The following is a 144,179-nucleotide window of genomic DNA, read 5'->3' on the forward strand; positions in this document are numbered from 1 at the left end:
ATCCAAGAACAGTTTGGTGACGACCAATGCCTTTTCCAGCATGATGGAGCACCTTGCCATAAGGCAAAAGTGATAACCAAGTGGCTCGGGGAACAAAATATCGACATTTTAGTTCCATGGCCAGGAAACTCCCCAGACCTTAATCCCATTGAGAACTTGTGGTCGATCCTCAAGAGGCGGGTGGACAAACAAAAACCTACAAATTCGGACAAACTCCAAGCATTGATTATGCAAGAATGGGCTGCCATCAGTCAGGATGTTGCCCAGAAGTTAATTGACAGCATGTCAGGGTGGATTGCAGAGCTCTTGAAAAAGAAAGGTCAACACTGCAAATATTGACTCTTTGCATAAACTTAATGTAATTGTCAATAAAATCCTTTGACACTTATGGAATGCTTGTAATCATATTTCAGTATATCATAGTAACATCTGGAAAACATATCTCATAACACTGAAGCAGCGAACTTTGTGAAGACCAATACTTGTGTCATTCTCAAAACTTTTGACCACGACTGTAGATTCCCAGGAGTCATATTCCGACGCGACACTGTAAGCCCTAATTCTTTCTCGAATAGCCGCAGTGCACTCTTCAGTCCACCAAGGAACCACCTTCCTTTTCTCACCCACTTCACTCACTGGCACATATACATTCACAGCACTCAAAATCAGAGGTCACAGAAGCAGCATATTCTAGAGTTAGAAGCCAGTGTGACGTCCAGGCAGGATGTAACCCCTATAATATTATTATTCCATAATATCTTCCACAATAGTACCATTAGCATCTGTATGTGCACTTCCCCATAAACTATTATCGGCATTAAAGTCGCTACACCATATCTCTCCAGAGCCCAATTCTCCTGATATTTCATCAAACATCGCTACAGATAATTGATGACAAGGGTTGTAAAAATGTAGCAACTTAATACTACTTCCTGCACTGTAGATTTCCACCATCACACATTTGTATTCAGATGGGACAGGTATATTATGATATACAATACCTTGCCTTATGAACCCTTATAGCACAACCCCCACCACCCTGTCCAGTTGATCTATCAGATCTGACTGAACAATAACCAGGACTAATAAAATCAAGATGTGGTCTAAGCCATGTTTCTTGAACACATATCTCATCAGGTTTGATCTCTAAACCAATTACATATTTCTTAAATTCCTGACCATTAGCAGCCTCTGTATAAGAGACATTATGAGTGATTTTAGAAATGACACCACTCACCTTAACTGAAGCTCCAGGGACATGATTTTCTTCCCATTGGGAGTTTTCATTTTCATAATCTTCCCATGCTGAACATGATCAGCACAGAATATTAAATACACTACACAAGAACCGGGCTAATGTGACTTCTCCTATCTCTTTCTTTACGGCATTGGTTAATCGAATAGGCTGTAGATGAGACCCCGTGGTCGCATCAAACACCATTACAACTTTCCACTCCGACACATCATCACTTTTGTTGTTCACTAACCTTTACCCTCTCAACACTAGAAGCGGCACTGTTGTCAGTAGTGCTTATAGCAGGGCCATTATTTTCCTTTCACCACAGACCATCCAGGTCCATGACTTTCATCATCCCCACTCATACCATCAGAACTATCATCCATGTTGACCACAGTCCAGTACAGCTGTTGCTAAACCGCCTACCACAATATAGAACAATTAATTCTGTTTTGCTTCTCCACAAACACTCAAACTCCGAGCCGTCCTTAAGTACCACCTCCATGGGCTCCACTGCTTGTAACAACTGAGAGTGAGAAAAAGTCCCTCAACAAATCTGGCAACTAGTTTTTCTAAATAAAAGTCTTCCTACGCCCTTGCCAAAGAGTATCTGACTAGGCCTTCTATCCTGCTTTACCAGGTACATACTTTTAAATGCGTTAGAAAGGAATTCACCACATGGAAAACATTTTAGAATGCCATTTTAATGTCATTATCTTTTCAAGAATCTAATACAAATGCATACACATACATTTATTTTCACCTAAGCCACATGTAACCACTATTGCAATGAACATCACAATACAAATACAATATTTTATCAGAAGATGGCTTTCAAGCTTGAAGATGGTCAAAAAGAGGCAACATGCACACATGCACTCATTCATACAAGGATGGACACACACACACACTATAGATGGGGCTTTTTGCAGCATTAAAGAGGTGTGGCTCTAATAATAGTTAGTGGAGGGAGGGAGTGGGAAAGTGTGAGGGAGGGAGGGAGTGGGGTTGCAGTAGATGGAAGGGCGGGGGGTCGGCGGAGGGAGGAAGGGGTAATAGGAAGGAACAGCCAAATTGTACATAAAACACATATTTCTATATTACAGTCAAGCCAACCTTTTACTCAGTAAGTATAAATATTCTTCATCCAAAAGTCAGTGCAGTGCCTTCTGCTCTAGCCTGAGTCCCAGTTAGCTAGCAAGACAGCACAAACAGATCTGGGTCTCAAGCTACTTCTGCTACAGGGCAGGCTTCAACCAGGTCCTCTTATTCACCACACCTGGTTTCACCCAGGTCCTCTTCGCCACGCCTGGTTCCACTACTATACACCCGGTCCATGTTAGACCTGGTCCACGAAACATCTGTTTCACTTTACACACAAAGCACTTTACATACGTATTTTTTTTTTTTTCCTGTCGTTCTTGTCTTTTTGTCTTTCTATCCTTTCTTTTTTTTGTCACCAAGTACCTCAAAGGTCCAGCTGAGAAGTACTAGTTGTTTGTTTTCTGAGTGTTGTTTTGTTTGTTTGTTTTCCAACCAATCAATTTTGCAGATATAAAAGAGAACAATACATTTACAAGTGTACATTTTTCTTTCCCTTCTCCTGATTTCTAGCTCCAAAAAGTCCTCCTGTCCGGCGTGCGGTGCAGTATTCCTACTGGATACCTCTGAAGAGACACATGGCAAAGACCATGGCAAACAGCTGTGGAGAAGAACAGAGGAGTGACAGAACAGCAGTCAGGACAGAGAACAAGACACAAGTAAGTGTTTAAATGCTGCTAGCCTAAACTGGTCGACTGTTCTGCAGCCAAACGATGATGATGAAACTAAACAAAATAAACCAAACTATCTACATGCAGATGATTAGACAATTCAGCTCTGGCTTGACCTAATAAATCGAATAGATTGCCATATCCATAGTTATGACTTCAGAGATGCCTCCTCAGTAAGTTATCCTATGTAATGTATGGTGTGTAACAGTCCTGCAACACCAATATTCTCCACTAAGTGGGGTATTCGTACTATAAACGGGGAAGTGACCAGCACTTGCTTCAAACAATGTATTCTCCAGTATTTCAGATTCCGTTGCTGTGTACTGTGTGTGGGGGAGATAAGCTACATGGATTTTTCTAAACCGCTTACATTACCAATCACATCAACTGATAAGGAAAAACTTGTTGATTTGGAGGCTACTCACAATGCGTTTATTATAAGAAATCCTACCTCGATGGTGAGCACCACGATGGCCAGCGCTCCAGCCACATAGATGTACAGCTCAAAGTAGTCCACCACCGCTGAGTAGCAGCCCTGAAGACACACAGAGAGGAAATAGTCTCAGTCACAATTCAATATTATGAGTCAATTTGAGAGAGTGCTGAAATGTGTGTGTTTGTATGTGTGTATGTGTGTGTGTGTGTGTGTGTGTCTGTATCTGTGTGTGTGTGTGTGTGTGCATGCGTACACTTGCACTTGTGCCTGCATGTGTGTGTGTGTGTGTGTGTGTGTGTGTGCTGAAATCCATGGACAATATAAATAGCATCAGAGCCATAACTGAATGCGTCAGTGAACAATAGACTAGATGAATGGGCTGAGAGACAGACTGAGACAGGGCCCCTGGCCTCATTGGCTTTTAATGAGGCTCTGTGTGTGAATGAGAGAGAGACAGGGAGAGACAGACGCCTTCCGGAGATACTGCATTGTTCCACAGGCCTTAACAACAACAGTTGGAGCCTCTCCTTCCTATCAGTGTTCACTGTAATTACATTTCACTCTCAAGACAGTCATTAAAACAGGCAAGCACACACAGAGATAAATATAGACCCGCACACACAAGCACACAAACGTGTACATTCCGTTTGTCAATATGGCTAAATCCATTTGTCAATATGGCTAAATACTGTATGTTTCTCCCTACACATACGCACACATGCACGCCCACTTCCCTACCCTCCTCCACGCCCGAACTACCCTACCCTACTCCAATCTACATAGTCAAACACAAGCATGCATAAGTACACACACACACACACACACACACACACTGCCCTACTCTACCCTACTCTACAATACACAGTAAAACATACTTCCTTGACACCCGAACATAGAAAAGCACAAATCAGTCTACCGGTATGAGGACAGTGCCAGTAGAGAAGCAGTCTACATTATATCATCACTCCAACACACACTCTAGCTGATAGGCCAGAGGAGGGTTTCGTCTCCCAGTGTGGAGAGGGGGCAGCGGTAGCCTCGAGGTTAGAGCGCCGAACCAGCAACTGGAAGGTAGTGTCATGACTCTCCCTGGGTGAGGATCGAAGGCCTCACATAAGCTTGGCAAATGGCCGACACCAACAAGAACCTCTGACCCACGGGGGGGGGGGGGGGTCTTGACACCTTAACATTGCCATAAATTAGAGCGGAGAATCTATCTCTGGCACTCTAGTATGGTGAAAAGGATGCCTTTGTTTTAGAGACTTTTTCCGCCCAAAAACTTCAACATCCAGCAATGAACATTGGGACAATATATTTCAACAACAACAATGTTGGGAATGATGAGAAATGGAATATGGAAAATGTCAAAACATTGTCTACTACACTGCTCTCATCACCCCACAGGGGATCATCGACACGGCTGATTAGCCGTCCTCAGAAGACCACTTCCAGAACGTGTGAAAGTAAACAGATAACTAAGAAGAAGGACATTGTAACCAGAAAAAGAAGGCCCAATCGACCCCTTCCCCCGAAAGACTTGGTCCAACAGAGATACACGACGAAGACCTCCAACATGTAAATACATGCATTGCTTTTCTTCCCAAACGGGTGGCAGTTCGGGGCAAAGTATTAAGATAACTGTGAGTGTAGGTCCATGTGTATCCAAGTGTTATCTCTCTCTCTGTTTAACTCGCCATCTTTTGTAACAAGTGTCATATTGTGTTAGTCCGGTAGGGAACCATTTTAATTGTATTAAGTTTCTAATCCCTACCTATACCGTTTACGTGTTTGTATCTTGTGTTATCATTTTTAATTAGTTAGTAAGTAAATAATTAAATCAATTTGTGTGGTACAGAATGATCAGTAAGACCTGGGTTCGGTCAGACTTAAAGAGCCTACGACTTTCAGAATGAGACTGATATGAGGTAAATTATTAATATATGATGGTTAAATGATAAGAGATATCTAGATATCTTTAGAGTTAATTTGGGAAACGGTAACTTGTTAAACAACCTTTCCTGTGGTGCCCCAAATTCCTAATGAGTTAATTGTTACGTGATTAAATTAATCTAGTAACAATTAAACAGAGTAGGTAATTATTTGATAAATAATAGTCATCACAATAATGAAAGTCACGTCACGACAGTAGCCAGTTCAAATCCTAGGGTAGGAATGTGGAGGGATGCCAGATATCTCAGGTGCCACCTACAGCTGATGTGCTGTACCTCCTGATGTACTACCTGTTCTGTGGGTACTGCTCTAGGGGCCCTGCTCTGGAGGTCCTGCTCTGCTCTATTTCAGGTCCATTGTCTTTGTTGAATGGGTCAATAAAGATTATTACATGGTCCAAAAGGCTAAAGGGTTCATAGTAGTGTTTTGTAGTAGTCTAGTACCAGTACCAACCTTGTTGTTTCTGAACAGCATGTTCCCCATCAGACACTCCTTCTGGGAGATGTAGGCTGAGTCTCCGGGGTGACTACCCCTCCTGCAGCATGCCGCAGGGACCATCTCATTGGGGTTGATCAGTCTGAACAGGCTCTCCTCAAAGTCCTCCGGGCTGTTCACTCCACAGCAGTCAAACTGGGGAGGAGAGGAGAGGTGGGTAAATTACACTGAGTATACAACACATTAAGAACACCTGCTCTTTCCATGACATAGACTGGCCAGATGAATCCAGGTGAAAGCTATGATCCCTTATTGATATCACATTTACTCAGTACTTTGTTGAAGCACCTTTGGCAGCGATTACAACCTTGAGTCTTGGGTATGACGCTACAAACTTTGCACACCTGTATTTGGGGAGTTTCTCCCATTCGTCTCTGCAGATCCTCTCAAGCTCTGTCAGGTTGGATGTGGAACATCGCTGCAGAACTATTTTCAGGTCTCTCCAGAGGTGTTGATCGGTTTCAAGACCGGGCTCTAGCTGGGCCACTCAAGGACATTCAGAGACTTGTCCCGAAGCCACTCCTGCGTTGTCTTGGCTCTGTGCTTAGGGTCGTTGAACTGTTGGAAGGTGAACCTTCGCCCCAGTCAGAGATCCTGAGCGCTCTGAAGCAGGTTTTCATCAAGGATCTCTCTGTACTTTGCTCTGTTCATCTTTCCCTCGATCCTAACTAGTCTCCCAGTCCCTGCCACTGAAAAACATCCCCACAGCATGATGCTGCCACCACCATGCTTCACCGTAGGGATGGTGCCAGGTTTCCTCTAGACGTGACACTTCTTGGTTTCATCAGACCAGAGAATCTTGTGTCTCATGGTCTGAGAGTCCTTTAGGTGCCTTTTGGCAAAATACTCAGGAGTGGCTTCAGTCAGGCCACTCTACCATAAACGCCTGATTGGTGGAGTGCTGCAGAGATGGTTGTCCTTCAGGAAGGTTCTCCCATATCCACAGAGGAACTCTGGAGCTCTGTCAGAGTAACCATCGGTTTCTTGGTCACTTCCCTGACCAAGGCCCTTCTCCCCCGATTGCTCAGTTTGGCCCAGCAGCCAGCTCTAGGAAGAGTCTTGGTGGTTCCAAACGTCTTCCATTTAAGAATGATGGAGGCCACTGTGTTCTTGTGGACATTCAATGCTGCAGAATTTTTGTAGCACCCTTCCCCAGATCTGTGCCTCGACACAATCTTGTCTCGGAGCTCTACGGACAATTCCTTCGATCTCATGGCTGGGTTTTTGCTCTGACATGCACTGTCAACTGTGGGACCTTATATAGACAGGTGTGTGCCTTTCCAAGTCATGTCCAATCAATTGAATTTACCACAGGTGGACTCCAATCAAGTTGTAGAAACATCTAAAAAATGCTCAATGGAAACAGGATGCACCTGAGCACAATTTCGAGTCTCATAGCACAGGGTCTGAATACTTATTTAAATAAGGTATTTCAGTTTATTTTATTTTATTTTTTTATACATTTGCAAACATTTCTAAAAACCTATTTTCGCTGTCATTATGGGGTATTGTGTGTAGATTAATTAGGATTTTATTTTATTTGATCGATTTTAGAATAAGTCTGTAACGTAACTAAATGTGGAAAAAGTCAAGGGGTCTGAATACTTTCCGAATGCACTGTATGTCCTGGATGGGTGGGAGCACGGTCCCAGTGATGTACTAGGCCGTCTTCACCACCGGCTGGAGGGCCTTGTGGTCGTGCACAGAGCAATTCCCGTACCAGGCCGTGATGCAACTGGTCAGGACGCTCTCGATGGTGAAGCTGCAGTATTTGGAGAGGACCTGGGGTGGCATGCCAAATTTCTTCAGCCGCCTTATGAAGTAGAGATGCTGTTGCGCCCTCTTGACAAGAGTGGTGGTGTTGTTGGTCCATGTCAAGTCCTAAGTGATGTGGACGCCGAGGAACTTAAGACTCCTGGCTCTTTCTACTGCAGTGCCATTGATGTGGATCAGGGCATGTTCCCTCATCTGCTTCCTGAAGTCTACAATCAACTCCTTTGTTTTGTTGACTTTGAGGGAGAGGTTGTTGTCTTGGCACCACAATGCCAGTTCACTTACCTCCTCCCTCTAGGCTGACTTGTCGTTGTTGGTTATCAGGTCTACAACCATGGTATCCTCAGCAAACTTGATGATGAAGTTGTTGTCGTGCAAAGCCACGCAGTCGTGGGTGAACAGGGAGTACAGAGTGCTGAGGACACACCCCTGAAGGGCCCCTGTGTGAAGAGTCAGCGTGGAGGAGGTGTTGTTGCTAATCCTCACAGCCTGTGGTCTGCCCGTCAGGAAGTTCAGGATCAAGTTGCAGAGGGTGGTGTCCAGACCCAGGGCTCTGAGCTTGGTTTCGATCTTGGAGGGAACAATAGTTTAGAATATTGAACTGTAGTCAATGAACAGCATTCTCCCATAGGTCTTTCTCTTGTCCAGATGTGTTAGCGCCGTGTGAATAGCGACGGAAATAGCATCTTCCGTGGATCTGTTGGAGCAGTAGGCAGATTTGAGTGGGTCCAGAGTGCCTGGCATGCTGGCCTTGATGTGGGCCATCAAATCAAATCAAATGTTAAATCAAATCAATGTTTTTGTCACATGCTTACTTACAAGCCCTTAACCAACAATGCAATTTTAAGAAAGAATAAAAAAAAATAAAAAAAATAAAACATTAAATAAAAAAATAAGAAGAATTAAAAGTAACAAAAAATTAAAGAGTAGCAGTAAAATAATAATAGCGAGGCTATATACAGGGGGTACCGGTACTGAGTCAATGTGCGGGGGTACAGGTTAGTCGAGGTAATTGAGGTAATAGGTACGTGTAGGTAGAGTTATTAAAGTGACTATGCCTAGATAATAAACACAGAGTAGCAGCAGCGTAAAATAGTCCGGGTAGCCATTTGATTAGATTTTCAGGGGTCTTATGGCTTGGGGGTAGAAACTGTTTAGAAGCCGATTGGACCTAGACTTGGCGCTCCGGTACCGCTTGCCGTGCGGTAGCAGAGAGAACAGTCTATGACTAGGGTGGCTGGAGTCTTTGACAATTTGTAGGGCCTTCCTCTGACACTGCCTGGCATAGAGGTCCTGGATGGCAGGAAGCTTGGCCCCAGTGATGTACTGGACCGTAAGCACTACCCTCTGTAGTGCCTTGCGGTCGGAGGCCGAGCAGTTGCCATATCAGGCAGTGATGCAACCAGTCAGGATGCTCTCGATGGTGCAGCTGTAGAACCTTTTGAGGATCTGAGGACCCATGCCAAATCTTTTCAGTCTCCTTAGGGGGAATAGGTTTTGTCGTGCCCTATTCATGACTGTCTTGGTGTGCTTGGACCATGTTAGTTTGTTGGTGATGTGGACACCAAGGAACTTGAAGCTCTCAACCTGCTCCACTACAGCCCGTCGATGAGAATGGGGGCGTGCTCTGTCCTCTTCTTTTTCCTGTAGTCCACAATCATCTCCTTTGTCTTGATCACATTGAAGGAGAGGTTGTTGGCGTGGCACCACACGGCCATGACTCTAACCTCCTCCCTATAGGCTGTCTCGTTTTTGTCGGTTATCAGGCCTACCACTGTTGTGTCATTGGCAAACTTAATGATTGTGTTGGAATCGTGCCGGCCATGCAGTCATGAGTGAACAGGGAGTACAGGAGGGGACTGAGCACGCACCCCTGAGGGGCCCCCGTGTTGAGGATCAGTGTGGCGGATGTGTTGTTACCTACCCTTACCACCTGGGGGCGGCCCGTCAGGAAGTCCAGGATCCAGTTGCAGAGGGAGGTGTTTAGTCCCAGGGTCCTTAGCTTAGTGATGAGCTTTGAGGGCACTATGGTGTTGAACGCTTAGCTGTAGTCAATGAATATCCTTCTCACATAGGTGTTCCTTTTGTCCAGGTGTGAAAGGGCAGTGTGGAGCGCAATAGAGATTGCATCATCTGTGGATATGTTGGGGCAGTATGCAAATTGGAGTGGGTCTAGGGTTTCTGGGATAATGGTGTTGATGTGAGCCATGACCAGCCTTTCAAAGCACTTCATGGCTACAGACGTGAGTGCTACGGGTCGGTAGTCATTTGGGCAGGTTACCTTAGTGTTCTTGGGCACAGGGACTATGGTGGTCTGCTTGAAACATGTTGGCATTACAGACTCAGATAGGGAGAGGTTGAAAATGTCAGTGAAGACACTTGCCAGTTGGTCAGCGCATGCTCGGAGTACACGTCCTGGTAATCCGTCTGGCCCTGCGGCCTTGTGAATGTTGACCTGTTTAAAGGTCTTACTCATAATGGCTATGGAGAGCGTGATCACACAGTCGTCCGGAACAACTGATACTCTCATGCATGGTTCAGTGTTACTTGCCTCGAAACGAGCATAGAAGTAATTTAGCTCGTCTGGTAGGCTCGTGTTACTGGGCAGTTCGCGGCTGTGCTTCCCTTTGTAGTCTGTAATAGTTTGCAAGTCGTGCCACATCTGACGAGCGTCGGAGCCGGTGTAGTACGATATGATCTTAGTCCTGTATTGACGCTTTGCCTGTTTGATGGTTCGTCGGAGGGCATAGCAGGATTTCTTATAAGCTTCTGTGTTAGAGTCCCGCTCCTTGAAAGCGGCAGCTCTACCCTTTAGCTCAGTGCGGATGTTGCATGTAATCTATGGCTTCTGGTTGGGGTATGTACGTACAGTCACTGTGGGGACGACGTAGTCGATGCACTTATTGATGAAGCCAGTGACTGATCTGGTGTACTCCTCAATGCCATCGGAAGAATCCCGGAACATATTCCAGTCTGTGCTAGCAAAACAGTCCTGTAGCTTAGCATCTGCTTCATCTGACCACTTTTTTTATTGACCGAGTCACTGATGCTTCCTGCTTTAGTTTTTGCTTGTAAGCAGGAATCAGGAGGATAGAATTATGGTCAGATTTGCCAAATGGAGGGCGAGGGAGAGCTTTGTACGCTTCTCTGTGTGTGGAGTAAAGTTGGTCTAGAGTTTTTTTTCCCTCTGGTTGCACATTTAACATGCTGGAAGAAATGAGGTAAAACGGATTTAAGTTTCCCTGCATTAAAGTCTCCGGCCACTAGGAGCGCCGCCTCTGGATGAGCGTTTTCCTGTTTGCTTATGGCCGTATACAGTTAATTGAGAGCGGTCTTAGTGCCAGAATCGGTTTGTGGTGGTAAATAGATAGCTACGAAGAATATAGATGAAAACTCTCTTGGTAGATAGTGTTGTCTACAGCTTATCATGAGATACTCTACCTCAGGCTAGCAAAACCTTGAGACTTCCTTAGATATCGTGGACCAGCTGTTGTTTACCAATATACATAGACCGCCATCCCTTGTCTTACCAGAGGCTGCTGTTCTATCCTGCCGATACAGTGTATAACCTGCCAGCTGTATGTTATTCATGTTGTCGTTCAGCCACGACTCGGTGAAACATAAGATATCACAGTTTTTTATGTCCCGTTGGTAGGATATACGTGCTTCTAGTTCTACCACTTTATTATCAAGCGATTGTACGTTGGCCAATAGTATCGATGGCAAAGTCATGACCAGTCTCTCGAAGCACTTCATGATGAGCTGGGTGAGTGTGACGTGGCGATAGTCATTTGGGCATGTCACCTTGTTTTTCTTGGGCACTGGGACGATGATGGTCCCCTTGAAGCAAGTGGGGACTACAGCCTGGGACTGGGACAGGTTGAAGATGTCCAAGAAGATGTCTGCTAAGTAGATTATTGTATTTTGTATATGTCTACCAACAGCAAGTATCAGGGTTGGGGTCAATTCCATTTCAAGTCAGTCAATTCTGTTAGTGAACTGATTGGAATTTACTTGAATTTAGTATATTGAAATGGAATTAACCCCAATCTTAGCAAATACAGTATATTAGCCTTACAGTGTTCATGATAGCGTTCCACGTTCCAGTGAAGACATCAGTGTTGTTGTAGCCCTGGTAGTGCCTCTTCAGCTCCTTAGTGAAGTACTCTCTGGTCAGCTATACAGGAACATGGAGAATGTTAGTATTAGTTCTGTATGGTCAGAGGTTTTACTGTATCACCATGACAAAGGGGACAGTGTTTGCACACTACAGTGGATGGACATAGGATCCATAAGGACAGAATCTATTCACATGCTCCCGGAATATGAAGGCCAGGATGGCTGCAGCTAGTTCCGCCAGGAAGATGACCAGGATGAGCATGAAGAACTGCAGGGACACAGGAGAGAGAGAGGGAGGGAGAGAGAGGGAGCGGGGGTGGACAAGAAATGTAGTGAGAGGAGAGAGATAAAGGGAGAGAGAGAGTAACAGAGAGTGAGTGTCAGCAAAAGTGAATGCGAGTCACAAAAAAATCGGAATCTTCACCTCAACATTAACTATGCATGAGGCCTGGTGCACGGAAGGCAAATGATTGGCAGCATGAAATATACTCTCTGTTTTATTATGTCTTATTTATTTTCCATCTATCTCAGGCCAGCATGACTCTCTCTCTCTCTCTCTCTCTCTCTCTCTCTCTCTCTCTCTCTCTCTCTCTCTCTCTCTCTCTCTCTCTCTCTCTCTCTCTCTCTCTCTCTCTCTCTCTCTCTCTCTCTCTCTCTCTCTCTCTCTCTCTCTCTCTCTCTCTCTCTCTCTCTCTCTCTCTCTCTCTCTCTCTCTCAAAGAGCAGCAGCCACTTGTTCTCCCTGATGGCTCCACAGCAGCCCAGGAATGTTTATAACCCTCTTATAACACTGTTATAACACTCTGACCTAATGTACTATCCGAATGACTCTAGAATATAACACAGTGTAGGTCTACTTACAAACATCAGCAGACACTTGTTCTCCCGGATGGCTCCACAGCAGCCCAGGAAGCCCAGTAGGAAAAGCATTCCCCCCATGACCAGGATGATGTAGACTCCTGTGAAGAGCAGAGGGTTGGCTGCTACGATCTCCCTGAAGCCTGTAGGGTCCACTAGCACCCACACCCCCACACCCAGGAGGAAGGAGCCTCCCAGCTGGGAGAGAGAGAGAGGGGGGAAGAGGGAGAGAGAGAGGGTTAAGTTTAGTTTATCTGCACATAATAATTACAATTAATGGAAGATAGAGAACACGTGCAGGTGAGGTAGGAAACCTAACAGGGGCTTATGGAAACCTCACAAAAGAGGGAGGGAGGGAGGGAGAGAGTTAAATCACTGTCACAACCTCTACTTTTTGTATACAGTACTGAAATCTTTGCACATGACTCCTCCATATTGGCTCCATGTCTATCTTATCAGCTATAAAAGTGTACATTTACATGATGACTGTATGCCAGAGTGTCACTGGCTCTGTAGTAGATCCTGAGGAAGTCTGTGGGAGGAGGAACTTGAGTCAGCACTGAGCTCAGACTAGAGTAGTAAGTGAGAGGTTTATCTGAGAAAGCAACATAAAAGTAGAAACCTTCCCAGCGCTCCCTCTAAATGGTGTCTCTTGCTCTGGTCTAGTCTCCCTATCTTTGCAACTGTTCACCCAAGAGATCACTTTCAGCTCTTTCATATTACCGATCTGTTACGTTTGTATACCCCTTGCAGGGGAGTAACATGTCAAATGTTGTGTGTTCCTTACGTGGTAGTTTGGCAAAGTAACTGAATGTTGAAGGCTTCAATGAAAAGTCATAGCAAGCCAAGAGCAGTCTCTGGGGGATATTCCCACCTCTGAGAGGAGTCGCTGGTGTAGAGCTGGCTGCTTCCTCAGCCATTCTTCCAAATTTCCATCAGCCCTGAATGCCCTGCCCACCTCTCTGCCATAGAAACCTCTCCACTTTCTTTGCCAGCTGCTTGACAAACAGGGATCTCTGTGGTCTGTAAATATGGAGACGGAGACTCCTAGCATCGTTCACCCACTTCCACAAAAGAAAGTCCCCACCAATAAAGAAAACGGTTTATTACCGTGTGGAAATGTCTGTGGCTTTCTGACCTGCTAAGACAAACAGAGAGTGAGGGAATGCATTTAAAGTAGTACTACCGACACATGGAAGTGGGTTTGGGGAAGCCAGGCAAGGGTAAAATAAGTGACCAGGATGGGGTATAACCACTGAGTAAAGGGGTTAAATCAACACTTACGATTCTGCTCTTTCATTAAATGTTTCATAAACTGTAGGGGGTGGGGAGAGGGATGGTGGAGAGGGAGAGATATAGGGAAGAGTAGAGATAAAAAAAGGGACGATTAAAAAATATATACAGTGCCTTCGGAAAGTGCGCATGTCAAACTATGAAAGTAAAACATTTTAGATAGTAGATCATACAAATAAAATGTGTTTTTTCATTTGTAACATTGTGTGTTGATTTCAGAGGTGGCACCACAGGTCCCAGAGGGGTGGGGTGGAAATTGTTTTCCTGGGGCCCAGAGCTTTTCCTGATCTGGTAGGCTAACCTAACCATGGAAAACTATGGGTATGAAATAGTAATAAATCAGCTGTAAAAAATTGTTTTATATGGGCTATGATGGGACCAGAATTATTCTAATCAGGTCATATGTTGTTTTTTTTACTCCTGGAAAAACTCCTGGCACTAGGGAGGATTAAATCATGAAAAAACTGTCAAACAAATCAGTCTAAACAACATTACTTTGTCCCTCTTTTCAACGCTTTTGTGTCTATATTTTTTATTAAACTGAATCAAAAGTGCTGGGGCAAATGCTAGCTCGCCACATGTACTGCTGTGCTGATCTCTGCAATGTGAAAATGATGGAAATCGCCACAAATTGAGAAACATAACCTACATGTATGATTTATATGTATCGCTGTCAACTCCCCGGTGAATTATACCCACGTTTTCAGTTGTAATTTGCTTTTTACACATAGCCTAATGATTTGCATGATATTGATAAAAATTAAGCATGGTTTGTTGTAATGTTGTAAGTTAGCCCTACTGTACTTTTATATTTGTATTAGAGGGGTAATCATTCATTTTTTGTAAGCTAACGTTACTTGATGAAGCTTTAGCTAGCAGTAACTCTGTGCTTTTGTCTTGAAGCTAAAACATAATGAGTGTAAAGACGGGAAAACCCTTTAATTGTCTGCATATGTTTGTGAATGGTTGCGTTATTCAAGAGTGTAATATGGTTTTGTTGCAATAATTAAGAGTGTAATATGGTAGATGCATGAAGAATTGCTTGCTTAATGTTAGCTGGTAGCTAGCTAATGTTAGTTGAACAGTTTGTAATGCTTAGCCTCCTGGCTACTGTGACATTTACGGTACTTTTGAGCTATGAAGCAAGAACGGCAACCGAACCCTCTCTTGGCACTTGACATTCCCTACGCTAATGTAGAATTGCAAAGTGTACGTACATATTATGTAAATTGACATTTAATCCTGATAAATCTATTCAGTGAGAATAAGCCTATCTGTAGTCTTTATGCCACAGCAGGGGGTGGGTTAAGGCATATACAGTGCCTTCAGAGTATTCACATCCCTTGCCTTTTTCCACATTTTGCTGTGTTACAGCCTGAATTTAAAATATTGTCACACAATATCCCATAATTTACAAATGAATTCAAAATGAAAAGCTGAAATGTCTTGAGTCAATAAGTATTCAACCCCTTTGTTATGGCAAGCCTAAATAAGTTCAGGAGTAAAAATGTGCTGAACAAGTCACATAATAAGTTGCATGGACTCACTCCGTGTGCAATAATAGTGTTTAACATGATTTTGTAATGAGTACCTCATCTCTGTACCCCACACATACAATTATCTGTAAGGTTCCTCAGTTGAGCAGTGAATTTCAAAGACAGATTCAACCACAAAGACCAGGGAGGATTTCCAATGTCTTGCAAAGAAGGGCACCTATTGGTAGATGGGTAAAAATAAAAAAGCAGACATTGAATATCCCTTTGAACATGGTGAAGTTTTTAATTACACTTTGGATGGAGTATCAATAAACCCAGTCACTACAGAGATACAGTCATCCTTTCTAACACAGTTGCCAGAGAGGAAGGAAACCGCTCAAGGATTTCACCATGAGGCCAATGGTAACTTTAAAACTGTTCCAGAGTTTAATTGCTGGGATAGCAGAAAACTAAGGATGGATCAACAACATTGTAGTTACTCCACAATACTAACCTAATTGAGTGAAAAGAAGGAAGCCTGTACAGAATAAAAATATTCTAAATCATGCATCCTGCAACAAGACACTAAAGTAATGTTTGGGGCAAATCCAATACAACACATTTCTAAGTACTGTGATGGAAATTTTAATGTTTGTGCCTTTCTAATAACTAATTTCTGTGTTCTATTCATGTGCTGTTCTAATAACCAATGTCTGTGTTCATGCAAGTGACTGATTGAACGAATCCTTACTTATCAGTATCTGCAATTTGGCAGTACGCCCAGACCTTGTTTTGAGAACGAAAGATATCTCAGTTTCAAGGTCTCAGCTTAGAGAGAAGAAGCCTCGTGAGGTGTTGGTCGGTCACATGTTATGAACCAGTATTGGTCGGTCACATGAATGAAACAAAACGCTAATGATTAATGTATTATGCTAAATCATGCAAATATAACTTGTCTGTTTATAGCCGTATATAAGACAACTGCTGGGACTTCCCCAGCAGAGCTCCTGGTCGACATGTGTACATATGGTGCATTGAGTTGGGTGGAACCTCTCCAGCACGCTGACAAAAAACAATGATTCATTTAAGATTTACTTTGAGTGTCCCTAGTGGTAATTTCCACGACATGGTGTAGAATTTCCACAACAGTACCACTCTCCATATTTTCAAGCATAGTGGTGGCTGCATCATGTATTGGTATGCGTGTCATCGTTAAGGACTGGGGAATTGTTCAGGATAATAAAGAAACGGAATGGAGCTAAGCACAGGAAAAATCCTAGAGGAAAACCTGGTTCAGTCTGCTTTCCACCAGAAACTGAAAGATGAATTCACCTTTCAGCAGGTCAATAACCTAAAACACAAGGACAAATCTACACTGGAGTTGCTTACCAAGAAGACAGTGAATGTTCCATAGTTGCCGAGTTACAATTTTGACTTAAATCTGGTTGGAGATCTATGGCAAGACTTGAAAATGGTTGTCTAGCAATGATCAACAATCAATTTGACAGAGCTTGAAGAATTTTGAAAATTATCATGGGCAAATATTATTCAATTCAGGTGTGCAAAGCACTTAGGGACGTACCCAGAAAGACTCACAGCTGTAATTGCTGCCAAAGGTGATTTTAACACCTATTAACTCATTGGTGTGAAGACTTATGTAAATGAGATGTTTCTGTTTTTCATTTTCAATAATTTTGCTAAAATGTCTAAAAACATGTTTTCACTTTGTCATTATGGGGTATTGTGTGTAGATGGGTAAGAAAAAACATATATTTAATCAATTTTAAATTCAGGTTGTAACACAACAAAATGTGAAATAAATCAAGGGGTATAAATACTTTCTCAAGGCAATGTAAGGTATTTCAGTGGGGGGCTTCAGCTAACTGCCTTTGCCCCCTTTCCTCTACCTCTCAAAGTGAATCCACCCTTCCCTCCATTCCTCCCCCCTGAGCATTCTTCTCTCCATCCTCTCTCTTTCACTAAACCCTATCTGCAGCACCAGTGGGTGACTCTTTAGTGATTAGGAAAAGGGGGATACGGAGGAAAGGAGAGGAGGGGGTAGAGATATGAGCTTCACACACTCATCCTCACACCATCCCCTTCCTCCTGGGAAAAAACCTGAGCTTCTTTCAATAAATGTCACATAAAAAATCTGTCAAAGGCTCAAAGGCAGAGGTTAGAGCTATAGAGGCAACCATTTTGGATGCACTGAAGGATAGATTGAGAGTTGTCTCATGGGAGGGTGGAATTGTCTGAGAGTATAAACAAAGGAATGGACATGGTAACAATCACTGGTTGCTACTGAGCAGTTATTGAACCCTCCCCACTAAATTTAATTATATGACCCTCCTCACCACTACTCCCAAACCCCCAGTTATTGGCTCCCTCTGGAGTTACCTTTGATTGTCTGATCAAAACTAATCAACCAAAATGTCAATTGCAAGCTGCATACCCAGTGGAACTGTAAATATTGATTTTAATAGAATAAACAATGCCTCCCTCTATCTTATTAAATACATGTGAGACCACGGGAGAGAGAGGAGGGAAGGGTGTTCAATAAAAGCAGTAACCTGAAATGGAAAGATTACTGTTAGATACAGTAGCTACCATAGGAGGATATATAGGACGTACATGAGTATATACAGTGTACTGTATATAGGAGGACACTGGTAGAGCATGGCGCTTGTAACGCCAGGGTAGTGGGTTCGATCCCCGGGACCACCCATACGTAAAAATTTATGCACACATGACTGTAAGTCGCTTTGGATAAAAGCGTCTGCTAAATGGCATATTATTATTATTATTATTATTATTATTAGCTTATAATATAGGGTGTAAGGAGAATACTTACGAAGATGAGAAAATTGAAGACAAACATTAGGTATTTGATGCAGCTGAGACAGTCTCTGTCCATGGCTGTCCCTCTCGCTGAAGCCTCCCCCAGCCCCTGAGAGAGAGAAAACACACAGAGACAGGTTAGTTAATGAGTTCTGCCAATGCTCACACGCATAGAGGTATACAGACCAGTCATTCAAACTGATTCTGTTCTGCCAAGAGATCACACAAAGTTAATCAATTCTACCAAATGCTTGCAAGCAGGCACACACACAGGCATAGACACATACAGACACGCACGCACACACACACACACAAACGTGCACGCACACACACACACACACACACAGAGACAGAGCAGTCATTTAAACTGATTTTGTTCTGCCAAGAAAACAAACAGCACAAAACCCAGCGCCCACTTTCTAATGAGTTCTGCCTGTCAAATGTATGGACACAAAGTGAGTAGCTAGCATACACGCCTGTCATTTCAGCCAATACAATCGCAACAGAAAAACACCCAAATCATCCCCACAGGCATTCTGCACCAGCAACACTTTCTGAACCATCCCAGAAACCAGAAACCTACAGTATAGTTTGGGACAACAACATTTCCGCAGTGTCAGAACCACACAACATGACATGTCACACAACCCGGTGAGCCCCCAAATTGTGACTGAAAACATATTTCTCCCTGACTGTCTAGCTTTTATTTTGGTGATTGTTAGTTGATCTTATTTAATAAGATATAGGTCCATTACCTTTTCTCCATACTTTATATCTGGTTTTAGCCGTTTAAGTTTACACTGAAATATTCTGACATTGCTCGTTCTGATATTTCTTAATTTCTTAATTTTTATTTGAGGGATTTGTGTGTATTGTTTTGTATTGTTAGGTATACTGCACTGTTGGAGTTACAAACATAAGCATTTTGCTGCACCTGCGATAATATCTGCAAAATATGTGTATGTGACCAATAAAAGTTGATTTGATATGATTATATTGTTTTTACTGTTTGGACGTAGACTCTGAACGTCACAGTAGAGGGGATCAGACATTCACGCCCAAACACAGTTGAGGCTTCAAGCATTTCCCCGGATAGCTTAAAACCATCAAGCCCTGGATTGGATTGTGTGTTCTTTCACAAAAGCTCTCAACCTATAACCTATGTACTTATTATGGACACAGTACGCTTTACATTAGTTATCTTGTTGTTATTAGTTGTTGTTATTAGTCCCATCCTTCAGCTCCATTCAACACATCCCATCTATCTCTTAACACCATCCATATTGGATTTTTATTTGCCATATATTTTTCAACTGTACTGTGATGTTTTACAAAGGTTCTGAACCTTTCTATTCTCATTGTTTCTACAGATCGTAAATTGAAAATATTTTTTTTGGCTAAAAGTATTATCATATTATTGATCGATTGACTATGACTTTTCAGATCACCCAGTAGTGCTATCTGCAGTGTTAGCTCCAGGTAAATATTGCAATCCTTTAGCCATTCCTGGACCTGTGTCCAAAAACAAGCTACAAATGGACAGTACCAAAACAAATGATCTAATGATTCTGTCTCTCCGCAGCAAAATCTGCAGAGCTGGGAAGATTGTATTCCCCATATAAATAACATTCTATTGGTAGCAAGAATTTTATATAATAATTTCAATTGAAAAATTCTAAGTTTTGAATCCGGCGTCATTTTGCGAATCAATTCATAAACACTATGCCATGGAATCGGTACGTCAAAAATCTCTTCCCAACTATTTTGCAATCTATATGGGACGGCTGTCAATCCTTTGGTCCTTAAATGAAACTGGTATGCTTTTTTATTTATCACAATTTTCTCCAATGATATTCTTTAATGCAGGGCCGACAGACAAGTTCCTTACTTTTACCCCCTTCCACTTTCCTTTTCCAATTTTGCGGTAATGCTGCAATTATTTGGTTGTAATTTTGGGTAGAGCAGACATTTCCATATGTTTTTGTTAGCTGCATGTGCGACATAACTCCACCAGTCATACCGATAATATCATTTACGAAGATTATACCTTTTTTAAACATTTTATAAAAATAAAAATGTTAATCAATTAGTATATTTGAGTTTAACCACAATATTTGTTGCATTATTTGTTCTGTCGTTTCTGGAGGATTAAATTGAAATTGCAATCAACTTTCTATGGCTTGTTTTAGAAATAGTGATATTTGGGAGATTAGTTCCTTTTCAAATAACTGAAAGTGAGAGGTTGTAATCTGAATAAAGGGAAAAAGGCCATTCTTGAACATTGGGTGAGACAATCTTACTAATTTCCTAGAGAACCAGTTTGGATTTAAGTATAACTTTTGTATGAATAACGCTTTTAGTGATAGGTCTAATGCTTTAATATTTAATAATTTCTGTCCTCCAAATTCATATTCATTATATAAATAGGCCCGTTTAATTTCATCTGGCTTGCCGTTCCAAATAAAATGAAATATTTTTTTCTCATATAATTTAAAAAACTGTTCGCTAGGCGTAGGCAAGACCATTAGCAAATAGGTAAACTGGGATAATACTAAAGAGTTAATCAGGGTGATTTTTGAACAAATTGACAGGTATTTACCTTTCCATGGTAGCAAGATCTTATCTATTTTTGCTAACTTTCTATTGAAATTTATTGGAGTGAGATCATTTATTTCATTTGAGATATGTATTCCGAGTATATCCACATCAACATCCGACCATTTTATAGGTAAACTACATGGTAATGTAAAAATTGTATTTTTTAGTGATCAAATACGTAATATAGTACATTTATCATAATTTGGTTGTAATCCAGAGTGGTTAGAAAATGTATCTAGATCCTCTATGAGGCTGTGGATGTTTTCCTACTTACAAAGCATGTAGAGGTCTGTATTTTTTATCATATGTACACTTCAACTGTGAGAGACGGAATCTAAAACAAAAATCCAGAAAATCACATTGTATGATTTTTAAGTAATTCATTTGCATTTTATTGCATGACATAAGTATTTGATCACCTACCAACCAGTAAGAATTCCGGCTCTCACAGACCTGTTAGTTTTTCTTTAAGAAGCCCTCCTGTTCTCCACTCATTACCTGTATTAACTGCACCTGTTGAACTCGTTACCTGTATAAAAGACACCTGTCCACACACTCAATCAAACAGACTCCAACCTCTCCACAATGGCCAAGACCAGAGAGCTGTGTAAGGACATCAGGGATAAAATTGTAAACCTGCACAAGGCTGGGATGGGCTACAGGACAATTGGCAAGCAGCTTGGTGAGAAGGCAACAACTGTTGGCGCAATTATTAGAAAATGGAAAAAGTTCAAGATGACGGTCAATCACCCTCGGTATGGGGCTCCATGCAAGATCTCACCTCGTGGGGCATCAATGATCATGAGGAAGGAGAGGGATCAGCCCAGAACTACATGGCAGGACCTGGTCAATGACCTGAAGAGAGCTGGGACCACAGTCTCAAAGGAAACCATTAGTAACACACTATGCCGCCATGCATTAAAATCCTGCAGCGCACGCAAGGTACCCCTGCTCAAGCCAGCGCATGTCCAGGCCCGTCTGAAGTTTGCCAATTACCATCTGGATGATCCAGAGGAGGAATGGGAGAAGGTCATGTGGTCTGATGAGACAAAAATAGAGCTTTTTGGTCTAAACTCCACTCGCCGTGTTTGGAGGAAGTAGAAGGATGAGTACAACCCCAAGAACACCATCTCAACCGTGAAGCATGGAGGTGGAAACATTATTCTTTGGGGATGCTTTTCTGCAAAGGGGACAGGACGACTGCACCGTATTGAGGGGAGGATGGATGGGGCCATGTATCGCGAGATCTTGGCCAACAACCTCCTTCCCTCAGTAAGAGCATTGAAGATGGGTCGTGGCTGGGTCTTCCAGCATGACAACGACCCGAAACACACAGCCAGGGAAACTAAGGAGTGGCTCCGTAAGATGCATCTCAAGGTCCTGGAGTGGCCTAGCCAGTCTCCAGACCTAAACCCAATAGAAAATATTTGGAGGGAGCTGAAAGTCCGTATTTCCCAGCGACAGCCCGAAACGTGAAGGATCTAGAGAAGGTCTGTATGGAGGAGTGGGACAAAATCCCTGCTGCAGTGTGTGCAAACCTGGTCAAGACCTACAGGAAACGTATGATCTCTGTAATTGCAAACAAAGGTTTCTGTACCAAATATTAAGTTCTGCTTTTCTGATGTATCAAATACTTATGTCATCCAATAAAATGCAAATTAATTACTTAAAAATCATACAATGTGATTTTCTGGATTTTTGTTTTAGATTCCGTCTCTCACAGTTGAAGTGTACCTATGATAAAAAGTACAGACCTCTACATGCTTTGTAAGTAGGAAAACCTGCAAAATCAGCAGTGTATCAAATACTTGTTCTCCCCACTGTATATATAAACCCCAGTCGTACTTTATCAAATGCCTTTTTGAAGTCTGCTATGAATAGTAGGCCTGGTTTCCCAGATTTTTCATAGTGTTCTATTGTTTCCAGTACTTGCCTTATATTATCTCCAATGTATCGCCCATGTAAAAAACCTGTCTGATTAGAATGAATAATGTCCGTCAATACCTTTTTAATTCTATGCGCTATACATTTTGCTAGAATTTTTGCATCACAACACTGAAGTGTAAGGGGCCTCCAATTTTTTTTTATGTACTGGATCTTTAGATTTTCCACTTGTATCCTGTTTCAGTAATAATGAAATCAGACCTCCTTCTTGAGTGTCTGATAATCTACCATTTACATAGGAGTGGTTAAAACATGCTAATAATGGTCCTCTGAGTCTATCAAAAAAGGTTTGGTATACCTCGACTGGTATGCCATCCAACCCTGGAGTTTTCCCAGACTTAAAGACTTTAATTGCATCCAGAAGTTCCTCCTCTGTAATTTCACCTTCACATGAGTCTTTCTGTATGGCTGTTAATTTTACATTATCAATAGAAAAAAAATCTCTACAATTTGCTTCAGTTAGAGGAGATGAAGGCGACTGAAACAAAAACATATGCTTAAAGTACTTTGTTTCCTCCTTCAAAATATCATTTGGTGAATCATGGGTGACTCCATCATTTGTAACCAGTTTCAATAAATTATTTTTGGTAGCATTCCGATGTTGAAGATTTTCCCCATATTGCATCCAGTTTGCTTTATTTTTATAATATATTACACTTGATCTTTCTTGAATAAGTTTCTCAATTTCTTTTAGTTTTTCCTCTAATTTATTCTGAGCCTCTATGTTACAGTTTTTATTGCTATCAATCTGTTCTGTTAGACCTTCTATTTCCTTTGTTAGTGTGGACTCTTTTGACCTAAATTGCTTTTGTTTTCGAGATGAGTACTGAATTGCATGGCCTCTAAAGGCACATTTAAAAGTGTCCCATACAATAAGGGGATTTGCTGTACCTATGTTATGTCGGAAAAAGTCAGTTATAAATTCCTCTGTCCTAGTTAAAAACAAGTTATCATCCAATAGGCTTTGATAAAATGTCCAATATCCTCGCCCACGTGGAAATTCAGTAAGAGTAATGTATATGCCAATTATATGATGGTCCGACCGCATTCTGTCCCCTATCAACACTTTTTAAACTTTTGGTGCCAACGAGAATGACATAAGAAAGAAGTCAAGACGACTAGCTTGATTGAGTCTCCGACCATGTATATCTCACTAGATCAGGATATTTAAGCCTCCATATATCTACTAGTTCTAGTGTATCCATGACATTCACGATTTCCTTAAGAGCATGAGGGTGATTGTTTGTAGTGTGATTTCCTTTATGGTCCATTGAGCTATTTATAACGGTATTATAATCTCCCACCATAATAATAGAGTCTTGAATTGCTTGCAGAGTTGATAATTTATTATCTATATTGTCAAATAAGTGTGGATCATCATTATTTGGTCCGTAAAGGTTAATGAGCCATATCTGTTTATGGTCCAATAACATATTTAAAATAATCCATATACCTTGCGTATCTGTTTGGACAATTTGCACATTCAGATCGAAATTACTGTTAATTAATATCATCACCCCTTTTGAGTTTCTTTGCCCATGGGAGAAGTATATTTCGCCCCCCTGTCAAGGGCGTATGTGGATGTGGTGTTGGAGTCAGGCGCAGGACACAGAAGCTTAGTCCAACAGACTTTACTTGTCAAACATATACAAAATACAAAATAACGGGCCTCAACAAAACGGAGGCGAGCGATTACGCATACTGTGCGTCAATACACAAATACAAGAGATCACGCAAATCAGTGCGTAAATACACGAGAGAAAACTCACATCACCAACGGACAGGCGGACAACAACACACAATTACAAACAAAACCAAAGGAAACGTATAGGTGACATGATCAATACGTGATATGGAACAGGTGCACTAATCAGACAAAACCAAACAAACATAGATAACATCAAACGGTAGCAGCTAGTACTCCGGGGACGACGAACGCCGAAGCCTGCCCGAACAAGGAGGAGGAGCAGCCTCGGCGGAATTCGTGACACCGCCCCATTATTTTTCCACGCAACTTCATCTAGAATTGTTGAATGAGTTTCCTGTAAACAATAGATATTTTCATGATGTTATTTACCATCATTATCAATTAATATGCGTAATAATGTTGGCAGTTCATGCGTAGGATTTTAACCTATTGCCCTGGTCTTAACCACTGACTCAGAGTTCCTGAGAGAGATGGAGATAGCTTAGAGGAGTTTTCACAGCAGATCAGGCTAGAGGAAAAGGCAGTTAGAAGATTAGGAGTCTGAAGCTAGAAAGGAAGACAGGGAAAATGGAAGCCATTTAAACTTTTTTTAACAGATTGGCAGTGTCTGTGAGGAGTTGTCTGGTTGCCCAAGCCAGGTCTATTCATAACTCCTACACTCCCTAAAGGTAGATTTACTTCTAGCCGTCTCGGAAGAGTTAAGTACCGTCGCTTATATGTGAAATAAATGTAGCTCCCGACTAACAGTTCTTGTGCTGATGTTGCTACCAGAGGCAGTTTGGAACTCGGTAGTGAGTGTTGCAACCGAGGACAGACCATTTTTACGCACTACGCGCTTCAGCACTCAGCGGTCCCGTTCTGTGAGCTTGTGTGACCTACCACTTTGTGGCTGAGCAGTTCTTGCTCCTAGACGTTTCCACTTCACAATAACAGTGCTTACAGTTGACCGCGGCTGGTCTAGCAGGGCCGAAATTTGACGAACTGACTTGTTGGAAAGGTGGCATCCTATGACGGTGCCATGTTGAAAGTCACTGAGCTCTTCAGTAAGGCCATTCTACTGACAATGTTTGTCTATGGAGATTGCATGGCTCTGTGCTCGATTTGATACATCTGTCAGCAACGGATGTGGCTGAAATAGCCGAATCCACTCATTTCAAATCAAATCAAATTTTATTGGTCACATGCGCCGAATACAACAGGTGCAGACATTACAGTGAAATGCTTACTTACAGCCCTTAACCAACAGTGCATTTATTTTAAACAAAAAAGTAAGAATAAAACAACAACAAAAAAGTGTTGAGAAAAAAAGAGCAGAAGTAAAAAATAAAGTGACAGTAGGGAGGCTATATATACAATAGAATAAAGTGACAGTAGGGAGGCTATATATACAGGGGGGTACCGTTGCATAGTCAATGTGCGGGGGCACCGGCTAGTTGAGGTAATATGTACATGTGGGTAGAGTTAAAGTGACTATGCATAAATACTTAACAGAGTAGCAGCAGCGTAAAAAGGATGGGGTGGGGGGGCAGTGCAAATAGTCCGGGTAGCCATGATTAGCTGTTCAGGAGTCTTATGGCTTGGGGGTAGAAGCTGTTGAGAAGTCTTTTGGACCTAGACTTGGCACTCCGGTACCGCTTGCCGTGCGGTAGCAGAGAGAACAGTCTATGACTAGGGTGACTGGAGTCTTTGACAATTTTGAGGGCCTTCCTCTGACACCGCCTGGTATAGAGGTCCTGGATGGCAGGGAGCTTTGCCCCAGTGATGTACTGGGCCGTACGCACTACCCTCTGTAGTGCCTTGCGGTCAGAGGCCAAGCAGTTGCCATACCAGGCGGTGATGCAACCAGTCAGGATGCTCTCGATGGTGCAGCTGTAGAATTTTTTGAGGATCTGAGGACCCATGCCAAATCTTTTTAGTCTCCTGAGGGGGAATAGGCTTTGTCGTGCCCTCTTCACGACTGTCTTGGTGTGTTTGGACCATGATAGTTCGTTGGTGATGTGGACACCAAGGAACTTGAAGCTCTCAACCTGTTCCACTACAGCCCCGTCGATGAGAATGGGGGCGTGCTCAGTCCTCTTTTTTTTCCTGTAGTCCACAATCATCTCCTTTGTCTTGGTCACGTTGAGGGAGAGGTTGTTGTCCTGGCACCACACGGCCAGATCTCTGACCTCCTCCCTATAGGCTGTCTCATCGTTGTCGGTGATCAGGCCTACCACTGTTGTGTCGTCGGCAAACTTAATGATGGTGTTGGAGTCGTGCCTGGCCATGCAGTCATGGGTGAACAGAGAGTACAGGAGGGGACTGAGCACGCACCCCTGAGGGGCCCCCGTGTTGAGGATCAGTGTGGCAGATGTGTTGTTACCTACCCTTACCACCTGGGGGCGGCCCGTCAGGAAGTCCAGGATCCAGTTGCAGAGGGAGGTGTTTAGTCCCAGGATCCTTAGCTTAGTGATGAGCTTTGAGGGCACTATGGTGTTGAATGCTGAGCTGTAGTCAATGAATAGCATTCTCACGTAGGTGTTCCTCTTGTCCAGGTGGGAAAGGGCAGTGTGGAGTGCGATAGAGATTGCATCATCTGTGGATCTGTTGGGGCGGTATGCAAATTGGAGTGGGTCTAGGGTTTCTGGGATTATGCTGTTGATGTGAGCCATGACCAGTCTTTCAAAGCACTTCATGGCTACAGACGTCAGTGCCACGGGTCGGTAGTCATTTAGGCAGGTTATCTTAGAGTTCTTGGGCACGGGGACTATGGTGGTCTGCTTGAAACATGTTGGTATTACAGACTCAGTCAGGGACATGTTGAAAATGTCAGTGAAGACACTTGCCAGTTGGTCAGCACATGCTCGGAGTACACGTCCTGGTAATCCGTCTGGCCCTGCGGCCTTGTGAATGTTGACCTGCTTAAAAGTCTTACTCACATCGGCTACGGAGAGCGTGATCACATAGTCGTCCGGAACAGCTGGTGCTCTCATGCATGCTTCAGTGTTGCTTGCCTCGAAGCGAGCATAGAAGTGGTTTAGCTCGTCTGGTAGGCTTGTGTCACTGGGCAGCTCGCGGCTGTGCTTCCCTTTGTAGTCTGTAATAGTTTTCAAGCCCTGCCACATCCGACGAGCGTCAGAGCCAGTGTAGTATGATTCAATCTTAGACCTGTATTGACTCTTTGCCTGTTTGATGGTTCGTCGGAGGTCATAGCGGGATTTCTTATAAGCGTCCGGGTTAGAGTCCCGTTCCTTGAAAGCGGCAGCTCTACCCTTTAGCTCAGTGCGGATGTTTCCTGTAATCCATGGCTTCTGGTTGGGGTATGTACGTACGGTCACTGTGGGGACGACATCATCGATGCACTTATTGATGAAGCCAGTGACTGATGTGGTGTACTCCTCAATGCTGTCTGAAGAATCCCTGAACATGTTCCAGTCTGTGCTAGCAAAACAGTCCTGTAGCTTAGCATCTGCGTCATCTGACCACTTTTTTATTAGCCGAGTCACTGGTGCTTCCTGCTTCAGTTTTTGCTTATAAGCAGGAATCAGGAGGATAGAGTTATGGTCAGATTTGCCAAATGGAGGGCGAGGGAGAGCTTTGTATGCGTCTCTGTGTGTGGAGTAAAGGTGGTCTAGAGTTTTTTCCCCTCTGGTTGCACATTTAACATGCTGGTAGAAATGAGGTAGAACGGATTTAAGTTTCCCTGCATTAAAGTCCCCTGCTACTAGGAGCGCTGCATCTGGATGAGCGTTTTCCTGTTGATTAATGGCCTTGTACAACTCATTCAGTGCAATCTTAATGCCAGCATTGGTTTGTGGTGGTAAATAGACAGCTATGAAAAGTATAGATGAAAACTCTCTTGGTAAATAGTGTGGTCTACAGCTTATCATAAGATACTCTACCTCAGGCGAGCAAAACCTTGAGACTTCCTTAGTATTTGATTTTGTGCACCAGCTGTTGTTTACAAAAATACAGAGACCGCCACCCCTCGTCTTACCCGAGTCTGCCGTTCTGTCCTGCCGATGTAGCGTATAGCCTGCTAGCTGAATGTTGTCATTGTTGTCATTCAGCCACGACTCCGTGAAACATAAGATATTACAGTTTTTAATGTCCCGTTGGTAGGATAACCGTAATCTTAAATCGTCCATTTTATTATCCAAAGCTTGAACGTTGGCTAATAGGATTGATGGGAGAGGCAGTTTACTCGTTCGCCGTCGGATCTTTACAAGGCACCCCGACCTACGTCCACGGTATCTCCGTCTCTTCCTCACGCGAATGACGGGGATCTGGGCCTTGTCTGGAGTCTGTAGAATATCCTTCGCGAACGCCTCGTTGAAGAAAAAGTGTTCGTCCAACGCGAGGTGAGTAATCGCTGTCCTGATATCCAGAAGCTCTCTTTGGTTATAAGAGACGATGGCATAAACATTATGTACAAAATAAATTACAAATAACGCGGAAAAACACACATAATAGTACAATTGGTTAGAGGGCTGTAAAACGGCAGCCATCTTCTTCCGGCGCTGTTTCATTTGAAGGGGTGTCCACATACTTTTGTATATATAGTGTAGCTGTTCTGATGTCCAGAAGCTCTTTTCGGTCATAGGAAACGATGGCGGAAACATTATGTACAAAAAAGTTAAGATCAGCACAAAAAAACACAAAATAGTAGAATTTGTCAGGAGCCCATAAAATGGAAGCTATCCATTGTAGCGCCATGCTATACCATGACTTACATTATATTTCTGCCTGTAATACTGGGGCTGTGTCTCAAATGTCATCCACGGCCTTGTTTAAAAGTAGTGTACTATATAGGGAATAGCGTACCATTTGGGAAACACCCTGGAACTTTTCCCCCAAAACATACCCTCATTTAACACTGCGAGGGAGAGAGATGCTTGGCTGGGCACATGGCTTCACACTATCTGCTCTACATTCTCCATAAGATCTGCTCTACAGCCAATACTCTCTGCACTCTACACAGGCCAAGCCAGTGATAGTCTCTCAACCCTCTCCCCCTCTTTATGAAAAAGGTAAGAGACACTAACACACAAACTGGCCTCTCTTGCAAAATAGATTTCATCTTAATGACAGTAAACTGCAAAGGTTAAATTAAAAAAGTAATGTGGAGGGGGGGGGGGGGGGGGGGGGGGGGGTGTGGTTGTGGTTAGGTTCTCTTTAAAAATAGAACACCCTTGGCTGTATGGTGGTTTCTCCTTGAGAGTGTCACTTTCAGCTCAATTCACGAAGTGACTCTATTTGCGCGCCCCCCCCCCCCTCCCCTATCTCTCCTCTCCACCATCTCCCCATCTCTCCTCCCATCATCCCGCCCTCCTAACCAAGGACAGTAATGAAGTGACTATTCACCCCATCTCCCCCCTCCCTCCCTCATCTCACCCATCATCTCTCCCCTACCCCCCATTCAGGACAGATGTACCAGCAGGACAAGGACACTGTGTCTGCTCTGAGCCAAATGGCACCCTATTCCCTATTTAGTGCACTACTTTTGACCAGGGCCCAGTCAAAAGTAGTGCACTATATAGGGAATAGGGTGCCATTTGGGAGTTAGCTGTCTGAGCCAAACTCCCCCTCCCTCAACCCCGACCATGAGCCTGCATACCAAATCCTCACCCTCCCTCCTTACCCTCCCTCCCTCACCGCCCCTCCTCACAGCCCCCTCACCTTCACCCACCCTGCCCCTCACCCACCTTACCCTCCCTCCCTCCCTCCTTAACCCCCCGCCCGAACCATGAGCCATGAGGCTGCATACCAAGTCATCATTAACCCATCAGACATTGCTGGGATCATGAGGACGGAACTTGACACTCTTAAATGATCACCTATAATTGACCCCTAGGGACCAGGCTGATTGTCCCCTCTCCACCGTGCAGGGGGAGTGTGTGTGTGTGTGCGTGCGTGCGTGCGTGCGTGCGTGTAGGAAACAGTACATTGTTTGCATCAGGCTGGATACAGAAGGCCACACACACACACACACACCCACACATGCTGGTTAAAAGCCCAGGTGGAAACATCCAGTACTGCTACTCCTCTGCCATCAGGCAAGGTATTTTAATTGGTTCAGAGAAGGCTATAACATATAGATATAGATCCTGGCTGCTGGCACCCGCCCACCCGACTAGAATCACTATTCTCGACGGGTCTGACCTAGAGTATGTGGACAACTACAAATACCTAGGTGTCTGGTTAGACTGTAAACTCTCCTTCCAGACTCACATTAAGCATCTCCAATCCAAAGTTAAATCTAGAATCAGCTTCCTATTTCGTAACAAAGCCTCCTTCACTCATGATGCCCTCGTAAAACTGACTATCCTACCGATCCTTGACTTCGGCGATGTAATTTACAAAATAGGCTCCAACACTCTACTCAGCAAATTGGATGTAGTCTATCACAGTGCCATCCGTTTTGTCACCAAAGCCCCATATACTACCCACCACTGTGACCTGTACGCTCTTGTTGGCTGGTCCTCACTACATATTCGTCGCCAAACCCACTGGCTCCAGGCCAATCTATAAATCACTGCTAGGCAAATCCCCGCCTTATCTTAGCTCATTGGTCACCATAGCAACACCCACCCGTAGTATGCGCTCCAGCAGGTATATCTCACTGGTCATCCCCAAAGCCAACACCTCTTTTGGCCGCCATTCCTTCCAGTTCTCTGCTGCCAATGACTGGAACGAACTGCAAAAATCTCTGAAGCTGGAGACTCTTATCTCCCTCACCAACTTTAAGCATCAGTTGCCAGAGCACCTTACCGATCACTGCACCTGTACACAGCCCATCTGAAATTAGCCCACCCAACTACCTCATCCCCATATTGTTATTTATTTTGCTCATTTGCACCCCAGTATCTCTATTTGCACATCATCTCTTGCACATCTATCATTCCAGTGTTAATACTAATTGTAATTATTTTGCACTATGGCCTATTTATTGCCTTACCTCCATAACTTGCTACATTTGCACACACTGTATATATATATATATATATATATATATATATATATATATATATATATATATTTCCTGTTGTATTTTTGACTTTATGTTTTGTTTTACCCCATATGTAACTCTGTGTTGTTGTTTTTAATCGCACTGCTTTGCTTTATCTTGGCCAGGTCGCAGTTGTAAATGAGAACTTGTTCTCAACTGGCTTACCTGGTTAAATAAAGGTGAAATAAAAAAAAAATAAAAAAAACAGCTCTTATAGATTTAAGATGAGATCTTATAGATTACCTCTACAGGCACTATACTGTACACCAAGACAAGTCGGTAAGATATCCTCGCTCAGTAGACCCATTTATAATTGATCTTCATTGTACTAAAAAGCCTAGTTAAGATAAGAAGAAAATCAGTACAGGCATTTGGAGCCAAAACAGCTATTGGGAAACGGCATTACGTATATTACAGTTTCAGAAACTGCTGCATGCCAGTAATCCCCTTTATGGCGTCTAGGGAGCGCTCTTCATGCTGGTACAGTCCCAATGAGTGAGTCTGAGGATGTCCTCTGACCAGGCAGCTGACACAGTCCTGAACAATAGTCTGATTAACTAACAGTCTAACTAACAGTCTTTCCAATCTGGACACAGACAGAATGATAGAGTCCTCCCAGAGAGAGAGAGAGAGAGACAGAGACAGAGACAGAGAGAGAGAGAGAGAGGTCTGCCATCTAGCATTCTTCAATTCAATATAACTTCAGGAGGAGGGGGAAAGATCCTGGCTGATATCCATGGCTTGGTGTGGTGGTGATCCTTGTCCTCCTTCGTCTTTTCCCTCCTCCTCCTCCTCCTCCTACCTCACCCTCCTCCACCTCCTTGTCCCATCCCATCCACCCCCCTCCTCCATCTCCTCCTCTACATTCTCCTACATACAGCAGATAGGCTTTGCTCCAGTTCCCACTTAATAGTGTCAACACCTCTATCAGACAGAGTGGAGATAGTAACAGGCTCAGGGAGGATGGATCGATACATAGCCCAGGGATGGCAGACGGTCGATGGGCATTGATCCCCTGAAGCACCCCCTCTCCTCCTTAGTCCTCTCTCTCCTTTTCTTTTTTTCTTTCTCTCTCTCTCTTTTTTTTCTCTCTGTGTATGCGGTAGTGGTGAACAATGAACACATAAACACACTTGTGGTCTGCTGTGTGGCTCAGTTGGTAACAGGATGTCTCTAGCAACAAACGACTAGGTTGTGGGTTTAATTCCTGCAGGGTGCAACCAGGGGGTTCTCAGGGGGCTGTAGACACACACACACACACACACACACACACACACACACACACACACACACACACACTGGGGCTTTCCATGAGAACGAGCTCTAAATCAATGTAAATCATGTGTGAAACGATAATATGCTGATGACAATGGGGTATATTATTAGACTGACTGTGTTCCTGGGTTCAGACCATTTAAACCGGAATGCTCTGGGAATGGACGTATGGAATGGATTGTCTGCCTAGGCATGTGTTGATAGAATCAATGATTATCAAAGCACACACATCGTTCATTGCATTACAAACTCCTTTGAATATCGTCCAAATTGAAGAACACACATCATTACATTGGAACCTTCTCAGAATAACCCACCACATCTACTATCACAAAACAGTCTTCTGCTACTTCCAAAATCTAGATACTACTGTAATAGCAACCAAGCTTGTCCAGATTCTAGAAACTACAGTAAACCCACTGGGCACAGACGTCCTTTCAACGTCTAGTTTTGATTTACATTTGCATGAGATGTCAACAAAAATGTCACCATATCATTGGATTTAGGTTAAAAGTTGGGTGAAAAAAATACGGAACTCCCTTACGTTGATTACTTTTTGCAAATCCAATCAATTGTCCACGTTAATTCAACATCATCAGATTGATTTTGTTTTTGTTGAAATGATGTGAAAACAACGTTGATGCGACCAGTATTTTGCCCAGTGGGAAAGCCTTAGACCTCCACTAACAGATTGATTGAGAGGAGAGAGAAGATTGAGAGGAGCGTGATGTGGAGATGCTGCTATCCCAGGCTATTGTTCTCAATTCAATCAGAGTTGACATCACTGTTGTCTTTGTCAGTGCACCACATAAACACTGGTGACAATGACATCACAGATGGCCTTATGGACGTAAGCAGCGACAGAAACAGGTCCTTATAGGGACAGACAATCCCCTCTGTCTAGCAGTAAACACTAGTATGCACACACACACACGCATGCAGGCACGCACACTTCTGGCAGGGTTATACTGTGAGGGAAAAAATTATTTGATCCCCTGCTGATTTTGTACATTTGCCCACTGACAAAGAAATGATCAGTCTATAATTTTAATTGTAGGTTATTTTTATCAGTGAGAGACAGAATAACAACAACAAAAATCAGAAAAACACATGTAAAAAATGTTATAAATTGATTTGCATTTTAATGAGGGAAATACGTTTTTGACCCCCTCTCACTCAGAAAGATTTCTGGCTCCCAGGTGTCTTTTATACAGGTAATGAGCTGAGATTAGGAGCACACTCTTAAAGGGAGTGCTCCTAATCTCAGCTTGTTACCTGTATAAAAGACACCTGTCCACAGAAGCATTCAATCAATCAGATTCCAAACTCTCCACCATGGCCAAGACCAAAGAGCTCTCCAAGGATGTCAGGGACAAGATTGTAGACCTACACAAGTCTGGAATGGGCTACAAGGTGAGAAGGTGACAACAGTTGGTGCGATTATTCGCAAATGGAAGAAACACAAAATAACTGTCAATCTCCCTTGGCCTGGGGCTCCATGCAAGATCTCACCTCGTGGAGTTGCAATGATCATGAGAACGGTAAGGAATCAGCCCAGCACTACACGGGAGGATCTTGTCAATGATCTCAAGGCAGCTGGGACCATAGTCACCAAGAAAACAATTGGTAACACACTACGCCGTGAAGGACTGAAATCCTGCAGCGCCCGCAAGGTCCCCCTGCTCAAGAAAGCACATATACATGCCCGTCTGCAGTTTGCCAATGAACATCTGAATGATTCAGAGGAGAACTGGGTGAAAGTGTTGTGGTCAGATGAGACCAAAATCGAGCTCTTTGGCATCAACTCAACTCGCCGTGTTTGGAGGAGGAGGAATGATGCCTATGACACCAAGAACACCATCCCCACCGTCAAACATGGAGGTGGAAACATTATTCTTTGGGGGTGTTTTTCTGCTAAGGGGACAGGACAACTTCACCGAATCAAAGGGACGATGGACGGGGCCATGTACCGTCAAATCTTGGGTGAGAACTTCCTTCCCTCAGCCAGGGCATTGAAAATGGGTCGTGGATGAGTATTACAGCATGACAATGACCCAAAACACACGGCCAAGTCAACAAAGGAGTGGCTCAAGAAGAAGCACATTAAGGTCCTGGAGTGGCCTAGCCACTTTGCAGACCAGTGTTTGGCATCTCCACCTAACACTACCCACTGGGCACACAATGGTTGAATCAACATTGTTTCCACACCATTTTAATGAAATGATGTTGAACCAACGTGGAATAGACGTTGAATTGACGTCTGTGCCCAGTTGTTAGTTCCTGTTACTGCAAACAAAGCGCTCTGGGGTGAAGTTTCCCCTAGGTACAGATCTAAGATCAGCCTCCCCTCCCCCTCCCCCAATACTAACCTTAACCATCAGTGGGAAAAATGCAAAACTGACCCAAGATCTGTGTCTAGGGGTAACTTCACCCTACACCAAACAAAGCACAGCACATCAGAGCTGCGGGAGCACTTTAGGAACAGCTTGGATGGCCATTTGTCGAATGAGTGATCACTCACACTCTGTTCCCTATTACCAGGTTATATGTTAGTTAGACAGAGGACGAGAACCACAGGCCAAACCATGCCTGAAACCTGTTACAGTTTGCTTTGCTGGTGTGTTAGCTAAGCCTCTCACCGTGAGGCTGTTTTTGAAGGAACATATTCAAGACAGGCTACAATACAGAGGGATAGAGGGATCCGACTGAGTGCATGGAAAGAGAAAAGGTTAAAAAAAACATCAGCAGGGCCTTATTGTGCTACAGGTTGTACCTTAGAGGGGATCAAAACCAAAGCCTGGAGAAAGTGTGTTTGTGTCTCAAAAGAAAAAGGAAGATGGTCATCTGCTACACACATGTAAATATACCACTGATTTAATAAAACAAAGTAAAATTACATGTGCATAGTGCATTCCACAGGTCACGATTATAAGTGAGTGTTCAAAAAATATATAAAATTAGGAAAGGTTTCATGGCACACCTGAGTGTTGGGAACCACTGCTCTGGGCTACCATCTGGAAATGGAAATAAATTATTTCAGCCATAAAAGTTCAGGCAAAAACACACAAACGCACACACACCCACACACGCACACACACCCACACGCTTGTTTGCTAGCTTTAAAAGGGAAAGCTGTATGGTGAAAGGTTTACATGTCTGTCTGCAGTCTATGTTGTGGCTTTGTCTGAAGTCCACTTTAACCTCTCGATCTATGCATGTCTGCTGCTAAGGCGTGCTTTGAATGCTAATGCTATAGATCTCTATGTTAATAAGGGGTCTCACAAAGACCCGACCACTGCACCGCTGCGACAGGCTGAGGGGACAAAGCCCACTGGTGGTGTCTTAGTAAGACATAGCCATCCTTCTCTGAGCTCTGGTGGTGTACATAAGACCCAGCTATCCCTTGCCATTCCCTTGGCTCTTATCAAGGCACGGATGTACAGTATGTTGCAATGGAACGCAGACTATCAGTAATCTCTGTAGCAAGCTTGAGACCCAGATCATTCACCAGAATCCTTCTCCAAGCCTATAAGACCCAGCCATCCTTCACCAAGCCTATAAGACCCAGCCATCCTTCACCAAGCCTATAAGACCTAGCCATCCTTCTCCAAGCCTATAGGACCCAGCCATCCTTCACCAAGCCTATAAGACCTAGCCATCCTTCTCCAAGCCTATAGGACCCAGCCATCCTTCTCCAAGCCTATAAGACCCAGCCATCCTTCTCCAAGCCTATAAGACCCAGCCATCCTTCTCCAAGCCTATAGGACCCAGCCATCCTTCACCAAGCCTATAAGACCCAGCCATCCTTCACCAAGCCTATAAGACCCAGCCATCCTTCTCCAAGCCTATAAGTCCCAGCCATCCTTATCCAAGCCTATAAGACCCAGCCATCCTTCACCAAGCCAACTGGTGGTGTGTATAAGATCCTTCGTCAAACCCTCATGCCTCCTGTTGACTCACGCACGCACGCACGCACGCACGCACGCACGCACGCACGCACGCACGCACGCACGCACGCACGCACGCACGCACGCACGCACGCACGCACGCACGCACGCACGCACGCACGCACGCACGCACGCACGCACGCACGCACGCACGCACGCACGCACGCACGCACGCACGCACGCACGCACGCACGCACGCACGCACGCACGCACGCACGCACGCACGCACGCACGCACGCACGCACGCACGCACGCACGCACGCACGCACGCACGCACGCACGCACGCACGCACGCACGCACGCACGCACGCACGCACGCACGCACGCACGCACACACACACACACACACACACACACACACACACACACACACACACACACACACACACACACACACACACACACACACACACACACACACACACACACACACACTTACTCACTCACACACACACACACACACACCTCAGTGTGCTTGATTAAACTGGGGCTGGAGGAAGAGGACAGCAGTTTGGGCCTAAACACCTCCACAATTCTCTGGGCTAAGATAGACATGCACAGGGAAGGAACTGATGTGAGAAAATCACAGAGGGAGAGGAGGCTTTGAGAAATGGGGAATTGAGAATTGAAGTATTTTTGGGAGAAAAGTTTTAGGCAGGCAAACTCTTTGTTGAAGCTATATGCTGAGAGATCATGAGTTGAGATTTCGATGGGGCGGCAGGTAGCTTAGTGGTTAAGAGCGTTGTGCCAGTAACCGAAAGGTCGCTGGTTCTAATCCCCGAGCCGACTAGGTGAAAAATCTGTCTGTGCCCTTGAGCAAGGCACTTAACCCTAATTGCTCCTGTAAGTCGCTCTGGATAAGAGCGTCTGCTAAATGACAAAAATGTAATGTAAAATGAAGTGAATGTAACATACCATGAGTTTCTGTTTCTGCGTCTTCGTTCAGATGAAGCAGACGAGTTCTCTCTGTTTCCCCTCCTCTCCTGTTTTCATTTAGCTGTGGACAGAAAGTCAGACACAGGTCAGAGGTCAGGGGTCATAGATCAGATGTGCAGAACCGTAATGGTTAGTTTCTCTATTTTTACTAACTTACAGAGAAACTGTCTCCAGAACAGGCATGAAGAACATGTGCTGAACCACAATGATGACAGTCAGTTTCTCTGTGCAGAAAACATGTAGGACCCGGGCATTAAGAACATGTACACTGAACAAAAATATGAACGTTAACATGTAAAGTGTTGGTCCCATGCTTCATGAGCTGAAATAAAATATACCAGAAATGTTCCATACGCACAAAAAGCTTATTTCTCTCAAATTCTGTGCACAAATTTGTTTATATCCCTGTCAGTAAGCATTTCTCCTTTGCCAAGATAATCCATGCACCTGACAGGTGTGGCATATCAAGAAGCTGATTAAACAGCATGATCATTACACAGGTGCACCTTGTGCTGGGGACAATAAAAAGAGAGTGCAATTGGCATGCTGACTGCAGGACTGTCCACCAGAGCTGTTGCCAGAGAATTTTATATTAATTTCTCGACCATAGGCCGCCTCCAACGTCGTTATAGAGAATTTGTCAGTACACCCAACTGGCCTCACAACCACAGACCACATGTAACCACGCCAGCCCAGGACCTCCACATCTGCCTTCTTCACCTGTGGGATTGTCTGAGACCAGCCACCCGTACAGCTGATGAAACTGTGGGATTGCTCAACTGAATAATTTCTGCACAAACTGTCAGAAACCGTCTCAGGGAAGCTCAACTGCGTGCTCATCGTCCTCACCAGGGTCTTGACCTGACTGCAGTTTGGCGTCGTAACCGACTTCAGTAGGCAAATGCTCACCTTTGATGGCCACTGGCACGCTGAAGAAGTGTGCTCTTCACGGATTAACCCCGGTTTCAACTGTACCGAGAGATGGCAGACATGGGGTCATTTACATTTACATTTACGTCATTTAGCAGACGCTCTTATCCAGAGCGACTTACATTATTATTATTTTTTTCATACCCCCTGTGGGAATCGAACCCACAACCCTGGTGTTGCAAACGCCATGCTCTATCAACTGAGCTACATCCCTGCCGGCCATTCCCTCCCCTACCCTGGACGACGCTGGGCCAATTGCGCGCCGCCCCATGGGTCTCCCGGTCACGGCCGGCTACGACAGAGCCTGGATTCGAACCAGGATCTCTAGTGGCACAGCTAGCACTGCGATGCAGTGCCTTAGACCACTGCGCCACTCAGGAGGGTGTGGGTGAGCAGTTAGCTGATGTCAACGTTTTGAAATGAGTGCCCCATGGTGGTGGTGGGGTTATGGTATGGGCAGGCATCAGCTACAGACAACGAACACAATTGTATTTGATCAATGGCAATGTGAATGCACAGAGATACTGTGATGAGATCCTGAGGCCCATTGTCGTGTCATTCATCCGCTGCCATCACTTCATGTTTCAGCATGATAATGCACAGCCCCATGTCGCAAGGATTTGTACATAACTCCTGGAAGCTGAAAATGTCCCAGTTCTTCCATGGCCTGCGTACTCACCAGACATGTCACCCATTGAGCATGTTTGGGATGCTCTGGATCGACGTGTACGACAGCGTGTTCCAGTTCCCGCCAATATCCAGCAACTTCACACAGCTATTGAAGAGGAGTGGGACAACATTCCACAGGTCACAATCAACAGCCTGATCAACTCTATGCGAAGGAGATGTGTCGCGCTGCATGAGGCAAATGGTGGTCACACCATTTGATCCACGCCCCTACTTTTATTCCTAAGGTACTGTATCTGTGACCAACAGATGCATATCTGCATTCCCAGTTAAATCCATATATTATTTATTTTAATTGACAGCTGCCTCTAATAGTTCCACAGTGTGTCTCTGTGTGTGTGTTACCAGTCAGGTAAAATTGTAATGCCTGCTGCCAAGATAGCCTGGCGGGTAGGAGCGTTGGGCCAGTAACTGAAAGGTTGCTGGATCGATTCCCCGAGCTGACAAAGTAAAAATCTGTTGTTCTGCTTTGCCCCTGAGCAAGACAGTTAATCCACTGTTCCCGGATGTTGATTAAGGCAGCCCCCCGCACCTCTCTGTTTCAGAGGAGTTGGGTTAAATGCGGAAGACACATTTCAGTTGAATGCATTCAGTTGTACAACTGACTAGGTATCCCCCTTTCCCCTATTAGGGATCTGTGTACCATACAGTTCAGTTAATTGGCCCTTTATTACTGTGTACCACGTTCAATAATATTATATATATATCCATTTAGCAGATGGTTTTATCCAAAGCAACTTACAGTCATGCATGCATACATGTTACGTATGGGTGGCCCCGGGAATCGGACCCACAACCCTGGCGGTGCAGTGCCATGCTCAACTAACTGTGACATTCAGGGTTGCACACGTGCGCGCACACACGCACACACTCCTCATACCGGTTCTATCTGATGCTAACCTTGATTAGCATCTCATGCATTATACATAGGGAAACTAGCATACATTGCTAAATACACTTTGCTAGCGCTAACTGTCAAAATGGATATTCAACTTAGTGTGGCTAATGAGCCTAAATGCTTTTAACTTTTCCTACTTCGCTCTTCTGTTCTTTTCAGTTTGCTTTTCAGTTTGCTTTCTTTGCCACAAGTGTCTAAGTGAATCCCAGCTGAAAATAATTATATGGCAATGCAATGGAGAGCCAACTACTGCTAGTAGCTATTCCTGCCTGCTTCAACCTAATGCAAAAATAGTCAGAGGAGTTATTCTGATTGAATGACAATTCTTTGGAGTGGATTTCAAAGTGATTGGCAGTGGCTTTGACAACTGTAACATCAAATATCTATGGATAGAAGCGTTAGCTGTCTGTGGAGACATTCTCCTCCATTACATACTGTGTGTATTCTACCTCTTACAGATTCTGGGATGGAATGGAGAATCATAATGTCCCGTGAGTACTCTGCAACCAGAGCCTAAGCCATCATCATCATCATCATCATCATCCTTCTATCCTTCCACACCATATTGCCAGCAGTCTCGTACAGAATCAACAAGACACCGAACTGACACTTGCAGCTCACCAACCACCCATAGAACAATAACAAGAACACACTCACACCAACCCCCATATAGCACACGCACACGCGCACACAAACAGACACACACACTAGCGAGGCAGAGAGATGCTCCGAAATTATACACTGTTATCACAGGGTTTAGCACTGTGAGACCCTACACAGTAAACACCCAGGGAATCAATAAACCTCCACAGAGGATATAGAGGCACACATCTACAGTACGTGGAATCAAAATCCATCTTTAGGAGAGCAACAGAGGTGTTTTAGACCAATTTTACAGCCTACTTGTTTACAAACAATCCAATATCATCGGCTCTATTTGCTTCTTGGACAGACAGAGAGACAGATCTTTTGTCTATCAGGCAAGTCTATCAATACCTAACCCCCCCTCCCATATATCAATAGCAGCCATACTTAGAAGTGTGTACTGAAACAAAAGGGGTCAAAGTCTATCTATTCCGCCAAGCTGGTAGCAAAAAAGCCTCTCCATGCCCTGTGCTTGGTGCTATTGCGGTTGGCAGGTAGCCTAGCGGTTAAGAGCATTGGGCCAGTAACCGAAAGGTCGCTTGTTTGAATCCCCAGGCTGAAAAATCTGCCGATGTTCCCTTGAGCAAGGCACCTGACCCTAATTGCTCCAAGGTCGCTGTCAATAATGGCTGATCCCTAGCCGTGACCCCACTCTCCGAGGATGTCTCAGGGGAGTGGGATATGCAAAAAAATACACATTTCCAATTCACACATGTGTGAAATAGGACACATGCAAGCAGCCACCTAATTATTTGCTGGCAGAGAGAAAGCAACAGTAGAGAGGGTATGCATTCTTTACAGATCTCCATGGTAACCTTCCACAGGGGGAAAGTGGAGCACCAATAGGATCAGAGTGAGAGACTCAGCAAGGCGGCGGTATTGGGTGTATGTTATGTGGGGTGAGGGGGAGATCGGCAACATTCGCACACACACACACAGAGCGACTAAGAAAGCAACAACAAAAGGACAGAGAAATAGTACAGACCCTTGCCTCGTGGGAGACTAGAAAGGCCAGGCCATTGAGGGTCCGAGTGAGAGAGAGAAAGAGAAAATAGAGAATGAAAGACTTCCACCACCAGACAATAGGTTTCATCTACATCCACTCAAAAGAAACCCTTTCAAGTAGGGCTTCTAAATCCCTTTTACTCTCCAATCGTTGACATTTAAGCATCGACCGCTGTGTGAGAGATTTACACATCAAGCCTCTAGCTAATTGAATAGTGTCTGTTGATATTCAGGTTTATTATTGCATCTACTGTCATACTCACTGAAAATCGGTGGTGGAGTACCATAAGGATGTGTTCTAACGCCCACCTTGTTCGGGATCTACTGTCGTCTTACACACTTTCATCAACCCTACCTCATTTATTTCAGGGCACTCCTATACAGAGGGCCTTGCAATGCAACAATACTTCTATCTCACAAACTAAGCGCTCCTCAATAACAGGCTTCACCTCTCTTTTTTGTCATTTTTTGAAAAGTACCAGATTACTTAAATGTTTATCGGCACAGATAAACAATCATCAGGATTTCCATTCCTCTGACTCTGAGCACTATCCTTCTCCCCAAATGTGACAATCTCTCATTGACCTCCATCCCCAAATTCCTCAATTTGTGGCCTTATTTTCGTGGACATTTCGGGCGGAGTAAACCCTCTCGCTTCGCCTCTTCCTCTCTGTGACCACTGACCCGCTGTTGGACGAGCGAGCTACACCCAAAGCAGGACTTCTATTGCTGTAGAATTATTACTTTTAATAACCAGCTCCACAGCTCCACAGCCTCCAAAGGGTTCTGACAGACCATAGGGCTCTGGTTAAAAGTAGTGCACTATAGGGAATAGGGTGCGATTTCGGACACAGCCCAAAGAACAAAAGAGCATAGCAACAGAGCAAGAGCTTTTTCAGCTATATTTCTCATGGATGTCACAGGTTTTAATGAGCAGAGTGCTGAGACAGACTTATCGCTCTTCTAGCAGATCCAGATGTATTGATCTACAGTGTATAAATCAACTGCCAAGGACAGACGGACAGGGATAAACTGCTGAGGTTGGAGGTTCAATCCCCACACTGATCTGATTGAATCAGAAAACTCATCATTAATTTACCTTCCCGTCTCTTTGGTCGTAGCGCTCTCCCTCTCTGGCTATATCTCAAGGGATGTAGTGGTAAGAAGACAATAGATTGGTAAACAGTGAGCACCTTGGGTAAACAGGTAGGTAAACCCTAACTCAACAAACACATTCCTAGAATAATAGGCGGGTAAACCCTATTCACAAAATAAAAAGGTGTGTTAACGCACCATCACTGTCTTCTCATGCTTTCATTCCAGTTACATATTGAACTCAATCACCCATCTTAAATGATTCTGATTGAACTCATTACACTGTCCTCTGTCTTCTCAGTGTTAATGTCTTGAAGGGCGATGGGAAACCTGAGAGATTGCAGCTGCAGCCATTGACTAAGTGTTTAGGGGGAGTTACTTTGATGCTGATTGAAGCAGACAAAATACAGTGGCTTGCGAAAGTATTCACCCCCCTTGGCATTTTTCCTATTTTGTGGCCTTCCAACCTAGAACTTAAATGGATTTTTGGGGGGTTTGTATCATTTGATTTACACAACATGCCTACCACTTTGAAGATGCAAAGTATTTTTTCTTGTGAAACAAACAAGATAACTATTCACCCCCCCAAAGGCAATACTTTGTAGAGCCACCTTTTGCAGCAATTACAGATGCAAGTCTCTTGGGTGTATGTCTCTATAAGCTTGGCACATCTAGCCACTGGGATTTTTGCCCATTCTTCAAGGCAAAACTGCTCCAGCTCCTTCAAGTTGGATGGGTTCCGCTGGTGTACAGCAATCTTTAAGTCATACCACAGATTCTCAATTGGATTGAGGTCTGGGCTTTGACTAGGCCATTCCAAGACATTTAAATGTGTCCCCTTAAACCACTCAAGTGTTGCTTTAAAGTGGTCCTATTGACAGATACTACCAATCTCCGTTGTGGAGCTTTGCAGCTCCTTCAGGGTTATCTTTGGTATTTTTGTTGCCTCTCTGATTAATGCCCTCCTTGCCTGGTCCGTGAGTTTTGGTGGGCGGCCCTCTCTCGGCAGGTTTGTTGTGGTGCCATATTCTTTCAATTTTTTTTAAATAATGGATTTAATGGTGCTCTGTGGGATGTTCAAAGTTTCAGATATTTTTTTTATAACCCAACCCATATCTGTACTTCTCCACAACTTTGTCCCTGACCTGTTTGGAGAGCTCCTTGATCTTCATGGTGCCGCTTGCTTAGTGGTGTTGCAGACTTTCAGAACAGGTGTATATATACTGAGATCATGTGACACTTAGATTGCACACAGGTGGACTTTATTTAACTAATTATGTGAATTCTGAAGGTTGCACCAGATCTTATTTAGGGGCTTCATAGCAAAGGGGGTGAATACATATGCACACACCACTTTTCCGTTATTGATTTTTGTGAATTTTTTTTAACAAGTAATTTTTTTTATTTCATTTCACCAATTTGGACTATTTTGTGTATGTCCATTAAATGAAATCCAAATAAAAATCCATTTAAATTACAGGTTGTAATGCAGCAAAATAGGAAAAATGCCAAGGGGGATGAATACTTTTGCAAGGCACTGTATATATACAGTGAGGGAAAAAACTTTTGTACGTTTGCCCACTGACAAAGAAATGATCAGTCTATAATTTTAATGGTAGGTTTATTTGAACAGTGAGAGACAGAATAACAACAACAATAATCCAGAAAAACGCATGTCAAAAATATTATAAATTGATTTGCATTTTAATGAGGGAAATATGTATTTGACCCCCTCTCAATCAGAAAGATTTCTGGCTCCCAGGTGTCTTTTATAGACGTAACGAGCTGAGATTAGGAGCAAACTCTTAAAGTGTGTGCTCCTAATCTCAGCTTGTTACCTGTATAAAAGACACCTGTCCACAGAAGCAATCAATCAATCAGATTCCAAACTCTCCACCATGGCCAAGACCAAGGAGGTCTCAAGGGATGTCAGGGACAAGATTGTAGACCTACACAAGGCTGGAATGGGCTACAAGACCATCGCCAAGCAGCTTGGTGAGAAGGTGACAACAGTTGGTGCGATTATTCGCAAATGGAAGAAACACAAAATAAAAGTCAATCTCCCAGGGGACAGGACAAGGGGACCTTGTGCGAGCAAGGAGCGTGTGCGAGCAAGGAGACCTACAAACCTGACTCAGTTACACCAGCTCTGTCAGGAGGAATGGGCCAAAATTCACCAAACTTATTGTGGGAAGCTTGTGGAAGGCTACCCGAAACGTTTGACCCAAGTTAAACAATTTAAAGGCAATGCTACCAAATACTAATTGAGTGTATGTAAACTTCTGACCCACTGGGAATGTGATGAAAGAAATAAAAGCTGAAATAAATCATTCTCTCTACTATTATTCAGACATTTCACATTCTTAAAATAAAGTGGTGATCCTAACTGACCTAAAACAGGGAATTTTTACTAGGATTAAATATCAGGAATTGTGAAAAATTTAGTTAAAATGTATTTGGCTAAGGTGTATGTAAACTTCCGACTTCAACTGTAAATGTATGTCAAATGTATATCACAATTTATGTGAAATGCATCAGAAAATGTATTTAATGTAATTCAAAATACATTCTGAAATACATTAAAGAATGTATGTAAGAATATATTTTCACATGTATTTATCAGTATATTTGGTAAATATATTTTTTAATGGGTTTGGAAATGTTTTGTAAAATATATTCCAATATGCATTTAAATGTTTTTGTAACAAAAATATTTTCAAATTAAAATGCATGGCAAATAAAACAAATTGGCCAGATTGTGTTAACAATGAAACTTTAGTAGGGTCATAGGTATCACATGCCCTTAAGAGTGCCGTCAGAAAATATTCACACCCCTTCAGTTGTTCCACATTTTGTTGTGTTACAGCCTGAATTTGAAATGGAGATTTTCTGTCACTGGCCTATACACAATACCCCATAACGTCAAAGTGCAATTATGTTTTTATAATTTTTTTACTAATTAATAAAATATTACAAGCTGAAATGTCTTGAGTTAATAAGAATTTAACCCCTTTGTTATGGCAAGCCTAAATAAGTTCAGGAGTAAAAATTTGCTTAACCAGTCACATAATTTGAATGGACTCACTCTGTGTGCCATAAAAGTGTTTAACATGATTTTTGAATGACTCCCTCATCTCTGTACCCCACACATACAATTATCTGTAAGGTCCCGCAGTCGAGCAGTGAATTTCAAACACAGATTCAACCTCAAAGACCAGGGAGGTTTTCAATGACTCGCAAAGAAGGGCAACTATTGGTACATAAGTATGTGGACACCCCTTCAAATTAGTAGATTCGGCTATTTCAGCCACACCCGTTACTGAGAGGTGTATAAAATCGAGCACACAGTTATGCAATCTCCATAGGAAAACATTGGCAGTAGAATGGCCCTTACTGAAGAGCTCAGTGACTTTCAACGTGGCACCGTCATATGATGCCACCTTTCCAACAAGTCAGCTCATCAAATTTCTGCCCTGCTAGAGCTGCCCCAGTCAGCTGTAAGTGCTGCTATTGTGAAGTGAAAACATCTAGGAGCAACAACGGCTCAGCCGCGAAGTGGTAGGCCACACAAGCTCACAGAACGGGACCGCCGAGTGCTGAAGCGCTTGTCCTCGGTTGCAACACTGACTACAGAGTTCCAAACTGCCTCTGGAAGAAATGTCAGCACAAGAACTGTTAGTCGGGAGCTTCATGAAATGGGTTTCCATGGCTGAGCAGCCAAGTGTCGGCTGGAGTGGTGTAAAGCTTGCCGCCATTGGACTCTGGAGCAGTGGAAACGCGTTCTCTTGAGTGATGAATCACGCTTCACCATTTGGCAGTCCGACGGACAAATCTGGGTTTGGAGGATGCCAGGAGAATGCTACATGCCCGAACGCATAGTGCCAACTGTAAAGCTTGGTGGAGGAGGAATAATGGTCTGGGTCTGTTTTTCATGATTCGGGCTATGGCCCTTAGTTCCAGTAAAGGGAAATCTTAACGTTACAACATACAATGACATTCAAAATTATTCTGTGCTTCCAACTTTGTGGCAACAGTTTGGGGAAGGGCCTTTCCTGTTTCAGCATGACAATGCCTCCGTGCACAAAGCGAGGCCCATACAGAAATGGTTTGTCGAGATCGGTGTGTTAGAACTTGACTGGCCTGCACATAGCCCTGACCTCAACCTCATCGAACACCTTAGGGATGAATTGAAACGCCGACTGCGAGCTAGGCCTAATCGCCCAACATCAGTGCCTGACCTCACTAATGCTCGTGGCTTAATGGAAGCAAGTCCCCGCAGCAATGTTCCAACATCTAGTGGAAAGCCTTCCCATAAGAGTGGAGGCTGTTATAGCAGCAAAGAGGGGAACAACTCCATATTAATGGCCATGATTTTTGAATAAGATGTTCAACAAGCAGGTGTCCAAACTTTTGGCCATGTAGTGTAGATGGGTAAAAATAAAAAAGCAGACATTGAATATTCCTTTGTGCATGGTGAAGCTTTTAATTACACTTTGGATGGTATATCAATACACCCAGTCACTACAAAGATACAGGCATCCTTCCTAACTCGGTTGCCAGAGACGAAGGAAACCGCTCAGGGATTTCACCATGAGGCCATTGGTGACATTAAAACAGTTACAGAGTTTAATGGCTGTGATAGGAGAAAACTGAGGATGGATCAACAACATTGCAGTTACTCCACAAGACTTACTGACTGAGTGAAAAGAAGGAAGCCTGTACTGAATAAAATATTCCAAAACATGCATCCTGTTTGCAATAAAGCCCTAAAGTAACATTTCAAATAATGTGGCAAAAAAATGAACTTTATGTCCTGAATACAAAGTGTTATGTTTGTGGCAAATCCAACATAACACGTCACTGAGTACCACTCTTCATATTTTCAAGAATGGTGGTGACTGCATCATGTTATACACTGCTCAAAAAAATAAAGGGAACACTTAAACAACACAATGTAACTCCAAGTCAATCACACTTCTGTGAAATCAAACTGTCCACTTAGGAAGCAACACTGATTGACAATACATTTCACATGCTGTTGTGCAAATGGAATAGACAACAGGTGGAAATTATAGGCAATTAGCAAGACACCCCCAATAAAGGACTGGTTTTGCAGCTGGTGACCACAGACCACTTCTCAGTTCCTATGCTTCCTGGCTGATGTTTTGGTCACTTTTGAATGCTGGCGGTGCTTTCACTCTAGTGGTAGCATGAGACGGAGTCTACAACCCACACAAGTGGCTCAGGTAGTGCAGCACATCCAGGATGGCACATCAATGCGAGCTGTGGCAAGAAGGTTTGCTGTCTGTCAGCGTAGTGTCCAGAGCATGGAGGCGCTACCAGGAGACAGGCCAGTACATCAGGAGACGTGGAGGAGGCCGTAGGAGGGCAACAACCCAGCAGCAGGACTGCTACCTCCGCCTTTGTGCAAGGAGGAGCAGGAGGAGCACTGCCAGAGTCCTGCAAAATGACCTCCAGCAGGCCACAAATGTGCATGTGTCTGCTCAAACGGTCAGAAACAGACTCCATGAGGGTGGTATGAGGGCCCGACGTCCACAGGTGGGGGTTGTGCTTACAGCCCAACACCGTGCAGGACGTTTGGCATTTGCCAGAGAACACCAAGATTGGCAAATTCGCCATGGGTTGATACATTTGATTTCCATTGATCATTTTTGTGTGATTTTGTTGTCAGCACATTCAACTATGTAAAGAAAAAAGTATTTAATAAGATTATTTCATTCATTCAGATCTAGGATGTGTTATTTGAGTGTTCCCTTTATTTTTTTGAGCAGTGTATGTATGCTTGTCATCAGCAATGACTAGAGAGTAAAAAATAAAAATAATAATAATAATTTTGGAATAGAGCTAAGGACAGGAAAAATCCTAGAGGAGAATCTGGTTCAGTCTGCTTTCAGACACTGGGAGAAAAATCCACCTTTCAGCAGGACAATTACCTAAAACACAAGGCCAAATATACACTGGAGTTGCTTACCAAAACAACACTGAATGCTCCTAAGTGGCCTAGTTACAATGTTGACTTAAATCGGCTTGAACATCTATGGCAAGAATTGAAAATGGCTGTCTAGCAATGATCAACAACCAACTTGACAGAGCTTGAAGAATGTGCAAATATTGTACAATCCTGGTGTGCAAAGCTCTTAGAGTCTTACCCGGAAAGACTCACAGCTGTAATCGCTGCCAAAGGTGATTCTAACAAATTATTCTAAAAATATGTTTTCCTTTGTAATTATGGGGTATTGGCAGTAGAATGGCCTGAATTCAAAATCTATTTAATCCATTTTGAATTCAGGCTGTAACACAACAAAATGTGGAATAAGTCAAGGGGTATAAATACTTTCTGAAGGCACTGTATGTCATTATCATTAAGACTGCAGAACAGGCAGTGTACAAACTTAACCTTTAATCACAGAACACAAAATAGCACATTAACTGGCATGACAAGCCATCTCATGGGAGGCCAAAAAGTACTAAGACAAAGTCACGCCTCCAAGTCTTCTAATAGGCTGCCGCAGCTACGATATATTTTGCCAAAATGCATTTTTATTGTACTTGAAACATACCAGAAGCACTAACATGCATTTAAATGACCAAGAAAATGACTACAAACATGATACATTATCGGTCATGTAGTGACTCCATGTCTTTCATGTGCATATGACAAAGAAACACATTTATAATAAGTATTGAACATGTGCTCTTTATGTCAGAATGTTAAAAGGAAGTGGAATCAAGTTCTTTTTTTTTTCTTTTTTTTTTACTCACCATCAGAATTTAAATTATATCACTGCCCAAGTTTTGGTATGGTGGGCCAAAAATGTTTCTCCATTGATCAATACGTAAAGTGTAATTTAAGAAGCTGAATTAGAAATCACTTTGGCTACTAGATATCGTAACCATGCATTTTTGGAATATTGTCAGGCATTACAGGCATTTCAGAAACGATGCAAATGTATCTAAATGTATTTGAAATACATTTTATGTTAAGTGAAATATATTTGAATGTATTTTTCTTAATTTTTGCAAAGCTGGAGGCAAATGGAAGCAAACATTACCCAGGTATCTCTAGGGACTCTAGGGTGGCTCTGAGTATCACCCCTTGAACATGTCGTCATCAAAGATGCCGACCAGATCCTCTCAGATCTCCACAAGGGCAGAGGTCAATTTGGGATTGGGCCAAAAGCTGGTGAAGTGTGTCCTGATCTACTGAGACCTCACCTCTCTAACATCTGTGAATGGCTTCTATAATTACACCAGGCACACGTAGTCTGACAATAACGATCACTTTGACGATGAACAGCCATGCTGCCAGCTACTTACTTGTTGGTGTTTTCTTTAACCTCATCAAATGACAATATCCTCTTCCTCGGAGGGTGATCGTCAGAACCTGTTTAATATCTGCCTCCAGTTCGGAAAAGAGGAGGACTGACTCCACAACTTCAATCAGCATCAAAGTAACTCATTTAGGTATTCATGGAGCTGCAATCTCACAGGTTTTCCATTGCCCCTTAAGCAATTTAGATGGTGAGGCGTGTTATTTTTATCCACGGCAAACTTGGTGCAAAACCACGCCCATGAGTAACCTAGCAACATTCAATGCCTCGCTGATTGAGTTTGGACGTTCCCTGTGACAGAGTAAATGCCCGTTATATAGGAAGAACGCTAGAGAGGGAATCCCCGGGAATGGGGAGTTCGGAGTTCACTCGTGCCTGCCACGAACTGCGGGAGATGTGCAGTTTCGCAGGCTCGTTTGAAATGAGCTGATGAGAGAACACCTGACTTAGGCGAGACTTCTTCACAGACCTCCTTGAAATCTCTTCTCTAGTTGCTAGTTATTTAACGAATGTAAAAGGAAAATCAACATGACAAGGTAAACACAATTGATAATTATTTTTAAATGGTGTTGTATACAAAGTCAATGAAGTAGGCTATTTGGGATTTTTAGATCATCAATCATTTATCGATCGTGTTGAATGATTGAATTTTGTGATCATGAGCTTTCTTAGGAACGAAGCATGATAAAAGAGTTACATTTTTGTGTCTTGGATGGTTAGATGAATGAAGAAAGTATGGATAGATGAATGAAAATAGGATGGAGAGATGGAGAGAGCAGCAACAAGAGGGAGAGAAAGGGAGAGATGGGGCTTAAGAGAGATTATGAGATGTGAATGAAGAAGGGGCAGACAAACAAACAGAAGGCACTTAACCCTAATTGCTCCTGTAAGTCGCTCTGGATAAGAGCGTCTGCTAAATGACTAAAATGTAAAATGTAAGTCATTTCCTATGCCCCTCCTCCTTTCCTCTTAATGTTCATCAGAAATGTGGGGGCATTTCTAAAAGATGATAGTATATTATTTTGTCATTACATGGAACTGTGTGAGCCTTGTTAATATGGTAATGCTCTACTATTTCAGTGAAAGTGCCAGGAAAGGGAATCAACACTTGACAACTTGCATTACCAACAAGGAACAGTTCAAGAATGTGAACCCGTCATCCAACATGTGACTATCCTCACTTGAAGGGATTTTACATTGTCCAAATTCACATTTATTGTAGTCTATAACCTACAGATGTAGGTCCATAACCATATGCACTGTAAGTTTGTGATGAAGTAACCCAAGTGCGAATGTTGTCCATCCTTCCTAGGATAAAAAACACAATGTCTGTAATATGTCAAAATTCAACAAACTCCTCACAAACCCTTATACACTTCTATCATAGGACTGCTTGGCTGATCGTTCTGACTACCATGTTTGCTCTTCTGAGAACACACATTAAACTGAAGACCACTAAGACTTTGAGGCCAGTCTCAGAATGTCCATTGAATCTGTGGAGGAGGTACATAAGTGGGGGATGAGCACCAAGAATCGACATGTGATATGGTGGGTAGAGAGGACCAGACCGACGAAACCTAGCTCCTCAGAAACATCAAAATATTGATAGAAAAACACAGACTGTCCTGCTAAAATGTCACTCTGCTGAGGACTGAGATTAGTCATGGCAGAGTTACCAGGTCAAATATTTACATATACACTACATTACCAAAAGTATGTGGACACCTGTTCGTCGAACATCTCAATCCAAAATCATGGGCATTAATATGGAGGTGGTCCACCACTTTGCTGCTATAACAGCCTCCACTCTTCTGGGAAGGCTTTCCACTAGATGTTGGAACATTGCGGCGGGGACTTGCTTCCATTCAGCCACAAGAGCACTAGTGAGGTCGGGCACTGATGTTGGGCGATTACGCCTGGCTCTCACAGTCAGCATTCCGATTCATCCCAAAGGTGTTCGATGGGGTTGAGGTCAGGGCTCTGTGCAGGCCAGTCAAGTTCTTCAACACCGATCTCGAACAAACCATTTCTGTATGGACCTTTGTGCACAGGGACATTGTCATGCTGAAACAGGAAAGGGCCTTCCCCAAACTGTTGCCACAAAGTTGGAAGTACAGAATTGTCTAGAATGTCATTGTATGCTGTAGCATTACGATATCCCTTCACTGGAACTAAGGGCCTAGCCCGAACCATGAATGGTGAAGCAGGATTCATCACTCCAGAGAATAAGTTTCCGCTGCTCCAGAGTCCAATGGGGGTGAGCTTTACAGAACTCCAGCCGACGCTTGGCATTGCGCATGGTGATCTTAGGCTTGTGTGTAATTGCTCGGCCATGGAAAACCATTTCATGAAGCTCCTGACAAAAAGATCTTGTGCTGACGTTGCTTCCAGAGGCAGTTTAGAACTCAGTAGTGAGTATTGCAACTCAGGACAGACGATTTTTACGCGCTACACGCTTCAGCACTCGGCGGTCCCGTTCTGTGAACTTCTGTGGCCTACCACTTGGTGGCTGAGCCGCTGTTGCTCCTAGACATTTATACTTCACAATAACAGCACTTACTGTTGACCGGGGCAGCTCTAGCAGGGCAGAAATGTGACAAACTGACTTATTGGAAAGGTGGCATCCTATGATGATGCCACGTTGAAAGTCACTGAGCTCTTCAGTAAGCATATTATACTGCCAATGTTTCCCTATGGAGATTGCATGGCTGTGTGCTCAATTTGATACACCTGTCAGCAATGGGTGTGGCTGAAATAGCTGAATCCACTAATTTGAAGGGGTGTCCACATACTTTTGTATATATAGTGTGACTCAGGGGGTTTAATACTTACGTAATCAAGATATGTTTTATTTATTTTTATACATTAGAATCTTTTCTTCCACTTTGAAAATATAGTATTTTGTGTAGATCGTTGACAAAAAATGACAATTAAATCAATTTTAATCCCACTTTGTAACACAACAACAATTCAGGCTGTAACACAACAAAATGTGGAAAAAGTCAAGGGGTGTGAATACTTTCTGAATTCACTGTATACAGTATATACAGTGCATTCGGAAAGTATTCAGACCCCTTGACTTTTTCCTGATTTTGTTACGTTACAGCCTTATTCTAAAATTGATTAAATTGTTCCCCCCCCCCCCCCCCCCCCCCCCCCCCATCAATCTACACACAATACCCCATAATGACAAAGCAAAAACAGAAATATTGCATTTACATAAGTATTCAGACCAGTGGAGGCTCCTCGGAGGAGGAAGGGGAGGACCATCCTCCTCAGTGAAATTTCATAAAAATAAAAACATTAGAAACATTTAAAAAGTTATCCTTTTTAGATAAAACTATACTAAATATTTTCATATGTCACCAAATAATTGAATAAAATACACTGTTTTGCAATAAAGGTCTACAGTAACTTCAACAGCACTGTCTGGGGTAGCACCATGGTGTAGCTGGAGGACAGCTAGCTTCCGTCCTCCTCTGGCTACATTTACTTCAATACAAAACCTAGGAGGCTCGTAGGCCTCACCCCCTTCCATAGACATACAAGGTAATTATGACCACTTCCGGAGGATGTCCTCCAACCATTGAAAGCTTTTGCAGTATGAACTGACATGTTTTCCATCCAATCCTAGAATTAGGATCAGAGAATTAACCTAGTGTGTTGTATTGGGATTGTCCCACAGAGCATTATGGGGATTCTATGTGTTGAGAAGTTTGGTGACATTGTTGGGTAGAGATTAATAGTGGTAGTTGGGCATTTTTTGGATTACAGGAGACGGGGGAGGTATATTATAAATAGTTTTCTTAGTTTTATACCTTTATTTTTGTGTCCAGTTAGTGCAATTTACTTACATTTTTTAAAAGTTATCCTTGCTAACTTCAGTAGCTAGCTAGCTACCAGCGCGAGTGTGCAGTTTTCTGGTTGAATGGCCAACGCTGTCGAAAATGTTGTGGACTTTTTGTTGAAGAACCCCTTTCATTCTCTGGGGTACACAGAAAAGGTGCAAATTAAAAGCGAGAGTCCACCTCTGCCTGAGATCAGCTTCACTAAGAAGGATGAAAAGGTAAGGGCGTTCAATACCAACTGGCATCAAAAGTATAGCTGGTTAACAAGGAGCCTTTCATCAAGCCGCCTGTATTGCTGGCCTTGCCTGATTTTTGGAAAGCCTTGGTCGAATGGTGGATACAGTGACCTGAAGAACATCGATCGTTCAGCTAAACGGCAAAACAAAAGCAGAGAGCATATAAACGGCCACATCAGAATCAAGCTTCTGGGAAAAAGCTGCATCGATAGGACACGACGAGAGGGAAAGTTCCGCCAACAAGGGCAACTACAAGGAGCTTGCAGAGGTAATTGCACGTTACGATGCTTTACTTGCTGAACATATCGAAACTTTCGATTGTCTTTTCTAGGATGTCGAAAACAATTCCGAATGAGTTGATACCTTCCATCGCATCATCCATTAAAATTTAGATTAAAGAGAGAGGTTGACGCAGCGTATTTTTTCACGTGCGCTCAAGTTGGCTTTCCACTTTCCTCCGGTATTTGTTTAGCAAAGATGATAAATCATAATCACTCCGGACAGACACAAGCAAAAACTCATGGCATAAATGTTGCCACCCTGGCCAAGACCAAAACTCTCCACCCTGGCCAAGACCAAAGAGCTCTCCAAGGATGTCAGGGACAAGATTGTAGACCTACAGAAGGCTGGAATGGGCTACAAGTCCATCGCCAAGCAGCTTGGTGAGAAGGTGACAACAGTTGGTGTGATTATTCGCAAATGGAAGAAACACAAAATAACTGTTCATCTCCCCCGGCCTGGGGCTCCATGCAAGATCTCACCTTGTGGATTTGCAATGATCATGAGAACGGTGAGGAATCAGCCCAGAACTACACGGGAGGATCTTGTCAATGATCTCAAGGCAGCTGGGACCATAGTCACCAAGAAAACAATTGGTAACACACTACGCCGTGAAGGACTGAAATCCTGCAGCGAAACCCAAAACACAAGGCCAAGGCAACAAAGGAGTGGCTCAAGAAGAAGCACATTAAGGTCCTGGAGTGGCCTAGCCAGTCTCCAGACCTTAATCCCATAGAAAATCTGTGGAGGGAGCTGAAGGTTCGAGTTGCCAAACGTCAGCCTCGAAACCTTAATGACTTGGAGAAGATCTGCAAAGAGGAGTGGGACAAAATCTCTCCTGAGATGTGTGCAAACCTGGTGGCCAACTACAAGAAACATCTGACCTCTGTGATTGCCAACAAGGTTTTGCCACCAAGTACTAAGTCATGTTTTGCAGAGGAGTCAAATACTTATTTCCCTCATTAAAATGCAAATCAATTTATAACATTTCTGACATGCGTTTTAATGGATTTTTTGTTGTTGTTATTCTGTCTCTCACTGTTCAAATAAACCTATCATTAAAATTATAGACTGATCATATCTTTGTCAGTGGGCAAACGTACAAAATCAGTAGGGGATCAAATACTTTTTTCCCTCACTGTATATATATATATATATATATATATAAAAAAAATGTTTTTACACACTATTTACAATTACAGTATTTAGAACACGCTAAGTCCTCTACACAATATTTTGCTGCTGATGCCAAGTCCCATAGCAGTCTCTTTGTGCTGTAAAGCAGAGGGTAACAGAAAAAGTAGTGCAGGTGATGGGAGATTTCTTGTGAAGACACCTGGGTGACTTCTTACTAAATGTTATGTAGCTCCTTCATTCATACACCTTATGGAACAGCGGGGAATGTGAAGCAACACAAACATAGGCACAGACACATGCATACACACACACACATGATAACATACGCACTATACACACACATACACATGGATATTATACTGTAGAAATGTGGTAGTACAGTAGGGGCCTGAGGGAAAACAGTGTGTTGTGAAATCTGTGAATGTATTGGAATGTTTTTAAAATTGTATAAACTGCCTTAATTTTGCTGGACCCCAGGAAGAGTAGCTGCTGCCTTGGCTAATGGGGATCCATAATAAATACAAATACGCCTCCCTGCTGTGCTCTTTTGGCCCTGAGGCACATTCATGTCAGCAGTTATGTATTTTGGCAGGTGAACACCACTGGTGGCAGAAGTAGAGGGGTGTAGTTGAAGGTGGCTGTATTTTCCAGTCATGTCCAGCTGAGCTCCTGGCTGCCTTTTCGGTCGAAATGTTGGTGGAAGTGGCACCACATCATATTCTAGCACAGTGTGCCACTTCTGGGCTGGCCTCTTCACACCTCTAGATGGCCGGGCGGGGGTAGGTGTGGATCCAGAGAACGCAGCAGGGGTCTGACTGAATAAAATCAAAAAAATCTGTAAGAATACTTTTACAGATGAGCCCTGCATCAATGAATCAAATAAACAACACATATCTATAAACATATATATTATATAGAGTAGGGGGAACACAATCACTGTGGTGAAGTGTGTGTACCAATGGTAAATAAGGCTGGTGAGGGGAATGGTATCAAGCACATGGTTTTCGTCTGTTTTGTGTTGTTCCATTCACACCATTCCGGCCATTCCACTCCATTCCGGCCATTGTTGTGGGCAGTCCTCCCGTCACCAGCCCCCACTGGCTTAAAAAAAATATATACTTTATATACATACATACATACATACATACATACATACATACATACATACATACATACATACATACATACATACATATATATATGTGTATTTTATGTTGACTTTGACATGCTGGGGCTGTGGTTTTTGAGTGCCTTGTTTGCTATTCATACACATATTTAATTAGTGATTATATCTATCTATATCTATATATATATATCTATATATATATATATATATATATATATATATATATATATATATATATATATATATATATATATATATATATATATATAGCAATCAAAGAACAAATCTCAAAAATATCTAAAATGAATAATATGCAACAATTCAGAGAGTAGAAAAAAACGTATTTCACTTACCAGTCTAAAGTGGCGTCCTCTCCTTCCAAAAACAGATCTTCAGCTGTTGAGTCTAAACTATATTCACTAAGTCCTCATCTACTGATTCTGTGACACTTTCCCGGTCGATTTCTGCTATAATCTCATCCAAATCTGTATACTGGACTTTGATTTAGCTTTTCGAGTATTAGTAGCCATATTGTACTTTCAAAATTTGCAGAAAACTTTGTTTACTAAATCGTATGTAACACGATGCGCAACTACCTAATTTTTTTATTTCCAATGGACACTAAACCGCGTTGCACACGTGCTGAATACACAGGCTTTTCCTCAAACAAAGGACTATCTCATACTCATGTAAAGCCCAGCTCATTGGCTATCTAGCTAGCTATGTTTCAAAACGATAGGTGGTCATTGGACCAAGATACAGTCAATCAAGTGAACACCGCCCGCCTCATTCGTGCGTAATCATGTCAGTTCTTGGTGGGCTCAAATAGCTTTTGTGTAGCCTATACGTCATGCAGAATGATGAGTATCTGAGGATCGCAGAAAAAACGAACTTGACTGGGTGAAACAAGGTGTAGCGTTTATATTATGTCTAAATATTTTGTTGCAAGTTGAACGAGTCGGAATTCAGGCGAAACGCTGTATACAATATGGATCGTGTTAGGATATAAAAATGGATTTTATCAAACAAAACAACTCTACATTTTATCTCTGGGATGACAAATCAGAGCAAGATTACTGAATGTAAGTACATTATTTACCTTCAGAGGTGAATGTATCAAACCAGTTGCCTTGATAAAAGCATGGCATTTTTTCACTGTAATACCTACTGTAAATTGGACACTGCAGTTAGATTAACAATAATTTAAGCTTTGTGCCCATATAAGACATGTATATGTCCGTGAAAATGTGCTTTTGTTTACGTCATTGTAGTCACATTATCCGTATTGAGCAACAACTGTCCCGATTTCAGTTTAACCAGTAGAGGTTAAACATTCCCTGTGTTTGTTGCAGTCTGTGATACACATGAGCTGCCAAGAAGGCCTTTCAGAAAATTAGGCATGTTTGTAAAGAAATGAAAACAAATGTCTTCTACTGGTTTTAATTATGAGAGTGAGTGGCAGATGGTCCCTCAGAGCCAGAGAGATGTTTACAGCACTGTTTGTCAGCACAGCTAAACAAACGCCACGTGAGCCCCCAATGGACCGGAGAGAAAAGTGGAGGAGAGGAAAAAGGTCTCTGTCTGTCCAGAAAACAACAACAACAACAGTAGCATACTGTATATAGAAGAGATGGCCAATTAAGTTTATTTTTTGCAATTTATATGATTTATCTTGGTGTCCCCCCACAAAACAAACAAAATATTTGAAATGGGAGAACAGTACAAATGGTTTGCAAGACTTCAAAACATCTATAGTCTCCCTACAACAAACTTATTGTGGTAAGGAGTGTTTCACCTCTCTTGGTATTGGTTCTGGTGAACCTTTAGGTTCTTCTCAGTCCCAACATGTTCTAACATCACCCACTGATGTGTTATGTTAAGACCAGATTGAAAATGAGACCCTGGTTTAAATGGAGACCAGATGTGGTTTAACATGTGCTTAAGAGACTGCTTTGACTTTAGGGATCCGGGATAACTAACAGAGGCCTGAGGATTTTTTTTCCACATGATTCGTTATGACGACGGACACTCTCTAGTGGTTGGAGGACTAAATCACCTCGAGCTCAACATTTAAATGGACTGGAAAATAACGGTAAGTTTTGCGACTAAGACACCCTTCTAGCTAGCTGACCACCGATTTTCATTACAATTTTTGTAAGTTAAGTTAGGTTTTGAGAGTTTTCCAAAAAATTATATACATACACATTTTGTGGGACACGCTGTATATTGTAAAATTCGACTGCGCGACAGACCACACCTCATTTAATATCCAAATTTTTACCTCTGAAATATAGCTGACTTTCTAATGTTGCTAGCTTAGTTGCTAAATGTTGATAGAACTGCTAAGTAAGGAAAGAAAGGAAATAAATTGTAAGCATTAGATAATACATATCACGAAAACAGTTGAATGTTGTCAAGCTTGACCTTTTCAGAATTGGAGTCCTTTGACGGGGGCGTTTTACACAATCTGCAAAAATGTATTTTGAACTTTGAACCATTAACTTTTTGACACCTATCACTGTTGGCTATGTTTAATCTTACAACAGCTACATATAGGCAGTATTTAGTCTAATGTTACAATGTATGCATCAATATTAAACTAATTGGGACACTAATTTTCATTACAGATAACATCAAACAAAAAACGTGGGTACACTTTCAGTTATTGTGAAAACTTTCATCACTTTTCAATGCCTTAGCTTTGAAATGTAAATGTTTATACATATTCAGATTGAGTTATCTTTCTAAAATGTATATAGTATGCCAAGTTATTTAGCTACATGTATTTACCACCACAGCAGTGGAAGGAAGCAGTGGAGTGAGGAGGACATGTTCCATGCCATGGAGGACTGCGGGGCAGGGATGGCTATCTGCCAGGCTGCCAAGGTTAGGCATCTTTTGTTTTTAGGAGATTGAAATACGCCATCAAAATACGCAGGTATTTGGTGTTCTATGTGTTTATGTATGTAGAATGCTGGACTGACTGTTTTCAATGTGTGTGATGTAAATGTGGATGTGTAAGGTGATGCCAAAACAAACATTTACATCCTGGATGGACAATTACATATTCTCTTCTATTGTAGGTTTCGGCACCCAGGGGAAACAATCCCACCACTGGGGAAGAGGTGGTGGGAAATGTTCAGGAGGAGGCACAATAACCTGAGCATGAGGATGCCGGACACCCTGGACAGAAGGAGAGCTGAGTGTGCCACATGTCCGATGATGGACACCTTCTTCACTTCTTACGAGAAGCACTTGGAGGAGAGTGGGTTGAGGGAGAAACCCAGACAAATCTATAACTGCGATGAGTCTGGGGACCAAGAAGCACATCACAGTGCTGGCCTGCTTCAATGCAGCTGGGGAGGATGTCCCCCATTTATCATCTACCCCAAGTGTTTCCCCGGTGGCCACTACACACTGGGAGGCCCCCCCCCCCCAAGCCTTGTATGGACGGTCAAACAGTGGCTACATTGACGGGGACCTGTTCAGGAAGTGGTTTCAGCACTTCATTAAGCATGCAGTGAAGGAGCGCCCTCTCTTTCTCCTCTTCGATGGGCACAAGAACCACATGGACCCAGAGGTGCTCGCGGCGGCACTAAGGGAAGGGGTTATACTTCTTTAGCTTCCACCACACTGCACCCATGTCCTGCAGCCGCTGGACGTGGCATACTTTGGCCCTTTAAAGAATTTGCCAGAGTATTCCGCTACCCGTACCAGCGCTGCAAGGACATGCGCTATGTGGTGGAAGGGTTTAAGAAGTGTGGCCTCTTCCCTTTTGACCCTTCAGCCATTGAAGGGTCCCGTTTAATGCCGTCTCGGTCCCTACCGGGTCCCACCACCGCCTCTCCTGGAACCAGCAGCACTGTGCCGTCCATCAGCACCTCCTCCCCAGTGACCACAGGAGGACCCTCAACCCCTGCTCCAGTCCAAGCCCCTGCTCCAGTCCCAGCCCTAGCTCTAGAAGAGCACCCCCTAATAGAGGGGAGGCTGATAGCGATGGACCTGGGGCACATCCTTACTGTCCTTAAGTATCGGCTAGATCGATACAGAAGACTCCCTGTGGTCGCCACATGCCTCACCGGGGAGGAATACACGCGCCAGTGGCAGGAGAGGGGTGAGAAGGAGAGGGCCGAGGCAGAGAGCAAAGAGCGTTGGGCAGCCCTCAGAACACAGAGGGCACAGGAGAGATGGATGAGACCATTGACGCCATCACCTCTGCTGGACCCCCTGCTGGAACCACTCCTGACAGCTGCATCACCACTGCCAGTGCCACCCAGTGTGCAACACCTGTAGGAGCCACCGGAGTCCCCAGCTGCAGAAGAAGGCTACGTGCCTACTCTCCCGGCCACAACATCGTTGGCCCCTCAACCCCACCATTACAAACACCAGCTCCTCCAAGCCATCGTCGGCGGTTTTGTCCACCACCACCACGATGCACACTACCCCCCCTGTCTGTCACCACCAACACGGCCTCCTCTGGACCAACTGCCTCCTCCGTCTCCCCTGGTCACACCACCATAGCAGCCTCGTCTGGTGTCCCTGCCCCCTGCAATTTGAATACAGCCACCTCCACAGGTAAACACATGTTAAATTAAGAAAAAATGACTGTTTGTTATCTGTTTTATAAAAAAATATATCTTTACGTATCTACAGTCCATAGCACCAGCCCTCAAGTCATCTCCACCTACTCCAAAACTTATTCAGCCTCCTCCAGAGGTATTGATGTAAAAAAGTTGAAAAGGGTTTTGATGAAACATGCTCAGTCTAACACTACTTTTTCTCAAACTGCAGCACAGAAAAGGAAGAGAAAAGCTCCACCGGTCACATCTGTCACACCACCCATGGCATCACTCTCAGGTACTTCATAATCTGTTTTTCTCTCTCTGTTGTATCAATTACTATTGTTGTTGAAGACTTCTACATTTTGCAAAACCATATTAATCAATTTGTATTATTATTTAATTTTTTATAAAAGAAGACACCACCTGCTGTGCTCGCTACGGGGAGCATGATCTGCCTGCAAGCTCCTCTCAGGAGTGTAGATCCGAGGTGCCATGGGTGTTCTGTGACTTCTGCCAGCACTGGTTCCACTGCAGGTGTGTGCAGTGGGATCAAGAGGTAGCGGTGGAGCTGGATTTTTATTGTGATTTTTGTGACAATATAGGGATGGAGGTCGAGATTTAATTGTTTGTTTTGTTTGTGTTCATATGAAATTACTTATTTGTAAAAAAAAATAAAAAATGTCTAAAATATAATATATATATATTTATTGAACCCATCTTGTGTATTTCTTCCTTTACTTTCCAAGTGCACCTCTGCAACACAAACTCCAACAGTGATTTCATTGTTTATGTCAATGCACATTACTGAAATTAAAGTTTTATTTGATGTAAATTATTAATACTCATATTTTAGTATTCAACTGTTATCTACTTTCTCAAAACATAAGATTAATCTGTAAAACAAATGATGAGACATTATTTGGTTCCAACACTGAATATGTTGGTGAAGAACAATTTTTTTAAGAGTCCACAGGAGGGCGCACCGGGCTACGCAATGAAAAGTTGACAGGCAAGTCATTATTTTTTACCGGAAGGCTAGCCAACTCGTCAACTATCTAGTAAATACTTCGGATACGAGGTTGGTGTCTCTTTTTTGGACAAAATTAAACGGATATATCTTGTAATTGAACAAAATAGTAAGGTGGCCAATAACTGTGGACCGTATGCCGATAATACGGGACGTATTCTTTTGCTAAACCGCTTATCAAAAAGCTGATAATAGTAGTATTTCCACTGAAATGTCAAACTTGCTAATTGCTAACCCGTTAGCTAACATTTTTACGACATCAATAATCACATAACATTGATGGCTTGATCACAAGATAACACTGTTGAAGGTAATATATTTCTTAAACGCTGTTGAATATGCCGATAATACGGGGTTCCACGCTAACAGAGGCCTGAGGATTCCTGCACTCGCCTTCTTTAAGTGGAAACTAGAATGGAAGAAACATGTACAATGGTTCAAAAACCTTCCTTATCTCTTTAGAATGGATGACTCTAATCTAGACCCGTCCTCCTTCTGTTTTTGGACTAGCTAAGTGTCTTGCGTGCAGAAACGTGTGTTCTTCTGACAAAGGGTTGACAATGTGACAGTAAAGCACCATATGACAGCGCACAGCTTGACGATGTCGTTACACTGTCTGACGTGACAGTCGCTAGAGTGCAGTGTAAGTGTGACACTGTTGTGGTGTGCCCACTATGGCAGACAATAATCCAGGACTCTGGCTAATTTTCCCAGGCAGCTCTGCAGCAGGGCAGAGGTCCATATGACAGCGCACACCATGACGACGGTAGCTTTACCCTGTCTGACATGACAGTGGTGTGGTATGTCATCGCTGTGACAGTATTATCTGCAGGATTATCTCAGCAGTGAAAGATGAAACCAGGATAAATCAGGACACAGTGTGACCCAGAGTTATACCCTTCCCCCTTTACTTAAAGATACTTGTACCCCGACCATCCAAATACTCCGAAGTTACACTCAATAAGAGACAGAGAGAGAGATAGAGAGAGAGAGGAGGGGGGGGGATAAAAAGAGAGAGAGAAAAAGAGAGAAACAATACAAGTTGCACTCCCTCCGATCTCTTAGTTCACTCTAAGAGCCTCTTCACACTTACTACACTTTTCGTAAAAATACAGTCGGCTACACATATTACTCAAATGTAAACTTGCGTACTTGCTACGTCTCGACCGCTACCTCCGGAGGTAGTGCACGACTCTCGCCCAACAGTTGCCCCCGTTGAAGCAGGGCAGTGTGAACAGAATCGTATTGCTGAGCCAACACTCCTACAGTATAAATGGCAATAGCAGAACAATGTTTTTGAAAACAGCTGAAATGTATAGACATTTTCCTAATATTTCAGGCTTGTTTTATTGAGTTTTTACCTGAAATTGCAGTAACAGCCTGTTACATTCTGAAATTGTCACAGTAGCTGCCAGCTGCACTGAGCCACGTAAAACTATGGAAGTCCATCCCCACCACCAAAAACATGTCAAATGTAGATCATACAAATAGAATATGTTTGTTTATTTGTAAAATTGTGTAGTGAATTCAGAGGTGGCACCACAGGTCCCAGAGTGGTGGGGGAAGGAATTGTTTTCCTGGGGCCCAGAGTTTTTCCTGAACTGGTATTAGGCTAACCTAACCAACTCCAGACCCTAGTTGTAGCGTATGACATAGTAATAAATTAGCTGTAAAAATGTTTTTATATGGGTTATGATGTCATATTATTATTTATTTTGTAAATCCTGGAAGACATCCTGGCCCTAGGGAGGATGAAAACATTAAAACCCTTTACAAAGACAAAGAAACAACAACTGTGAATGGACAGAAACTAACAGGGCTGAACTCGCTGTATGCAGGGTTGCATCATGTTGGCCTTTGCATCTGTAATTAAAAAGATACTCATACAGTATGTCATCACTATTGTGTTGACTGATTAATTCCAGTCAATCGTTTTGGATTAAAAAGGCCTAGCCACCCGAAGTGTGAATATAAACCAAATTTGATCACGTTCACATTTTCTCAGAACACAAATAAATGGGCCTATTTTAAATACATAGCTTAGGCTATAAAAACATGATGTTACGTTTCCTCTGGACAGGCCCAGACAGGATCAGACCACATAGGCTTCTTCCTGCAGCTGTGGTTGTTATCAGTAGGCACAGACTAATTGTGCAAGTTGACAAATCATGAGGCATTTCATTTTATTACATTTCTTTGGTGGAGGGTATGGGCTTCCATATAAAACAGATCATCACGGTTAATTCCCTTATGCCCACGTTTTCAGTCGCAAATAGCTTTTCCACATGTAATGATTTGCATGATATTGATCAAAATGAAGCCTGGTTTGTTGTAATGTTGTAAGGTAGGCCTAATGTTTGTGTGAGAGGGTTAACCATTCATTTTTGATAGGCTAACGTTACTTGATGAAGACATGCTGTTTTAGCAACTGTGTGCTTTTGTCTTGAAGCTAAAATTTAATGAGTGTAGCCTACAGACGACAAGATAAACTCTTTAATTGCCTGCACATACATGTTTGTGAATTGTTGCATTATTCAAGAGTGTAATATGGTTTGGTTGCATTATTCAATAGTGTAGCCTAATGTTTTAGAAGAAACGTTTCTGTCATTGTTGAATAGTTTGTGGTTACTGGCTAGTAGTGGCTACTGTGATAGTTACGGTCAATTTGAGCTGCTGATCAAGAATGTTGTGTTGCCACCCACAACGAAAGGTAAGACAAGGATGTAATGACGTAATTCTCTTTCACCACCCCGCTCCTCAGACTTTCCTTCATATCTCGTAGTGGGAATAGGGCCTAAGCGCAATCCTCCATGGACAAGGAGTTGAAAGATATCCTTAAGGACATACGTATCCTGCTTCTCTTACTGAGTCTTACTGAGTCCGGAGAGGAAACTAGCTGAAGCTAAGAAGAGCTGGAGGAATGGAAAAAGGAGTTGGACTCTGAACATTTTCCACAGCCGTTTGGCTACAATCTCGTGAAAATTCAAAAAAGCGAGGAGCGGCTTTTAGGAGCATTCCACCGCCAGCCTTGAGGAAGCCACAAGCTGAGAGACGGAGAAAGACGTTAGGAATCAGAAATCACGACACAAAGAGCACTCAGAGAAATGAGATTTAATCTTAAGAGCTGAGCAGCAAAAGAAAAGCAGGGAACCAGACATCAACAGTTTGAGCCAACTGTGAGAAAGAAAGAAAGTTCACTTCCCGATCAATCCCTCCCCTCCCAGCCTGGAAAAACAAAACATGAAAAAAAACACACAACACAAAACCGCTGTATGTTTCTGCACTGCAACAACAGCTCAAAAACACAAAAAACGCTCAATAACACAAAACTCATCCGAAATGGAGGGAGCGCTTAGTGCCACAACAAAGTGGGAAGTCTCTAAAGGTGCAATCTGCAATAGTTAGGCTAATCTTGTTTGATGGTCATCTCAATTAATGCCATTTGGCTGGGAAAAAAACTGGTTAAGAATTGTGCCTTTAAAAGGCAAAAATAGTTAGATTTTCAAGGCAGGCCGGGACATCAGAGTGGTCAAACCCTATCTCCCAGCAAAGAAAACAAAACATCAAAAACACAAAATGTTTCACGAATGGAGGGATAAGGGCCACAAACAGAGGTCTTTAAAAGGCATAAATAGTTTTGGTAGTCTGGGGAAATAGGAGTGATCTGACATGCCCTCACCAGACCCAGAGTGACTGTTTTTGGGGCATGGGGTTGAGGTTAACTAGCCCACTCTGAGACAATTGTGTACACACACACACACACACACACACACACACACACACACACACACACACACACACACACACACACACACACACACACACACACACACACACACACACACACACACACACACACACACACACACACACACACACACACACACTGTGAGAATACACTGCCTCGCTGAGTCCCAGACTGTGGGAAAGTGAGTTTACACAATTACATCACATTGATCTATGGGAGGGAAGGAGGGAGGGAGGGAGGGAACAGAGACGTTTGGACGGGGTCCAAGATTAGGTCCCTGAAGGAACACAAGTCAATAGGTTTCCACTAGAAAACATGATTGATAGGATGGGATAGCGTGGGATGAATGTGGATCGCAGACGGGCAGACAACATGGCCTGGAGTCATACCAGTGTTCAGAATCTTTTTATTGAAAGGCTCACATATGGGAGAGTAAATATTATACAATTAATTCATAACTTCATGGTATAGTCTGATATTAAACCTTTGAAAGGTGTTTATTTGGGGAGATGTCAAGTGAAATTAAATAGCTGAAGTGCTTGAATGCTTAGTTTGAGGCAAATGGGGATCAACAGCGTTCATATTTCAGTGTGCATGCATAGTGAGTTTAATATTAAACTACACAAAAGTATGTGGACACCCCTTCAAATTAGTGGATTCGGCTATTTCAGCCACACCCATTGCTGACAGGTGTATAAAATCGAGCACACTGCCATGCAATCTCCATAGACAAACATGGCACCATCATAGGATGCCAACCTTTCCAACAAGTCAGTTTGTCAAATTTCGGCCCTGCTAGAGCTGCCCTGGTCAACTCTAAGTGCTGTTATTGTGAAGTGGAAACGCCTAGGAGCAACAACTGCTCAGCCGCGAAGTGGTAGGCCACACAAGCTCACAGAATGGGACCGCCAAGTGCTGAAGCGAATAGTGCGTAAAAATCGTCTGTCCTCGGTTGCAACACTCACTACCGAGTTCCAAACTGCCTCTGGAAGCAGCGTAAGCACAAGGAATGTTAGTCGGGAGCTTCAAGAAATGGTTTTCCATGGCCGAGCAGCCTCACACAAGCCGAGGATCACCATGCGCAATGCCAAGCGTCGGCTAGTGGTGTAAAGCTCGCCACCATTGGACTCTGGAGCAGTGGAAATACGTTCTGTAATGCACATTACTCAACGTGATGAATCACGCTTCGCCATCTGGCAGTCCGACGGACGAATCTGGGTTTGGCGGAAGCCAGCAGAACGCTACCTGCCCAAATGCATAGTGCCAACTGTAAAGTTTGGTAGAGGAGGAATAATGGTCTGGGGCTGTTTTTCATGGTTTGAGCTAGGCCCCTTAGTTCCAGTGAAGGAAAATCAACGCTACAGCATACAATGACATTCTGTGCTTCCAACTTTGTGGTAACAGTTTGGGAAAGGCCCTTTCCGGTTTCAGCATGTAAATGCCCCTGTGCAAAAAAGCGATGTCCATACAGAAATGGTTTGTCAAGATCGGTGTGGAAGAACTTGACTGGCCTGCACAGAGCCCTGACCTCAACTCCATTAAACACCCTTGGGATGAATTGGAACGCCGACTGCGAGCCAGGCCTAATCACCCAACATCAGTGCCCGACCTCACTAATGCTCTTGTGGCTGAATGGAATCAATCCCCGCAGCAATGTTCCAACATGTAGTGGAAAGCCTTCCCAGAAGAGTGGAGGCTGTTAAAGCAGGAAAGGGGGGACCAACTCCATATTAATGCCCATGATTTTGGAATGAGATGTTCGACGAGCAGGTGTCCACATACTTTTTACACCATGTAGTGTATCTCTAATTAACAGACTATCTCGTTCAGTAAACAGCACACTGTATACATCACTATGACAATGGTCTTGCTAGTGCAGATGCAGCTGATGCTTTGTGAGTGAGTATTCATTAGGACTTAATGGTGATGAAACAGTAAGTACATCTATGTGTGTGTGCAGTAGTTTTCTCAAGCTAGCCTAGTGCTGTGCATGTATCAACCGACCACAGTGGAACTATGTTATACTGTATATAAACATTGCATTTAGTGCTATAAAACAGGACCACACAGACAATGTGTAGCCTGACCACAGCTGGGATGTCTCTGAATCTGTGTTCTAATGTTCTAGTGTGTATTGTCAGTATTGTGGGATTCTGATAGATGGGTTTAGCTACTAACCACCTGTAGAATTAACTCTGAAGCAAAGCAATGCCCGGCGGCTCAGACTATAAATAATCAGCTTGTTGGAGATGCCCTTCAGCGGCTGTTTGGATGATGCATGTCAAAGCTGCTAAATTATACTGGCAATAATAAAAAACAAAATGATTCACATTTTAGTCATTTCGTAGACATGACCTACAGTAGTGAGTGCATACATTTTTGTACTTTTGTTTTTCCTTCATACTTGTCCCCCGTGGGAATCAAACCCACAACCATGGCGTTGCAAGTGCCATGGTCTACCAACTGAGCTACATGGGACACTGCTAAACTATTAGTGATTTTGTTTGTGGGTAAAATGAACAGAGAAGATTCAAGTTAATGTCAAGTTTATTAAGCTATTGCTATACCATCAAGTTCTTAAAAGAACTCCAGCACAGAGAAGAGAAAGGAGCCTTGAATAATTAAACAACAAATAAACTGCAACATGTCGGCTAAAGCAATTGAATTCAGGAATTAATTCGACTGTTTTTCATCTTGGCTGTACTAAAGACTTTAAAACCTTTTTTGTTAGAAAAAATTGATTATAACGTGTTTGAAAACATGTTTTCAAAATGCCTCCAGCTGTCCATCACAGCTGGAGGCATATATTATTGAATTCGAAAAAAATGAACATACAATTTCCAAATGCATATGTTTGTTAGGCTACTGTGCAGTGTGACAAAAACCAACAGGACAATGATATGTTTACTGTAGCCTACATAGTAAACACAGTAAAGTGCCTTATTCCTTAGATAAGGGAGAGCAAGCCATGTCCAGACTTTCTCGGTGACCTCAAGTACTCATTAACACTGTCTTTAATGCTTTTTCAGGTTCAATCATGGACCCAAACTTCTGAGACACAGTATTCATGATGAACACTCTGAGGTTCATCGGTAAGCCACATTTGCCTCAGGATCCATCCCAGTTGGTATTCTGTGTCCACTCGTGGTATCTCTCTTCAGTTACACATCCTTGGAATAGCAGAACAGCAGAACGGTCCGGATGGCCCTTGCTGTGCCTGGTGAGCAGTTCGTCAAGTTCTGGTGTCAGAAGAGGAATGGAAATGTCAGGGTGAACCGACGACCTGACGAACCCGCCACGATTGTTGCCTGTCACAGGTGGAGTTCCAGAGCTCACAGGTGTGCCTGGCATGGATTGTGACTCCATCTCGTTCCTCGCCCTCTTCAACGCGTCCTTCTCCCGCCTGACTCTCTGCCAATCCCGCCTGACTTTCTTGGGAACCATGCAGACAATGACCCAAAACACACTACCGCCCGGGTTAGCAATGCAAATGAGGGCATAAACTGGGTCAAGACACCAGCAGAGTAAGTAGACCTACAACACTTTTCACAGCACATTACTCAACACTGGTGAGACTCACCTCGCCTACGTTAGGCCTACAGTATAAAAATATATATGTTTCGTCTCTACATGTAGGTATCCTGATTTAAACCCGATCAAACTTGTTTGGCATCAACTGAAAACATTCATCCATAACTCTGCCAAGCCTACAAGCAAAGATGAACTGGTGAAGGCCATCAAGACGTTTTGGCTTGAGAAACTGACGATACAACAATGCAATAAATACATGGATCATCTCAGCAAGGTTTTACCCGTGGTCGTGGAGCTGGGGGGAAGTGCATCTAAAATATAGTTGAGATGTAGTTGGAATAAACATCTGCACTTTGAAAGGGTCTTAATCATTATTTTATTAACGAAAACATAAAGATGTTGATGAACAAATACTGTATATGCGTCTATATGCGTGTTACATGGTCCAGTTACAGCTTCTTCTGACAAAGTAGAAACAAAATAAAGTGTATTTTTTTATAGTGTGGGCCTAGGGGACAAAGGAAGAGCAATTCTTACACAATTGTTTTAAATTCAAATCACTCACTTCTTCTTCATCCTCATCATTCGGTCCATTCAAATTCAATTGTAATGCATTTTGTCACTCCCGTTCAACAACTCCAAATCGCTTTTGCATGTGCTCCAAAGGGATAACTTCAAATAACATGATATCGGTTAATAAAATATTCGAAAGGAAAAATGTGATTATTTATTAGCCTAGTGGATATAAGTATTTTAGGCATATCAGGTGAATTAGGCCTCATGTAAAATCTTTGTCAAAAGTGCAAGAGATACTGTTGCATGACAAACAGGTGCTGTTAGATTACAATATAATTTATATGCCAGTTTGGAACAGTGTAAACAATACAAAATAAAGTATAAGTAATACCAGAGAGTCTGTTCTAATGAAAGAAAAATGTGTAAAGCCTTTAATACAGCATAGCAAAGTTTAAAAACCGCCTGATTTGTGAAATTGCTTTATCTGATATTTTGCATGAGGCTTGGTGATCACAGAATCATTAGGATATTAAACAAACACTCAAATAGCCAACAGAAGCAGGAACAGAAGCATAGGGCTGAGTGACTCACTCATTCCTGGCTTTCATTCAAAATAAGTTATATTATAATGTTATATTAAAGACACATTCTTTCTGATTGTCTTTAGCATGCAGTCTCTCGCTACAGCTAATTTTGTTAGAATTATTATGTGGATTATAATAAATGAATATATTTGTAGGGGTTGATGCATTTTTCATTAGGGCAAACCTGGTCTGTGATATTGAGTTAAAAACGTAAAAAACTTTAGAGTACTTAAGCCTCGAATACATTGCAAGTTTACCCTTTTTGACAATTAGGCTACACAATAGGACTCAACACTAACTGACCGCAGCATCTATCGGTAGTCTAAACTGTGGCACAAACTGGGGGATTTTTCACACCTAGCCGAGCTATTAGACTATCCTTTTCTAAATTAATGGAGGTGTGAGTGTTTGTCAGTCTCTCTCCTACTGCACTAGAGTCTGCATCAGGCAAAAAAAAATCTGCTGCCGGGTGTTCCCTGGGTGTTCCCCTTCGGTAAATACAATGGAGCAATTACATGTGGATTGACGATTTTTGAAAAATAGGATGCTTGTGTCTTCCAGCCCATTACATAAACGAAGAGTGGCTGTTATCCACCACAGAGTGGGACACTGCAGCTCAAAACTGCAGATAACATAAGGCCAGCTATTGTGAAAGAATACTTGTGGATCTTGTTGATTTCATCTATCGCTTCAAGAGGCCTACTGTCCACCTGGTAATTGTGTGGTTCCAAAGGACCTACAGATGGATGTGTGGCTTCAGAGAGAAGCCAGCTGCGAGCCTGCGACCAGGCATGGTGGATGACATCATTTTCCTGCACAGCAATTTGAAGAAATCTAGTTATGAATGGACTGTTTTTGAAGTTAATGTTTTGGTATATTTATTTGTTGTCTAATATTAGAAGGCAGAACAATAGGAATATCAGCCTACTGTCTGTAGTCTTAAAAACAATTAAGCTAACAATTAGGCTAAATAAATTAAATTGATGTTATTTTGTTGGGTAACTGATCGACTCTCAGAACTCATTCAGAGGCAGCTTCTATCTTCAATATAATCATTCATTCAGAAGGTTACACCCATAGGTTTTAGATTACCAGGTTCATTTTTCATTAGGTTATAATAATCCATGCCTTCTGGGAATGTTAAAAAGTCAAAAAGTTATGGGTGGGGTTAAAAATTTGCCTGTCAGAAGTATAACAACGGAAATTAACTTTTAATCCGTCTGTCTGCATATTTCAAAACATGGCAGATAAGGGTGCAGTGAGATACCCGATGGGTTGGATGACACTTTTCTCGTCAATCATCTTGAAAAAACATATGCTTAAAAACTGAAAATCAACCAATGTCAGCATTTAAATGCTTTATTATCCAAAAGTTGAAAGTGCGTGGGCGTCAGAGAGAAACAAAATGGTGCAGTTTGAGGCCATGTGGCGGAGAGTGATGCGTTCATTTGCATTCTTCATTGTAACCACAATGTCACAAATAATTGAACACACACACACACACACACAAAACATGACCAGATTAACTTACTCTTTAATAAATAAATGTTTTGTCCATCAGAAAGAATGTTGGTACTTATTTATTTTTGATCCAAAGCCATGGATGAGTGAGTCACTCAGCTTTATGCTGACAAATGTAGCTTAAAGCTGCAAAATAGCCTACTAAATAGGCCAAGCCTAAACAAATAAATTAAATTGCCCAAATAAACTAGTACATTTCATAAATAAATGAAGTAGCTCAGGTCTTGAAAATATGTAAATAAAATACCTTTTAACCCTCCCTATCCTCGCTGGACTCTCTTTTATTCAGTTTCTTCTTCACATCAACAAAGAAGGACTCAAACTCACTTTATATAGAGGGGCTTTCACTCTTTCACACTGTGGTAAATAAAGCCAGTTTGTTATTTAGAATTCTTTCTTCTTTCTGTTTTTAGAGGGAGAGAAACCAAAAGCATAATCAGTGTTCTAATGCCACATTGTGATAGTGTGGCGCAATGACGCAATTTACCACAATCTGCCACCATCTACCACAAGCGGTCACGGCATAAGCTCGGAACTTTTAATTAAGGAACCACTGTAATATCTTGTCAGTCACAGGCATTGTGATAAAATATTAGGGTTGTGGGGTGGGGGGTGGGGGGTTCCTGCTTTCACCAAATCCAGACACAATCACAGGGGGATTCTTGGGCTAGAAAATGAAAATAGTGTTTTTATCTCTCATTAATTTGAATGAGACTGGGTGCTTTGAGCTTTGATGGAAGCTAGGAGCCAGATGTGACTTGTTTCAGGAAAATAGGCGTATATCGCGCGCATCACTACATCACAGGAGCGGCATTTGAATGTAAACATTAATTTCTTATCAAAATACGTCATCTTTGGTAGAAATGTATTCTGGAACATGTGAACTTTTGTGTGCCTTAATAACAAACTTGTATGTCATCTGTTGTATAAAAACCTGTCCCCGGATTACATCTTCAAACGAAGGGCAACCATGGCATCCGTGACAGAGAGGGAGAAGCGTTCATCCATATATAGGGGTAAGAGAGTCTAGCTAGCTACATTTTCAGATATTATATGTTTTAAATTTTTGTCAGAAAGACGTTTTCATTGCATGTTAAAGCATACTGTTAGCTAGCTAGCTAACGTTAGCTGGCTGGCTCGCTAGCTAACGTTACATGTATGATATGTCTAGTAATATGATTTGTATCTCAGAGCTGTTTGCATTGCTAGTTATAGCCTAATGTTAGCTAACATTGAACCTAGTTGGTTAGTTTTAGCTACCAGCAGATTCATGCAGGGTAGTAACGTTATGAGTTGGGATTATGGTTAATTGCTTAGCTAGCTAGCTACATGTCTAAACAAAAGAGTCTACTATGCAAGTAACCATTTCACTGTACCGTTTACACCTTCTGTATCCTGTGCATGTGACAAATCAACTTTAGATTTTATTTGATATAGTGTGTGTTTACCAGAGACGGAAATGTGAAGAACAACATGACCTGCACCAAAGTCAAATTAGGATATAACGTTAGGCCAACAAGACAGTGTCCAAGTTCTAAAATTATCCGGCAGAAAGCCCTGCTTTTATTTCGTCACACTCACAACCGTAAGCTATTTTCTCAAATTAGCTCGTCATTAACTTGTAAATAATAATCTTGTTGTGAGTTTATTTTCCTGTAATAATGAATACAAATTAACTGTCAGCTAAATGATATGGTCATTCTTTGAACTGGCTAGCCAGCAAACTTAACGTTAGCTAGCTAGCTAACAAGCTAGAAACTAACCAAAACATTGTTTAGAAAGTTGACATATACTAAATTCATTTTTAAACAAATGGGTTTATTGGTGTTAAAATTCACCAGTTATGCAATTTTGGACCACCAGGCTGCTGATGTCATGCAGCCTGTCGTTTTTGTGTTTATACTTTTCATAATGACAAGACAAGTTGATAACGGACGACAATAGAATGTGCATGATGTCACTGCGACAACTGTCTACATGTCGATAGAGGTAGTATAAACCAGCCTTTAATCTAGAAATCTTTGGTTGTTTAGTACACTACCGTACTCACTCTGTTTAGCACATGGCCTCACATGTGAATCCTTAAAGAGATGGGTAGGGCTAAGGCTTAAGAGGGTGTGAACAATGCTGAATGGGTGTAGACAAAGTATAGCTCTCCAGTTGGCGTATCAAAATATTCAAGGATCATTTTCTCAAAAGGGGGGTTACAAGTTTATCAACTTTCAATGCAGAATTACTTTCCCATTGTTCCTCAATTGTAGTGTATGATATACCATTTTCTAGCTCTGAGTCTTTAGTTTTATCCAATGTAAAACACACAATTGCAAATTTTGCTACATAAGACACAAATGGTAAAGATATGGACGTGGCAGAGAGATAGGCATAGCTTTAGTATAATAATGAGGTAGAAAGATACTAAATTGTTTTTTTGTCTGTGTCTCTTTTCAACTCCTTGGAAATCTCAGCCTCTGATCTATGGTGTCTCGGGTTCCTCAAAAGCATGACAAAATTAACTTTGGGGTCGGGCTAAAAGGCGGTGGCATAAATATCTAGGCATGAGTAAGGTCCAAGCAGTTTTGGTGGGGGAGTTTGTAAAGCCTGAAGCTTAGACTGGTTTGCGTTCACTAGGAACAAAACGGAAGAAAGCGGTATTGAACTGAGTGTAACATGTTGCATAAGCTTCATTTAATGAACACGGTCCTGGATTATAAGGAATGGTGGGCTCCTCTAGTTGAGGCTGAAAGCTCCCCTTTCACCCAGAGATGTTTTGAGCAGGAAAGACTTTCAACATCTGTTTTCTGTTAGGAGTAGACAAAGAGTGATGTGCTAGCTACTCCAAACTGCCTAAAGTGATAAGGGAAAGTGGTTGTGGCAGAGTTCACACCATTGGCTTTCTTTTTCTTCATCATTGTTATTCTTCTCTAGTCATTCACAACTGAGAACAGTCTGAGATCATCTATACTTTTTCTGGAGTATGGACTTAATTTGCTAGTTTCTCATGTCTATGTCAACATTACATGAACATGTATTTGGTTTGGAGAAACAGGCTTTTCTATGGCTACAACGCAACCACCATCTCAAACAACATTGACAACCATATCCAGATAGAATGTTTTTTGGGGGGGTCTCCCGAGTGGCGAAGCGGTCTAAGGCACTGCATTGCAGTGCTAGAGGCGTTACTACAGACCTGGGTTCATTCCCGGGCTGTCCCATAGGACGGCGCACAATTGGCCCAGTGTTGTCCGGGTTTGGGGAGGGTTTGGCCAGGGGGGCTTTACTTGGCTCGTCGCGCCCTAGCGACTCTTTGTGGCGGGCCGGGTGCCTGCAGGCTGACCCCGGTTGCCAGTTGAACAGTGTTTCCTCTGACACATTGGTGCGGCTGGCTTCCGGGTTAAGGACCGTGGTTTCGGAGGACGCATGACTCCAGCTTCGCCTCTCCTGAGCCTGTTGGGGAGTTGCAGCGATGAGACAAGATTGAAATTTGGGAGAAAAATTATGTTTTGTTGGTAGACAGATGGATCATTGATTCATTCCAAAAAAGGGGAAAATGACAGCAACAGATGACAGTAATTTATGGATATGGATATCATTTTTCCTTTTTTGTAAGGTTGATAATCTATAATATTTCCCCAGGCAAGCACCTTATTCTCATAGAAACCTTAAGTAGTGCCGGCGAATCTACATAATACTCAACACCAATGAGTTGGCAGATAAAGCTAACTGAATCTCTGGGCACCCAGAGACTTAGGAGACACCCCCAAATTGCTTTGGCTAGCTTTATTATGCATCAAGGCCTATTCCCTTGGGGTCGCCTGTCTCTTCTCCTGCCAACAGATATCATTAGAGATCATCATGAGGCCTTACCAAAGTGTATACTTCTGGAGCACTGCCTAAAACTGTCTGGCTTGTCTTGGCCCTATTTACTTCACTTTCTGATTAGAGAAGGATACACACACACACACACACAGGTGGTGGTGATTAGGTTAGACCGCTTTCGCTTTCTGCTCTCTGGAAGAGGGACAGGTCATGAGTAATCATTGGGAACGCATCCAAGGTCACCTCTCTCCCTGACTTTCCAGTTCAAAATAAAACCTGTAAAAGTGAGACCGTGTGTGTGCGTAAGAGCTCAATCTTGTTTTAATTACTCTGCTTAAATTGATGAAGAGAAGACTGCAGTCAATTTCAACTCTCATCCTCCTCGGCATCAGGGGAAGGACACCTGCAATGCTTTTGTCACGTGTGGCGAACACAGCTATCGATGGTGGAGGACAGATGCTGCTGTCAGAAACATTAGTTGGATGGATGATGAAATACATTTCCATGACAATATCAAACACCTTCCATATGTCTCAAATGGTTACATTAAACAGCCTGGTGGCTTCTCTCTTGCTATCCTCTCTCTCTATCTCCTCTCTCTCTTTCTCTACCTTTCTCTACCTCTCTCTCAATGGATACTCCTTCTTCTCTGCTAACCTCAAAGAGTGAAAGGGAGATATGGAGAGGTAGGGATTATGAGCGGAAGAGAGGTGTAGGGATTATAATTCACAGTATGCATCAGAATACATTTCCTTTAGACTAAAGGCCAAATAATGGCAGACAGCTCCTCTTTTCACCTCAAAGAAAATATATAAATCAGTTTTTCTTCTTCTCATCAGTCCATTCAGGAGTAACAAAGAACCTTCTTCTATTGATGTCACGCTCGTTGAGTACAGGATTGGACCAAGGTGCAGCGTGGTATGCGTACATATTTAATAATGAAGATAAACACTTGACAACACAACAAAAGCAACGTGAAGTTCAAATGGCTAACACATAAACAAGCCAAACCTGAACCAAGATCCCACCACATAGGTAGGCAACATGGCTGCCTAAGTATGATCCCCAATCAGAGACAACGATCGACAGCTGCCTCTGATTGGGAACCACACCCGGCCAACATAGATCTACAATATCTAGATCTTACACATAGAAATTCATACCCTGACCAAACCAACTAAAGAACAACAGGCATTAAAGGTCAGGGCGTGACAATTGATCAGATTCCCAAAGTCTTCATAGCTAAAGCAGTATGTCATTTATCTTGCCAACCCAGAGTGCTTCGTACAACAACTTTCGTTCATTCACGCCTAGCGGTTAGAGCAGTGTTTCCCAAACTCGGTCCTCAGGACCCCAAGGGGTGCACGTTTTGGTTTTTACCCTAACACTACACAGCTGATTCAAGTTATCAAAGCTTGATGATAAGTGGATTATTTGAATCAGCTGTGTAGTGCTAGGGCAAAAACCAAAACGTGCACCCCTTGGGGTCCCGAGGACCGAGTTTTGGAAACCCTGGGTTAGAGTGTTGGGCCAGTAACCGAAAGGTTGCTGGTTCAAATACCTGAGCCGACAAGTTGAAAAATCTGTCGGTGCCCTTGAGCAAGGCACTTAACCCTAATTTGCTGAAGGGGCGTCATAATACTATGGCTGACCCTTTAAAACAACACATTTCACTGCACCTATCTGGTGTATGTGACAATAACAAAAACATGTATTTCTTCTGAAAGTGGAGAGAAATGGCATACTACTAAATAACAGAGCCTCTGACAGTAGTACTAGTAGGGTTGTGCCAAAGAATTAACTAGAACACATTGCATCTCTATTAACTGTACAGATACAGACATTGACATAATGGTCTTTCTCTGTAGTAGAACTACACAGACACATATTGACTTGTTATTCCTCTGTAGAAGGCTGTACAGACACGCATTGACCTGCTCAGTACCCAGAGGACAGAGAAGGCTGTACGCTAAGACTATTTTAGTGCAGTGACCCACAAACACTAAAGTGTGGAGCAGCGCACTTTTAAAGTGGCGGCAGGCTAAAAATTTCATAAAGCGACATAAAAGAATCATGAGGCAACTTTCTCTTCACTTCAGCCTTGCCCTGTAATCGTCTGTCCCTGGGAGTAGAGTAAATATAACTGTCTACAGCATGTAGATTTAATCTTCTGTTTAAACATCGGGCCTTTTAGGCAGTCTGACATGACATCATTTAGAAGTAAAGAGTAAAAATGTACAGACAACTGTAGAGCGTGTGCAGACAAGCTTACCCTAGACTGGAGTGGTCTAACAGGTACATACGTTCTCAAGCCATACAACAACCCCCATCACTGTCATCTTACTATTAGGCGGTATGACATGACATTTCGAAATGCTAAGTAAAGATGTACCGACAAGCTAAACCGTGGAGGAACAGGAACTACATGACATCGCAGTTAGAGTTCGAGCGTGCAGGCGAGCTAACCCATAGAGACCTAGACTAGAGCATGTAGTGGACTAGTCTACAGGTTCTGAGTCTTATGAAGAGCTACAGCAACCACATAACATCACAGTTAGAGTTACAGCGTGCAGACAAGCTAAACCGCGGAGGCCTGAAGGCCACATATACTGGAGTAGTCGACCTTCTACTAGTACGTACACTGAGTATACCAAACATTAGGAACACTCCCTCCCTCCCATTGCCCTCAGAAGAGACTCAATTTGTCAGGGCATGGACTCTACAAGGTGTCGAAAGCGTTCCACAGGGATGCTGGCTCATGTTGACTCCAAAGCTTCCCACAGTTGTGTCAAGTTGGCTGGATGTCTTTTGGGTGGTGGACCATTCTTGATAAACACGGGAAACTGTTGAGCGTGAACAACCCAGTAGCGTTGCAGTTCTTGATACAAACCGGTGCGCCTGGCACAAACTACCATACTCCGTTCAAACGCACTTCAATATTTTGTCTTGCCCATTCAATCTCTGAATGGCATACATATACAATCCATGTCTCAAGACTTAAAAATCCTTCTTTAACCGGTCTCCTTCTCTTCATCTACACTGATTGAAGTGGATTTAACAAGTGACATCAATAAGGGATCATAGCTTTCACCTGGACACACATGATCAGTCTATGTCATAGAAAGAGCAGGTGTTCTTAATGTTTGTATACTCAGTGTACGTTCTCAAGTACAAGTAGTACAAGAAGAACCATCATCACAGTCATCTTCACATCACATTAAAAAGCATGCATAGAAATTAGGCTTGGGCGGTATACCGTGTATATACCGTATACCGGGGTATTTGGAAATAGCCACGGGATGGTTTTTCAATGCCGTCAATACCGTTTAAACTATTTCTTTAAGTTTTCCAATAAATTGTAATATGTGTAAATACCTGCAGCCAACTTGTGCAATACGTTAGGAGATAAAGCAGATTGTGTTCTTCATTTCACCTGTCACATTAGTTTACATTATGAAGCTTACCGTAGTTCCCCAGAACAGTTGAGCCAGTCACGAGTTTTTTGGAAATAGCACAACAGGAGAAAGTGGGAGCAGGGGAGTCCAGCTGTGTATTGACAGGGGTCGCGTTTTATATTGAAAGGCAAGTGTTTCTTTGCTTCAATAGAGTGATCAGGGGCGTGAAATTATAGATTTCCTTCCCAGAAAATACATTAGTGCAACACATTCGGCAGAAAATTGCTTCATTTTCATTAGATGACAACAGAAGTGCAACGCTATTTGATGGCAGACACACAAATAAATGAGCTTACAATGAAAAAGCAATTCTTTGCAAAAACAATGCATGGCCATCATATTTCGGATGTTTATCATAGAGAGAATGTAGGCAGCTACATTTCCTAATGTTTTGCTTAAAGTTAATCTTGCATTTTCCCAGAGAAAAGTAGGCTACACCGAAAAGTACAGGAGAAAAGTAGCTAAACATCAGTCAGAATGCTGTCTGATGATAGAATGCCCGTTCGTGAATTCTCATCAGTGTAGAAAAAAATGTGCGTGACAAAATGTAGAATTCTGCGTTAACGCAAACCCTAAGTTTAACTTGCTAAGTAAGTGGCTGAATTAATAGGGAGACGGGTAGTGTTAGCTTTCTGGCGTGTTTGAGAAATCTGTACACCTGCTGCTATCTTGATTTCCTTGGGTTTTTTCTCCTCTCAGAGCAGAGTAGGCAGGTCCGTTGCCCTAGCGACTCCAGACTTCACACAGACACAGCGTGTACACATGTTGCTCCAGAACCAGTACTGTTCTTCCTTCAGACAAGCTTGAGTCAAAACTGTGTTCATTTGCACAACGTCTCTTGTTCACATTTACTTGTAAATGTCCAAACTCAGCAAAAATGACATTCGGTAGCTCCTACTTATACAGTGCATTCAGAAGGTATTCTGACCCCTTGAATCTTTCCACATTTTGTTATGTTACACCCTTATTCTAAAATTGAATAAATAAAAAATGTTACTCATCAATCTACACACAATACCCCATAATGACAAAACAAAAACTGGTTTTTAGAAATGTTTGCAAATTTATAAACAATTTAAAACAAAAATACCTTATTTACATAAGTATTCAGACCCTTTGCTATGAGACTCGAAATTGAGCTCAGGTGCATCTTGTTTCCATTGATCATCCTTGAGATATTTCTATAACTTGATGGGGGTCCACCTGTGGTAAATTCGATTGATTGGACATGATTTGGAAAGGCACACACCTGTCTATATAAGGTCCCACAGTTGACAGTGCATGTAAGAGCAAAAACCAAGCCATGAGGTCGAAGGAATTGTCCGTAGAGCTCCGAGACAGGATTGTGTTGAGGCACAGATCTGGGGAAGGGTACCAAAAACATCTGCAGCATTGAAGGTCCCCAAGAACACAGTGGACTCCATCATTCTTAAATGGAAGAAGTTTGGAACAATAAAGACTCTTCCTAGAGCTGGCCGCCCGGCCAAACTGAGCAATCGGGGGAGAAGGGCCTTGGTCAGGGAGGTGACCTTTATGGTAGAGTGGCCAGACGGAAGCCACTCCTCAGTAAAAGGCACATGACAGCCCGCTTGGAGTTTGCCAAAAGGCATCTAAAGGACTCTCAGACCATGAGAAACAAGGTTCTCTAGTCTGATGAAACGAAGATTGAACTCTTTTGCCTGAATGCCAAGCATCACGTTTGGAGGAAACCTGGCACCATCCCTACGGTGAAACATGGTGGTTGCAGCATCATGCTGTGGGGATGTTTTTTCAGTGGAAGGGACTGGGAGACTAGTCAGGATCGAGGGAAAGATGAACGGAGCAAAGTACAGAGAGCTCCTTGATGAAAACCTGCTCCAGAGCGCTCAGGACCTCAGACTGGGGCGAAGGTTCACCTTCCAACAGGACAACGACCCTAAGCACACAGCCAAGATAACGCAGGAGTGGTCTGAAAATAGCTGTGCAGCGACGCTCCCCATCCAACCTGACAGAGCTTGAGCGGATCTGCAGAGAAGAATAGGAGAATATCCCAAGAATCAAGATCATCAAGTGCACTTTCACCTCCCTTTGAAGTTCATCATAACTTATTTCATCTGTAGCCTAATAAACTGTATAGTTTCCCGAGTCGTAGTGGGAGGACCACACAACATGTCATCGCGTGACTCCAAGTTTACTTCGATATGATGGTTATTATATCAATATTTGCGAATAAAAAGCATTTTCACTGCCATTTCTCACATAATACATTTTACCGACACAAGAAGATCTCACCATGTCAAACAAACAAACTGTCGGCATTTATACAATTGTACTGGCATATCCTATTTCCATCAGCCCGGTCCAGACCTTTTTCTTGAATAAGGTAATTCATCGGCATGAAATGGTTGGATGGAAACGTAGTTAGTGATATAAAATATATATTTTACAAGAGAGGCAAAAATAGCAGCATACAACATTTCAGACACATTTACAACATAAAACATAAAGCGCTCCAGTTTAAAAACATAGTGGATGTAGTGGAGTATTCTGTACGTTATGAAGGAAGTACAGCAACCACATAACATCACAGTTAAAGTTAGAGCGTACAGACAAGCTAACCCTTGGAGACCTAGACTAGAAGAACATGTAATTGAGTAGTCTACAGGTACTCATTTGTACGTTCTCATGAATTACAAGAATTGTGTCGGAGTCTGGTTGAGCGACAAGGCCCAAATCCCCGTCATTCGCATGAGAAAGAGACAGAGATATCGTCGGGGTGCCTTGTAAGGATCCAACGGCGAGCGAGTAAACTGCCTCTTCCATCAATCCTATTAGCCAACGTTCAATCATTTGAAAACAAATTGGACGACCTACGATTAAAGGTTTTCCTACCAACAGGATATTAAAAACGGTAATATCTTATGTTTCACCGAGTCGTGGCTGAACGACGACATTGATAACATACAGCTGGCGGGAAATATGCTACATCGTCAGGATAGAACAGCTGACTCCGGTAAGACAAGGGGTGGCGGTCTGTGTATATTTGTAAACAACAGCTGGTGCATAAAATCTAACACTAAGGAAGTCTCGAGGTTTTGTTCGCCTGAGGTAGAGTATCTCATGATAAGCTGTTGACCACACTATTTACCAAGAGACTTTTCATCTATATTTTTCTACCACCACAAACCGATGCAGGAACTAAGATTGCACTCAATGAGCTGTATAAGGCCATAAGTAAACAGGAAAACGCTCATCCAGAGGCAGCGCTCCTAGTGGCCAGGGACTTTAATGCAGGGAAACTTAAATCCGTTCTACCTAGTTTCTACCAGCATGTTAAATGTTCAACCAGAGGGAAAAAAACTCTAGACCACCTTTACTCCACACACAGAGACGCATACAAAGCTCTCCCTCGCCCTCCATTTGGCAAATCTGACCATAACTCTATCCTCCTGATTCCTGCTTATAAGCAAAAACTAAAGCAGGAAGCACCAGTGACTCAGTTAATAAAAAAAGTGGTCAGATGACGCAGATGCTAAGCTACAGGACTGTTTTGCTAGCACAGACTGGAATATGTTCCGGGATTCTTCAGATAGCATTGAGGAGAACACCACATCAGTCACTGGCTTCATCAATAAGTGCATCAATGACGTCATCCCCACAGTGACCGTACGTACATACCCCAACCAGAAGCCATGGACTACAGGCAACATTCGCACTGAGCTAAAGGGTAGAGCTGCCGCTTTCAAGGAGCCCTCCGACGAACCATCAAACAGGCAAAGAGTCAATACAGGACTAAGATTGAATCGTACTACACTGGCTCTGACACTCGTCGGATGTGGCAGGGCTTGAAAACTATTACAGACTAAAAAGGGAAGCACAGCCGTGAGATGCCCAGTGACACAAGCCTACCAGATGAGCTAAATCACTTCTATGCTCGCTTCGAGGCAAGCAACACTGAGGCATGCATGAGAGCATCAGCTGTTCCGGATGATTATGTGATCACGCTCTCCGTAGCCGATGTGAGTAAGTCTTTTAAGCAGGTCAACATTCACAAGGCCGCAGGGCCAGACGGATTACCAGGACGTGTACTCTGAGCATGCGCTGACCAACTGGCAAGTGTCATCACTGACATTTTCAACATGTCCCTGACTGAGTCTGTAATACCAACATGTTTCAAGCAGACCACCATAGTCCCTGTGCCCAAGGACACTAAGGTAACCTGCCTAAATGCCTACCGACCCGTAGCACTCACGTCTGTAGCCATGAAGTGCTTTGAAAGACTGGTCATGGCTCACATCAACAGCATTATCCCAGAAACCCTAGACCCACTCCAATTTGCATACCGCCCCAACAGATCCACAGATGATGCAATCTTTATTGCACTCCACACTGCCCTTTCCCACCTGGACAAGAGGAACACCTATGTGAGAATGCTATTCATTGACTACAGCTCAGCGTTCAACACCATTGTGCCCTCAAAGCTCATCACTAAGCTAAGGATCCTGGGACTAAACACCTCCCTCTGCAACTGGATCCTGGACTTCCTGACGGGCCGCCCCCAGATGGTAAGGGTAGGTAACAACACATCTGCCACACTGATCCTCAACACAGGGGCCCCTCAGGGGTGCGTGCTCAGTCCCCTCCTGTACTCCCTGTTCACCCATGATTGCATGGCCAGGCACGACTCCAACACCATCATTAAGTTTGCCGACGACACAACAGTGGTAGGCCCTGATCACCAACAACGATGAGACAGCCTATAGGGAGGAGGTCAGAGACGTGGCCGTGTGGTGCCAGGATCTGTTGGGGCGGTATGTTACTTCCTCTTTTATGGTCCCTAACGTGAGGTTGTGTTTTCTCTAGCAGGAGGTAAGCTTGGCTTCTTATATGCTTCTTATATGGTGTTGAGTAAAACTTAAACCGTGTATTTAGATTGTAGGTATGTATTGTAGTTAGGTATTGTAGGTAGTTTATCTAGGTAGTTATTGTAGGTTATTGTAGGTAATTATTGTAGGTAAGTATTGTATTCGGCTGAGCCCGTTGAAGCACGAGGCTAGCTAACCCACTACCTGGACCAATAAAGCTAGCTAGCTAGCGGGTAGCTACTGGTAACTTTTAGCAACTGTGGATAGCTGTTTCCAATGTTATTTCACGCTTAAGAGTACCTGTAATTAAGCCAGCTAGCTACCTACCATTCAGCTGTTTTTCTAACCTCATTATCTGAAGCATTAACGTTAGGTAGTTAGTAGCTACTGTACCTAATCACAGCTACTGATTGCAGAAGACCAATGTCTTCTTGTCTGCCACCCAGACAGCTGGCGTCGGGTAAGTTTGGCTTTATACATAGCTTGGGCTTTGTCGAGTAAGGCTTAAACTATGTATTTAGATTGTAGTTAGGTATTGTAGGTAGGCATCGTGGGTTGTTGTGGGTAGTCATTGTATGTAATTATTGTAGGTTAGTATTGTATTCGGCGGTGCCGGGTGTAGCACGAAGCTAGCTAGCTAGCTAACTCACCTCCTGGACTAGCTGGCGAGTAGCTATTAGCAACGGTTTAGTTGTTTCACGCCTGAGAGTGCCTGTAATTACGCCAGCTGGCTGCCTACGATAGTTACATACAATAACTGCCTACCATTCAGCTGTTTTCTAACCTCATTGTCTGAACCGTTAACGTTAGGTAGCAAGTGGCTACTGTGCTTGAAAATTAGCAAGTGGCTACTGTGCTTGAAAATTAGCAAGCTTGTTGCAACCTGGATAGCTACTTGTAAACAATAGCTGGAACGACCGAGCGAACAGACGCGAACTGGCTGAGTCAATTGAGTGGCTTGCTTTGCACTTGGCTAGCTAACAGTAGCTGCTAGGGGTAAGTCATAACCTACACTTGTGTTTTGTTTTTTACATATTGATAGCCCGAGTCGCTCAAGGAATTCGGGACATGGGTGACTAGTTAACGTTAGTTTGGCTCTCTCTGTGTGTTCGTGTCGTGAAAGGAGGGGTTCTTCTTTGTCTGAAAGCAATGGCTAGCTAGTTTGCTAACTATTCTAGCTAACTAACTGGCTGAATAAGTTGACGACGGACTCGCTCAAGCTGTCGGGACTAACCCACAACGTTAGACACGGACACGAACGATCTGCTTGCATGTTGATACACTGGTGGTTGTTGTGGCTGAGTATTGGCGCTAAACCCTGCTGTTGGAGACCGGCTGTGGCGTCTTATGACGAGGTGCCCGGACGTTTTTTCACGGAATAATACTGCACCTAGTTAGCTAGCTGAATAAACTAGGTTAGTCTATTCCTAGAAAACATTGAACCGCTGTAGTTTACAACAATTATAGTTTCTGAGGTGGAAGTTGGGAGAGTTATATTTGGGTGTTGTGGTGAGGGAGGCCTCGCTCTCTCCTTTCCCAGATGTTTAGTTCATTTTATTCCGATCTCCTCTGCATTATTGTAGCCATCTGCTGCAGCCTGTCAACTATGCCTCTGCCTATCCCTGTTCTCTCCTCTCCGCACAGGCTACACAAACGCCTCACACCGCGTGGCTGCTGCCTCTCTAACCTGGTGGTCCCTGCACGCACGACCCACGTGGAGTTCCAGATCTCAGGCAGCCTCTGGAACTGCCGTTCTGCTGCCAACAAGGCATACTTCATCCCAGCCTATGCTACCCTCCAGTCCCTCGACTTCTTGGCACTGACGGAAACATGGATTACCACTGAAAACACTGCTACTCCTGCTGCTCTCTCCTCGTCTGACCATGTGTTCTCGCATACCCCGAGAGCATCTGGTCAGCGGGGTGGTGGCACAGGAATCCTCATCTCTCCCAAGTGGACATTCTCAATTTTTCCCCTGACCCATCTGTCTATCTCCTCATTTGAATTCCATGCTGTCACAGTCACTTGCCCATTTAAGCTTAATATCCTTGTCATCTATCGCCCTCCAGGTTCCCTTGGAGAGTTCATCAATGAGCTTGACGCCTTGATAAGTTCCTTTCCTGAGGATGGCTCACCCCTCACAGTTCTGGGGGATTTCAACCTCCCTACGTCTACATTTGACTCATTTCTCTCTGCCTCCTTCTTTCCACTCCTCTCCTCTTTTGACCTCACCCTCTCACCGTCCCCCCCTACTCACAAGGCAGGCAACACGCTTGACCTCATCTTTACTAGATGCTGTTCTTCTACTAATCTCACTGCAACTCCCCTCCAAGTCTCCGACCACTACTTTGTATCCTTTTCTCTCTCCCTCTCCGCCAACACTACTCACTCTGCCCCTACACAGATGGTAATGCGCCGTCGCAACCTTCGCTCTCTCTCTCCCGCTACTCTCTCCTCTTCCATCCTATCATCTCTTCCCTCTGCTCAATCCTTCTCCCTCCAATCTCCTGATTCTGCCTCCTCAACCCTCCTCTCCTCCCTTTCTGCATCCTTTGACTCTCTATGTCCCCTATCCTCCCGGCCGGCTCGGTCCTCCCTTCCAGCTCCGTGGCTTGATGACTCATTGCGAGCTCACAGAACAGAGCTCCGGGCAGCTGAGCGGAAATGGAAGAAAACTAGACTCCCTGCAGACCTGGCATCTTTTCACTCCCTCCTCTCTACATTTTCTTCATCTGTTTCTGCTGCTAAGGCCACTTTCTACCACTCTAAATTCCAAGCATCCGCCTCTAACCCTAGGAAGCTCTTTGCCACATTCTCCTCCCTGTTGAATCCCCCCCCCCCCCCCCCCCCCCTCCCTCTCTGTGGATGACTTCGTCAACCATTTTGAAAAGAAGGTTGACGACATCCTATCCTCGTTTGTTAAGTCAAATGACACTGCTGGTCCTGCTCACACTGCCCTACCCTATGCTTTGACTTCTTTCTCCCCTCTCTCTCCAGATAAAATCTTGCGACTTGTGACGGCAGGCCGCCCAACAACCTGCCCGCTTGACCCTATCCCCTCCACTCTTCTCCAGACCATCTCCGGTGACCTTCTCCCTTACCTCACCTCGCTGATCAACTCATCCTTGACCGCTGGCTATGTCCCTTCCGTCTTCAAGAGAGCGAGAGTTGCACCCCTTCTCAAAAAACCAACACTCGATCCCTCTGATGTCAACAACTACAGACCAGTATCCCTTCTTTCTTTTCTCTCCAAAACTATTGAGCGTGCCGTCTTTAGCCAACTCTCTTGCTATCTCTCTCAGAATGACCTTCTTGATCCAAACCAGTCAGGTTTCAAGACTGGTCATTCAACTGAGACTGCTCTTCTCTGTGTCACAGAGGCTCTCCGCACTGCTAAAGCTAACTCTCTCTCCTCTGCTCTTGTCCTTCTAGACCTGTCTGCTGCCTTTGATACTGTGAACCATCAGATCCTCCTCTCCACCCTCTCCGAGCTGGGCATCTCCGGCGCGGCTCACTCTTGGATTGCGTCCTACCTGACCGGTCGCTCCTACCAAGTGGCGTGGCGAGAAGCTGTCTCCGCACCACGTGTTCTCACCACTGGTGTCCCCCAGGGCTCAGTTCTAGGCCCTCTCCTATTCTCGCTATACACCAAGTCACTTGGCTCTGTCATATCCTCACATGGCCTCTCCTATCATTGCTACGCTGACGACACACAACTAATCTTCTCCTTTCCCCCTTCTGATAACCAGGTGGCGAATCGCATCTCTGCATGTCTGGCAGACATATCAGTATGGATGACGGATCACCACCTCAAGCTGAACCTCGGCAAGACGGAGCTGCTCTTCCTCCCGGGGAAGGACTGCCCGTTCCATGATCTCGCCATCACGGTTGACAACTCCGTTGTGTCCTCCTCCCAGAGTGCGAAGAGCCTTGGCATGACCCTGGACAACACCCTGGACAACACCCTGGCACTTGTCATCTCCCGTCTGGATTACTGCAACTCGCTGTTGGCTGGGCTCCCTGCCTGTGCCATTAAACCCCTACAACTCATCCAGAATGCCGATCCCGTCTGGTGTTCAACCTTCCCAAGTTCTCTCACGTCACCCCGCTCCTCCGCACACTCCACTGGCTTCCAGTTGAAGCTCGCATCTGCTACAAGACCATGGTGCTTGCCTACGGAGCTGTGAGGGGAACGGCACCTCCGTACCTTCAGGCTCTGATCAGTCCCTACACCCAAACGAGGGCACTGCGTTCATCCACCTCTGGCCTGCTGGCTTCCCTACCTCTGCGGAAGCATAGTTCCCGCTCAGCCCAGTCAAAACTGTTCGCTGCTCTGGCACCCCAATGGTGGAACAAGCTCCCTCACGACGCCAGGACAGCGGAGTCACTCACCACCTTCCGGAGACATTTGAAACCCCACCTCTTTAAGGAATACCTGGGATAGGATAAAGTAATCCTTCTACCCCCCTTTACTCCAACCCACCCCCCCAAAAAAATAAAAAAATTAAAATTAAAATAAAAAAACATTGTAAAGTGGTTATCCCACTGGCTATAGGGTGAATGCACCTATTTGTAAGTCGCTCTGGATAAGAGCGTCTGCTAAATGACGTAAATGTAAATGTAAATAACAACCTCTCCCTCAACGTGATCAAGACAAAGGAGATGATTGTGGACTACAGGGAAAAAAAGAGGACTGAGCACGCCCCTATTCTCATCGACGGGCTGTAGTGGAACAGGTTGAGAGCTTCAAGTTCCTTGGTGTCCACATCACCAACAATCTATCATGGTCCAAACACACCAAGACAGTCGTGAAGAGGGCACGACAAAGCCTATTCCCCCTCAGGAGACTGAAAAGATTTGGCATGGGTCCTCAGATCCTCAAAAAGTTATACAGCTGCACCATCGAGACCATCCTGACTGGTTGCATCACCGCCTGGTATGGCAACTGCTCGGCCTCAGACCGCAAGGCACTACAGAGGGTAGTGCGTACGGCCCAGTACATCACTGGGGCCAAGCTTCCTGCCATCCAGGACCTCTATACCAGGCGGTGTCAGAGGAAGGCCATAAAAATTGTCAAAGACTCCAGCCACCCTAGTCATAGACTGTTCTCTCTGCTACCGCACGGCAAGCGGTACTGGTGCGCCAAGTCTAGGTCCAAAAGGCTTCTCAACAGCTTCTACCCCCAAGCCATAAGACTCCTGAACAGCTAATCATGGCTACCCGGACTACTTGCACTGCCCCCCCCCCCCCCCCCACCCCATCTTTTTACGCTGCTGCTACTCGGTTAATTATTTATGCATAGTCACTTTAACTCTACCCACATGTACATATTACTTCAACTACCTCAACTAGCCGGTGCCCCCGCACATTGACTTTGTACCGGTACCCCCCTGTATATAACCTCCCTAATGTTATTTTACTTTACTGCTGCTCTTTAGTTATTTGCTTTGATTTTTTTTACTTAACACTTTTTTATTTTATTTTACTTTTTTATTTTAAAAAACTGCATTGTTGGTTAAGGGCTTGTAAGTTAGCATTTTACTGTAATGTCTACACCTGTTGTATTCGGCGCATGTGGCAAATACAATTGATTTGATTTGATTTGCATCCCTCTCTACTTTCTCAGTCTTAAAGAAATATTAAAGGGGGTGAGAGAAAAAAAAGAAAGACGTACTAGAACCATCGTCACTGGACCGTCTTCACACTAAGTGAGTGACCTGGATCGCTCAAGGATGTAACTAAGAGCGCTTCAGTGGCTTCAATTGCAAGCAAAATACTCCAGTTACTGTAAAACCTATGCTGTCTAACAGTTTGAGTGTGAAGCTGTCAAAGGTGAATGCCCTGTACCAGAACACTACAGTCCTGAAGCAATGTGACAGAAATCCACTATCGTACCAATAATCTAGTGTGTTCTGTGTGCCCTCAAGAAGAAGAAGAAGAACACAAGACTACCTCCCGGGTAGTTAGTGGACATTCCCTTTTTCTCTACGTGTTGGACCTTCATTTTGCCCAGCTCATGTTATTAGGCTATTTTGTATGTGCGTAAAACCGCCTCCATTCTGTCTCAGGAAGGGAGGACTGTGATCGTATTGCTAGCAGCAGGGGAGGGATCATTAGCTTGTCCAGCTCCCCAGGTAGAGTCTATGAACCACTAGGGGATATTTTAATCAAACATTGTTCAGTTCCAAGGACGCACTGTGATGCCATGGAGGCAGGCATAGAGGGAGCTGGGGAGACAGGGGGGAAGGCTGGAGGGAAACCTGTGAATCTAACAGACCAGTGATGAAGGTAAACCTGTGGGAGGTAGTGTGATATTACTGTTACTAAAGAAGACCTACAGGGAACTAAGGCTGTGTGTGGGCTTAAGTGTGAAAGAGATGGATGAAAGAAGAACAAGAAGAAGAAGAAGAAGAAGAAGAAGAAGAAGAAGAAGAAGAAGAAGAAGAAGAAGAAGAAGAAGAAGAAGAAGAAGAAGAAGAAGAAGAAGAAGAAGAAGAAGAAGAAGAAGAAGAAGAAGAAGAAGAAGAAGAAGAAGAAGAAGAAGAAGAAGAAGAAGAAGAAGAAGAACAAGAAGAAGAAGAAGAAGAAGAAGAAGAACAAGAAGAACAAGAAGAACAAGAACAAGAAGAACAAGAACAAGAAGAACAAGAACAAGAAGAACAAGAAGAACAAGAACAAGAACAAGAACAAGAACAAGAAGAACAAGAACAAGAACAAGAAGAACAAGAAGAACAAGAAGAACAAGAACAAGAACAAGAACAAGAACAAGAAGAACAAGAAGAACAAGAAGAACAAGAAGAACAAGAAGAACAAGAAGAACAAGAAGAACAAGAAGAACAAGAAGAACAAGAAGAACAAGATTGGGAGAGAGAGAGAGACAAAGATTGAGGGAAAGAGAAAGAAAGAAAACCAGCCTGGAGTTAAAAAGAAAAATCCCTCCAATATTTATGAGAATCTTTACCTTGATATTAGCATGATATTTGAATAGATTGTATAGAATTACATTGAAAACTGGAGCCCACTTATGTCTTCTGAAGTTTACCCAAGTTCACCTCCAAATCAAAGCCATTTTCTACACCACGTTCTCTGAATCTCAAACATTTAGCATACATTTCACTAACATTAAAATACACAGGCACATATGTAAAACATTTATATAAAGAAAAATAAGCTTATGCCTAGCCCCAGAGAGAGAGAGAGAGAGATATGCCGGTGGAATGCTACGACACCGACATGCATTTCTTTATCCTTGTCAGATAGGCTACTGCGTCTGCTATACAGATGTAGGCGTACAGAAGAAGGCTAATTCGTGAGTTTTTAATCAGAATATTTTTTATAAACATAAGCATCGTATTGTTAGATTATAGGAGTAACTCTGGTAGTCTAAAACATTCTTCCTCACCTCAAGTTCCACTGTCGGAGTCAGTTGGACCGCTGGTGCGCACTGCCTTCATATCATAGGCCTGCAGTATAATAGGCCACACATTTACATTTACATTTTAGTCATTTAGCAGACGCTCTTATCCAGAGCGACTTACAGTTAGTGAGTGCATACATTATTTTTTTATTTTTCATACGGGCCCCCCGTGAGAATCAAACCCACAACCCTGGCGTTGCAAACGCCATGCTCTACCAACTGAGCTACACCACACTAAACCTTCACAAAAGTTTCTAAAGATCATCAGGGACCTCAGCCACCCGAGCCACGGCCTGTTGTCACTGCTTCCATCACTCAGACGTGGGCAGTACAGGAGCATCATGGCTAAAACTAACAGACTGGCCAATTGCTTCTACCCCCAGATCATCAGGCTGCTGAATAGCCACCACCAGTTAGCTACACATATTTTGGGAATAAGTCAATGGGTATGAATACTTTAAGGCACTGTACATTAAAGTAAACCAAAGTTTTGGAAATACATAACGCCATCTTACCAAATATCAAAGAATGTTAGCTATAAGTAGTTATCTTAGTCAGCCAGCTAACGTTAGCTATTTAGCCAACTAGCTTTTAGCCTAGCCAGCCTAGCCAACCACCACTTTTATGCTTGGCAAGCTAGAGTCTAACTACTGGAGACCAGCTCGAACACAACACAACTAAAACATAACCGCAGATCAAAAGCAAAGAGAGAGCAAAGACTTACAGATTGATGGCTGGGGCCCATCCGATGGTAAAACTTTTAAAAGAGTGCAGGCTGAGTTAGCTACCAAAGCGACGGGGAGGTGGGTGCTTCCCCGGGCTGAGGGAGTCAGGGAAATCCAATAGCTATATAGCGAGAAAAATCTAAAATAGATAGATTCCAGATGTCAGTCAGCTAGCACGCTAGCACTTAGCCAAGGTGGAAAAAGTTTACAAAACTCTCATAGCCTACTTCACAGAGAACATGCCAAAAAGTTGACAAAACAAAAAGGAGAACAGACGAGGTACTAATCAAATAGAGCAAGCAGGTATGATTTTCTCTTTCGTTTTGAGCCCACGGCAAGAAGGCACTAGAGTCTGCCAAGCTAATGGGTTCCCAATAGATAACACAGCCACAAAATATGTGAAGAGCATGAGGTGTGGCTAACCTTAGCCAGATAAAGCTAGCTACCGAGCTAGCATACAAACTCGGTAGCACATAGTAGATCCTCCATATGATGTTGAGAAATAGTGCATTGTGGCTAGTTTAGAAGACATCCGGAAATAAGTTAATAAATATCTAATACCCAAAAACATAACTATGTTTGTACTTATAGGTAACCAGATCGTGACTACAACTAAGTTACTATGTCTGTGTTGTTACATTGGTAAGTAAAAACTCATACTTCCTACCCTTTAAGCTAAACATTCTGATCTGTTCCATCAGCCTTATTCATTGATATGTTGTATTAAGAAGTGAGTAGTCGCAATACCCACAAAAAATGAAGTGGGTATACGACGTATAGCTGCGTATATCTTCCACTACACCACTGACCTAGGCCAAGGCTCCTCTCTCGCTCTCTCGTCAGCAGCAGGCGCAGAGCATGTACATAAGGCAGCGCTCAAGGAGTGAGAATCGGGATGTATGAGAGGCAGCCCCGGACAATTTGGCCGGCTACAATTTTATTTATCGGCTTTTAATTTATTTTATCGACCAAAAGCCGGCAATTACCGGCTAACGGAAACCCTGGTGCGTGTTTGTGTGTGTGTTCTGTGGAGAACATTAGGCAGACCCAAATCAGTCTCTGTATAAATCTTGGAAAAGCCACTCTATAATTCACTGAAAAGGCAGAAACAGCAAATAGGGAATAACGTCATCCACATCCATCCACCACCAAGGGTGCATCCAAAATGGCACCCTATTCCCTTTATAGTGCACTAGTTTTGACCAGGGCCTACAGTATAGGGTTCTGGTCAACAGCAGTGCACTATATAGGGAATAGGGTGCCATTTGGAAGCACACAAAGTCTCCAGTCGGCTCCAGGTCTATAAATCTGTTTTAACTGCACCCTCTCAGTATAATACATTGACTTCCGTTCATAAACCCCAATCCCGAGGTAACGACGATGGCTACCCTCAACACACGTTTTTAAATTAAATAGTTTGAATGAATATTAGCCTAATTGGTAGGATCATCACTAACAACCATTCATCCCTGTAACATGCTGACCACACCGGCCGTGTTGCGTGCGCGGGTGTTGCAAAATAAATGTACACATACATGTTATTCAATAATTTCATCCAAACTGCTCGCGTAGCCAGGCACTAAAATAGAACTTGGCTCTATTTTAGACGCTTGACACGCTGCAAGTCCCACCTCTCCCATCTCCTCATTGGTTTTTAGGAGCATATACCCACGTGGGTGATTGAAAGATGAACAAGGTCCATACTCCAGTCCAGTTGGTTGCAGTTATGCACCTTAAAGTTGGTTGCCAACCGCCATATAAAATCCACAGAAGAAGACTGAACAAGGAGAGATTACTAGAAACTAACTAGGTTTCCCCTTTTATCTGTGGATTAATTGTTGGAGTAGAGAACACTTGTGTGACACAAAATGGGTCAATATTCTACAAAGATCCAGCAAAAAAAAACAACCTTGTACATTTCAGGTAAAACAACAACCCAATGTTTATATCCCAGGACAAATTAGCTAGCAACAGCAAGCTAGCTAGCTAAATGTCCATGAATATTTAATATTTAATTTCAACCTGCGTGCCCTGATCGCGTCTGGACAAAATCAACATGCGCACAAGGACGCACGCGTGTGGCCGGTGTAGTCAGCATGTAAGACAACTGTTTGGTGTCTGGCGAAATCAGCATACTAAAGCATGACTGTGTGTTTGTGTGTGATAATGAGTATTTCAAGTTGAAGCCCTAGTGTGATTTGAAATAAGCAGCTAGATAGACGCAGGAGTCTAGATAGAAGTTATCTTATGGAAAATGATAGTAGTACATACAAGGTACAAGTGTATAAAGTGGAGTGCTCCAATGCCAAAACAATAGCATCCCATTACAGAGCAACCACTAGAAGCTACAAACACACAAAGCCCACAATGACTGACCTACAGCACAGTAGGTCTTGTCTGCACTGCAACACTCTTCTTGCACTCAATTACAGATTGAAAGAGCAGCAGGAGGAGCATTCCTTAAGGCACTTTTCCAGAACCCAGAGAAAGAAAGAGAGAGGAAGGACTGAAAGAGAAAGAGGGAAAGACTTGGGACACAGTTGTGGCTGGGGGAAACAGAAAAAAGACCAGAAGCTGGAAGAGAAGAGTCCCATTTCATCAGAAGAATGCCTGAGTCAGGGGATATGTGTGTGTGTGTGTGTGTGTGTGTGTGCGTCCGTTTGTGTGTATGTGTGTGGGCGTGTGTGTGTGTGTGGGCAACCGTGTGTGTGTCAGGGGAAGGAGAAAGGAGCCATTAGGGCACAGTGAGTCAGAGTCACATAACAGGGAGAGGCAGTAAAAACAGGAGTGGGCTCTGATCACAGTCACAGCACCGGCCCAGAAGACCAGAGGAGAGGAGAGTCCTAGAGGCACACAGACATTTGCTTTACATTTTAGTCATTCAGCAGATGAGTCTTCTCCAGAGTGACATACAATCAATGCATTCAACTAAAGTAGGTAAAACAAGCACATATCACGACCATTGCAAGTTATTCAAAATAGCCACTATCTGCAAAAGTACAGTCAACAACAGTGCTGTTAAGGTCTCCTCTCTACAATCTAAAGATCATGGCAGGAGGAGTCATAGTGAGCAGTGGGGTTTTACCATTACGTGTTAATGTCACAATTCCACTGTCCCGCAGCCCAGGCAGGAAATTCGTAAACTTAATCTCCCTCTGGAAAAACGTATAAACCTACCTGTCCACCTCTACGACCTGTGCAACAATGTGTCATTTTACAAATGCGATCTCTCCCGCACCAGTAGGCTAGCTAGCCCAAGAATGAAGGTGAAAATCAATTTCATTAACCAGTGCAAATGCGTCCTATGTAGGCCTATTGGATATTTATTGAAGTTCTTGTCTCTCATCATCACTGAATCTCTGCTAGCTATCTACATGCCAATGATTTGTTTAGCATAGCAACTTCAAATGAATCGAATTATTAGAGTGAATGACTGGGTCAAAACATGAGAAAATAACTAAACGACCAGCCTGCTTGGGTAGCAACTTCAGAATGCAAAAACAAATGTAATATTTTTTATGAAAAGAATATCATTCATATCTTTATAAATATGTTGCCAACCGTTTCATAAAAGCAATAATGCCCTCAAACCCGGGAATTATGGTGTGATAACTCTCTCCCGGCCCTTGGTTTCACCTCAGGCTTCAGAACAGCCCTTGTCAGTAGTTCTCAGGCATTATTGCTTAAATTATTCACTGTGCCTAAGCCAGCAGTATTCCACTAAAGCTCCTCTTCTTCACTATATTAATTCAGTGATACACATTTTAAACGGGTACACAATCCACCAATTATGATAACACACAGGATCCGGTGTAAAAGATGTCGCCATCTGTGACTTTGAAGATCAGTCGGCCGTCTTCATCTTGGTGTTGAGTTGTAGATTGGAAGATGCAGGAGGAGGTATCCTTCCTGAACAGACGGTGTGGGCAAGGGCAGTGGGGGGCGACTCTGCATTTAAACTCAGTGTCGAAGCGTGGCATCACTACACTGCTTATCTTAAACTTGTTAAAAAATTGGCCGTTTTGGCACGACAGGAAATTGAGTGAAAGACTACAGTGTTAAAGGGAGCGGGTGGAAAACAATCAGATATTATACGGCTTGATAGGAGTTCCCACTCACAGACCGTGCTGTAGGATTAACACAGTTGGGATTCTCCTTGTTTTCAACACTGAACATCTCCTCAATACAAGCCACTGTGTCCTGTCGGAGAATGGTACTGACTAGAATATTACGATATACAGGGATCTAAATGAAAACGTTTCATTTGCTGCACTATATTAATTCAAATCAAATTTAGGAGCACCAGAAAAATTGATTTTTAAATTAATTGAGATATAGCCTACATTGGGCCTATATGAATCCTACTTACTTTTGAAGCACATCTCCTGAAGAAGATATCAATTTTCCTTTCTTTCTGTGCCACCAAATGTTTGCAGATATCAGGTTGATAGTAGGGTTGCACAATATGGACCAAAACCCTAATCACATTTGAATAGATGTTGCATTTAGATAAAGAACATGCTGTTGCACAAACAACATGCTGATCTACACCACCACTGATAGCAACCTGTATTAGAGCTAACGTTTGCTTTGCCCTAACTAGTCCATTTAGCTAAATGGCTTTTAGCTAGCAAGCTAGCTAGTTAGCATGAGCATTATTATAGGCACATGCCAAAGAGAGCAAGCTACACAAACTAATAGTATAATAGAGAAATCATGTGGAATCACATTTAGAAGCAACGTGGAAAGCATCATCGTTCTTGTTTTAGAAGAATATGTGGAGTGCATGAATTTACATTATGCTGAGAGAATAAACAGTGGAGGAACTGTGTGGCGCCTGCTTGAGGGACATGGGGCGGGGCTTGGTGTGTGTGGCCCTGGAACTGGAAGCAAGCAGCCCTGGGAGGCAGCCTGTCTTTTTTGAGCAGTGTAGAGAAGAGTGTTGAGGGAAATATTGTTACGCATTAAACATTTTATTGGATTGTCTTTTAGTCGCACTTGTGCTCCCCCAAAAAAACTCCAGGTCGCACAGCAAAATATTTAGTTAATATGCAACCAAATTGGTCGCACTTAAGAGCTCTGACGATATACCCTTAATAAATAAACACACAAACCCCAGAATATGATGTGCAGTTCTACAGGCAAACTCAAGTGAACTCTATGGCATAAGCCCGTCTCTTTTTTCCCCCACCAGAGTAATTCACACCTTATCTTCAGTAGGGTTGGCATGGTGGCATATTCCCTAATTGCCTTTGCCTAAATTTTCAACACATATGTGGTAGTTAGACTATTAACATAACGCAAGAGAACAACGTAGATTGTAGAAAGAGCGGAGAGCGGAGAGCCCCAAAGCAGAGCAAAATGTCAGCTAGGGCTTAACATACTTTTCCCCCCCTCTCCTCTCCAATGTCGGATGATCATGGGCCGGCTTTTGCAGCGGACACTCTGCTGTCTGCCTTATTATTTTAAAATCTTAATTTCCCTTTTTCTCCCTAATCCCCATTCGATTTGAATGTGACTTGTTGGCCCAGGCTAGCCTACTCTTTCATGATCAACCATCGAATGGATCTATAGGCCTAACGGAGTTCCATCTCAGAAAGTTGTTTGTGAATAGCCTAAATAAAATGTAGTATAGTAATAATGCGAGAAATAACAAACATCTGCAAGATAGACTAATCAAATAGGAAGTTTAACAAACCTGATATGTTTCTGCTTTACTTGACCGAAGTGTAGGCAAAATAAATTGTGCTACCGGAAAATCCCTCCTTGCAAACCAAACGGCCAATAATATTGGCCAACACATTGGCTACTGTCAATAAAAGTTGCAGTAAACGTTAAACTTATAAACTAATATTTCGAATATTGTCAAAGTGTTTATTAAAGTCCTTGAATTGGGCAATCAGGTATATGCTCCTACAGCAGCACTTCCAATAAGTGGGAACAAAACTTTATTTTGAATAGCTTACAAATTGTGCATTTATATAAAAGTCAACAAAAATCAGATAAAACAAATAATGATTGAAACTATAACATTCTTTATAACACTTGAATGAACATTGGCTTAGCCTAAAAATGAATAGGCCTATTATCCTTTGGCTTTGCCTTTTGACCTGTAAAAATCCTAACTATACAATCAGATAAAACAAATGATTATATATACCAAGGAACACCAGCATGTTCACCCCCAGATTAGCGAACTCAGCAGGATGATGGAGGTTTGTAGTTTGTCCATCCTTTGCCCTGATAATCTTTTTGCATATTCTGCAAGTGACTTGGTTCAGGACTGCTGGCTCACCTTTATCATTCGAAGAACAGCTAAGAACTGCTAAACAGGCAAAGACCTGCTTTTCTTTCCCACCAAGTCAGCCATAGTTGTTTCTGATTTAGCTAAGGCAGGTTATACTATAGTTACTAAGTGAAATCAAAAAAAATGTACAGTCTAAAACTGTCAGAAAGTAGCCTAATGGAATAAAGAATGTTGCAAATGCGCTTACCCAGATTATCAAGATGATATAACAACAACCCTATCAATTTGAAAATCATTCTGCAGCCTAAATTAGATAAAACATAATTATACCTAACAATGATGTAACGATATTGTTTGTGACTTTTGTAACAATTTAAATAGAATGACATTATGCACCAAATCAAAGTTCTGTTATCACCAACGTGTCCTTCCAGACTTTGCCCAACCCTAATCTTCAGCATCACACAGGATCAGAGCTACCTCCCTGTCTTTCTACAGTCATTTAGGTAATCTCCCACAGTCAACCAATCCCATCTAACCCCATCCCTCACCCCAGACAGACACATGCCCATCAGACGGCTGACACCCTGCTCTCTTTAAGCCTCTCTCTGGACATAGACTGGCTCTCTGAGCCTAGGGGATGAATAAACTAGTGGGAGAGATGAGAGATGAAGCCTAGCAGGGATTTACTCTGTGTCCTCAGTCTCTATAATGACCACCGGCTCCCCTCTCATATCCTCTGTCTGCTTGGCTGTAGGCTTTAAATGGACACATGAGTGGCACGGCTTATTAGGACTCAAAAACATTGTGGGCATGTTGTTTTTCCAACATCCTTAGACAAAAGTCTCCTCTCTCTCCTTTTTCCACAAATCGTCTGACTCGCCTGTCAGAATCCAATCTCCACTTGCTCCTAGTTTCGGCTGCTATCTGTCCAGTCCAGCTTAACAGAACGATAACTTTTACCTAATTACCTGCTCTCAGCAAGTCTCTGGCAGGCTATTATTGAAGGGAAATAGGGAGAGTGTGAGATAAGCACCAAGAATCCTTGGGCCGAGTGGCCGAGGAGTGAGGCGGAGGACAAACAACTAGCCTGTTTCCTCTAGATAAAGAGGGAGTCTCAGAGAGAGGCCCCTGGACAGACAAACTTCCTTTGTGTGTGTGTGTGTGTGTGTGTGTGTGTGTGTTTCCTCCCATTCTCAGTGAACTCTGGGATCTCCAGCTGCCCCCAATCTGAGATCACTCACAGCTGCCTGACAAGCCAACTCAGTGAAGGTGTGTGGTGGGGGGGGTGTTTGTGTGTGTATGAATTAATGTAAAATCACCAGTTGGCAACCTATCCCTTACGGGATAAATTTAACATAAACAAACATTAGGCAACAATAATTCACAGTGATAATTAGGTAATAATTATTCCGGTGTTCTGTGCAGTGCGCACCGCATAAAGAATGAAACAGAAATCAATACATAATAGTAAATACTGTTATCCAGCAATAATAACCCTAGAGCAGTAAAATTAATACGAATACATAGAGAAATAAATACAGAAAACCCTGAGACAGACTTACACTCAATCTAAATTATGTGCATTAGGAAAGTATTCTGACCCTGTGACTTTTTCCACATTTTGTTACGTTACAGCCTTATTCTAAAATTGATTAAATTATACACTTTTATCATGAATCTACACACAATACCCCATAATGACAAAGCGAAAACAGGTTTTTTGAAATTTAGCAAACGTATTAAATACAAAAAACAGATACCTTATTTACATTAGTATTCAGACCCTTTGCTATGAGACTCGAAATTGAGCTCAGGTGCATCCTGTTTCCATTGATCATCCTTGAGATGTTTCTACAACTTGAATGGAGTCCACCTGTGGTAAATTCCATTGATTGGACGTTATTTGGAAAGGCACACACCTGTCTATATAACGTCCCACTGTTGACAGTGCGTGTCAGAGCAAGAACCAAGCAATGAGGTCGAAGGAATTGTCCGTATAGATCCGAGACAGGATTGTGTTGAGGCACAGATCTGGGGAAGGGTACCAAAACATTTCTGCATCATTGAAGGTCCCCAAGAACACAGTGGCCTCAATCATTCTTAAATGGAAGAAGTTTGGAACCACCAAGACTCTTCCTAGAGCTGGCCGCCCGGCCAAACTGAGCAATCGGGGGAGAAGAGCTTTGGTCAGGGAGGTGACCAAGAACCCGATGGTCAATCTGACAGAGCTCCAGAGTTCCTCTGCGGAGATGGGAGAACCTTCCAGAAGGACAAACATCTCTGCAGAATTCCACCAATCAGGCCTTTATGGTAGAGTGGCCAGATGGAAGCCACTCCTCAGAAAAGGCACATGACAGCCCGCTTGGAGTTTGCCAAAAGGCATCTAAAGCACTCTGAGCATGAGAAACAAGATTCTCTGGTCTGAATGCTCTTTGGCCTGAATGCCAAGCATCACATCTGGAGGAAACCTGGCACCATCCCTATGGTGAAGTATGGTGGTGGCAGCATCATGTTGTGGGGATGTTTTTCAGCGGCAGGGACTGGGAGACTAGTCAGGATCGAGGCAAAGATGAACGGAGCAAAGTACAGAGAGATCCTTGATGAAAACCTGCTCCAGAGCGCTCAGGACCTCAGACTGGGGCGAAGGTTAATATTCCAACAGGACAACGACCCTAAGCACACAGCCAAGACAACGCAGGAGTGGCTTCGGGAGAAGTCTCTGAATGTCCTTAAGTGGCCCAGCCAGAGCCCGGACTTGAACCCAATCGAACATCTCTGGAGAGACCTGAAAATAGCTGTGCAGCGACGCTCCCCATCCAAACTGACAGAGCTTGAGAGGATCTGCAGAAAATAATGGGAGAAACTCCTCAAATACAAGTGAGCCAAGCTTGTAAGCCAAAGGTGCTTCAACAAAGTACTGAGTAAGGGGTCTGAATACTTATGTAAACGTGATATTTCAGTTTAACATTTTTTATAAATTTGCAAACATTTCTAAAAACCTGTTTTTGTTTCCTCATTATGGGGTATTGTGTGTAGACTGATGATGTGAAAAAACTATTTAATTGATTTTAGAATAAGGCCGTAAAGTAACAAAATGTGGAAAAAGTCAAGGGGTCTGAATACTTTCTGAATATATGCCCTTTGCTATATATCTGGAGCTAAATATTTGTATTATTTAATTATTGCCTTTTTCTTTTATTTGAGGCTTTATTTATTTTTTTATCTGTAAATGGAAACATACAATGGACAAAAAAACATTTAAGTTTCTCCTTAGTTTCTCCATCACTCAGTCACATAATGCCAGGGTATATCTGGTGAGTGTGTGTGTGTGTGTGTTTGTATGTTGAGTGTTAAGTGAAAGCATGTGTGTGTGTTGATCATTGCGAGTATGTGTTGTTGGAGAGTGTGAACGTTTAAATCTACTGTTAGGATGCCATGCTGTACAGCAGGGTTCCCCAACTGGCGGCAGGATTTTATTTGGCCAACTAAGTTTGAGCGTACATTTTGTATTTAATTTAAATGACTATAAAAACACCAGTAAATCAGCTCAAAGTGATTTAATTTTGGAAATCTGTACCAAAGTATCCTCACCCATAATAGAGAGATATGTGATCGTATTCAAATGTAAGCAAGGTTTGAAATTGTTATGTTTTAGTCAAATATGATATCTGTTTGGGCTACTTGCGGTCAATTTGCAGTCTACAAATTATTTGTAATTATGTTCCAGCCCCCTGACCATCTGCTCAAGAATAATTCGTCCCGCGGTTGAATCTACACTGAACAAAAATATAAATGCAACATGTAAGGTGTTGGTCCCATGTTTCATGAGCTGAAATAAACTATCCTAGAAATTTTCCTTACGCACAAAAAGCATTTCTCTAAAAGAAATGCCACAAATTTGTTTACATCTCTGTTAGTGAGCATTTCCCATTTGCCAAGATAATCCATCCACCTGACAGGTGTTGTCACAAGTGTAGAGAGGAGTAGGTAATCAAATCAAATCAAATCAAATTTTATTGGTCACATGCGCCGAATACAACAGGTGCAGACATTACAGTGAAATGCTTACTTACAGCCCTTAACCAACAGTGCATTTATTTTAAACAAAAAAGTAAGAATAAAACAACAACAAAAAAGTGTTGAGAAAAAAAGAGCAGAAGTAAAAAATAAAGTGACAGTAGGGAGGCTATATATACAATAGAATAAAGTGACAGTAGGGAGGCTATATATACAGGGGGGTACCGTTGCATAGTCAATGTGCGGGGGCACCGGCTAGTTGAGGTAATATGTACATGTGGGTAGAGTTAAAGTGACTATGCATAAATACTTAACAGAGTAGCAGCAGCGTAAAAAGGATGGGGTGGGGGGGCAGTGCAAATAGTCCGGGTAGCCATGATTAGCTGTTCAGGAGTCTTATGGCTTGGGGGTAGAAGCTGTTGAGAAGTCTTTTGGACCTAGACTTGGCACTCCGGTACCGCTTGCCGTGCGGTAGCAGAGAGAACAGTCTATGACTAGGGTGACTGGAGTCTTTGACAATTTTGAGGGCCTTCCTTTGAGGGCCTTCCTTTGAGGGCCTTCCTCTGAGGTAGGAGGCAGTCGCAGGTTTAGAACTACTGAATTTATTAAAGCATCATAGCTTAAAGCGGGACGAAACCCACAGTGCAAAATATAAAGTACTCAGGAAATAGTAGGAGCGATTCCTCTCAGGAAAACAAGCAACATATACAATGACCGACAAAGACACATGGCAGAGAGAGTATATATACAGTGATAGAGTGGGGATTGTAACCAGGAGTGTGTAATGATGACGAGACAAGTCCGGGGTTGATGAGTGAAGGGCGCTTGCCAGCAGTAGGTTCGGCAGCAGCTAGAAGGCCGGCGACGCCGAATGCCTGAGCTGGACAGGAGAGGGAGCCAAAGCGATGGCTGGTGTGACATATCAAGAAGCTGATTAAACAGCATGATCATTACACAAGTGCACCTTCTGCTGGGGACAGTAAAATACCACTCTAAAATGTGCAGTTTTGTCACACAACACAATGCCACAGATGTCTCAAGTTGAGGGAGCATGCATTGGCATGCTGACTGCAGGAATGTCCACCAGAGATGTTGCCAGAGAATTGAATGTTAATTTCTCTACCATAAGCTGCCGCCAACGTCGTTTTAGAGAATTTGGCAGTACGACCAAACGGCCTCACAACCGCAGACCACGTGTAACGACGCCAGCCCAGGACCTCCACATCCGGCTTCTTCAACTGAGGGATCGTCTGAGACCAGCCACCCGGAAAGCTGATAAAACGGTGGGTTGTTCTAAGAACTGGTTGTTGTTTTTAGAACTGGGCAGCATTGAAAGGAATTGCAACATGAAATTACCTTTATCTTAAAGAAATAGCAAGACTACAAAATCCCACTATGTCGTTGAACATCAAAACAATTGCAAGACAACAGGTGCAATTCCAATGCATGTATTGTGTGTGAAAACCCCAGAAATATACAAGTTGCCGGAAAAGCACCCACCTTTCCTCTCCTCGACTGTATAAATTATTTCTGCTACAACACTGGGAAGCAAATGTCATTTTCATGGTGTCTCTCGACAACAAAGATACGGAACCCATTACAGGCTACTCTACTCTCCTACATCACACACATTAAATGAAGGGTCCTCCAGCGATCGAAAAAAGCAATTTTCACATTGAGCCAATAGCTCTCAGCGGAAGAGTGTGTGTGTGTGTGCTCGTGCGTGTGTGTGTGCGCGTGTGAACTGCAGCATGGTGGATGGTGCCGGAGTGAAGAGCAGTGGGGCTGATACGATACCGGGAAGCAAAGTGCACAGAAATGACCCACCGGGCCTGACGTGCCCTGCAAGCTGGATGAGAGGAGGGGAGAGAGCGAGTGGGGAAGAGAGAGGGAGGGGGGAGAGAGAGAAAAGGGGTAAGGAAGAAGAGAGAGCGAGGGATAACGAAGGAAGAAGAGAGATGGAGAGATGTAAAAGAGAGAGAAAGAAGGAGAAAGGTAGTGGGAAAGGGGATGATGGATTAGTATGAATAATTTGGTCTGATTAGGGCCATGCAGCGATCAGACGACCGACCAGAGAGAGAGGAGGGAGAGAAAGAGGTGAGAGTGGGAGGGAAAGAGAAAGAAAGAGAGAGAAAGGTAGTGGGTATGGTGAATTAGTATTAATCATGTGGTGTGATTAAGGCTGTGAAAACGGGGCCATGAAGCGATCAGACACCCGGCCAAGCGGACAGCCATATCAGCAGTTATTAACTATAGAGAGAGAGAGAGAGAGAGAGAGAGAGAGAGAGAGAGAGAGAGAGAGAGAGAGAGAGAGAGAGGCTCTGAACCCCACCATGTGGAACCTCCGCAGATTGAATAAAGCTGCAATATGTGACTTTTTGAGCCACCTGACCAAATTCACATAGAAATGTGTATTATAGCTCTGTCATTCTCATTGAAAGTAAGTCTAAGAAGCAGTAGATATGTTCTATGTGCGCTATTTCTATGCTTCCCATTCTTAAGTTTAGTTTTTTCGTTTTTACATCTGGTTTTGTAGTTCGTTTTGTACACCTGCTTCAAACAGCTGAAAATACAATATTTTTGGTTATGGAAAATATATTTCACAGCGGTTAGGTGGTACAATGATTCTCTACACTATACTTCCTTGTTTTGTCATATAAAGTTAAATTAGTCTAACTATTAGAATTTTAGCGACCAGGAAATGGCAGAGCGATTACTGCAGAGTGCATCTTTAATTTTATCTCTTTAATGATGATACTAAGCCAGGCCAGCTAGCGCAGCACACCACTGTCACCCCTGCCCTCATCAGCTGCAACAGGGAGGGATAGGTGGCAGGTAGCCTTGCGGTTGGAGCGTTGGCCCACTAACCGAAAATGTGCTAGTTTGAAACCTTTGAGCCTACAAGGTGAAAAATTGGTCCATGTGCCCTTGAGCAAGGCACTTAACCCTAATTGCTCCAAGACAAATATAAGCATCCACCAAATTATTATTATTATTGCCATGGGCATTTCACACATTAATATCTTCTACCATACCTGGATTGGTCTAGATTGGGTAGGGACAAAGAACACACATCGGCACAGTCCCTTTTCCCTGTCTGTCTCTTTCTGGCTGATTGTGTGTTTCACAAGTATTATGGTATCACTGATGGCAAAAATCCAGTTCATCTCTGGAGTGCAGGCAAAATCAATGCAGGCTTGTTAGGTGGAGATTAGATTTTTCCTAACATTTCTCTCTCCTGCGATCTTTCAGGGTCCACTGCTATATTAGAAGGTCTGCTGAGGAAACTGAATGCATTTTTGCTACTCTCTGACGCATATGACTGTGTAATACTGTGTAAATTGTAGTGTTTGTGAACTGTGTTGGCATTAGCGTTTTTATATCCTGTGGACATAACTTCTGTATCTGGGCAACAAAACTACTTCCCAACAACACTCCTGAAGAAAGTTAAGAGAAGAAAAGCTTTAGGCGGTGGTAAGAGTGTGTGTGTGTTCGTGTGTTTAGTCATCCGTGTTGGCAGCTGTTCTACCATCATCACACTACTATTTTTTCTTTCTTTAACAAGGCAAATGCTCTCCCACCCAGCCGCAACACACACAAGGAACAAAACACTCCTCTGTTTTCACTTTGCAGTGTGTGTGTGTGTGTGTGTGTGTGTGTGTGTGTGTGTGTGTGTGTGTGTGTGTGTGTGTGTGTGTGTGTGTGTGTGTGTGCGTCTCACCCCTCAAAAACCATTTAGCTCCCAGACAGGTTTTGGAAAGAAAGCTGGAGAAAGAAAAAGAGGGAACGAGAGATAACAAACATCGGGGTGTACATGATCCTAGCCCAACACATTAATCATGATAGGGGACGTGATCTGAGTCACTCACAGTTATTCAGAGCCAGTGATCTGTTGAATAATAGTTTGTCTTCTTTCCTTGTTTTGTCCTCACCCTGCAATGTGAATGGAGCGCTACACTTATAGAAATAGAAGTAATAGAATATATTTGATTTATATCGCTACACTGGCCCCATTATAGGCACGCACTGAATAACGGAAGATTATAGCTACACCACTGACTTAGCCTGAGTTGTTTGCCATGTACTGTTGTATATACTGCTGGTGTGGGTTTTTGTGTTGTCCATTAATCATGATATGAGATGATTCCAATCCTCAGTCAGTCAGTCTTTCAGAGCTAGCTATCTTTAACCTAGTCTATTGTCTGTCTCTCATTTGTTCTCACCCTGCGGTCTGGAGAGTATTGCTAGCTAGACTGGCCTCAGAGAGACAGAGAACCTGAGTAAGTGAATCTGTCTTACTTGAGGCTGAGCAGTCCAGCACCGTCACACACACACACCTGACCAGAGAGCTGTGTTACTGTAATGGATCCCCTGGAGCCAATCTCTTCACACACAAGTGCTGGTCTAATTGAAACCTGATTTGGTGTGTGCGTGTGTGTGAGAGAGAGAGTGTGTGTGAACAAGTGCAGGCAGCAGCAAACCTCTTTATACAGAGCAACAACTGAATGTGAAATGTCAGTGCCCCAGGCTAGTTAGCTAGTCTATGACCAGGCAGCTTCCATGTTTTGAAACCTCTACACTCATTTTCACTAGCTGCCTTGTTTAATATAATTAAGTAGGGAGCTATAATTTGTTATACAAATGGTTTATTGGGATAATTGGAATGGGGAAATGAAAAACATAACTGACATTTTGTGTGTGCAATGTGCTCTCAGTCGCACCTCAGAATTAGAGTTTGTCCATGTTTCTCAAATGTCAAATTTCAAAAGTGTTTAAGGTTAAGTTTAGACATTAACTCCAAAATCTTAAGGTTAGGCATTAACCCCCTGAATGATTAAGGTTAAGGTTTGGCATAGGCTTAAAAAAAATCTCAGAAATAACCTTCTATTGCTGGTTTCGAACATGCAACATTTTACATTTAAATGTTTTGTCATTTATCAGACGCTCTTATCCAGAGCAACTTACAGTTAGTGAGTGCATACATCTTTTTTTTCATACTGGGAAAGCAACCTTATGCACCAGAGGCAGATTCTAAAATCAAATATTGTCAAGACAAGAAACCTCAAAATAACCCATCTTCACTGCCATCAAGACTATCATCAATTATCTCAAATCAAATACAATTGTATTTGTCACATGCTTCATAAACAACAGGTGTAGACAAACAGTGAACGGTTTACATATGGGCCCTTCACAACAATGCAGAAAGAAAAAAAATGAAATAATAGAAAAAGAATAACAGGAGGAATAAATACACAATGAGTAATGATAACTTGGCTATATACACGGGGTACAGGTACCGAGTCGATTTGCAGGGGTACGAGGTAATTGAGGTAGATCCTGTATGTACATATAGGTAAGTATAAAGTGACTAGGCAACAGGATAGATAATAAACAGTAGCAGCAGCATATGTGATGAGTCAAAAGTGTTTGTGCAAAAAGGGTCAATGCAGATAGTCTGGGAGCTATGGTTAACTATTTATCAGTCTTATGGCTTGGGGCTAGAAGATGTTCAGGGTCTCATGTTGGTTCCATCGGTACTGCTTGCTGTGCGGTAGCAGAGAGAACAGTCTGACTTGGGTGGCTGGAGTCTATATAGAGGTTTCAAACCTCTCTGCTATCATACTGTACTCCAGTTTACATAAAATAGCAAAGGGCTCCCTCCCATGTGTGCTAGTCTTTGATTAATGCTAACTGTCAGTAAACTCCTGCCCTCTAGCCAGGTTGCCTCCAACTGAGACAGCTCGAGACGTTCCCATCTGGTACAACGTGCGTCGTGGGGGACAAGCCCAGTTTATGACTCGACCCCATGGGCCGCGCGCGTTACACGCTGTCAATTCGCGTGGGAAAGATGCCATCTTGAAGACTGATGGACTGACAGACTGGCAAACATCGGCTTTCCCTCTCAACTCTCCAATATCCAACTCTCTCAGAGGCAAGCTAATTGGTAAATATGTCAACGGTGTTCATAATGCCAGAGATGAAATGTGAATTTAATCTTGCAAGATAAATGTTGGCATCATAAATGTATTGGTCATGCAAAATTAATGTAGCCTATCATTAGTTTATTCAACAGTGTTAAAGTAGGCTATATTATGTTCAGTATAACTTATACACTCCACTGACAATAAGCTTTAGATCTTGAAAAATGCGGCTAGGTATAGGCTAAAGCAAAATCGATAGTTAGAAGTTCTACAACCATTTTCATAATTCCGTTTTCGACTACACGTACACACCTAATGATTTCCACTCATCTGAGTTAATACTGATAAACAGTATTGAACAATGCGCGCTGCTCGACGCATGAGAAATTGGATACATTTATGAATCCAACGTGTAGCAAATATTTCCTTTGCGCAATACTGACATTTCATTCAACAGATAGCCTTTTACCACATTTTGTGGTGGTGTAATCAAGTGTGCATATCACGGTCAGAAAAACAACCTTTACTTGAATTAACTAGAACAATAGTCGACAGCTGCATTAGCCTATTAGGCTAATCCAAACAATTTCCAAAACAAAACATTGCACTCCACATTGCGCACAACACAGACAGTTAGCATAGTACAATTTTTTTAATCAATATTGCAAAGTTATACCACAGAACCCCCGTAGCAAGCTTAGAAGAGATGGGACAACATTGTTTACATAACAGACTTCGCTCTCTTTTCTCCATCACTTCATGTTCCTCTCTATAATTACTTTTCAAGCAACACATTCAGAATTCGGTTCAAGTTGAATATGTCGCAATAGTTTTGTTGTTGTATTGAGATCGACTAAAGAGAGATTGACTGTTCTTACCTCAAAACTGCAGTTTAGTCCAACACCTCTGCGCGAGCTTTCTGGTGTTCTCTCCACAAAATATGTCAGATAATACAATTATGCACTAAAATCAGTGCATAAAAACAAGATAAATATTCTAAGAAAATAGCCAAGTAGGATATGTGTCCAAGAAAATAACAACAAGCCTATAGACTTCAGTCTTCAGCAAATAAATTCCAGAGCCGCAGATAACTATAGCCCCAATTTGGTCACGCAGTCTTCGAGACGAGAGAGAGATTGGTATGCAAACACTTTTCTTCCGAACGAACCACACACTGTAAAGCTCTCGAGCCATCCACATGTTGTTCAGCCCCCGGGGGCGGGCACTCATCCTGTAAGACACGCCCCCTTTTAACTCCTTTATTTTAGCTTGAATTAGATTGTATCTTCTAAACACAATGCTCTTGAATAAAGTAATGATAACTTTACTCACAGATGAAAGACTATGATAAATTAAATGCAATTTGGGTCCCTGATTATCCAAAACAATGCCAGTGGGAGGAGAGAGCGTGCTGCTGGGGTGATGGAAGTGTTTTATTTTCCTGCATGTACCCTCATGTCACAAAATCTACTACAGATGGGAGAGCAAGGTAAGCAGGTCTCCAGACATCTTTTTCCTTCTCTCAGAAGGTCGTGACACTGACATTCCCTGTGTCATAGGTGATACCCCCAACTGCCTCCAACCCCACTCCCTTGTGTTTTACTAGTGTGTTTTCCTGATCCCTTTCCCCTCTACTTGCCTAACCCTAACAAGAACATTTGAATACAGAGAGAAAGTGTCAGGATCTTGAGTAGAAGAAACTACTTGAGTTAAATGACCATCAAAATGGCAGTGCGTGTGTTGTGTGTGCATGTGTGTACGTGTGTGCAGGCCTACATGATAGCAGCTGTCTGGTGTTTTAAGCACAGGGCTCAGAGAGGACAGAGGTCTACGCTTGTCACACACAATAAGGTCAACATACTGTTGTTGGGAAAGTCCACCAGATCAGTTATGTCTGTTGGTTTTCCTCCACTCTCCAGTCATCAGAACCTGGGCTCTGGTCAAAAGTAGTGCACTACATAGGGAATAGGGTGGTATCAGGGATGCAGACTCCATGGTCCTTGAGTTGTATGGCTCTGTGCAATAGAGGTGGAAACTCTGTGTTTACTCTGTCACAGTGAGTGACCACACTCAGTAACAGGCTGGTTCACTCTTTAACTTCTCTGTGTTTGAAGTGAATGGCAAAAGGGCATAGATAGACTATTGTGGGCATTGGTAATGCAAAAGGACATAGATATAGTGGTAAATTAACTAGCACACAATAGCCTATCTATGCCCTCTATGATTATGATAACACACATAAACTTAAGTCCTTTTGTTCACCAAACCTAGAATACCTCACAATCAAATGCAGACCATATTACCTCCCAAGAGAATTCTCTTCGGTTATAGTCACAGCCGTGGTTTTTAGGTGTTTGATGCCATTCCATTTGCTCCGTTTCGGCCATTCTTATGAGCCGTTCTCCCCTCAGCAGCCTCCACTGTTACAAGCATACCCATAACATGATGCAGCCACTACTATGCTTAAATATATGGAGAGTAATACTCAGTAATGTGTTGTATTGGATTTTCCCCAAACATAACACTTTGTATTCAGGACAAAAAGTTAAATTGCTTTGCCACATTTTTTGGAATATTACCTTAGTGTCTTGTTGCAAACAGGATGCATGTTTTGGAATATTGTTAGTCTGTACAGGCTTCCTTCTTTTCACTCTGTCAATTAGGTTAGTATTGTGGAGTAACTACAATGTTGTTGATCCATCCTCAGTTTTCTCCTATCACAGCCATTACACTCTAACAGTTTTAAAATCACCATTGGCCTCATCGTGAAATCCCTGAGCAGTTTCCTTCCTCTCCGGCAACTGAGTTAGGAAGGATGCCTGTATCTTTGTAGTGACTGGGTGTATTGATACACCATCCAAAGTGTAATTAATAACTTCACCATGCAAAAAGCGATATTCAATGTCTGCTTTTTTACATTTTGACCCATCTACCAATAGGTGCCCTTCTTTGTAGGCATAGGAAAACCTCTCTGGTCTTTGTGGTTGAATCTGTGTATGAAATTCACTGCTCTACTGAGGGACCTTACAGATAATTGTATATGTGGGGTACAGAGAAGAGGTAGTCATTCAAAAATCATGTTAAACACTATTATTGCGCACAGAGTGAGTCCATGCAACTTATTATGTGTTTTATTAAGCAAATTGTTACTTCTGAACTTATTTAGGCTTGCCATAACAAAGGAGTTGAATATTTATTTGTCATGAGCCTCTCACTCCACCGGGTTACCACCTTAATTTTCTTCCACTCTGCTCACCACTCTCTCTACTCAGCCTAACTAGCTCCACCTGTCCCTGCTCTGCTCTGCTCTAATTACTCTGCCAGCTGCGCTGCATTACCCACTACCTCTCCCAGTATTTAAGGCCCTGTCTTTCAGCTCTCCGGTGTCAGATCGTCTGCAAAGCTCACACCCGGAACCTGTTTGCTCGCGCTTCTGGCTCACCCTGGTTTTGTGACCCCGGACCTGCCTGAATTTTGGATACTCTTCTGCCCCAGGAGATCCAGACCTGCTTCTGCCATAACGACTCCTGACTACTCTTCAATCCCGGTAACTCTGACCAGCCTTCTGCCTTGCTACTACGTATTTTGGATTTCCCTTGAACTGTACTGCTGCCTTGTTTCATTCCGCCCTGTTGTGTCTGTGTCTCCCCCCCCCCAGGACTTCTGGACCACCCACCACCGGCTTCATAGGACGCATCGCTGCCACTGGGGGGGGCACAGACCCAGCACATTGGACGGGATCCCTGTTACCCCTGGAGCCTTCATTCACTCCCTACTTCCCTTTTCCCTTAAGTTTTAATAAACTTTCTGGTGTGACGCAATTGTGGTCCTCTGGTCGTCTGTCTGAACCGTGACAGTACGATCTGACCATTATGGACTCAGCGCACACTTTCCCCGACATGGAAACCGATGAGCATGAGCAGCAGTTCCAGCAGCAGCAACAACAACTCGCCATGATCATTCAACTCCTCACCAACCTTACCCTAGCCAGTCTGCCCACCAGCCCTGCCCCCGAGTTACCTGCCCCGGTCATTGCAGCCGCTGCTCCGGAACCCAAGATTGGAAACCCCGAGCGGTTCAACGGCGATTCAACCCAGGTCCGGCCATTCCTGACTAGCTGCCGACTTCAGTTCTCCTTGCAGCCAAGGACCTTCGCCACGGAGGGGGCTAAAGTTGGGTATGCCATCACTCACCTGACGGGCCGAGCTCGACTCTGGGGAACAGCAGAGTTCGAACGTCAAACCCCCGCATGTGCAACCTTCGACCTGTTTGCTGAGGAGATGCTGAAGGTGTTTGACCTGGATTCACCAACCGCAGAGGCGTCTCGTGAACTGTTCAGTATTCGACAAGGCAGACGTACAGTCGCAGACCATTCCATCGACTTCCGAACCCTGGCTAGACGAAGTTCTTGGAACACACCATCGTTGGTGGACGCGTTCTTCCATAGTTTGGCTGACTATATCAAGGACGAGTTGGTCTCCCATGAACTGCCTTCCACTCTTGATGAAGCCATCGCACTGACTGTCAGGATCGACAGAAGGATACAGACCCGTCGTCGTGAGAGGGGGCGCCAAGGTCCACCTACTACCGGCATTCGGAGAGATCCGACTGGGCTCCTGTCATCTACTGCCACTCACCCAGGTCAGCTTGATCAGTCTGAGCCTATGGAGATTGGGCGAGCCTCTCTCACTCCTGCAGAGCGCCAGCGCCGCTTCACCTCAAACCTCTGCCTCTATTGTGGAGGTGATGGACATCGTGTGGTAACCTGCCCTTTAAAGGGCCGAAGCTCACCGGGCATAGGGGGAGTCCGGTTGAGTTCAATGACCATCCAGTCCTCCGACCGCAAACCCCTGCTGCAAGTTCACCTCCGCCTCTCTGACTCAACTCACACCCTGGCTGCTCTGGTGGATTCTGGCGCCGAAGCCAACATAATGGACATCAAGCTGGCACGCCAACTGGGACTGGAGAACCTCCGTTTGACACCTCCTATTCCTGCCCGGGCACTGGACGGACACTTACTCGGATCGGTCACTCATGTCACGGCCCCGGTCTCGATGGGTCTGTCCGGAAACCATCAAGAAACTATCCAGTTTCACCTGCTCCCCTCTCCAGGCCAACCCCTCATCCTGGGTTACCCATGGCTCCGCCGGCACAACCCTCAGCTCGACTGGGTGACCGGGGTGATCAGGGAGTGGGGAGAGGACTGCCACCGAACCTGCCTGCTTGCTGCCGCACTACCCCCTCGGCCAGTACCTACTAACTCCGCTCCTGACCTCTCCAATGTCCCAGAATGCTACCATGGTCTCAGAGAGGTGTTTAACAAAGCAAGAGCCACATCTCTGCCCCCTCACCGACCGTACGACTGTGCCATCGACCTCCTCCCTGGAACAGCCCCTCCAAAGGGTCGGCTTTATTCGTTGTCTGCTCCTGAAAGAAGGTCCATGGAGGACTACATCAATGGCTCTCTGTCCGCAGGATTAATCCGTTCATCTTCATCTCCTGCTGGTGCTGGCTTCTTCTTTGTGGGGAAGAAGGACGGATCTCTTCGCCCCTGCATCGACTACAGGGGACTCAACGACATCACAGTGAAGAACCGTTACCCTCTGCCTCTGCTCACCTCTGCTTTTGAGTTGCTCCAGGGAGCCACTGTTTTTACCAAGTTGGATCTCAGAAACGCTTACCACCTAGTGCGGATCCGGGAGGGAGATGAATGGAAAACCGCATTCAATACACCAACAGGCCACTACGAGTATCTGGTTATGCCTTTTGGCCTCACCAATGCTCCTGCTGTGTTCCAGGCTCTAGTGAATGATGTACTGCGGGACATGTTAAACAAGTTTGTCTTCGTTTACCTGGATGACATCTTAATCTACTCCAGAAACCTGTCTGAACACACCCGCCATGTCCAGCAAGTCCTTCATCGTCTTCTGGAGAATTCCCTCTACGCCAAGGCAGAGAAATGTGAGTTTCACGTCAAGACAGTGGCCTTCCTGGGGTACATAGTGGCAGAGGGAAGTATCCAAATGGATCCTGCCAAAGTATCAGCAGTCACTTCATGGCCAGTTCCGGAGAACAGAAAGAAGCTGCAACAGTTTCTGGGGTTTGCTAACTTCTATAGAAAGTTTATCCGGAACTACAGTACCGTTGCTGCCCCTCTCACTGCTCTAACCAGCACCAAGCAACCCTTCACCTGGACCCCAGCAGCCGACAAAGCCTTCAGTACCCTCAAGGTGAGGTTCACCTCCGCTCCCATCCTCCAGATGCCTGATGTGGACCGGCAATTCATTGTGGAGGTGGACGCCTCGGATGTGGGAGTTGGTGCTGTGATTTCTCAGTGGGCTGCGGAGGATAGGAAGCTCCATCCCTGTGCCTTTTTCTCACGTCGGTTGTCCCCCTCTGAGTGCAATTACGACATAGGGAACCGTGAGCTGCTGGCTGTGAAGCTTGCCTTGGAGGAGTGGCGTCACTGGCTGGAGGGGTCCACCATTCCATTTCTCGTTTGGACCGATCATAAGAACTTGGAGTACATCCGCACGGCCAAACGGTTGAACTCCAGGCAGTCCCGCTGGGCCCTGTTCTTCACCAGGTTTAATTTCACTCTGTCATACCGGCCTGGATCACGTAACACCAAGCCAGACGCCCTCTCCCGTCAATTCCAGAAGGATGACACCCCCTCCAAGGACCCTGTGTCGATTCTGCCAAGTCCCTGCATCGTTGCAGCTCTGACCTGGGCTGTTGAGGAACAGGTGCTGGAGGCTCTCCGTAACCAGCCAGGTCCCAGCACTTGCCCAGCTGACCGCCTTTTTGTCCCCGAAGACCTGAGGTCCCAGGTCGTTCAGTGGGGACATGACTCCCGCCTAGCTTGTCACCCTGGCTCCACCCGCACTTACAACCTGCTCGCCCAGAGGTTCTGGTGGCCCTCTCTGAGAAAGGATGTACGGGAATTCGTCCAAGCCTGCCCCATCTGCAACCAACACAAGTCGTCCTGCCAGCCCCAGCCGGATTGCTGCAGCCCCTGCCTGTGCCCAGACGTCCCTGGTCTCACATCGCCCTTGACTTTGTCACGGGGCTGCCCCCTTCAAGGGGCATGACCGTCATTCTCACCATAATTGACCGTTTCAGCAAGATGGCACACTTCATTCCCCTCCCCAAGCTCCCAACCGCCAAGGAGACCGCCCAGGTGGTCCTGGAACACGTCTTCCGGATCCACGGACTGCCAAAGGATGTAGTTTCTGACCGTGGTCCACAATTCTCCTCCGCTTTTTGGAAGGAGTTCTGTCACCTGCTGGGAGCCACAGTCAGTCTGACTTCCGGATTCCATCCCCAATCCAATGGGCAGTCAGAGCGGGCTAATCAGGAGCTCGAGAAGGCACTGCGATGCATGACTTCACGCAACCCCCACTCCTGGTCGCAGCAATTGACATGGGTGGAGTACGCACACAATTCTCTGACCTGCTCTGCCATCGGTATGTCCCCTTTCCAATGTGTTTATGGATACCAGCCTCCTCTATTTGCCAGCCAGGAAGAGGAGGTTACTTGCCCATCTGCACTTGCTTTTGCCCGTCGATGTCGCCGCACCTGGTCACAAGCCCGAGCCACACTCCTCAGATCCGTTGCCAGCTACACTACCGGGGCCAACCGTCGGAGAATTCCTGCTCCCACCTACCATGTTGGTCAAAGGGTGTGGTTGTCATCGAAGAACCTGCCACTCAGGGTGGAGTCGCAGAAGCTGGCACCTCGGTTCATTGGCCCATTCCCTATCATAAGAGTGATTAGCCCAACTGCTGTCCGGCTCCAACTGCCTAATTCCCTGAGGGTGCACCCCACTTTCCATGTGTCTAAGATTAAGCCCATCCATGAGAGTCCGCTGGTCCCTGCTGCGCCTTGTCCTCCTCCTCCACGGCTCGTCGATGGTGGTCTGGTTTACACCGTCCGCCGCCTGCTTCGGTCCAGACGGAGGGGTAGGGGTCTCCAGTACCTCATTGACTGGGAGGGCTATGGACCTGAGGAAAGGACCTGGGTGCCAGCTAGTCGGATTGTGGATAGGACTCTCATCACCGCTTTCCACCAACGGCATCCTGATCAACCTGCAATCTGTAGGGGCCGCCCCAGAGGGGTCCCTAACCGTCCTGCCCGCTCGGCTTCCTGTCCTGTGCCTGATCCTGTCTCGGGACCTGTCCCATCTCCCGACCACGGCCCTCCGGCTTCCTCCGAGGATGAGGACGTTCACTCGGACCGTTCGGAGGAGTTCTAGCCCTCCTCCGGCTCCCCTCCTCCCGCCCGGCGTGGTGTTGCTCTTGGGACTTCTGGGGCCGTCCCTTGGGGGGGGGGTTCTGTCATGAGCCTCTCACTCCACCGGGTTACCACCTTAATTTTCTTCCACTCTGCTCACCACTCTCTCTACTCAGCCTAACTAGCTCCACCTGTCCCTGCTCTGCTCTGCTCTAATTACTCTGCCAGCTGCGCTGCATTACCCACTACCTCTCCCAGTATTTAAGGCCCTGTCTTTCAGCTCTCCGGTGTCAGATCGTCTGCAAAGCTCACACCCGGAACCTGTTTGCTCGCGCTTCTGGCTCACCCTGGTTTTGTGACCCCGGACCTGCCTGAATTTTGGATACTCTTCTGCCCCAGGAGATCCAGACCTGCTTCTGCCATAACGACTCCTGACTACTCTTCAATCCCGGTAACTCTGACCAGCCTTCTGCCTTGCTACTACGTATTTTGGATTTCCCTTGAACTGTACTGCTGCCTTGTTTCATTCCGCCCTGTTGTGTCTGTGTCTCCCCCCCCCCAGGACTTCTGGACCACCCACCACCGGCTTCATAGGACGCATCGCTGCCACTGGGGGGGGCACAGACCCAGCACATTGGACGGGATCCCTGTTACCCCTGGAGCCTTCATTCACTCCCTACTTCCCTTTTCCCTTAAGTTTTAATAAACTTTCTGGTGTGACGCAATTGTGGTCCTCTGGTCGTCTGTCTGAACCGTGACATTTATTGACTGCAGACATTTCAGCTTTTCATTTTTTATGAATTTGTAAAGAATGTGAGAAACATAATTCCACTTTGACATTATGGGGTATTGTGTGTAGGCCATTGACAACAAATCTCAATTTAATCCATTTTAAATTCAGGCTGTAACACAACAAAATGTGGAAAAGTCAAGGGGTGTGAATACTTTCTGAAGGCACTGTGGGATGCAACTTCAGGTTCCATCCTGCAACCACCTCTTTCTAATGAAAATAATTTCATTGTCTTGTGGTAATCAAATTTATGACAGACACACCACTGATAGTTGGGTTGCTACTATGAGGTTAATAGCGGGAACCGTGTTACCGAGATTAACAGAGATTTCCCGCCCAAACCCACTCCCTTTTACTGGGAGAAATAACTGGGAGAAACCAGTACATTATAATAAATTATTTATATGAGCAGCATGAAATGAAATGGAACTGTGAAGTTAGAGGGTCTTCACACTTACTAGACTTTTCGGCTACACATATTACTACAATGTAAACTTGCGAACTTGTCATGTCTCCAATGCTACCTCCAGAGGTAGGGCATGACACTCGCCCGACAGTTGCCCCCCTCTAAACATGGCAGTGTAAACATAATTGTCTTGTTGAGCCAACACTCTTAGAGTAAAATGTTAAATAGCAGAGCAATATTTTTGAAACATTGCTCTGCTGAAATGTACAGACATCTTCCTTATTTTTGAGACTCGTTTTATGTATACTGAACAAAAATATAAACGCAAAATGCAACAATTTCAAAAATTTTACTGAGTTACAGTTCATATAAGGAAATCAGTCAACTGAAATAAATTCATTAGGCCCTAATCTATGGATTTCACATGATTGAGCAGGGGTGCAGCCCTGGGTGGCCCTCGGAGGGCATAGGTCCACCCACTGGGGAGCCAGGCCAAGCCAATCAGAATGAGTATTTCCCCATAAAGGGCTTTATTACAGACAGAAATACTCCACAGTTTCATCAGCTGTCCGGGTGGATGGTCTCAGATGATCCCGCAGGTGAAGAAGCCGGATGTGGAGGTCCTGGGCTGGGGTGGTTACACGTGGTCAGCCATTGACAGTTATTTTTAGCCTAGGACTATAGGCTTAATCTGGGTCTGGGAAACTGACCGTTAGAGCATAAGAGTTAGAGAGAACGGTATGGTGTGGTGGGCTTGCTGAGCTATGTGGCATCTCATAGTGACAGGCCAAGCGTGGCAGAAGAGCTTCCCTCCATCCTCCCTCCATCCACCTCCTCTTTTCCCAGGAGAAGCTGGTGAATGGAGGAAAGTAGGGCAAGGGAATCACCGCCACATCGTCCCCTCCTCCTCCTCATCCCTCATCCTCCCTCCCTCTCCCTCTCTCCTCCAGCCCCAGAAATCGGTTTCAGTGCTGGGGAATGATTCATTTCTGTGTCATATGGAATTTTGATTTGGGGTTTTCATTTTCCACAGCGAGGACATACCATATATATAATTTTTGTATTACGTTTGCCGACCTCGCTGTGTGCGTGTGTGTGCCCGCGTGTGCTTGCCTGCCTACCTGCCTGCCTATGTGTGTGTGTTTGTTTGTGCAATGTGTGCGTGCATGCATGTGTGTGTAGGCTTTGTCAACTTCTTTTTTTCGATCTTAATTCAAATTTGCCAGCAGCTCTATTAGGGCCAGAACAGAACATACTCTGGTTATGTGCGTTTCAATAGACTCTCTGGGTTGTGTGGGTTTGGTTTGCAGTAGGCTAGTAGTAGTAGCCAGGTGAGGAAGAGGGAGAAACATAATTGCCATTGTGTTTTCTCTCACACTCTCCCGACCAGGGACTTCCAGGTGGGAAGGGTCTGCACTTTGGGGACTTTGCGCCAGGCAAGCTCAATCAAACACTGATAAAGTATTAGAAATATTATTTGAACCCAGGTCTGACTCTCTCTCTCTCTCTCTGTCAGACACTATACTGTTGCTCTGCTTAATGTGAAAACCTGTTAATGTTGCTCCAGCGAGGCAGTATAGGGCCATAACTCACCACTCTCCAATCTCACCACTGGTCACACACACTCATGCACACACTGACACACACCACCGGTCTAGCCCTAATGTCCCTGGACCTAATGATGTTCCCAGAGTTTGTTTGGGACACGGAACAGTAATAGTTTACACTCAGTCCTTTCACAGATGCCCATTCCCCCCCCCCCCCCCCCCCCCCACCCTATTCTACTGTATTCTCCCTCCTTTGGAAGGGACATGTAACCTAATACTTCACATACGAAATGCATGCAGTGAGTAGCCTATACATGGTGGTATGTTGTCTGTCTGTCTGTTTGAATGTAATTTGCTTTATTGTGAAGCGAAAGACACATTTCCACATTGCGTGGGCAAGACCTGACGGCTTTATGTAACGTGTTACCTAAAGGACCTAAAATATTGTAAATTCTCAAAACTCCCTCAGGTGGTTTGGATTTCAGTCAATCTTCTGAATCAACTTTGATGTTTTCTCTGCCAATTCCTGCCTGATATGGTGCCCACTTCCTTAGCATGTGCATGACCGACAGCATTCGGAAAGTATTCAGACCCCTTGACTTTTTCCACATTTTGTTACGTTACAGCCTTATTCGAACATTTATTAAATCGTTTTTTTCCCCCTCATCAATCTACACACAATACCCCATAATGACAAAGAATAAACAGGTTTTTAGAAATGTTTACCAAAGGTGGATTCCAATCAAGTTCTAGAAACATCTCAAGGATGATCAATGGAAACTGGATGCACCTGAGCTCAATTTCGAGTCTCATAACAAAGGGTCTGAATACATATGTAAATAAGGTATTTGTTTTAAATTTTTAATACATTTGCAAACCTTTCAAAATCCCTGTTTTCGCTTTGTCATTATGGGGTATTGTGTGTAGATTGATGAGGGAAAAAATGATTTAATCAATTTTAGAATAAGGCTGTAACGTAACAAAATGTGGAAAAATCAAGGGGTCTGAATAATTTCCGAATGCACTGTATGATATGTGATGCAGAAAGAAGCTTTGTGTGTGCTGCAGAGTTCAGCTGTTATTCCTTTTTCTCATTACTGTTCCTTCCTACTCCCATGTGACATCAGATCCCCCAGGTCTGTCTGTCTGTCTGACACACATACACAGACCAACAACATCTCATAGTTTTCCTTCGAAATTCAACTTATTATGTATGTATTTGACACATTCATTCTGCGTGGTTACAGGGTTAATTCCACATCGTTACAACTCAAAGGTTAACAGGTTAGGGCTATGGTTTGGGGAAGGCTGAAAGCAAAATAATTAAAAACGGCTTACTATTACCATCAGGTATCATCAGTATTCTCACGGCTTGCTAGAGCATTGTGAACTGCCGTAGCGCAGTGGTATGAGCAGCGCGCTTCAGCTCCAAGCATCACAAGTTTGCGCCCAGTGCTGGGCAATATCTTTTAATTGTTTTTGTGAGCACCGAGGAAGGCATATATCGAAGTTCTCAGGACCTTTTCAAAGTCCGAAATTGAAGTCTATTTCTAGTGATCAGACTGCACACGCAGAGGGTCTGAAGTCATCAGGGACCACCAATGTGTGTGCACAGTAAGCCTGATAGAAACATGTGTGTTTGTGTGTGTGCCAACATAAAAAAAAACACAACAGTTTATTATAGTACCTACTATAGAATTCTGTAGTAAACTGTAATATACTGTAGTATCCCTCGATCGTGTAGTGCTTACAATAGACTTTTGTAGTATACTGTAGAATACTATACTACACACTGTAGTATCCCTTGATTATGTAGTGCTTACTTTAGAATGTTTAGATCGATTGGACTGCTAGCTAGCTTTACTGCTAGCTGCTAGCATTGTTGATGCTGTTTTGATTTGAATGTGCTGTCTTTGGGGAGCTTATGCGGGGGATTTCCTCTGAGGTTCCCCCTCGATCATGTAGTGCTTACTATAGAATGTTGTAGTATACTGTAGAATACTATACTCCACACTGTAGTATCCTTTGATTGATTTTATTTGACTATTTAAAAACATAATACAACCACAAATGTGGATACATTTTACATTTTACATTTTAGTCATTTAGCAGACGCTCTTATCCAGAGCGACTTACAGGAGCAATTAGGGTTAAGTGCCTTGCTCAAGGGCACATTAACGTCATTTAGCAGACGCTCTTAGCCAGAGCGACTCGCAAATTGGTGCGTTCACCCTATAGCCAGTGGGATAACCACTTTACAATTTGGGGGGGGGGGGGGTTAGAAGGAACACTTTATCCTATCCCAGGTATTCCTTAAAGAGGTGGGGTTTCAAATGTCTCCGGAAGGTGGTGAGTGACTCCGCTGTCCTGGCGTCGTGAGGGAGCTTGTTCCACCATTGGGGTGCCAGAGCAGCGAACAGTTTTGACTGGGCTGAGCGGGAACTATGCTTCCGCAGAGGAAGGGGAGCCAGCAGGCCAGAGGTGGATGAACGCAATGCCCTCGTTTGGGTGTAGGGACTGATCAGAGCCTGAAGGTACAGAGGTGCCGTTCCCCTCACTGCTCCATAGGCAAGCACCATGGTCTTGTAGCGGATGCGAGCTTCAACTGGAAGCCAGTGGAGTGTGCGGAGGAGGGGGGTGACGTGAGAGAACTTGGGAAGGTTGAACACCAGACGGGCTGCGGCATTCTGGATGAGTTGTAGGGGTTTAATGGCACAGGCAGGGAGGCCAGCCAACAGCGAGTTGCAGTAGTCCAGACGGGAGATGACAAGTGCCTGGATTAGGACCTGTGCCGCTTCCTGTGTAAGGCAGGGTCGTACTCTCCGAATGTTGTAGAGCATGAACCTGCAGGAGCGGGTCACCGCCTTGATGTTGGCGGAGAACGACAGGGTGTTGTCCAGGGTCACGCCTAGGCTCTTCGCACTCTGGGAGGAGGACACAGCGGAGTTGTCAACCGTGATGGCGAGATCATGGAACGGGCAGTCCTTCCCCGGGAGGAAGAGCAGCTCCGTCTTGCCAGGGTTCAGCTTGAGGTGGTGATCCGTCATCCATACTGATATGTCTGCCAGACATGCAGAGATGCGATTCGCCACCTGGTTATCAGAAGGGGGAAAGGAGAAGATTAGTTGTGTATCGTCAGCGTAGCAATGATAGGAAAGGCCATGTGAGGATATGACAGAGCCAAGTGACTTGGTGTATAGGGAGAAAAGGAGAGGGCCTAGAACTGAGCCCTGGGGGACACCAGTGGTGAGAGCACGTGGTGCGGAGACAGCTTCTCGCCACGCCACTTGGTAGGAGCGACCGGTCAGGTAGGACGCAATCCAGGAGTGAGCCGCGCCGGAGATGCCCAGCTCGGAGAGGGTGGAGAGGAGGATCTGATGGTTCACAGTATCAAAGGCAGCAGACAGGTCTAGAAGGACAAGAGCAGAGGAGAGAGAGTTAGCTTTAGCAGTGCGGAGAGTCTCAGTGACACAGAGAAGAGCAGTCTCAGTTGAATGACCAGTCCTGAAACCTGATTGGTTTGGATCAAGAAGGTCATTCTGAGAGAGATAGCAAGAGAGAGCTAAAGACGGCACGCTCAATAGTTTTGGAAAGAAAAGAAAGAAGGGATACTGGTCTGTAGTTGTTGACATCAGTGGGGTCGAGTGTTGGTTTTTTGAGAAGGGGAGCAACTCTCGCTCTCTTGAAGACGGAAGGGACATGGCCAGCGGTCAAGGATGAGTTGATCAGCGAGGTGAGGTAGGGGAGAAGGTCACCGGAGATGGTCTGGAGAAGGGAGGAGGGGATGGGGTCAAGCGGGCAGGTTGTTGGGCGGCCTGCAGTCACAAGTCGCAGGATTTTATCTGGAGAGAGAGGGGAGAAAGAAGTCAAAGCATAGGGTAGGGCAGTGTGAGCAGGACCAGCAGTGTCATTAGACTTAACAAACGAGGATCGGATGTCGTCAACCTTCTTTTCAAAGTGGTTGACGAAGTCATCTACAGAGAGAGAGGAGGGGGGGGGGGGGGGGGAGAGGATTCAGGAGGGAGGAAAATGTGGCAAAGAGCTTCCTAGGGTTAGAGGCAGATGCTTGGAATTTAGAGTGGTAGAAGGTGGCCTTAGCAGCAGAAACAGATGAAGAAAATGTAGAGAGGAGGGAGTGAAAAGATGCCAGGTCGGCAGGGAGTTTAGTTTTCTTCCATTTCCGCTCCGCTGCCCGGAGCTCTGTTCTGTGAGCTCGCAATGAGTCATCAAGCCACGGAGCTGGAGGGGAGGACCGAGCCGGCCGGGAGGATAGGGGACACAGAGAGTCAAAGGATGCAGAAAGGGAGGAAAGGAGGGTTGAGGAGGCAGAATCAGGAGATTGGAGGGAGAAGGATTGAGCAGAGGGAAGAGATGATAGGATGGAAGAGGAGAGAGTAGTGGGAGAGAGAGAGCGAAGGTTGCGGCGGCGCATTACCATCTGTGTAGGGGCAGATTGAGTAGTGTGGGAGGAGAGCGAGAGAGAAAAGGAAACAAAGTAGTGGTCAGAGACATGGAGGGGAGTTGCAGTGAGATTAGTAGAGGAGCAGCATCTAGTGAAGATGAGGTCAAGCGTATTGCCTGCCTTGTGAGTAGGGGGGGACGGTGAGAGGGTGAGGTCAAAAGAGGAGAGGAGTGGAAAGAAGGAGGCAGAGAGAAATGAGTCAAATGTGGACATAGGGAGGTTGAAATCCCCCAAAACTGTGAGGGGTGAGCCATCCTCAGGGAAGGAACTTATCAAGGCGTCAAGCTCATTGATGAACTCTCCAAGGGAACCTGGAGGGCGATAGATGACAAGGATATTAAGCTTAAATGGGCTAGTGACTGTGACAGCATGGAATTCAAATGAGGAGATAGACAGATGGGTTAGGGGAAAAATTGAGAATGTCCACTTGGGAGAGATGAGGATTCCTGTACCACCACCCCTCTGACCAGATGCTCTCGGGGTATGCGAGAACACATGGTCAGACGAGGAGAGAGCAGTAGGAGTAGCAGTGTTTTCAGTGGTGATCCATGTTTCCGTCAGCGCCAGGAAGTCGAGGGACTGGAGGTTGGCATAGGCTGGGATGAAGTCAGCTTTGTTGGCAGCAGAACGGCAGTTCCAGAGGCTGCCTGCGACCTGGAACTCCACGTGGGTGGTGCGTGCAGGGACCACCAGGTTAGAGAGGCAGCAGCCACGCGGTGTGGTGCGTTTGTGTAGCCTGTGCAGAGAGGAGAGAACAGGGATAGGCAGAGACATAGTTGACAGGCTGTAGCAAATGGCTACAAAAATGCAGAGGAGATCGGAATGAAATGAGCTAAGCATCTGGGAGCGGAGAGAGCAGGGCCTCCCTCACCAAAAATGTCTACCTCAGAAACTAAAATTGTTTCACTGAACCACCCGAACAAAAACTCTCCCAACTTCCGCCTTTAGAAATCAGAATTGTTGTGAACCACAGCGGTTCAATGTTTAAAGGAATAGACTCAACCCACTTTATTCAGCTAGCCAACTATGACACCATAGCTAACTAGCAAGCTAGCATCCAATAACAATAACACACCGTTTAGCACCAACACTTGGTCACAACAAACCACCAATAGTGTGATAACACACTAAACAGATCATTCGTGTCTGTGTCAAGTTCCTTTCATGACGCAGCAATGATTAGACGTTGGCTAGCTAGGACAAGTATATTGTATTTAGCTACTACCGTACAGTTAGCTGGTCGTGTTGGGTAGCTAGCAATGGCCACTGTGTTGACTTTGTTTGAAGAACGGCTAGCTAGCTAGCTTCGTGCTACACCCGGCACACAATGGCTATTGTGTTGACTCTGACTCTGTTCGAAAAAACGGCTAGGTAGCTCGCTTCGTGCTACAGCCGGCACTGCCAAGACACAGTAACTACACACAACAACCCACGATGCCTAGCTATGACGCCGTAGCTAACTTGCAAGCTAGCATCCATTAACACACAATTTAGCATCAATACTTGGTTACAACAAACTGCCAAGAGTGTGTTAGCACACTAAACAGATAATTCAAGTCCGTGTCTAGTTCCTTTCATAACGCATAACGCAGCAAAAAATTAAACGTTGGCTAGCAGTACATTAACATTGGAACCAGCTCTCCAGCGTTGCTAATCGTTACCAGTAGCTACCCGCTAGCTAGCTAGCCTCGTGCTTCGATACTAACCTACAATTACCTACGGAAACCTACAATAACAACAATACTAACCTATAATAAATACAATACCTAACTACGGCTAACTACCTACTTATGATCTAATACATGGTTAAGCAAAAATTAAACGTTGGCTAGCACTACATTAACATTGGGACCAGCTCTCTAGCGTTGCTAATCGTTACCAGTAGCTACCCGCTAGCTAGCTAGCCTCGTGCTTCGATACTAACCTACAATTACCTACGGAAACCTACAAAAACAACAATACTAACCTATGATAAATACAATACCTAGCTACAGCTAACTACCTACCTACAATCTAATACATGGTTAAGCTTTACTCAACACCAAATGAGAAGATTACCTCCTGCTTACCTCCAGCTAGAGAAAAACACGACCTCTCCCGACAACGACCAGTTGTTAGTTTTCCTCTCCTATTATAAGTTCCTTCACCTCCTCGTCTTCCTCTGACCCCCCTCTGTGGTGTGACCTAAACAAGAGCGAAAGAGAAAGTCACCAGAAAGCAATTATTCCACTGCATGGTTACCCTGTGCAGTGTTTTCACTCTTAAATCACTCACTGGCATCCTAAAGGGAAGATATGTTCCCTACACTTAACAGACTCCAGATAGAATGCATTTAGTTACAATTGTATTTCCATTGTGGTCCGAGTTCAAACATTTTACATTTTAGTCATTTAGTAGACACTCTTATCCAGAGTGACTTACAGTTAGTGAGTGCATACATTTTTTTTCATACTGGTCCCCCGTGGGAAACGAACCCACAACCCTGGCGTTGCAAACGCCATGCTCTACCAACTGAGCTACACGGGACTACATCAAACATGTTACACATTTACTGCTAACCCAGATAAAAAAATACTATAGTATACTATGATCTAAATACTGTAGTATTACTATATTTATATACTATAGTATTCGCTGTAGTGTTTTTGCAGACTTTACTGTAGTATACTTTAGTATGCACTGTAGTGTTTTGGGGGATTTTACTGTAGTATTCACTGCAGTGTTTTTGTATTGTTTTTTGCAGACATGACTGTATTATACTTTAGTATTCACTGTAGTGTTTTTTAGGACTTTACTATAGTATTTACTATAGGGTTGTTGACCACATTAATGTAGTATACTGTAGTATTTTCTCAAGTGTTTTTGCGGACATGTAGTATATTGTAGTAGTAACTGCAGACTATGGTTAGCTAAAATGGCACAACTACCAGACTACGCCAGTTACTGATTAATGAGGGGAACACCTCAACCAGAACATAAGGCACAGGTTCGTGACAGGCCACCTGTTGAGTTGGGTCAACAGTTCTGAGCAATGCAACAGACCAGACAACACCCTAGTGTGGAAACAGTTGGCCAGCAGGGAGCTACAAAGGAAGTAGCAGGACCTTGGTCAGCTCCAGAGGGCTAGAGAGGCCAAGGTGAGTCAACACAATGGACAGCTCTACAGGCACCAACTGGGGCTGGTGATTCAACACCAATACTACCCAGTCCAGGTGCCACAAACAATTGGCACCTGGAATTGGTCCCACCTGTCCCTCATTACCCCAAATAGGTATAAGTAGAAATGCGGGCGCTTGGGCAGACAGGCAGAGGGTACGCCTTAGAAGAACCGGAGTGAGTATGATAAGCACCTCGATCAGACACTAAAGAAGATACTAGGCAATGTTTGACTCACCTGTCTCTCTCTCTTCCCTTTCTTTGCCCCAAAGGAAGAGGACCCATTCCCGGGCAGCACACCAGCTGGCGCAAGTTGAGAACAAGGATTGAAACCCCGGACTCATCGCTCTCTCTCTCTTTTGTTGTTCATTACCACAGGCGGTCCGAGGAGCTGTCACGCCGGACACAGAGTGACCCACCCGTTACCTGAGAGGCCTTTCAGTTGTATTTCTCCCCTCCCCATTTCCCCCAACCTTTATTAACCTTTTCACATGTGAGTTCCAAATATCTCTAACGGTCGCCCCAACGTGACTTGTTTTATGCACGTGATGTCAGAATGTACTCACTGTTCCAAAATGTGATTGTTACGCAATAGGACAGTTAACACGCTCTGCCTGCTAATTATCTATAGGCTATGTTTCAACTTGTCAATTTCAAAAAAATATATCTTTGGTTGACGCTAAAAAAACAAACATGGTGGCACGAACAAACTACCCATCGTCGGATTACTTTTGATTTCTAGAAAGTGTTTTACTCAATTATTTTGATCAATGTTGAGCTCAACCGTGATGTGATGAATTATAAATAGTAATTGCTATTAGCTAATTCATATTGTGGTTTCTGTCAGCCGAGAGTTCTCTAAATATGACTGCTTGTGTTACGTCAATCTTTCCTCAGTTAGCGCTAGGGCTAATGTAGCCTACATTGTCCGATTTGGATGATTGTGTATGCTGTTGCTACTTCTGTGAATGTCTGAACATTGCATCCAAAAATAAACTGGTCAGGACATAACTTTGTAAGGACTGTGTTTGTGCGAAATGTTTCTGTGAAAAGAAAACCAATATGACTAGCTCAAATGCTGTCTTTTGCGTCAATCAAAACTGGACGTTCTAAATAAGCGTTCTAATCAAACCGGTTTGATCGTACGCTGCAGGGACCACTGTAGAATGATCACACCCGTTTGTTGGTACGTGTGAAAAGGTTCAAGAACAACTTTTGTTTGAGCACCGCAAAACTGTCTCCCACTGTTATATTTTATTGTGAGTTTCACCTCTGACTCCCCTGGGCTGCCACATTAGCAAAAATAAAAAATGTTTATTACAATTGTAACATCTGAACATTAGACACCGATTCTAGGCCCATTAAAGGGAAACAGTACAGAGGCAGATATAAAGAACAAGCCAAGTATATTAAAACTTAGAGGATTAGGTTTGCTAGTTTGACACATAACACGTTAAGAAGAGTACACCAAAATGACTTCTTAGAGCTGTTATTTCCACTAGATAGCTTTGTGAAATAGTGCTTTCACAGAGATTCAGCTGACCAAGTTCACAAGATTATGAAAAACTGTATTTCTGATGGTAGAAAAGAAAGAACAGTTAGCTACTGCATTTACATAAACAATAGATATTTTAGAAATACAAATAACAAAGCTTTTTGGCCCCAGTTTAGCCCTATTTTCACGCCAATGCTGGATGATTTTTTGCAAAATTGGAGCTCTCACAGACTATGTACACAGCCCGCATTACAGTGTTGTTCAAAAAAGACAACGACCCTCTATCCTGCTCATCCTTCCGGCCCATAAGCTTGTTGGATTTCAACTACAAAATAATTACCAAATTGCTCACCAAAAGACTAAACACTCTTCTTCCCAAAATAATAAAAGTGGACCAAACTGGATTTATTAGAGACCGGTACACTTCTGATAACATTTGCCGTCTTTTTGATATTATAGATCACGTAAACGCACAGAAGACCCTGTCCTGCTGGCTTCACTGGATGCTGAGAAGGTGTTCGACAGGATGACAGGATGGAGTGGAGCGGTCTGTTCTCAGTCTTAGAAAAGTTCAATATGGACCCAAACTTTATTAAATGGATTAAGTCCCTTTATTCTCATCCAAATGACATGGTGACTACTAACGGTCTGAATTCTGACAGATTCCCTTTGGGATGTGGCACAAGACAAGGATCACTGTCCCCCTGCTCTACTTGTTAGGGGCGGAGCCTTTGTCGGAGTTGATAAGGAGCAATCCAAGTATTATGGGTGTTTCTGCAGGTGGCCTTCAGCACAAGATTTCGCTCTACGCGGATGATGTCTTGCTCTACATATCCAACCCTGAGAAATCCCTCCCTCCCATTTTAGACACAATTACGCAGTACGGCAAGTTTTCAGGATATAAGATACATTTGAACAAATCCATTGTTTGCCCTCTCAATCTTACACTCACCAGCTCTAGGAAGACACTCTGCCCGTTCCAATGGAAGACACAGGGGTTTCAATACCTTGGGATCTTTTTAACACCTGATCTGAATTGCCTTTTCAAGGAAAAGTATCTCCCACTCCTGGATCGAATCAAGAATGATCTCCGAACCTGGATCTCCCTCCCAATAAGCTTAGTTGGAAGAATCAATGTTATCCATTTGTTCATCCTCCCTAGATTGAACTATTTCTTTCAGATGCTCCCATGCTATCTCCCAGTTTCTTTTTTCAAAACAACCAACCAAGGCATCACCAAATGTATATGTGGCAATAAAAAACCTAGGATCAAGTTCTACACTCTATCGAAATGTCACGATCGTCGTAGGGAATAGAGGAGGACCAAGGCGCAGCGTGTGCAAAATACATCTCTTTATTTTTGAAGAGAGAAAAACACGAAACCGAACACTATCCAAAACTTACAAAATAACAAACGACCGTGAAGCTAAATAACGTAAGTGCACAGACAAGCAACAAACGTTCAACATAGACAATTACCCACAAACACATGATGCCCATGGCTGCCTTAAATATGGCTCCCAATTAGAGACAATAAACCACAGCTGTCTCCAATTGAGAACCAATCCAGGCAGCCATCAACATACAAACACCTAGACAAGACATTACCCCAAAAACCTACAAACCCCTAGACAAACCAAAACACATACTTCACCATGTCACACCCTGACCTAACTAAAATATGAATGAAAACAAAGATAACTAAGGCCAAGGTGTGACATAACCCCCCCTTAAGGTGCGAACTCCGGGCGCACCAGCATAAAGTCTAGGGGAGGGTCTGGGTGGGCGTCTGTCCACGGTGGCGGCTCTGGCACTGGTCGTGGTCCCCACCCCACCATAGTCAGTACCCGCTTACGTAGCCTCCTCCAAATGACCACCCTCCAACTTAACCCCACTGGATTAAGGGGCAGCACCGGACTAAGGGGCAGCACCAGGATAAGGAGCAGCACCAGGATAAGGAGCAGCACCAGGATAAGGGGCAGCACCGGACTAAGGGGCAGCACCAGGCTAAGGGGCAGCACCGGACTAAGGGGCAGCACCGGACTGAATGGCGGATCCTGGCTGGCTGGCTCTGGCGGATCCTGGCTGGCTGGCGGATCCTGGCTGGACGGCTCTGGCGGATCCCAGCTGGACGGCTCTGGCGGATCCTGGCTGGACGGCTCTGGCGGATCCTGGCTGGACGGCTCTGGCGGATCCTGGCTGGACGGCTCTGGCGGATCCTGGCTGGAAGGCTCATGGCTGGCTGACGGATCTGGCTGCTCATGGCTGGCTGACGGATCTGGCTGCTCATGGCTGGCTGAAGGATCTGGCTGCTCATGGCTGGCTGACGGATCTGGCTGCTCATGGCTGGCTGACGGATCTGGCTGCTCATGGCTGGCTGACGGATCTGGCTGCTCATGGCTGGCGGAAGGCTCTGGCTGATCCTGTCTGGCGGAAGGCTCTGGCTGATCCTGTCTGGCGGAAGGCTCTGGCTGATCCTGTCTGGCGGAAGGCTCTGGCTGATCCTGTCTGGCGGAAGGCTCTGGCTGATCCTGTCTGGCGGAAGGCTCTAGCGGCTCCTGTCTGGCGGAAGGCTTTAGCGGCTCCGGTCTGGCGGACGGCTCTGAAGGCTCATGGCAGACGGGCGGCTTAGCAGGCTCAGTACAGACGGGCAGTTCATGCAGCGCTTGGCAGACGGACAGTTCAGACGGCGTTGGGCAGACGGGCAGTTCAGGCGCCATTAGGCAGACGGCAGACTCTGGCCGGCCGAGACGCCCTATAGGCCTGGTGCGTGGTGCCGGAACTGGAGGTACCGGGCTGAGGACACGCATCTCAGGGCTAGTGCGGGGAGCAGCAACAGGTCGGGCTGGGCTGGCCACGCACACCGTAGGCTTTGTACGTGGAACAGGAACCGGCCGGGCTGGACTGGCGACGCACACCGTGGGCTTGATGCGTGGAGTAGGAACAGGTCGGGCTGGGCTGGCCACGCACACCGTAGGCTTTCTACGTGGAACAGAAACCGGCCGGGCTGGACTGGCGACGCACACCGTGGGCTTGATGCGTGGAGTAGGAACAGGCCGGTCCGTACTGGGAACACACACCACTGGCCTTAACCGGGGATCAGGAACGGGCCGGTCCGGACTGGTAACACACCTCAGTCTCTCACGCCGTGCCTCTACATCTCCTTTCCCTACTTTGACCAGTAGCCCCCGTAACCTGGTGGCCTTTTGAATTCGCCCCTTCTCTGCCTCCGTCAGCCCCGTCGTCCATGCCCTGTGCCCCCCCCTAAAAATTTCTTGGGGGTGCCTCTCGTCCCTCCGACGCTGCTCCCACATCCAGGCTGCCGCTTCCTGGACACGCTGCTTGGTCCTTTGATGGTGGGTAATTCTGTCACGATCGTCGTAGGGAATAGAGGAGGACCAAGGCGCAGCGTGTGCAAAATACATCTCTTTATTTTTGAAGAGAGAAAAACACGAAACCGAACACTATCCAAAACTTACAAAATAACAAACGACCGTGAAGCTAAATAACGTAAGTGCACAGACAAGCAACAAACGTTCAACATAGACAATTACCCACAAACACATGATGCCCATGGCTGCCTTAAATATGGCTCCCAATTAGAGACAATAAACCACAGCTGTCTCCAATTGAGAACCAATCCAGGCAGCCATCAACATACAAACACCTAGACAAGACATTACCCCAAAAACCTACAAACCCCTAGACAAACCAAAACACATACTTCACCATGTCACACCCTGACCTAACTAAAATATGAATGAAAACAAAGATAACTAAGGCCAAGGTGTGACACGAAACCTGAATCTAAGGGTGGTCTTGCCCTTCTCTTCCTTCAATTGTACTACTGGTCTGCCCAAATCCGCAACATGTTAACATGGATCACAGTCAGACAAGACTCAATGTGGATTCAGATAGAGGCCCAATCCTGTGGTTCATTGCCCCTAAGCTCAATTATATTCATTAATAACTTTAGTGAAGTGGACAACATAGCCAAAACCTTTGTGATTTACAGCACCCTACTAGCATGGAAGGACTGTAAGAAATACCTTGGCATTTCTTCCCAGATATGCTCTCACTCGCCGATAGTATGCAACCCAGACTTGCCAAAAGCCCTGAGTGATACCAACTTTAATCTTTGGCATACTCTAGGGATCAGGACCTTTTGAAACCTGTTTCATCAGAACACAACTACACTGCAATCCTTTCAAGAGCTCTGCAGTGAATTCAATGTACCAAGATTCATATTTTTTTTTACATCTTCAAATTAGACACGTAATTTCCTCATTCACTTCCAAGGGGATGTTTAGAGCTCAGCTGAATTAAGTTGAGACCCTTCTTGCTACAGCACAATCCATCAAAGACAAAGTCTCCTATATCTACAGTGAGGGAAAAAAGTATTTGATCCCCTGCTGATTTTGTACATTTGCCCACTGACAAAGACATGATCAGTCTATAATTTTAATGGTAGGTTTATTTGAACAGTGAGAGACAGAATAACAACAAAAAAATCCAGAAAAACGCATGTCAAAAATGTTATGAATTGATTTGCATTTTAATGAGGGAAATAAGTATTTGACCCCTCTGCAAAACATGACTTAGTTCTTGGTGGCAAAACCCTTGTTGGCAATCACAGAGGTCAGACGTTTCTTGTAGTTGGGATTTTGTCCCACTCCTCTTTGCAGATCTTCTCCAAGTCATTAAGGTTTCGAGGCTGACGTTTGGCAACTCGAACCTTCAGCTCCCTCCACAGATTTTCTATGGGATTAAGGTCTGGAGACTGGCTAGGCCACTCCAGGACCTTAATGTGCTTCTTCTTGAGCCACTCCTTTGTTGCCATGGCCGTGTGTTTTGGGTCATTGTCATGCTGGAATACCCATCCACGACCCATTTTCAATGCCCTGGCTGAGGGAAGGAGGTTCTCACCCAAGATTTGATGGTACATGGCCCCGTCCATCGTCCCTTTGATGCAGTGAAGTTGTCCTGTCCCCTTAGCAGAACAACACACCCAAAGCATAATGTTTCCACCTCCATGTTTGACGGTGGGGATGGTGTTCTTGGGGTCATAGGCAGCATTCCTCCTCCTCCAAACACGGCGAGTTGAGTTGATGCCAAAGAGCTCCATTTTGGTCTCATCTGACCACAACACTTTCACCCAGTTCTCCTCTAAATCATTCAGATGTTCATTGGCAAACTTCAGACGGGCTTGTATATGTGCTTTCTTGAGCAGGGGGACCCTGCGGGCGCTGCAGGATTTCAGTCCTTCACGGCATAGTGTGTTACCAATTGTTTTCTTGGTGACTATGGTCCCAGCTGCCTTGAGATCATTGACAAGATCATCCTGTGTAGTTCTGGGCTGATTCCTCACCGTTCTCATGATCATTGCAACTCCACGAGTTGAGATCTTGCATGGAGCCCCAGGCCGAGGGAGATTGACAGTTATTTTGTGTTTCTTCCATTTGCGAATAATTGCACCAACTGTTGTCACCTTCTCACCAAGCTGCTTGGCGATGGTCTTGTAGCCCATTCCAGCCTTGTGTAGGTTTACAGTCTTGTACCTGACATCCTTGGAGAGCTCTTTGGTCTTGGCCATGGTGGAGAGTTTGGAATCTGATTGATTGATTACTTCTGTGGACAGGTGTCTTTTATACAGGTAACAAGCTGAGATTAGGAGCACTCCCTGTAAGAGTGTGCTCCTAATCTCATCTTGTTACCTGTATAAAAGACACCTGGGAGCCAGAAATCTTTCTGATTGAGAGGGGGTCAAATACTTTTTTCCCTCATTAAAATGCTAATCAATTTATAACATTTATGACATGCATTTTTCTGGATTTTGTTGTTGTTATTCTGTCTCTCACTGTTCAAATAAACCTACCATTAAAATTGTAGACGGATCATTTCTTTGTCAGTGGGCAAACGTACAAAATCAGTAGGGGATCAAATACTTTTTCCCCTCACTGTATAGACTCCATTCTGAGAATGTGGGCTACTCCTTTACTCCTTTGAAAATAATCTGGGGAAAGGACCTTTGTCTGACTATCAGTGATGAGTTATGAGCGGATGTTTGCGACAGGGTATACTGCTCCTTTACTAATGTAAAAATGAAAGAATCTAATTACAAATGTTATTACAAATTGTATTACATCCCAGTGAGACACCATTGAATGAATACAGACATTTCTCCTGATTGTAAAAGATGTACTTCTGAAAGTGGAACCTATATGCATGTATTTTGGAGTTGTAGAGAGATTACCAGATTTAGGTAATCTATACATACTGCTGCACAGAAAATGTTAGATGTCCAGTTTGATATGAACCCGTGTCTCTATCTTCTTATTGCCCAGCAGGACTTTATTCTTGATCCAGACAGAGAAAATGTGTTTAAGACTATCAGTATTTTGCTAAGAAATGTATTATCCTACTGTGGGCTTCTAATTATTCTCCTACATTTAAAATGTGGTTTGACCAGATTGTTGACTTTCTTCGTCTTGAAAAGCTCACGTATAACCTCCGCAAGAGACAGCCCATGTTTGATAGACTCTGGTCTCCACGACTCAACTATATTTCACACTGGAAAGAGTGAATGGGGTGATTAGGGAAATGTATTTATATACATGTTGTGTAAGGTGTTGTAAAACTAATTATTGCTCGTTGTCTCAGCTAAAGCTGGAAATAGCTAACATGATCACAGATAGTACTGCTGCAAATTTGTTGTTTGTTTTATATTTTATTATATTATTTGTGTCTGCCACATCTGTTTGGGTAGTGCGCGTGGCAATAGGTCTAATTGATTAAGTTGCGGCTGTCAGTGAAAAGAGTCTAAAATATGTGTGTAGATAATGTGGCTTGAGTATAATTTAAAATGTTGCATCAAGAAGAAGGGGATGGGGGTGTGGCAAAGATACGTTGTGTCTCCAGAATGCATGCATATGTAGGAAAGTGCCCATTTGGTAATGTCTAGTTAGTGTTTGTTTAGCTAACGTTAGCTACCCTATCACTAAAGATGGTGGTGTGCAAAACAACTAAATACACCAATGCATTGTTGAGGCAACAGCAGTACATCTGATTCACTATATATACAGTGCTAATTGTACAAACGAATCATAGAAAAGGCCTGTGTATTAAATGTAACAAAAACCCATGGACAGCTAACTGCAACTGGCTAGCTAGCTATGGTAGGCTAGCTAGTGCATAGCGCTGAGTTAGCTAGCTCTAGCGGTTAGCATGCAACCGTTAGATACAAATTTCATGAAAAGTAACCTAAAATACATAAAATTAGCGTGGTTCATACAGTATGTACTCATGTAAATACACTTTATATGAGCCATCGTTTGTAAAAACAATACAACAATTTAAGAGCCAAAACATTTATAAAGAAAATAAATGTAATCCGAGACGCCATCTTGTCTCATTGACTTACATACAAAGTTAGCTAGCTTAGCTTGGCTACACTCATATTACGGGGAAAATCTCACTAGTTTTTCACTCAGCCAAAACACTTAAATTATACATCAAAATAACGAGACAACTCATCACAGTATAGATAAACATGTTATCTCTAGATTTCAAAAACGAAACCATGCATAGAAATGTTATAAACCTGAAAACAGGATGAATAAGGAGAAATGGATAATTGACATTTTTCCACTGGGATTCCTTTCCTGCTTCTCTTCTTCCAACATATGAGGCATCCGCCTGCAGCTAACAGTTCGAATGTCTCCCCCTAGTGGTAGCGCTAAGTATACATGTATATTAAAGCAAAACCATGGAGGACTACAATAATAATGTTGTGAACGAACAAACTTTGATTCCAAAATATGGACATTTATAGAAGACAGACATGACCAGAAGACCATCCCTGGAAGGAAAAACCCACCGCCAAACCCAGAGGGACCCCACCTATCCAACCACAACAAGCCACCAAGAACACCACACCATCACTTGACAGTTTGATCACTTCTACACTACAATAATTGAGGACACTAGCACCAAAAGAGAGCACTAAACCACCAAAACCCACCCCCAAAGACCCAATCAAACCCCCCCCCCCCCCCCCACAACATCAAACAGTGCCACAAATGCCAAGAATTCAACCACATATCCACAAACTGCAATAATCAGGTCAAATGCCTCCGATATGCAGAAAACCACCACTACAAAGAATGCCTCAAAGAAAAACAAGATGCAAACTGTGCCAACTGTGGTGGCCCTCACTCATCGGTCTCCAGACACTGCCCCACCTATTTAGCCCTCACCATCATCACCAATCAGACCTCCCCACCACCAAAACAAATACCATCACACCAAGTCTACAGCTCCCAGCCCCCACAGCCACCTCTAAGAATATTACCCACCTGCAGGATGACCTGAAGAAGATATGCGCTGATGGGAAGATGCTGAAAGTCTTAGAAAAGACACACAACCTTTTTAAACAGTCCTAACTTCTTAACTTTTACCCACCCTACATAGTGTATTCCTTTTATTTTAATTAGATGGCTTCTCCAACCACCTTTTTACATGCTTACATCAGAGGCATAAGCAGGAGCTGATCCCGCTACTCGAAGAAAAACAAGTGAAGATCGCCTCCATCAATGAGACAAAAATAATAATAATACGATTTTGCATTCCCTGGTTGTAACATTTTAAGAAATGAACGGCCAGGGAGATTCAGAGGGTGTTGCATTGCTCCTAAAGGAAGGCATTGAGTACACAGAAACAGTTATTAACCTTGCAGAAGAAGATTGCGACAAGAATGAGTACATAGCAGCAAGAGTCGCTTTAAACGCATACACCCATCTCCTGCTTTAAACGCATACACCCATCTCCTGCTTTAAACGCATACACCCATCTCCTGCTTTAAACGCATACACCCATCTCCTGCTTTAAACGCATACATCCATCTCCTGCTTTAAACGCATACACCCATCTCCTGCTTTAAACGCATACACCCATCTCCTGTCCACCTTCAATAAAACCCTCAGAAAAGCTGATCACTGACATACTTTCATCATGGGTGATTTTGATGCCAAGCACACTGATTTTAACTGCAACACTACAAACCACTCGGGAAGAGCATTAAGGGACATTCTCGATAACACAAACCTCACCATCCTCAACACCGATAAGCCCACACACATCCACTCCTCCACCTCCACTGCAGACACCCTTGACCTTGTCCTCTGCTCCCCGGACCTGGCTGCCAAAGTCCTGAGCTTCTCCATCAGCCATGAAGTGACCACCTTCCCCCCTCCTTGCCTCCTTTTCCCTTCAACTACAACAAGCACCTGCCAAACTAAAGTACAACTACAAGAAAGCAAACTGGGAGAAATACAAAAAAAGATAACTAACATTACAGCAACAACACAGGACTTCCAGGAGCTGGACCAGCTGGCAGAGAGGCTGGGAAGTGTCCTCATTCAGGCCTGGGAAGAGACTATTCCCCTTACCACCACTGCAACAACTCCCACCACACATCCTCAGCCTTATCAAGCAGAATAAAAAGATCTGGAGAGATTTCATCAGAACAAGAGCACCTCAACCAGCTACAGAACAATATCAGACACCAACTCACCCTTCATAAACAGAAACAGTGGACTGCCTTCTACCACCAGCTAGACACAGACACCAACCCCCGGACCATCTGGCAAAAAATCTAAAGTGTTTACCTGAGACAAGGCCAACAACATCATACCTGTACTTAAATCCCATCGACAACTCATAGAAAACAACAAAGAAAAAGCAATACTATTCAGAAACCAGCTACAAAATGTATACCATTGCCCCAACGATCCACACTTTGACCAAGACTGGAAAAACATTGACAGAGAAATACAGAACACAACACTTACCTCACAGCTGTTACTTACCTCTCTCCCGGCACCAGCAGACCATCCTATCCGTCACTGTCAAAGAAACAAAGCATATGGGGAAGACCATATTGATAGCACACTCATTAAACAAGCACCCAATGAATAACTGCACCTCCTCCTCAACCTCTTCCCCTCGTCTCACCCATGGCCACTTCCCCAACCCTGGAAATCTGCACTTGTCACCTTGATCCACAAACCCAGTAAAGACCCATACACCCTGCTGAAAAAAACAGCATAGACAGACAACAACACAGTTGTGCGGGGGGCTGGTGGGGGCGTCCGCGGCCATGGAGGGAGCATCTAAGTCCCCGACGGAGCCTGGAAATGTTTGTTCCCTTGGACTGTCGGTTTGTAGCAGTGAAAACTCATTTGAATCTGCTGGGGACTCGCGAGCTATTAAATGTATAATATGCGACATGTTCGTTGTTGTCACTGGGAAAGGTCCGATAGATACCTTCATTTGTGAAAAATGTTTTGAACTTGATGCAGCTAAAGAAAGGATTATTACCCTTCATGAAGAAATAAAACATTTGACCAAACGCCTTGAACTGAATAAGGATTCTTTGAGAATATTGTAGCTCAGTTTGTGGAAATGTGAAATTAATGTATGAGAATATAACACATTAGATCTGCTAAAAAAAAATAAAAAAAATGTTTTCTATTTTTTTTGTTGTTCAATCATCTTTGAAATGCAAGAAAAATGCCACAATATAATATTGCAGTTTAGGCGCAATTTAGATTTTGGCCATTAGATGGCAGCACTGTGTGTGCAAAAAACACTACAGTGAATACTACAGTCTACTACAATCATGTCCGCAAAAACACTACAGTAAATACTACAGTATACTACAATCATGTCCGCAAAAACACTACAGTAAATACCATAGTATACTACAATCATGTCCGCAAAAACACTACAGTAAATACTACAGTATACTACAATCATGTCCGCAAAAACACTACAGTAAATACCATAGTATACTACAATCATGTCCGCAAAAACACTACAGTAAATACTACAGTATACTACCGTCATATCCACAAAAACACTACAGTGAATATTATAGGATACTACAGTCATATCTGCAGAAAACCTACAGTGAATGCTATAGTATACTACAGTCATGTCCACAAAAACACTACAGTGAATAAACACTACAGTAAAGCCTGCAAAAATACAACAGTGAATACTGTAGTATACTAGTCATGTCTGCAAATACACTACAGTGAATAAATACTACAGTAAAGTCAGCAAAAACACTACAGTGAATACTATAGTATATAAACATAGTAATACTACAGTATTTAGACCATATTATACTATAGTCATTTTTCATGTGGGTGTGAGGTGCAGCAGGTAGCCTAGCGGTTACAGTGTTGGGCCAGTCACCGAGCTGACAAGGTGAAAGTCTGTCGATGTGCCCTTGAGCAAGGCACTTAGCCCTAATTTGCTACAGGGGTGCCGTTCTACTATGGCTGACCCTGTAAAACAACACATTTCACTAAACCTATCCGGTGTATGTGACAATAAAACATGATCATTTGTTGTACATGCGTGTGTGTGTGTTTGAGAGTGTTTGGGCTCGTTTGAGTGGTAAGGCTGAAGCAACCGACTGTAGATGAAAGTCGAGAAGTAAAGTCGGGGAGGTGCATCTGCAACAGCCGAAGGTTGGACACTAATGTGGTTTCTCCAACAGGCTCAGATCAACATGGCAGTGTTGACATTGTTTATACTCTTTTTTTATTTATAATTACTAAATAAACATGCCTCCAACCCCCATATATCACACTCACAAACTGAAATCAGATGTGTGTACATTGTACACTCAATTAGTGATAGAGAGTCTCAAATATCACATTCATTTGTATATATCCACTGTATACATTAATGGTAGCAAAGTTGGTTCCTGTTTCAGTCACGTCTTTGGTCACATTCGTGTAGGTCAAACAAAAACACCCTAATGATTGGTTGACAATAGAGTCTCCCACAATACAGCCGATGTCTGCAGGATGACATTGGTGAAGAGCAACTGCAGAAACTTACGGTCGACTGCAGTCAAAATGTCATGACCTTTGATCACATGATTTATGTAAAGTTCACACAGTCGACTAGTAGGTGCAAGTCGGATCATTTTTGTCCCCAAAATGCAACACACTTTGAAAGGTGGTGACCAAAGATGGTCATCGACTTGACAAAAGTGATCCGCTCGAACGCAACCATTGTGTGTGGGCAAGAACAACACAGACAAAAGCTCTGCTCATCAAACTAAACCACAGCTGTCTTCTCATGAACGTAAACACTTTCATGAAAAGAAACTCCAGCACACTGGTGATCTTGAAGCTCTACAGATTAAATGGAACTTTATACCAATGCTTTGGTCTTAATCGACCTTCATCAGGGTGTAATTACCTTACCACAGACAAAGAATACACCACAAACATCCCTAGAGAACATACTTGGATATAGTAATCTGATTGCAATGATAAAACAAAGTTTAATTGCATATCAACATGATCTCATAAACTCACTGCATGAGATATTTTGCTGCTCTTCTGTGATGAATGTACAGTACCAGTCAAAAGTTTGGACACACATTTTAGTCATTTAGCAGACGCTCTTATCCAGAGCAACTTACAGTTAGTGAGTGCATACATTTTCATACTGGCCCCCCATGGGAAACAAACCCACAACCCTGGCGTTGCAAGCGCCATGCTCTACCAACTGAGCTACACGGGGCCCACCTACTCATTCCAGGGTTTTTCTTTATTTTTACAATTTTCTACATTGTAGAATAATAGTGAAGAGATCAAAACTATGAAATAACACATATGGATTCATGTTGTAACCAAAAAAGTGTTAAACAAATCAAAATATATTTTATATTTGAGATTCTTCAAAGTAGCCACCCTTTGCCTTGATGACAGCTTTGCACATTCTTGGCATTCTCTATTGAATGAGTAGGTGTGTCCAAACTTTTGACTTGTACTGTATATAAAATAATCTTAATTATAATCATAACACAAAGTTTAATTGCACATTACTGAAATAATTACTCTATTTTGATAGAGTTGAGATGCAGTTGTGCTATTGGAAGAAGAAAAATAAGAATAAAATAGAAGAAGAAGATAAGCAAACGGGAAAACGCTCATCCAGAGGCGGCGCTCCTAGTGGCGGGGGACTTTAATGCAGGGAAGCTTAAATCCATTTTACCTCATTTCTAACAGCATGTTAAATGTGTAACCAGAGGGAAAAAAAACTCTATACCACCTTTACTCCACACACAGAGACGCATACTAAGCTCTCCATCGCCCTCCATTTGGAAAATCTGACCATAATTCTATCCTCTTGATTTCTGCTTACAAGCAAAAACTAAAGCAGGAAGCACCAGTGACTCGGTCAATAAAAAAGTGGTCAGATGAAGCAGATGCTAAGCTACAGGACTGTTTTGCTAGCACAGACTGGAATATGTTCCGGGATTCATCCAATGGCATTGAGGAGTACACCACATCAGTCACTGGCTTCATCAATTAGTGCATCTATGATGTCGTCCCCACAGTGACTATACGTACATACCCCAACCAGAAGCCATGGAAAACAGGCAACAACTTCACTGAGCTAAAGGGTAGAGCTGCCGCTTTCAAGGAGCAGGACTCTAACCCGGAAGCTTATAAGAAATCCCGCTATGCCCTCCGACAAACCATCAAACAGGCAAAGTGTCAATACAGGACTAAGATCTAATCATACTACACCGGCTCTAACTCTCATTGGATGTGGCAGGGCTTGCAAACTATTACAGACTACAAAGGGAAGCACAGCCGTGAGCTTCCCAGTGACACGAACATACCAGACGAGCTAAATTACTTCTATGCTCACTTCGAGGCAAGTAACACTGAAACATGCATGAGAGCATCAGCTGTTCTGGATGACTGTGTGATCACGCTCTCCGTAGCCGATGTGAGTAAGACCTTTAAACAGGTCAACATTCACAAGGCCGCAGGGCCAGACGGATTACCAGGACGTGTACTCCGAGCATGCGCTGACCAACTGGCAAGTGTTTTCACTGACATCTTCAACCTCTCCCTGTCTGAGTCTGTAATACCAACATGTTTCAAGCAGACCACCATAGTCCCTGTGCCCAAGAACACTAAGGTAACCTGCCTAAATGACTACCGACCCGTAGCACTCACGTCTGTAGCCAGTTACATCAAAACCATTATCCCAGAAAACCTAGACCCACTCCAATTTGCATATCGCCCCAACAGATCCACAGATGATGCAATCTCTATTGCGCTCCACACTGCCCTTTCACACCTGGACAAAAGGAACACCTATGTGAGAATGCTATTCATTGACTACAGTTCAGCGTTCAACACCATAGTGCCCTCAAAGCTCATCACTAAGCTAAGGACCCTAGGACTAAACACCTCCCTCTGCAACTGGATCCTGGACTTCCTGACGGGCCGCCCCCAGGTGGTAAGGGTAGGTAACAACACAACCGCCACGCTGATCCTCAACACTGGGGCCCCTCAGGGGTTCGTGCTCAGTACCCTCCTGTACTCCAAAACCATCATTAAGTTTGCCGATGACACAACAGTGGTAGGCCTGATCACCGACAACGACGAGACAGCCTATAGGGAGGAGGTCAGAGACCTTGCCGTGTGGTGCCAGGACAACAACCTCTCCCTCAACGTGATCAAGACAAAGGAGATGATTGTGGACTACAGGAAAAAGAAGAGGACAGAGCACGCCCCCATTCTCATCGACGGGGCTGTAGTGGAGCAGCTGCACCATCGAGCGCATCCTGACAGGTTGCATCACTGCCTGGTATGGCAACTGCTCGGCATCCGACCGCAAATAAATTCATAAAAAATCCTACAATGTGATTTTCTAGATTTTTTTCCCACAATTTGTCTGTCATAGTTGACGTGTACCTATGATGAAAATTACAGGCCTCTCTCATCTTTTTAAGTGGGAGAATTTGCACAATTGGTGGCTGACTAAATACTTTTTTCCCCCACTGTATCTATCCATAATCACTTTAATAACTCTACCATGTACATATTACCCCAATTACCTCGACTAACCGGTGCCCCCGCACATTGACTCAGTACCGGTACCCCCTGTATATAGCCTTGCTATTGTTATTTTTACTGCTGCTATTTAATTATTTTTTACTTTTATTTCGTATTATTTTATATTGTATTTTTTTGTGATATATATATATATATTTTGGTGGTCTTTCTTAAAACTGCATTGTTGGTTAAGGGCTTGTAAGTAAGCATTTCACTGTAAGGTGAATTCTGTTGTATTCGGCACATGTGACAAATAAAATTTGATTTGTTTTGATTTGTAGAAGAAGCAGAAGAATGTTTACTACAATGTTAACTTGACTGTACATTCACAGG

The 144,179-nt window shown here is 43.8% G+C and overlaps 1 protein-coding gene across 1 annotated transcript; it reads right to left on the bottom strand.

Annotated features, from left to right (window-relative positions):
- Nucleotides 1-1,921: 1,921 nt before the first annotated feature.
- Nucleotides 1,922-109,980, bottom strand: LOC311136805 (tetraspanin-18B). The gene is made up of 9 exons (XM_084171086.1): nt 109,695-109,980; nt 37,621-37,702; nt 18,259-18,354; nt 12,643-12,837; nt 11,976-12,050; nt 11,742-11,840; nt 5,849-6,025; nt 3,461-3,544; nt 1,922-2,939 (listed from the first exon to the last, which is right to left on the bottom strand). Exons 2-9 carry the CDS (start codon nt 37,621-37,623, stop codon nt 2,892-2,894), a joined length of 777 nt encoding a protein of 258 aa, XP_084027212.1. The 5' UTR covers nt 37,624-37,702; nt 109,695-109,980; the 3' UTR covers nt 1,922-2,891.
- Between the last annotated feature and the right edge of the window lie 34,199 nt (nt 109,981-144,179).

Source organism: Coregonus lavaretus (genome assembly GCF_964263955.1).
Source record: "Coregonus lavaretus genome assembly, chromosome: 11".
Taxonomy (NCBI): Eukaryota; Metazoa; Chordata; class Actinopteri; order Salmoniformes; family Salmonidae; genus Coregonus; species Coregonus lavaretus.

Excerpts from the sequence above, each read along its gene's own strand:
- LOC311136805 (XM_084171086.1), bottom strand. Across the intron at positions 12,051-12,642 it reads ACAAGTGTCTGCTGATGTTT|TTCTTCATGCTCATCCTGGT; the intron begins GTAAGTAGACCT and ends GTGTCCCTGCAG. Across the intron at positions 3,545-5,848 it reads TGCTGTTCAGAAACAACAAG|GGCTGCTACTCAGCGGTGGT; the intron begins GTTGGTACTGGT and ends GTGTGTCTTCAG.